Source organism: Maniola hyperantus, chromosome 21, assembly GCF_902806685.2.
Source record: "Maniola hyperantus chromosome 21, iAphHyp1.2, whole genome shotgun sequence".
NCBI classification, from domain to species: domain Eukaryota; kingdom Metazoa; phylum Arthropoda; class Insecta; order Lepidoptera; family Nymphalidae; genus Maniola; species Maniola hyperantus.
Window position 1 is genome coordinate 1 of NC_048556.1, and position 102,996 is coordinate 102,996.

Sequence of the window (102,996 nt, forward strand, 5' to 3'; positions counted from 1 at the left end):
CCATTAGAATGACATTTCGCCTTTGTAGAGCATTGTCTCTGTCACTCATACCTATGTGATGTTTTGTCGGTCTCCACGACAAAGACAATGCTCAACAAATCTATAAAACTACAAAACGTATGTGGCAGTCTTTACCAACCTTTGAGAACTGTATGGACAACTCTCAGTACGTACTATAGGTATGCAGGTTTCCTTTGACGACCTCCCTGGCGCAGTGGTAAGCGCTGTGGTCTTATTAGTGGGAGGTCTCGGGTTCGATTCCCGGCAGAGGTTTGAAATTTTACAATTTCTAAATATCTGGTCTGGTCTGGTGGGAGGCTTCTGCCGCTGCTAGTTACCACCCTACTGGCAAAGCCGTGCTGCCTAGCGAATCAGCGTTCCGGTACGATGCTGTGTAGAAACCAAAGGGGTGGGTGGGTTTAATAAAAAAACTGCCATACCTACCCTTTCTATGGTTAGCCTGCTTCCATCTTAGACTGCATCATCACTTACCGCCTGGTAAGATTGCAGTCAAGGGCTAACTTGTATCTGAATTAATTTAAAAAAACTCGAAAAGTAAGAGGTGCGTCCTCGGGTTCGAAGATCGAACCCCCGACCTCTTCAATCGGAGGCTAACGTCTTTTAACCACTAGGCTAACACTGCTTGAATAGTTAAGATTAATCAATCATCTCAAGCCCATCGCCGTCTCCTCTCAGAATGAGAAGGGCTTAGACAATAGTCCACCACCCTGGCCAAGCGCGGACTAGTAGCCTTCACACACCTTTGAGAACATTGTGGAGAACTCAGGCATGCAACTTATTCATAGTTGTGACATAAACCATACCCTATCAAATCTCTATTTACTATTGAAGCTTCATTGACCGCGTGATATCGTGACATTTATAACATAACAATGGTGTAGGAGCGTTATTATTCTAAGGGCCAACGCATACATACAGAGGCAGATGTTTGGATAACAACTTAAATTTACTTTGACACAAATAATTGAAATTGGTAGACTGAAAACTAAACACCCAACCGAGTGCCGACAATCAGATGCAGACTATTTACCTGATGGGTCCGAATCGGAGTGGGTGGTCACGAACATGGAAAAAAATCAGCTCGCTCCTCTCGCGCTCAATTTCATTATAACAGTTTCAAGTTTCAACCGTGTGTGAAAGTAAATAAATCAATGTGTACAAAAACATAATAAAATTCCTGACCCCATAAAAAAACCGGCCAAGTGCGAGTCAGGCTCGCGCAATGAGGGTTCCGTCCTACAGTCGTATTTTTTCGAAATTTTGTACGATAATTCAAAAACTATGATACATAAAAATAAATAAAAATCCGTTTTAGAATGCACAGATGGAGACCTTTCATATGATACCCTCACACTTAGAAAATTGAAAATACCAATATTAGTTCATGAACAACACGTCATTTTAATTTTTTCTTGTGATGTAACCACAAATTCACGGTTTTCGGATTTTTCCCCTAATGTTTGCGATAAGACCTAGCTACGTGCCAAATTTTATGATTCTAGGTCAACGGGAAGTACCTACCCTGTAGGTTTGTTGTCAGACTGACAGACAGATAGACAACAAAATAATCCTATAAAGGTTCCGTTTTTCCTTTTGAGGTACGAAACTCTAAAAATGTTAAACTGTTCAGTCGGCTCCACTCCACTCCGCAGATATGCGTTGCGCATAAGTGTGTTAATAGTTAATACCTAACGTTATAGTATGTGTACTGTACTCACTAATTCCTATGCTAATTTTATATTCCGCTTGTTCCAGGCGGTTGGCTTCAAACTGGAGTGAAACGTTTAAACCATGGTGAGTGATACGTTAATGCTATCAAGTCAAGGGCGGGATGAAGGGCGACCTCCCTGGCGCAGTGGTGGGCTGGTGAAGTGGGAGGTCGTCAACTGATAAGTCAAAGTCAAAGCCATTACCTTTTCAAAATAGGTACGTTTAACTTAGGTATCAAGGCAAGAGTGAATAGACATTTTCGAGGCAAGCGCGCTCCAACATCATAGCTAGACAATAGACATCTTCATAGCTTTCCTTGCCAGATATAGTTATCTTACTTCAAAAATTGAAAATACTAATTATTAGTCCATGACCACAATTTAATTTTTTTGTGTGATGTAACCACAAATTCATGGTTTTCAGTTTTTTCGCCTATTGTCTGCTATAACACCCCACCTACCTGCCAAATTTCATGATTCTAGGTCAACGGGAAGTACCCTGTAAGTTTCTTGACAGACCGACGGACAGATAGACAGATAACAAAGTAATCCTATAAGGGTTCCGTTTTTCCTTTTGAGGTACGGAACCCTAAAAAGGTGCCTATTGCCTACTATTGAACGCTGATTGTCAATTGTTTATGTGCTTAATCGTGATAATAGTTATAATTACGTAAACTTAGAACTACAGCTACGAGGGTTCCAAACGCGCCCTGGTCTGAGAAGAGCCCACAACAAACTCCGGCCGACATTTGCATTTGCAATTTCAACATATTATTCAATTCAATTGTATTTTATTTCTAGAAATTCAAATTCTGTTCCGACGGCGACTGTCCGTTGTGGGCGCTAGCAGCGCTGCACGCGCTTGGCAGTCTGCCTGCGACGATCTTCAGAACCTTACTGCAGCATGTGGTGGAAGAACAGCCTGTAAGTCGATTTTCTAGAAATTCTACAAATTCAAGTTCTTTTTTTAAAATTCAGATACAAAAGATGAAAGATGAGGGGCTGGCATGGTATGGGCATATAATGCGGAGGGAAGAGAGACAGGTGGCTCTAGAAGAATGTTAAATATGCACGTGGAAGAAAAAAAGAGGAGAGGACGACCGGAGAAAAGATGGATAGATTGCGTGAAAGAGGATATGCGTGTAAAAGGGGTGGAAAATGCGTTGACGGATGACAGAAGTGAGTGGAAGAAAAATAGATGTTGTGCCGACCGCATGTAGCGTGTGATTAGGACAGGAAGAAAATACAAGTTAGCCCTTGACTGCAATCTCACCTGGACCCTGGTCTCACCTGGTGGTAAGTGATCATGCAGTCTAAGAGGGAAGCGGGCTAACCTGGAATATGGCAGTTTTTATTAAACCCACACGCCTTCGGTTTTACACATCGTACCGGAACGCTAAATCGCTTGGCGGCACGGCTTTGCCGGTAGGGTGGTAACTAACCACGGCCGAAGCCTCCCACCAGACCAGACCAAAAGTTTAGAAATAATAAAATTCCAAACCCCAGCCGGGAATCGAGGCCGGGACCTCCCACTAGTAAGACAACAGCGCTTACCACTGCGCCAGGGAGGTCGTCAAAGTTCGCGTTGGCGAATTGCACGGCTTATAGGATAGTCACTACCCATATTAATAAATGCGAAAGTGTGTTTGTTTGTTTGATGGTTTTCTAGTTTGTCAGTTTGTTGGTTTATCCCTAAGCACGCCGCAACGGAGCAACGGATCGGCATGATTCCTTGCATGGATAGTAAAAAATCTGAAAGTGACAAAAGTTACTTTTATCCCGGAAAATCAAAGAGTACCTACACACGGGATTTTAAAAACTAAAAACCACGCGGACGAGGGCCTTAGCTAACAGGATATAATTATGAAATTGGCGAATTTTGCACGTGTATTTCTCTTCGTGCAATAAAAAACTCGAAACAAAAACAAAATGTAAACAAACAGCTAAACTGGTGAATTACATCAAACGAAATCTTACGAAAGTACCTAATTGCTCGACCAGTTGAGTTGAAAATCACGAAATAGGTACTGAGGTATTACGGATTGTTCAAACTTTGCCAACGATGTCGAAACTCTTTGAATCGTTGATTTGTTCCAATGAGCTTGGATAAGAAGATAATAATTAGGTGGGTTTTAATTGAATACTAGGCAGAGACGGACTGACGGTTGGGTGGAGGAGGCGATACGCTCCGGGCCTCAAGTGTAGCGGGCCTCCAAAGCGTTGTGGTTACATCGTGTATCCACAACATTCAGCTGAGATCGGGCCCGTTCGTTGGCACGACACATTGTAGACACTAGGTACCTATTTGTTGGATTAACTTTTAAGGAATGTTTTTTTGTAAATATTTGAGTTTATCGTGTGTTGGATCAACCAATAAATGTATTTCTATTCTATTCTATTCTATTCTATTCTATTCTATTCTATTCTATTCTATTCTATTCTATTCTATTCTATTCTATTCTATTCTATTCTATTCTATTCTATTCTATTCTATTCTATTCTATTCTATTCTATTCTATTCTATTCTATTCTTTTCTATTCTATTCTATTCTATTCTATTCTATTCTATTCTATTCTATTCTATTCTATTCTATTCTATTCTATTCTATTCTATTCTATTCTATTCTATTCTATTCTATTCTATTCTATTCTATTCTATTCTATTCTATTCTATTCTATTCTATTCTATTCTATTCTATTCTATTCTATTCTATTCTATTCTATTCTATTCTATTCTATTCTATTCTATTCTATTCTATTCTATTCTATTCTATTCTATTCTATTCTATTCTATTCTATTCTATTCTATTCTATTCTATTCTATTCTATTCTATTCTATTCTATTCTATTCTATTCTATTCTATTCTATTCTATTCTATTCTATTCTATTCTATTCTATTCTATTCTATTCTATTCTATTCTATTCTATTCTATTCTATTCTATTCTATTCTATTCTATTCTATTCTATTCTATTCTATTCTATTCTATTCTATTCTATTCTATTCTATTCTATTCTATTCTATTCTATTCTATTCTATTCTATTCTATTCTATTCTATTCTATTCTATTCTATTCTATTCTATTCTATTCTATTCTATTCTATTCTATTCTATTCTATTCTATTCTATTCTATTCTATTCTATTCTATTCTATTCTATTCTATTCTATTGTATTGTATTGTATTGTATTGTATTGTATTGTATTGTATTGTATTGTATTGTATTGTATTGTATTGTATTGTATTGTATTGTATTCTTTCTAATCCAAACTTTGAGTCGAGTAAACTTCGCAAATGTCGAAACTCTTTGAATCGCTGATTTGTTCCAATGAGCTTGGATAAGAAGATTATAATTAGGTGGGTTTTAATTGAATACTAGGCAGGGACGGACTGACGGTTGCGCGTAGGAGGCGATCCGCTCCGGGCCTCAAGTCTAGCGGGCCTCCAATCCAAACATTGAGTCGAGTAAACTTCGCAAGCGATGTCGAAACTCTTTGAATCGCTGATTTGTTCCAATGAGCTTGGATAAGAAGATAGTAATTAGGTGGGTTTTAATTGAATACTAAACAGGGACGGACTGACGATCTGCTCCGGGCCTCAAGTCTAGCGGGCCTCCAATTCCAAACGTTGAGAAATCCTTTATTATATTTAATCCCAAATATTACGTCGGGTAAACTTCGCAAAGGATGTCGAAACTTTTTAAATCGTATATTATTGGGGCCGATTCTTGTGGACTCAATCTCTAAACTAAACTAAATGGCCAAGTCTAAATCTAATGCTATCCTTTTCCGCAAGCAACATTATGAAAGGGATAGCAATAAACTTAGACATGTAATTTTAGTAAACTCGAAACTTCAGTCTAGTGCTGACGTCACTAAAATGGCGGCCACGCGCATTAGCAATTTGCGGAACTTATATAGATTTATCGTCGTCAGACGAGCGTGAAAAAAATCTATATAATCGGGGGCGGCGAGCGCGGGCGACGTGCGGGTGTGATTGGTGTCCCCCCGCCTTATACCCCGAGTGCCATCTCGACCTGTCGCGTACTATATATAGATCTTCTGGTGTAATAAGAAATAAATAAATCTCACTTCACTTCGACGGAGTGGTTTACTAATTTTTGCTGTACACACACAAATCTAATTAATTAAGTTTGTCTTATGACTTGAAAAGTTAATATTACGGAACAAACATTGTAATTTGTAGGTACCTCACATTAACACATAAGATATTTAAAATACCAACTTTTGATAAGCAAGCATATTCGATATTTTATATCTATATACATAACTAGCTTATGCCCGCGACTTCGTCCGCGTGGACTACACAAATTTTAAACCCCTATTTTACACCCTTAGGGTTGATCTTTAACTATGAGATTTTAACATAAATGAACTTAATAAAATATGTAATAGGTACTGTTAATTGCAAAAATATTAATTACAAAACTTCTTTATAGACACTTCAAAACTGACAGAGTTTCATACAAACTTCAAACCCCTATTTTACCCCTTCAGGGGTTGAATTTTGAAAAATTCTTTCTTAGCGGACGCCTACTACGTTATAATAGCTATCTGCATGCCGAATTTCAGCGTGATCCGTCCAGTAGTTTGAGCTGTGCGTTGATAGATCAGTCAGTCAGTCAGTTACCTTTTCCTTTTATATATATAGATATACAAGGAAAAGCTGACTGACTGACTCATCTATGAACGCACAACTTAAACGACTGGATGCATCGGGCTAGTCATGCAGATAGCGATTATGACGTAGACATCCGCTAAGAAAGAATTTTTGAAAATTCAATCCCTAAAAGGGTAAAACAGGGGTTTAAAATTTGTGTAGTCCACGCGGACGAAGTCGCGGGCACAAGCTAGTTTGGTAAATATACGTTAAATTATTAAATCTTTTACGAACCTCTCCGAGGATCTATAGCAGGTACTGATTAATTTTTCAAAGCGAACCGCACGCATTTCCTGTTTCGTTGTACACAACCCAGATGAGTTGCGAATCTGGTGATTTGAGGCTGAGATCTATAGAGCGCACTTTGACTTCGCTTAGACTTAAGATTAAGTTAAAACGAGACAGATTTATGTGAGAGATGTAGCTCTGTCTCGTTTTAAGTCTAAGCAAAGTCTTGAGTGCGCTCTATAGATCTCACCCTGAGAATCTGGTAGAAGCACATTACTCAAAGGGTCAAATCTGCGAACAAAAAATCATGACGGGGCCTCATCTTGGGCCTCCTATGGCGTTAGTCCACCTCTGATATCTAGGTACTTAGCTGTCGTTCACAGTTAACTGCTAAGAAGTCTATAGGTATTGTTGTTATTTATAACTTCTGAGATTTAGGATTTAGCCTAAGTATTTCGATTTTGGTACCTCAGTATAAACTATATTTTTATAATTTTACTATCTAAACCGCCAGGGCTTCGCTCGGGTGGAGTTTAGAAAATTGAGGGTGAGGTTGAATTAAATTTTTCTCTCCGTACGAACCATCCTCGTACTTCAAGGAATATTATAAAAAAAGAATTAGCGAAATCGGTTCAGCGGTTCTCGAGATTTGCGATGAGCAACACATTTAGTGATTCATGTTTATATTATAGAAAGATAGTGTTTTACCTACACTTCAAGGAAATTTCTAAATAATTTTAAATACATATCAAAATTGCGGACCGGCAGGAATCGAACCCGCGTCTCTATGGGATCGCGCCCGACGCTCTGACCACTAAGCTACGGCTCGCTTGCTGCCAGTGACGAAATCTGTGATATGTATGTTCACTCAGTACTGAAGCGACTGAGTAGCGACACTTTGCAGCTATCAAAACTACTTTCAAAGGCAGCTTCGATGGGAAAAACCTACTCATAGGTTTTCTTGACAGACACGACAGACAGAAAACGAAGTGATCCTATAGGGGTTTCTTTTTCCCTTTTAAGGTACGGAACCCTAAAAATACGGTTACGATACCCCACACTATGGGGTAGACGAGAAAAAAAATTCATCCCCACTTTACATGTAGCGGAGCTACCTACCATAAAAAAAATATTTATCAAAATTTTATTTCACCACTTTGTCGGCGTGATTAATATTTATACCCATGCCAAATACAGATTTCTAGCACTAATAGTCTCTGAGATTAACCGAGGACGAACGGACGGACGGACATGGCGAAACTATTAGGGTTCCTTGTTTACTACGAAACCCTAAAAAACGAACAAGTAAAAAAGCTTAGAAAGTGAATACAATACAAAGCATTATCCGTTTACAGTCATTAGAGCGTCAAAGAGTCGCTAAAAGCTCAGCCAAATAACATCTCTGTGTGACAAATAGTGGGTATAATATCATAACAATATTCTATTCTATTTTAGAGGACTACCAGTAGGTATCCAATTGTTTATTATGGACTAGCTGATGCCCGTGACTTCGTCCGCCTGGAATTAGGTTTTTAAAAATTCCGTGGGAACTCTTTGAATTTTCGGGATAAAAAGTAGCCTATGTCACTCTCCAGGTCTTTCTCTATATCCATGCAAAAAATGACGTCAATCCGTTACACCGTTGGGACGTGATTGAAGGACAAACCAACAAACAAACACACTTTTGCATTTATAATAAGGGTACTGATGGATATGGCGTCAGAGTCACTGACTGACTGACTGCGATCTATCAGAGCATAGCTCAGCTAGGTAGAAATTATTCTTTCTATATATTCTACTTACTTATTCATTTTATTTTCAGGACGATGGTATCATGGAAATATTGAAGGACACCAACTTATGTAAGTTTACTTTCTCTCTTCTCTTATTTTTGCTCTTATTTCGGGCACATCATGCGTCGTCGGATTATCAGTAGAGAAGCTGATTGTTACGGGCAACACTGAGTGTAGAAGAGGGAGAGGTCACTCACCAACAAGACAGTCTGGCCAACGGAAACACGTCGTGACCAGTGGCGTGCAGCTCATAGAAGCATAAACGCACTGCTTACCCTCATTGTAATAAATCAATGCTTATTTTTCATTATAACCTGCCGTAAAATAAGTTCATACCTAAATGCATACCCTGGCTTGAACTCCTGTGCACGCCACTGGTCGTGACGTTGTGACATCTGCCCCAGAATGGGGAGAGTGACTTGGACAAGGAAGCAGATAGAAAAGAACTTGTAGGGAGCGAAGAAGGCGCTCCCGGGAACGAGCCATCGAGCAAGTACCGAAGCCGCAGCTAAACAATCTATATTTTAGACTTATCTATTAAAATCGTCTGCAGCATCGCGCGAAGAAAGCGCGCGCGCGGCAGCCGTGCTGCGTTGGACGCTGAAGCAAGCACAGCGGTGCGGCTGCAGCGGCGTGCAGCTCGCCAGAGACCTGCTGGTGCTGGGCGTGCCGCGTGCGCATGCCGCCGCGCTGGCTGACGCGGCTGACAGCGGCAGGGCGGCGCACGAGGCGCAGGCGAGGACACACCGTTTCATGGGTGAGTACATACGCGACTGGTCAAGATGGCAATCGGGGAGGGAACGCCCCGCCCCATACGCCAATTGCCATCTCGACCTGTCGCGTACTATACCTCCTATAACTTAAATACAGAACGCGGCAGAAAGTAATGTATACATCGACATTTAGAAGGATATAGCAGAATAGTAAAGCATTGTCTCTGTCGTTGAGACCGACAAAACGTCATAATATACTTAGTTACAGAGGCAACGATCTATAAAGCCGAAATCTAAATATATAAAAGGAAAAGGTGACTGACTGACTGATCTATCAACGCACAGCTCAAACTACTGGACGGATCAGGCTGAAATTTGGCATGCAGATAGCTATGACGTAAGCATCCGCTAAGAAAGGATTTTTGAAAATTCAACCCCTAAGGGGGTGAAACAGGGGTTTGAAATTTGTGTAGTCCACGAGAACGAAGTCGCAAGCATAAGCTAGTGTCATTCTAATGGCCGATAAACATTACTTTCTGCCGCGTACCTACAAGAGTGAATAGGCATCTTCTAGGCAAGTGCGGGTCCAATGGCTTTTTTAGTATGGTTGTCAAGTGCAAGCCTACCACGCAATTTAAAAATACCTTTAGGAGTGAATTTGATATTCAATAAGTATTATTATATTTCCAGTGAACAAACTAACTGACATCTCGGCAACGCCCGGCCCCGAGGGCACAGTAGACACGGTCACCCTCTCACTGCAGTCGGACGACGTGTTCACGGGCGCGCAGTGCACAACCGACGTGATCGTAGACAAATCGCAAGTCTGCGCACTGCTGCAGGAACTGAGGACCGCCAAGCTGAAGATGGACGAAATTGATATCGAATAAAACTAAATAATTGAAATCTTTGTCTTTTATTTGTACTAGCAGTTTCGTTGCATTGAGTACTAAGTTAGAGTAGGATCATTATTTTCTCTTCATGGGATATTGTTAGCGCGTCCCTCTGAGTGAGCAGAGGGCGCAGTAGATGCACCCATGGGGCATAGCCCGAGGAGTGGAGGGTGTGGCTGTGGTGGGTGGTTGGTGATGAGTGTTTCATCGCCCATCCAAACACTGGCTGCCCCACCGGTCTCTCGCCTGTCCAGTGTGGTGACGGGCGAGGGAGATGGTGAGGATGGGGAACGTGGAAAGGGAATGGCCCTAGCCCTCGTGAGGATCTGTGGAGGATGGACACGGGGCGGTCCGTCGCTCACGGTGTGGTCCTCGGGTTGGTTGGCGTGCTGTGGTTCCGGCATGCCTCTGACGGTGTTTGGGGACATGTAGTGCCCCAGTGGTGGATCTACTGCGGCGGACATCCACTAGCGGAGTAAAGGCGGCGGTAAGTATGATTTCTTTTGTTGTTTTGTCCCTTTCGGGTATACGCGTCTGACAAGTCTCATCGATTGAGATGCAAACGAAAGTAAATGTAGAGAGCGCCCACGACGTGGGCGGCTGACGGTTATCAACCTTTTTACAGCACCCAAGACGTGGGCGGCTGACGGTTATCAACCTTTTTACAGCACCCAAGACGTGGGCGGCTGACGGTTATCAAACTTTTTACAGCACCCACGACGTGGGCGGCTGACGGTTATCAACCTTTTTACAGCACCCAAGACGTGGGCGGCTGACGGTTATCAAACTTTTTACAGCACCGACGACGTGGGCGGCTGACGGTTATCAAACTTTTTACAGCACCCAAGACGTGGGCGGCTGACGGTTATCAAACTTTTTACAGCACCCACGACGTGGGCGGCTGACGGTTATCAAACTTTTTACAGCACCCACGACGTGGGCGGCTGACGGTTATCAAACTTTTTACAGCACCCACACGTGGGCGGCTGACGGTTATCAACCTTTTTACAGCACCCACGACGTGGGCGGCTGACGGTTATCAAACTTTTTACAGCACCCACACGTGGGCGGCTGACGGTTATCAACCTTTTTACAGCACCCACGCCGTGGGTGCCCGGCGCTGGAAGGGATAATTCAAAATGCATCCATATTTCAATATCACAATTTACTGTGTCCAAAAATAGCATAGCATAGCAGTCTTTATTTTCCTACCTACAAAAAATATTTACAATGTTGATTCTGATCGCAACTAAATTTTACAGTAGAGATCTTTTTCTTACCAATGTAATAAGAAAGGGACAAACTTAATTTAATTTAAAACTGTCAAATCTCGTGGCTTTGGGTGCCAGTCACAGATATGTACCTACAGATATGCAACTATAATTCCCGCAAATTGCTAATGCGCGTGACCGCCATTTTAATGACGTGAGCACTAGACTGAAGTTTCGAGCTGATGGTAATTTTTTACATAAATATACGTCAAATGACGTCAAAATGTCATCATTGCGATGTTAATGAGACATGGTTCCAGCGCAATAGCAATTTGCGGGACTTACAGCGTGGCCTATTTTTTGTATAGTGGTAGTTTATGGGGCTAGAATTCATTTTTAAAGAGAATAATTTAAAAATCATGATTTTTACTTATTATTATCATAATTAATTACTAACGTCACGTTGTACGAAAAGCGAATAATGACGTCACAATGCGTAAATGACAAATATTTTCAATTTTTTCACATTAAAATACTTTCCAGCAGAAATTACTCTATTTTTATGTTAAAATAATTATAGATTGAAAAAAACCGGCTAAGTGCAAGTCAGGCTCGCGCAATGAGGGTTCCGTACTACAGTCGTATTTTTTCGTCATTTTGCACGATAATTCAAAAACTATGATGCATAAAAATAAGTAAAAATCTGTTTTAGAATGTACAGGTGAAAACCTTTTATATGATACCCCGCTTGATATAGTTACTTACTTCCAAAGTTGAAAATGCTAATTATTAGTTCATGACATCATCATCATAAAAAAAGTAGCTAACATCTAAATATGCATGCAATCACACACTCCCACTTACTCACACACACATACACACACGCACACACACACACATAAGCACACAATCATACACACACTGTTGTAATTTTATTTTATTATTGTATATACCTACATTTATTCTAAATCTATTCTGTTAAAATAGTTTAATTATAATTTTAAGTAATCTCTTTTGGCCTTCTGTTATACTTAGATTTAATAATAATTACGTATTTACGCTGTTGATTACTTTCAAATAAACAAAATAAAATAAAATAAAATGACCACAATTTAATTTATTTTGTGTGATCTAACAATAAATTCACGGTTTTCAGATTTTTCCCCAAATGTCAGCTTTAAGATCTACCTACCTGCCAAATTTCATCATTCTAGGTCAACAGGAAGTACCCTGTAGGTTTCTTGACAGACAGACAACAAAGTGATCCTATAAGGGTTCCGTTTTTCCTTTTGAGGTACGGAACCCTAAAAAGGGTGTTTACGCATTGTGACGACATTATTCGCTTTACGTACAGCGTGAAGTTATTAATTAATCATGTTAAAAATAACTAAAAATCATGCTTTTTTAAAATTATTCGCTTTAAAAATTAATATTATTAAAGAGAATAAACTATCGCTATAAATCACATCATTTTATTACTATATATAGTTATAATTAAATAATATAATTACCTAGCTTAATATATACAATATAAACTGCACGGCAGAAAAAATAAAGAGATTTTCAACACCAATGTGAATGCATTTAAATTATGTACATCAAAATTGATTTAGTCAAATAACAATCATTATATTATTAAGAATACCTAATCCCTGTAACGATTTCACCAATGTCGAGTGACGTTTGTTTAATCCATACTATTATAAACCGATAAGACGAAGGGGTCCCAAGGTGCTGGAACGGCGACCTCGCAACGGGAGACGCAGTGTTGGAAGACCCCCCCACTAGGTGGACGGACGACATCAGACGAGTCGCAGGGAGCCACTGGATTCAGGCGGCGCAAGACCGTGGCGTGTGGAAGTACCTACAAGAGACCTATGTCCAGCAGTGGACGTCTATCGGTTGATGATGATGATGCTGATGATGGATTTTATAAATGCGAAAGTGTGTCTGTCTGTCTGGTACTCTTTCACGGCCCAACAGTCTGACCGATTTTGATGAAATTTGGTACAGAGTTAGCTTACATCCCAGGGAAGGACATATGCTAACTTTTTATCCCGGAAAATCAAAGAGTTCCCACGGGATTTTTAAAAACCTAAATCCAGGGGAAGTTGCGGGCATCCTCTAGTCGAAGCATAAATTGAGCGTAATGACAGTTTTTTATTCAATCTCAAACACACACGCCGTCTTTGAATATAATATTGTCAGAGACCTCAACACAAGTGCCAACAACAACTGTACGAAGTGTCATATGTCACAGAAACCTTAACGCGCAAATGTTAAAAACTGTAAAGTTTCATTATTAATTAAATAATAAATAAATAAATAATAATAATAATTATGTCAGAAACCTTAACGCAAGAGCTAACAGCTACTGTACAAAGAATCATTTGTCAGAAACTTTAACGCAAGTGACAACAGCAAATGTACGTTTCGTAATAATATGTCACAAACCTTAACGCAAGTACTAAGTACATAGTTTCATATCAGAAACCTTAACGCAAGTGCCAACAGCAAATGCACAAAAATCCACATGTCAGAAATCTTCACAAAATGCCAACAACAACTGTACAAAGTTTCAGATGTCAGAAACCTTAACGCAAGTGCCAACAGCAACTATACAAAGTTTCACCGCGCGACCGCAAACATGACGTACACAAACATTAATCTTTATTGTTTTAACGTCAGTTCTCAACTCATCTCCTTCACTCTAATCTTCTCCATCATTTTCCCTATATCCTGGCTCCCGATCGGGTTGGGTCGCTTCAGCTTGTGCTTCGCCGACAACTTCGGTATACAACTTTTGGAATTGGCCCTCGGATTGGGTACGGGAAACGTGTCCAATTTGGAATGTCCCCCCAATCCGTCGTATGAAATGTTCAACAACGAGAGATTCTGGTCATTTTCTTGAGAAAATGTCATTTTTGTGGCCTCCTTTTTTTGAAAAATGCTCGTTTTTGAACTCTGGTTCGCTTCTTGCTTCTTCATGGAATTTCTCGCAGAGTTCAGGAGTGCGTATTCTGACGGCTGAAAAGAATAAAAGCATTATATTAGTTACTCTGCCACTCATTAGATGTCATCTGTCCACCTAGAGTGCAGTCTTCTAACGTAGCCGTTGCAACCCCCTGACAGACGCCTTTTAAGTTTAAGGGTGTCTGGCAGGGGTTTGCCACGATATCAGAGAATTCAACCTCAAGAGTACGCATATACAAGGTTTTGCATGAAAACAAAATCGTAAGACATAGTCGTCGCAACCCCCTGCCAGACGCCCTTTAAGTATAAGGGTGTCTGGCAGGGGGTTGCCACGAACCAGAGAATGCAACCTCAAGAGTACGCATATACCAGGTTTTGCATGATAACAAAATCGTAAAACGTAGTCGTCGCAACCCCCTGCCAGACGCTCTTTAAGTTTAAGGGTGTCTGGCAGGGGGTTGCCACGATATCAGAGAATTCAACCTCAAGAGTACGCATATACCAGGTTTTGCATAAAAACAAAATCGTAAAACATAGTCGTCGCAACCCCCTGCCAGACGCTCTTTAAGTTTAAGGGTGTCTGGCAGGGGGTTGCCACGACACCAGAGAATGCAACCTCAAGAGTACGCATATACCAGGTTTTGCATGATAACAAAATCGTAAAACGTAATCGTCGCAACCAGTGGCGTGCAGGTCATAGAGGCATAAATGCACTGCTTACCCCAGTTGTAATAGCTCAATGCATATTTTTCATTATGACCTGCCAGTGAACAGGCTCCTACTTAACTAGTGCCTACCCTGGCTTCAAACCCTGTGCACGCCACTGGTCGCAACCCCCTCCCAGACGCCCTTTAAGTTTAAGGGTGTCTGGCAGGGGGTTGCCACGATACCAGAGAATTCAACCTCAAGAGTACGCATATACAAGGTTTTGCATAAAAACAAAATCGTAAAATGTTGGCGGGGGACAGGAGAGAATGCTTTGTTGTGAGTGGTGGACTCAAAAGTCACGTAATCAAGACGATGAGGGTACCAAACAGGCGTCGGCCGAATTTATGCTAAGCAACTGCCTAAGCTTGGCGATCGGGAGTGTCCGGCTATTAGGCGTCTATAGGTGGTGGTCTGTGCACGATACTAAGGGTGAGATCTATAGAGCGCACTGTGACTTAGCTTAGACTTAAGATAGAGTTAAAACGAGACAGAGCGATATATCTCACATAAATCTGTCTCGTTTTAACACAATCTTAAGTTTGAGCAAAGTCAAAGTGCGCTCTATAGATCTCAGCCTAAGTGTCTGGCAATATATGCCGTGATTTGTAGTACTATTCCGCAGAAAATATAAAAAAAATTAGACTTTATACTTTGACATAAGATTTGTTACACCTTTATTACCTGTTATCTCCCAAAGCCACCATGATCCAAACTTGACAGTCGCTGAACGTTCCTTCCCGTGTTGGGGACAATACGCAGAGAAACTTTCAGCTATTATAAAATAACCGAAAGTCAGGTCTCTTTACCAAATTTCATCACTACGGTTGAACGGTTGGGCCGTGGAAAGCGAGCAGACAAACAGACATACAGACACATATAGATTTGGATGTAGATTTTTCTTAGAAATGTGACAAATTGCAGTATAATACTATTATAAAAGTTACTCTGTGGTATAATGAAGCCATACCTTCAGGGTTTTGTCCGACAAGGGTTTGGCGGGGTTCGAGGGTTTCACTAGATAGAGCCAGACTATTTCTTTGATGGCGCATTTATGGAAACTCGGCGTTCTTTAGTCACCCTAGAGTGAAATATATTGTGAAGCCATACCTTCAGGGTTTTGTCCGACAAAGGTTGGACAGAGTTCGAGGGTTTCACTAGATAGATGCAGGCTATTTCGTTGGAGGCGCATGTTTGGAGACTGCGTTCTTTTAGTCAACCTAGAGTAAAATACCTATATTGTGAAGCCATACCTTCAGGGTTTTGTCCGACAAGGGTTGGACAGAGTTCGAGGGTTTCACTAGATAGATGCAGGCTATTTCGTTGGAGGCGCATGTTTGGAGACTGCGTTCTTTTAGTCAACCTAGGGTAAAATACCTATATTGTGAAGCCATACCTTCAGGGTTTTGTCCGACAAGGGTTTGGCGGGGTTCGAGGGTCTCGCAAGACTCAGCGCGGATAGAGCCAGGCTGCTTTGTTGTAGACGCAAGTATGGAGAGTCGGCGTTCTCTATTTTATTCACCATGGAGTTCTAAAACAAAATACAGTAAATACAATGGCAAGCAAATAAATTAAGCTCAACCGGTCTAGTGGCACAGAGTAATCAGTAGTGTAGGGGCGGTAGAGGTGAAACTCGATGATGTGTTATAAATCTGTATTTGTAGTGATGAAGAACAGCAGGAACTGTCGGGAGACGATCGGCAGCTGTCTCCCCCCCCCCCACCCCAGCCACCCTCACAACGGGCTCTACGGGCAGCGGCGCGTGCGTTCCGCAGTCAAAACCGCGGCGCGTGCGCGGACGGACTCCCTTGAAAAAGGACCCCGGATGGGTTCGAAACTAGTCGGGCTAACGTCGACTACACACGTGAGTAAGCCGGGACGGATAGTATTTATAATGGAAATCACTCACGGTAGTTTAAACGCTAAATCTGTATTTCCTCAATTTTCACACTTTTACAAACAAGGCGTAAACAATAAACACCGACCTCCCTGGCGTAGTGGTAAGCGCTGTCGTCATATTAGTGGGAGGTGCCGGGTTCGATTCCTGGCAGGGATTAGGAATGTTATAATTTCTAAATTTCTGGTCTGGTCTGGTGGGAGGCTTCGGCCGTGGCTAGTTACCACCCTACCGGCAAAGCCGTGCCGCCAAGCGATTTAGCGTTCCGGTACGATGCCGTGTAGAAACCAAAGGGACATGACATGGGTTTATTAAAAAACTGCCATACCCCTTCCAGGTTAGCCCGCTTCGATCTTAGACTGCATCGTCACTTACCACCAGGTGAGATTGCAGTCAAGGGCTAGCTTGTATCTGAATAATAAAAAAAGACCCTAAGCTGGAGGTGGAGGAACGGACTGCTAGGCTATTGCGTTCGTAACACAAACACACACATACACACAAACCTCTACTTCCGCCTTTATAGTATTAGCGTGATAGTATGATACTTCATCATGATCATCATCATCAACAACTGATAGACGTACACTGCTAGGCATGGGTCTCTTGTAGGGACTTCCACACGCCACGGTCTTGCGCCGCCGCCATCCAGCGACTCCTTGCAACTGATATTGTCCGTCAACCTATTGAGGGGTCTTTCCATCGCTGCGCTTCACGCGTTTTTTTTTAAATCATAAATCCTTTATTTTGCTAGAATACATGTAACAATGGTAGTAAAATTTGTAACAATGGTAGCAAAATTTTTTTACTTAGATTAGTTTTTTAAATTGTTAGCTCCATTTTTTTACATTTATATTATATTCTAATCAATTCTAATATTAATTTAATCCGCTTCATACTGTGTATATTGTTATGGGTTGTATTTTCATTGCCTGAAATAAAAATTATTTATTATTATTATTATAAAATTTGTAAGAATGGTAGCAAAATTTGTAACAATGGTAGTAAAATTTGTAACAATGGTAGTAAAATTTATAACAATGGTAGTAAAATTCCCTGATACTTACAAAGCTAATATCGCAGCCGTTGGAAAGGCGTATGGCCGCATTGAGGTCTAGCTTTACTTTCTTAGGCTCTGATGATGAGGGGGACTCCTCAAACTGGTCCAGTACGTCGGACTTTCGCTTCTGTATCAGGCTTTTGATTTTCCGGTTCTTCGCCGTAAGTTTCTCTTCGGCCAACCTGCAGTAAGTTTAACTTTTTTTAATCAACTAGCTTATGCTCGCGATTTCGTCCTCGTGGACTACACAATGTTCAAACCCCTATTTCACCCCCTTGGGGGGTTGAATTTTTAAAAATTATTTCTTGGCGGATGCCTACGTCATAATAACTATCTGCATACCAAATTTCAGCCCGATCCGTCCAGTAGTTTGAGTTGTGCGTTGATAGATCAGTCAGTCAGTCAGTCTTATATTTAAACTAGCTTATGCTTGCGACCTCGTCCGCGTGGACTACACAAATTTCAAACCCGTATTTCAGCCGCTTAGGGGTTGAATTTTCAAAAACCCTTTCTTAGCGGATGCCTACGTCATAATAGCTATCTGCATGCCAAATTACAGCCCGATCCGTCAAGTAGTTTGAGCTGTGCGTTGATAGATCAGTCAGTCAGTCAGTCAGTCACTTATATATTTAAAAACTAACTTATGCTCGCGACCTCATCCGCGTGGACTACACAAATTTCAAACCCGTTTCACCCCCTTGGGGAGTTGAATTTTTTAAAAAAAATTCAGTCAGTCAGTCAGTCACTTATATATTTAGATGACTGATGAATTACAGGAACTTTTATGGAATGAAAATAAACGTAATTAGTATTTGAAATGACTCACGCAAGTTTTGCCTGCAGGTCCGCGACGATGGACTTTTCAGCGGCTAGCTTTCGGTCTGCGGCGTGGAGTCGATCTCTAGTGTCGATCTTTTTGGCTTCACACTCACACAGCGCACTGAAAGTACCAAAAACATTTGAACATTTTTGTATGGAACCTGGCAAATCTATAGTTTTTTTTATAGAGATAGCGTGCAAATGGGTCACCTGATGTTAAGTGATTACCACCGCCCATGAACATTTGCAGCACCAGAGGAACTGCCGATGCGTTGCTGGCCTTTCAGTAATTTGTTGGTCCGCCCCTTGAATAACCCCATGTTGTAATCTAGTGGGAACACCGCCGATGGGAGTTGGTTCCACAGTTTGCATGTGCGTGGAAAGAAGAATCTGGCACAATGGACGGTCGAAGCGCACCAGACGCCCAGTATGCGACAGATCTCCCTGGCGACCTCCCTGGCGCAGTGGTGAGCGCTGTGGTCTTAATAGTGGGAGGTCCCGGGTTCGATTCCTGGCAGGGGTTTGGAATTTTATCATTTCTAAATTTCTGGTCTGGTCTGGTGGGAGGCTTCGGCCGTGGCTAGTTACCACCCTACCTTCAAAGCCGTGCCGCCAAGCGATTTAGCGTTCCGGTACGATGCCGTGTAGAAACCAAAGGGGTATGGGTTTAATAAAAACTGCCATATCCCATCCAGGTTAGCCCGCTATCATCTTAGACTGCATCATCACTTACCACCAGGTGAGATTGCAGTCAAGGGCTAACTTGTATCTGAATAAATAAAAAAAAAACTAGATAGTAATCGGGGTATGGGGCGGGGCAAAGCCCCGCACACTCGCACGTTACCCGCGTTAGCCCGCACCGGATTAACGCGGGGGCTGTACGGGTATGCGGGGCGTCCCCACCCCGATTTGCTGCTTTTTCCTGCATGTTTAGCAGTGGGAGGGCGGGCGGTGCATGTCGCATGCCGCATGTTGTATCATACAGATTCGACCTGTTTCAGCGGATTTTTTTATTCATTTTTTTTTTCACAGCGCTCACTACTGCGCCAGGGAGGTCGTCAAAACTATAGCAAATTAAGCTTTTGATTTATTATATAGATAACTGAAAATAAATCAAAGGCTTTCATCACTAGTACAATTGCGAATCCTCAAGTTCTTTGGGCACATTACAAGGAAGAGTGGTACCATCGAACACCTAGTGGTACAAGGTCGAGTGGAGGGCACACGTCCACGTGGGCGTTCCCCAACTAGACGGACGGACTTAATCCGCACTGCAACGAACACGCCTGTCTCAGTGTGTGCATATAATACCACCAACAGAAGTCGCTGGAGGGAGATCACACGAGCAGCAGCGAAGAATTCATAGCCAATACAGTACGCGCGGCGAGAGTTTGGCTTTGACCGTTATTGCGCAGAAATCAGAAATTGGGTATCAACGGGCAATTAGTGGGGTGCGGGGCGGGTGTGTAGGCGCACGCGGTGCTCTGATTGGCGCTCCACTGCTCCAGTCGTTCCCTGCCTCTGTTTGTACAATCACGTTCACAAGTGAATTGCTATTTTCGTTAATTGTTTATTATATAAGAATCTGAATAGCACTGCTGCTAAGACTTTTTTTTAATGTTAACTTTTGTATTTAATAATTATTTTAAGTTTTCTTTTGTTTGTATGTACCAATTTTACATGTATCTTGGAATAAATAATTTTATTAAAAAACAATTATTTAGAATTTTCATCGCTGTCTCTGTAAACTTTAAAAGGAAATAAACATTTTATATAAGTAAAATAACTATCAATAGTTTTAATAAATGAAGAAGTTTATCTATTTCGTATTATTTTCTAGCATTATTACCACTGTACATGAATTTTGACCCACTCAAATATCCAACCTGGTACATAAAAAAGGAAAAGTATTGTGTGCGTGACAGTACCCATGCGCATTAATCCCCTCCACCCGAAGGTCAAAGCCAAACTCTCGCCGCGCGATCTGTACCACTCTTTTTTTTTCTAGGAGGAGGAAAAATCCCTAACGGACTTCTGTCTATCGACAGGGTGTGTCTGACTCGCACGGACTAAATGACCTCCCCCTCTGCGAGATCAGCACGGAACCGTATTACATTACCGCGTCCATGATGAGCAGGCTGTTGAGGAGTACCAACACTCTCCTCAGCGCATTGTCCATGAAATTGGACAGCCCTCTCTGGAGGTGCTGGAGTGGTGCGCACATAGGCGCAAAGAGACTCCCTCGGGCGTTATAAATAGGATTAGTTTTAATAGTAGTAGACTTAGTTGTTAAGTTAAGTTTAAGCTAGTAATAAGTAGGTACTAACCATAGAGCAGAAACAAAGAGGAGTTGGCCTAAGCAACTGTGCACTGTGATTTTCAACTAGGTCCTGACGTCATCACTGTGGGCGGGGCCTTAGTTAGTATGCTGTCTGCGTTCGTCAGGTTCACATATATTGAGACTCGTATTATCGGTGTGTTTTCGCGTTTTTAAGAACAAAGGATGAAGTGTTGTGTTTTATCGTGTCAAAGTTATTCAGACAGACGTTCTGATGCTATGAATGGTATCACATTTCATTTGTAAGTAATTTTATACGTAATTATTAAAATAGTTCTAGATTATTGACATCTAGTGTGAGATAGCTGAACTATGTAGTGACATCGATGTTAGGTCGCTAAGCGAGGAGTTTTGCTACTAACCCGCAGATGGAAAATTGAGAAGTGGGCGGCGTTCCACAACCCCTCACCCCGCAAAATGTCACTCGATATTTCATAGGGAAATCTTAATACAACATCTCCTCCTTGTTTCTGCTCTATGGTACTAACATAGGTTAAGGAATTGTTTCTGTACTAACACACAATTATGGGTGTACTTATGCCTGAAATAAAAGTTTATTTATTATTTTATTTATTACTTCGTGCTGACCCTCCGGTTGCTCTCTCTCCTTTTTTTCCCTTTCTCTGTCTTCCCTTCTCATCATTATGGCCCTCAGCATCTGACCATATCTGTGCCACTCATCCTCGCTTGACACCATACGGGCTACCAGATTTTGGGCGTTGACACTAGTCACTTGCTCCCTGTGCTGCTTCTCTAAGATCCGCGCACGCAGGACACTCAAAAATTGCGTGTCTCGGGGTGTCTTCCTCTCCGCAAAAGTAGCAATTTTAGCCAAGACCACTCTGTCGATTGAGAAGAATAATAGATAAAGGTGTGTTACCGTTTGAGTGCAGTGGCGAAAGTTGCGAGGGTCCTGATATCCGAGTAGCCCTCCAGCATCTGTTCCACTTCGTCACTCGTGGCGTTTAGCACCTTCTGCAGACTGAAACGAGTGGATTATTATTTACAAGATGATGGCCGTTGGAGCCGGAAAGTCCTTGAATGGAGACCGCGTTTAAGCAAGCGTAGTGTGGGACGCCCTTCAGCACGATGGACCGACGATATAAAGAGGCTGGCGGGAAGTGGCTGGATGAGGAAGGCTGAGGACCGGGTGTGGTGGCGCTCTTTAGGGAAGGCCTATGTCCAACAGTGGACGTCCACAGGCTGATGATGATGATGATACCCCGACTTCGTCCACGTGGATTTAGCTTTTTAAAAATCCTGTGGGAACTCTTCAATTTTCCGGGATAAAAAGTGTAGCCTATGTCCTTTTCCCCGGGATGTAAGCTACCTCTGTACCAAATTTCGTCAAAATCGGTTGACCCGTGAAAAGCTAGCAGACAGACAGACACACTTTCGCATTTATAATATTAAGTATGGATTCAGATACAAGATGGCCCTTATCTGCAATCCCACCTGGCGTTAAGTGATGATGCAGTCTAAGATGGAAGCGGGCTAACCTGGAAGGGATATGGCAGTTTTTATTAAACCAAAAGCCCTTTGGTTTCTACACGGCATCGTACCGGAACGCTAAATCGCTTGGCGGCACGGCTTTACCAGACAGCAGACGAATTTTGCTGATGAGCCTTATAAAAGTGGTAGTACAGTACGCGGCCGAAAGTGATGTACATCGACCTTTAGAAAGAGATAGCAAATTTGTAGAGGTTGTCCCTGTCGTTGAAACCGACAAAACGTCATATAGGTATGAGTGATAGAGACAACGCTCTACAAAGCCGAAATGTCATTCTAAGGGCCGATGTACATTACTTTCTGCCGCGTACTGTACTAGAATCAATTTTTAGGGTTCCGTACCTCAAAAGGAAAAACGGAACCCTAATAGGATCACTTTGTTGCCTGTCTGTCGGTCTGTCAAGATACCTACAGGGTACTTCCCGTTGATCTAGAATCATGAAATTTGGCAGGTAGATCTTATAGCTGACATTCGGGGAAAAATCTGAAAACCGTGAATTTGTGGTCACATCACACAAAAAAAATTAAATTGTGGACATGAACTAATAATTAGTATTTTCAACTTTCGAAGTAAGATAACTATATCAATGTGGGGTATCATATGAAAGGTCTTCACCTGTGCATTCTAAAACAAATTTTTATTTATTTTTATGTATCATAATTTTTGAATTCTCCTGCAAAATGTCGAAAAAATACGACTGTAGTACGAAACCCTCATTGCGCGAGCCTGACTCGCACTTGGCCGGTTTTTTTTTAACTTTACCCATTCAAAGTTTGCATATTCTTCTTCAGACTCTCGTTTTCATCTTTAATTTTCTGTGTCTCTCTGTTCTGCTCCTTCAAGTACTGCAGCTGCTCCTTCATCGCTGCGACGGCGGAGTCTCGGCTCTCCAGCTTATTTTCACACGCTTTTAACAGTCCCCTGGAACCATCATCATCATTATCATTTTGAGGACCTCCCAGGCGCAGTGGTAAGCCCTGTGGTACTTTTTAGGGTTCCGTACCTCAAAAGGAAAAACGGAACCCTTATAGGATTACTTTGTTGTATGTCTGTGTCTGTCGGTCAGTTTGTAAAGAAACCTACAGGTTAGGTACTTCCCGATGACCTAGAATCATGAAATTTAGAACGTAGGTAGGTCTCATAGCAGACATTAAGGAAAAAATCTGAAAACCGTGAATTTGTGGTTAGATCACACAAAAAAAAATTTAAATTGTGGTCATGAACTAATAATTAGTATTTTCAATTTTCGAATTAAGATAACTATATCAAGTGGGGTATCATACGAAAGGGCTTCACCTGTGCATTCTAAAACAGATTTCTATTTATTTTTATGCATCATAGTTTTTGAATTATCGTGCAAAATGTCGAAAAAATACGACTGTAGTACGGAACCCTCGTTGCGCGAGCCTGACTCGCATTTTTTTTAATGGGTATATTACACTTACATATTCTTCTTCATCTCTGCCTCAGTGCTGGCTATCTTGTCGGTATACTCTTTGCAGCTTGCTCTCAGTTGTCGCAGCTGCAGCAGCGCGTCATCATGGCGCGACTGCAGCGTGGCTACATCCTGCGCGGAAGGCTCGTTGGAGATGGTGGGATACAGCCGGAACATACATCTTTCTGTCACTTTGTTCCGGCATTGCGGGCATGACTTGGACCTAGGAAGTATACAAGCAGCCACAAGTACAATATAGCCACCCGGCTTCGCTTGGCTGAAACTCGATACACCTATAGTTTAGGGCCTTAATAGCTCAACCGGTAAAGGAGTGGACTGAGAACCGAAAGGTCGACGGTTCAAACCCCGCCCGTTGCACTATTGTCGTACCTACTCCTAGCACATGCCTGACGCTTAGTTGGAGAGGAAAGGGGAATATTAGTCATTTAACATGGCTAATATTCTTTAAAAAAAAAAGTCCGCGACGTGTTGAGATGGCAACTGGGGTATGAGGCAGGGGGATGCCCCGCACGTCACCCGCACCGGGTTAGTGCGGGTGTGCGGGGCGTTACCTCCACGAAGCCATCTCGACTTGTCGCGTACTATATCTATATTATTATTATAGCCTTTTAGTTCCTTAATAATGGTTCTTACACTTATTAACACACACAGTTTTATATTTGTCTATAACTATATCTATATACATGATACATAAATTCCCTAGGCTACTTCTGCGCCAAATAGCTTTCTAATGGTAAAAAACCAGGTAAATACGTGAGTAAAGCCGGATTCTTCTAAGATATACGTAGACAAAAAAAATTTGCAAATCAGTCCAGAAACCTCGAAAAAATTTATATAGGTACATAAAGAAAAAAATCGGGCCGAATTGAGAACCAGCTCCTTTTTGGAAGTCGTTTAAAAATATCATAAAACTTCACCAAACTATCATTGTTTGACATAAAATTAAATAATTTAATGGTAAAGGAAGTCATTGTAAAGAAACATGGACGCCTGGCAGTTTTCCATAATATTCTCAAATCTCTTCTCTTCTCAAATTATGATTCTCATTTTCATGTCCCCTCAATGCTATTTTAGGTTTTTAAAAATCCTTTGCTAACAATCTTTTACCTCTCTATCCATTGTGATAAGCAGTGATAGTGAAACACATGGCCGCACTTCGTCACGTGTATATTCTCCGCCTGGTTCACCAGGTCACTGCAGATTGTGCATAGAATATGCATTTTCCTAAAACACAGAGAAAGTATTTCTGATATTTTACTTTATTAATTACCAGTATTACCAGTTATTGCTGACGACTTTATGATGCAGATTCAGATGCAGACTTCGTAGATTTAGTTTTTAAAAATCCTGTAGGAACTTTTTGAGTATCCCGGAACAAAAACCAGCCAAGTGCGAGTCAGGCTCGCGCAACGAGGGTTCCGTAATACAGTCGTATTTTTTCGACATCTTGCAGGATAATTCAAAAATTATGATGCGTAAAAATAAATAAAAATCTGTTTTAGAATGCACAGGTGAATACCTTTCATATGATACTCCAGTTGATATAGGTATCTTATCTTAAATACTAATTATTAGTTCATGACCACAATTTTTTTGTTTTGTGATGTAATCACAAATTTAGTTTTCGGATTTTTTCCTTTACTTGTGCTATAAGTCCTACCTACCTGCCAAATTTCATGATTTTAAGTCAATGGGATGTACCCTGTAGGTTTCTTGACAGACAACAAAGTGATCGTATAAGGGTTCCGTTTTTTCCTTTTGAGGTCCCTAAAAGTAGCCTATTTATATTTTATTTTACTTTACATTTTATTTTATTTTGATCATTTATAGACTAGCGCTTGGCTGCAATCAGACCTGGTGGCAAGTGATGATGCAGCCTAAGATGGAGCGTGCTTGCCTAGAAGATGCCTATTCACTTTTGACTTCAAGGTACAATTGGAAAAGCAGTGCCACTTACACTAACTACTAACTAGATATTAGATTATACAAACACAAAAAGAGACAAAATACAAAAAGGTAAAATAAATGAAACATTTAAAGGTTCTTTTCTCATTCTCATTATCTTCTTCTTTCTTTTCTTTCTTTCTTTCTTAAAAGTTTCTTTCTTAAAGGAATTACATTGGGTTGGATTCTAAATCCTGCCCCTTCTATCGGGATTTGTATATGGCATGTATGTGGGCCCCAGTATCAATTTTACCAGCTGGAAATGTACAAGGACCACTTCAAAATCTAAATATATAAAAGAAAAAGGTGACTGACTGACTGATCTATCAACGCACCTCTCAAACTACTGGATGGATCGGGCTGAAATTTGGCATGCAGATAGCTATTAAGACGTAGGCATCCCTTAAAAAAGGATTTTTGAAAATACAACCCCTAAGGGGGTAAAATAGGGGTTTGAAAGTTTTGTAGTCCAATATAAATGAAATCTGAGCGCCACAACTCCACGCAGTCTTGTCTATCCTATCCCTCGAGTGTTTTTGGAGTGTAATGCTAGTTCCGGTGAACCCCATTAAATGAAGACAAATCAGAGAGCGCATTTTCGTTAAAGCGGGTATAACATAGTGGTTAAGACGACGGGGGTCCCAGGTACGACCCTGGGCACACATCTTTAACTTTTCAGGGTTATGTGTATTTCAACCAGTTTAATATCACTTGCTTGCATTGAAGGAAAACATCGTGATTACGCCTGCATGCCAGACAGTTCTCCATAATGTTCAGAAAGGTGTGTGAAGTCTGCCAATCCACACAAGGCCAGCATGGTACACTATCCGGAGGAGACCCGTTCTCAGTAGTGAGCCGGCGATGAGTTCATGATTTTTGTTATGAAAAATAGTTAAGACATTTTCTACACACTCGCCTGTACAACTTACAAAATAATATTTTTCCCACAAGTCAATGATTGATTGTAAATACCTAGATTAGGTAGGTTTTAGCATAAAATCATTTAGTTTATCACAATTGAATATGAACGTTTTCAAGAAATCAAATTAAATTAGTTTTTTCCAAAAACTGTTGTTAAAATCAAAGTATAAATGAAAATAACATATTATAAAGATTCAAAACAATGCGTACAGAGCGGGGCGATTGTCTAAAACCTGCATCAATCATTATTACAATCTCAATTGTTCTGATTGGCTGAATTTGTGCGAGTCTTGTTGCAACAATGCATTGTGGCCAATAGTGAGCGAGCATTAACCAATCAGAGATGATTGCGATCGTGACATTGTAGCTGTCAAACAACTGCGGTAGGGCCACAGAGCACCAGCCACAGAGTCTGGTATGTAAAAAGCACAGGTAAAAAGTACTCGGTGGTGTCCTTCAATGTACTCTGTGGTGTCCTGTGTCATGTGTGATCAAAGAGTACCTATATGTATAATCCTTAATCACTACGTTGTGTGATGCAAAGAGTAGACTACAGCATAGACCACAGCAAAGGCTCTATTGACTGGGGGTGCTGTTGGAGAACAAACAAAGGCCTATGCAAAGAATTTCTAAGTTTCAAACAAGATAAACTTGAATATTAGTTTTGTACATAGATAATATTTGAGATAGTCTGTGATGATGTCAGTGTCACATTTGACAGTTGATATGTCATCGGTGGTGTCATTTGGGAGAGAAGAGAAGATTGCTCGTTAGGGCGATTGTCTAAAACCTGCATCAATCGTTATTACAATCTCAATTGTTCTGATTGGCTGAATTTGTGCAATTCTTGTTGCAACAATGCATTGTAGCCAATAGTGAGCGAGCATTAACCAATCAGAGATGACTGCGATCGTGACATTGTAGCTGTCAAACAACCGCGGTAGGGCCACCTGTTTCAGAATTTTATAAATATAACATACAATTACAAAATCTCCAATTCTATAAATAAACATTGGTGAAATTTACATACAACTCGCTTTCTTCATAATAAAGATCATCTTAGGTGTTGTGATCCTGTAAAAACATAATATAAAACGTAAATTGCGTCGCGGTAGGACAATGTTTTCGGCGAAGCAGACGTTCTTGCGCTAATATGTTTTAAAGTGCGTGTTTAAAACTATATAACCAATTTAGGAAACAAAACAGTAGTTAATTCCTTGGTTTTTGATACATTCTAACAATTAATAGGCTGCACAAATATTTGGCTCGATTCATCAAAGTTTATTTCATCTTGTAATTAGTACCTTTAGTATGTGTTAATTTTGTCGATTAGGCTAACAGTTAAGGTGTATTTAACGTTAAAGTAAGCGGAATATAAGTTTGTAATAGAAAAATGCCTGGTAAAATAAAGGTAAAGGTGTTAGCGGGTCGTAACCTGCCTGTAATGGACAGGGCTAGTGATACTACAGACGCTTTTGTCGAGGTAAAGTTCGGTGGAGTAACACACAAGACGGACGTGTGCCGGAAGTCGTTGAACCCACAGTGGAACAGCAGCGAATGGTACAGGTTTGAGGTATGAGGTATTACTTGACTAGCTGATGCCCGCAACTTCGTACGCGTGGATGTCGGTTTTTAAAAATCCTGTGGGAACTCTTTGATTTTTCGGGATCAAAAGTAGCCTATGTCCTTCCTCTGTATGCAAGCTACATCTGTACCAAATTTATGTTCTTAGTCTATATATGTGTGTCTAAGATGGTCAAGTCTTTTTAGAAGTAAATAATGAAGTATATATCTGACTTCTGAGCGAGCTGTGATAGCCTAGGTACTCTTAAAAAACCACCAAATCATATAAAATAATAATAATAATATATAAAATATGCCTAAGAGCTTAAGACAATTATTTCGAGGTTAATATTCATTAATCATTGTAATTGACTTATCTTGTTATCCAAAGTTAAGTCGCGTCAAGGCTGGCAGGGCATATTCATACTAATATTATAAACTAGCTGATGCCCACGACTTTGTACGTGTGGATTTAGATTTTTAAAAATCCTGTAGGTATCTTTGATTTCCCGGGATAAAAAGTACCCTATGTCACTATCAAAATCACGTCAATCTGTTGCACCGTTGCAACGTGATTCAAGTACAAACCAATAAACCAACAAACCAACACACTTTCGCATTTATAATAAGGGTACTGATTATTACTTAAGTATGTCATACTTAGTAATATTCTGAGTATTAACCTGGGTGTGTTTATCTTTTGAAACCTATATCTTACAAACTGTACAAAGTTTGCTAGCTATCATCATAACTTCATCTTTTGGCTAAATTTCAAGTTCATATTGCTGAACAAGCGGACTAAAAATACACTATGTCTGGCCGCCGTCTACTCTATAATGACTGACTTATAATGGTATGACTGACTATACAGTTAGTTTGTTTATTTTTGGGGTCCCGTACCTCAAAAGGAAAAAATGGACCCTTAAATAGGATCACTTTGTTGTCAAGAAAACCTATAGGGAATATCCCATTGACTTAGAATCATGAAATTTGGGAGGTAGGTAGGACTTATAGCACAAGTAAAGGAAAAAATCCGAAAACTGTAAATTTGTGATTACATCCCAAAAAAAATTAAATTGAGGTCATGAACTAATAATTAGTATTTTCAATTTTTGAAGTAAGATAACTATATCAAGTGGGGTATCATATGAAAGGTATTCACCTGTGCATTCTAAAACAGATTTTTATTTATTTTTAAGCATCATAGTTTTTGAATTATCCTGCAAAGTGTCGAAAAAATACGACTGTAGTGCGGAACCCTCGTTGCACTTGGCCGGTTTTTTGTATACTTATTTAGATTTATTGTCTCAGGTGGACGAATCAGAGCTGCAAGATGAGCCACTGCAGCTCCGTCTCATGGATCACGACACCTATTCTGCCAATGACGCGATTGGCAAGGTGGTTATCAGTCTGGCGCCTCTGCTGGCTAGAGAGGCTAACAATGCCAACGGCACGGCTGGTCCGCCGGGAGGTAAGTTACGGCACACACCGACACATTGTCTCAGGTGGTTGAAGAGCAAGATGAGCCTCTGTAGCTATGACTCATGGACCACGACACGTATTCCGCTAACGACGCGCCAGGGTCTGCTGCCCAGAAAGGCTATTAAGCCAACAGCATGACTGGTTTACCTGGGGGTAATTATATCAGGCATCAACCCCACAGTCTTCACAGAAGGAATAAGAAACTATAACTACATGCAATGGAATCAAAAACTGTAGAAGTCAGAACTCTAAATAGTTTTTCCAGAACATTTGTGCTCGACGCTTCTGAAAGTAGCCACTAAGGTGTGGAAAGCCATTCTGGCGTGCGTGTTTCTTGCCACATATAACTTGAGTAGGCAATAGGCATCTTCAAAAACATTAAATAAGCATCTTCCAACGCGCGTTCTACCCTAGACCTTGTCATTGCCTTTGATTAGGCATAGCACAACGTTTTCTGATATATAAAAAAATCTACTCTACGTACGACGTCGAATATTACTTTTTATTCAATGACAAATTAGCCGTTGACTACTATCTGCAATACAGTCGGATGGAAGTGGGCTAACCTGGAAGGAGTTTGGCAGTTTAATTGAACCCCATACTCCTAATCGCATATTACACGGCGTCGTACAAGAACGATAAATTGCTTCGCGATAATGTCTTCACTATCTTCGTGGACCGTTTCTTGTAAAAATCTTAATATATAACAGAAAACTCAGGTGACTGACTGATTGATCTCTCAACGCAAAGCTCAAACTACTACTAAATTTGGCATGCAGATAGCTATTACAACGTAGGCATCCGCTAAGAAAGGATTTTTGAAAATTCAACCCCTAAGGGGATTAAATAGGGGTTTGAAATTTGTATAATCTACACAAATTTCACTACACAAATTTCAATTGTAATTAAAACTTCAAAACTAAAAAAACTTCAAATTATCTAGTCAAACTGATAAAAAGCTTTTTTTTTATTCAGATACAAGTTAGCCCTTGACTACAATCTCACCTGGTGGTAACTGACGATGCAGTCGAAGATGGAAGCAGGTTAACCTGGAAGGGTTATGGCAGTTTTAAATAAACCCATGGTTTCTACACGGCATCGTACCAGAACGCTAAATCGCTAGGCGGCACGGCTTTGCCGGTAGGGTGGTAACTAGCCACGGCCGAAGCCTCTCACCAGACAAAAAAAAATGATGATTTAAAAAATGGATCTAATTTTATGCTAGGTGCGGTGATGTCAGGCTGGATCCCAGTGTTCGACACGATGCACGGCATCCGCGGCGAGCTCAACCTCATCGTCAAAGTGGAGCTGTTCTCAGACTTCAACAAGTACAAGACCTCCAGCTGCGGCGTGCAGTTCTTCCACTGTAAGTGTTATGTGCTAAGTAGTAGTTTAAATGTAAGTAGTTCAGAACGCTGCTGCGCGATTGCGGGAGAATGACAGCTACAAAGTCACGATCGCAATCACCTCTGATTGGTTGATACTCGCTCACTAATGGCTACAATGCATTGTTGCAACAACAATCGCACAAATTCAGCCAATCAGAACAATTAAGATTGTAATAATGATTGATGCAGGTTTCCCGCAATCGAGGTGCAGCAGAAAGTAATGTACATCGGCCATAAGAATGACATTTCGGTTTTGTAGAGCGTTGTCTCTGTCAAAATTTCAAGGTTACCGACAAGTATTTTTTGCTGGCCATACACGATCAAGTTTACTGTCAAAATTGAAGTGCATGGAATTGGGTGTTTAGGTCAGGCAGTTATTTTTTTGATTAATTTTATTGTAAGTCCATTCAATTCAGCTAAGAAGATCGCCGCCTCTGTAATATTATGTACAGTCGTAGTTCGTACACTATCTATTAGAGCTACTTAATGGCGGTGGTTTTCTCGGTTGAAATGCGGGGAAAGCCGTACTTTTAAGACTTAATATTTGTGTTTGTCTGTATGTTTTTGTTGTATTTTGTACTATGTGCTGTGTTTGCGCTATGGTCCCAAATAAATGAGTATTTATTTAATTAAGTGGCGTCCAGTAAACTGATAGTCATACCCCATCAAATTTACTGGATTCTCGCGCTGCAAACGTGACGGTAAACTTGATCGTGTAGGGCCAGCGTTATAAGTTGATGAGGATAATACATTCCCAAGCCGGCTCTTCTCAGTAGAATCTGCTTTCCGAACCGGTGGTAGAGTCTTAAGTGGCACCATGATGTCCATATGAAATAAAGAAATAAATTTCCTATTGAAGGTCCAATGATACCCCCCGGGTATAGAGCGACGGCCATACACGGTTTCGTGGAGGAGCTGATAGTCAATGATGACCCGGAGTACCAGTGGATCGACAAGATCAGAACTCCACGCGCTTCCAACGAGGCTCGCCAGGTCGCCTTCATCAACCTCAGCAACCAAGTGAGCCATTCCATTTATTTTTATGGTTCCGTACCCTTAAAGAAACCCTTAAACCGACGTCTCAACACAAGCTGAGTGGCCTACCTGTTCGAGGTGTTGCACTGCTGTACTGGACGATATTGCCTACAATATGTACCACCTATATACCTCGAATAAACATTATTCTATTCTATTCTATTCTAAAGGATCGCTTTGTTGTCTGTCTGTTTGTTGTGTCTGTCAAGAAAATCCGGATACTTCTCATTGAGTTGGAATCATAGAATTTGGCAGGTAGATAGGTATTATAGCACAAGTAAAGAAAAAAATCCGAAAAGCGTGAATTTGTGGTTACATCACAATAAAATGTGATCACGAAAAAATTATTTACTAAATCAGCGCAGTCTGTCATTAACTTACAGTGTTCTAATATAAAAGTGTTATGTAGTTAGTGGTACAAGTATGGGCGTGGATAAAAATTTCATTAACAAAGAAAAAGCAAACATCGAAGCCGGAGATTCAACGTGTGTAACCACAACATCTAATAGTTCTCACCATCTCAAACTCCATAACCCCTTTGCACATAAAAAGGCTCAAAAAAGTGTAAGCGCACCATCATCCCCCGTAGAAAAGAAAGGCTTCATATACCGATCCTCGAGAAAAATCAAGCGACAACTGTCCAAAATTTCCAAAAACAGCATGATTAAAAGTTTATCTCATTATTCGTTGCTACCCAAAAAAAAGCACGTAGATCCTAAAGCCACTATAAGCCAACCCTCGTCTGCTTCTGATGTTACATCTAGGGCTCCTAGTGATACAGTGTTAGGTTCCCCCTTTTTGTCCTATACAGATTTACTTAGTCTAGATAAATATGGTTTCACCTCGATGAACCAACTCCATAAAAGTGATGAGAATTTAGGGTCTAAGGCGTTCATGTACATAGGTTCAGAACCCGCTTTGTTGTCTGTCTGTTTGTTGTGTCTGTCAAGAAAATCCGGATACTTCTCATTGAGTTGGAATCATAGAATTTGGCAGGTAGATAGGTATTATAGCACAAGTAAAGAAAAAAAATCCGAAAAGCGTGAATTTGTGGTTACATCACAATAAAATGTGATCACGAAAAAATTATTTACTAAATCAGCGCAGTCTGTCATTAACTTACAGTGTTCTAATATAAAAGTGTTTATCTATCTTGTGCGAGAGTACGGAACCCTTCGTATGCGAGTCCGACTCGCACTTCATCATCATCAACTGACATGACGTCAGTTGATGATGATGACGACGTCCACTGCTGGACATAGGTCTCTTGTAGGGACTTCCACACGCTACGGTCCTGCGCCGCCGCCAGCCAGCGGATCCCTGCGACTCGTCTGATGTCATCCGTCCACCTAGTGGGGGTGTCTTCCAACGCTGCGTCTTCTGGTGCGAGGTCGCCATTCCAGCACCTTGGGACGCCAACCTCTATCGGTTGTACGAACTATGTAACATACTCTCGCAAACATAGACTCGCACTTGGCCGGTTTTCGGGTTCCGTACCTCAAAAGGAAAAACGGAACCCTTATAGGATCACTTTGTTGTCTGTCTGTCTGTCTGTCGGTCTGTCAAGAAACCTACAGGGTACTTCCCGTTGACCTAGAATCATGAAATTTGGCAGGTAGGTAGGTCTTGTATGTGACATTAGGGGGAAAATCTGAAAACCGTGAATTTGTGGTTACATGACACAAAAAAAATTAAATTGTGGTAATAAACTAATAATTAGTATTTTCAAATTTCGAAGTAAGATAATATATCAAGTGGGGTATCATATGAAAGGGCTTTGCCTGTGCATTCTAAAACAGATTTTTATTTATTTTTATGCATCATAGTTTTTGAATTATCGTGCAAAATGTCGAAAAAATACGACTGTAGTACGGAACCCTCGTTGCGCGAGCGTGACTCGCACTTGGCCGGTTTTTATTATAATGGTCACTTTGTTTCCCAGGTACAACGTCTTGTCGGTCTGAAAGCGGCCGAGTTGGGAGCGAACGCGGTGGTGGGCTACCAACAGGACTTCGACTTGGAAGGCGAAGCGGGGGTCGTGGCGAGAGCTATTGGTAACTTCATTTATTTTCTAGTCGTCTAAAATATGTAAAAAAAAATTTTTTTTTAATACCTCAAATTTTTTCAATTTTTCTCTCCGTAAAAACTACCCTCGTACTTCAAGGAATATTATAAAAAAAGAGTTAGCGAAATCGGTTCTGCTGTTCTCGAGATTTGCGATCAGCAACACATTCAGCGATTCATTTTTATAGATAGAGACTAGATGGTGCCCATGATTTCGTCCTCATGCATTTAGGGTCTTCAAAAACCTCGGGGAGCTCTTTGATTTTCTGGGATGAAAATAGGGATGGAGAGAGAGCTATGCTTGGAGTTACTCTACGTACAGAAATGAGCAGATCTGTAGAAGAATCAGAGTAACCGACATAGCTCAACGGGTGGCGAAGCTGAAGTGGCAATGGGCAGGGCACATGGTTCGAAAAACCGATAGACGTTGGGGGACCCAAAGTGTTCGAATGGCGACCTCGCATCGGAAAGCGCAGCGTTGGAAGACCCTTCAACTAGGTGGATGGAAAACATCAGGCGAGTCGCAGTAAGCAGGTATAGGTATAGTATATCTATGGTAAGCCGCTGGATTCAGGCGGCGCAAAACCGTCGCGTGTGGAATTCTGAGTAGTTCGAAACAAATTCAAAAATGTAAGTGGAGATGAAAATAATTTAATCACGAGAATTCTTTGTGGTTAAATTGAAATTGTTTCGAACACCTCAGAATAACTAACTGACCCCAAAATAATATTTCATTTTTTTTATTAAACCTTTAGGTGCATTACTAATCTAACTGCCGTACTCAGAGTCGCTAATCGTTACTTAAGATTGAGTTAAAACGAGACAGATTTATGTGAGAGATATAGCTCTGTCTCGTTTTAACTAAACTTGAGTAACGATTAAGCGACTCTGAGTACGGCTGTAAAACTTGTCTAAAGGTACCGCTGTAAGCATAACTCCACTGCCTACTCCGAGCGTACCAGTCAATATTACTTGCACACAACAGTGAGTATGATATCAGAATATTTAGAATTTGACAACATAAATTATGAGACTTGGTCTTTAAAAAAAGTAATACGAAAACTGAAAAGTTAAAAAAAATTAAGAAAACATCTGACAATTATTTTAAAACAGCTTTAGAAATAAGACTGGTTTGGACTTTGTCCGCGTGGACTACACAAATTTCAAACCCCTATTTCACCCCCTTAGGGGTCGAATTTTCAAAAATCCTTTCTTAGCGGATGTCTTCTTCATAATAGCTATCTGCATGCCAAATTTCAGCCCGATCCGTCCAGTAGTGTGCGTTGATAGATCAGTCAGTCAGTTTTCCTTTTATATATTTAGATTGTTTTTTCATAAATTTTGCTTAATGACTTTTTTTTATTCATACCATGGTACTGATTCTGAGCACAACCTAATTTTAGAGTATTCGCATCCTCTTCTTACTAATGTAATATGAAAAGGACACATGCAGTTTGACAGTTTAATTTTTAGATGGTAAAACCCGTGATTTTAGCGCACAGTCGCAAGCCCACTGTTTAAATTTGTAGCGTGCATTAAAATTTAGAATTGTAATTCTTTAAATGTAAAGTTCATGTTCTGTATCTTTTTAGCATTATTAAAAAGAAAAGGATGCAGATACTCTAAATTTAGTTTAGAATCGGTGCCAATGGGGTCGATTCTCTAGTACACAATCTCTAAACTAAACTAAATTAACAGGTCTAAATCTAGTGCTTTCCTTTTCCGCAAGCAACATTATGAAAGGGGTAGCAATAGATTTAGACGTGATATTTTAGTTTAGTTTAGAGATTGTGTACAAAGGAATTAGCCACATTGTTACTGTGAAATTTTGATAAATATTAGTAATTAAAATTTATAATTTGATGTTGTCTATTATATTTATTATAACACAAAAATTATAAAAGTTTAACAAAATATATTCATGAATATGTGTTTGCATGGTTTGCGTTGTTGCTCTCGCATTGTCATCCTCCTTGAAACTAAAAACGTAGACAATTAAAAAAAGTCTTGGACATTTTAGCGACAGACGAAGAAAGTGTCACAGATCTTCACGAATATTATCAATCTCACCAAGAAGAGTTGATGAGAATCGTAAGCATTCTAAATCCAAAAGTTCAACTGCTCTTGGATGATCCAGATAATTTTGAGGATGACGAAAAAAGCCTCGAAATTCAAACAAAAGCAGCAACGACTGCAAAAACTTACACAGGAGATCTTTCTATATACCAAGATAATTACGTAGCGCAAAAAAGCCTGAGACATCTTTCCGAAGATCAAATAGATCTCGACAAATTACTTAACCGTCCCGAACCACCAGATTCAATCAACCCATTGAAAAAAATAAAAAAGATAAAAGACAATCTGTTTTCGCGAAGGTTCACTAAACGCTCGTCTAAACCTGATATACAAGATGATAGCATTTCTCTTAAATCTACTTCATCAGAAACGTCGCGTATATCTATATCAGATATCAAAAAGGAGATAAAGAAGATAAAGAAACTGAAAATGCCAAAGATCATAAACGAAATCACAGAAGACGACGGCGTTGGCATGGCCTCTATACTAGCTCGTTCAGTAATACATGCTCAAACAAGCCTCGCTTGCATCACTGAAAGTCAAGACTCTGAAAACTCTCGTTGTTCCACATTGAGAAGAACCAGTGAATCTGAGCCGAATGTAGCCATTTCTGATGACGATAAAACAAGGCCTCAATCAGCTATGAAAAAAGAAAGTGAACAAAAAAATATGCCAGAAATACAATGCGGTTCATTAGAAAACATTAAAAGCAACGAAACTGTTGAACCAGAAAGAAAAATATCCGAATCATGTCCAACTAGTCCCATGGTTTTGAGGAGTGAAAATTTTCTCAAGCCGCCTGGAGATAGTGATTTTTACGGCTCAGTGTCGTCAGCTCTGTCGGCTGATAGTTCAGAGATGTATTCATCTTCGGACGAAGATGACGAAAGTTATGACAGCGATCAAGAACCAATGGAAACTACTACTTCTGTAATTCAATCTGTGCTCGGCAATGCAAACTTTATGGCAAAAGTGGAAAGAAAACCAATCATTTTGGATCGGTTGACCATTGAAAAAACTAATGATAAAAAATCAGTTGATGAAAATTTGAAAAACTTTGAACGCGGTATCTACGGTTCAACATCTGGTACAAGTATGGGCGTGGATAAAAATTCCATTAACAAAGAAAAAGCAAACATCGAAGCCGGAGATTCAACGTGTGTACCCACAACATCTAATAGTTCTCACCATCTCAAACTCCATAACCCCTTTGCACATAAAAAGGCTCAAAAAAGTGTAAGCGCACCATCATCCCCCGTAGAAAAGAAAGGCTTCATATACCGATCCTCGAGAAAAATCAAGCGACAACTGTCCAAAATTTCCAAAAACAGCATGATTAAAAGTTTATCTCATTATTCGTTGCTACCCAAAAAAAAGCACGTTGATCCTAAAGCCACTATAAGCCAACCCTCGTCTGCTTCCGATGTTACATCTAGGGCTCCTAGTGATACAGTGTTAGGTTCCCCCTTTTTGTCCTATACAGATTTACTTAGTCTAGATAAATATGGCTTCACCTCGATGAACCAACTCCATAAAAGTGATGAGCATTTAGGGTCTAAGGCGTTCATGTATATAGGTTCAGAACCAGTTTCAAGGTCATCTTTAAGCGGTCCATCATTCAAAGGTGAACATCATTTCCATGAACAAAGATCCTTTAAGAAAGAGCATACTAAACACAAGTCTGTTGGTCTTATTCATACTGCCATGGAAACAATTTTAATGGATAAAGTGGACTCTCTATTGATGCCAACAAGCCCAGATCCAGCTAAAACTGATGAAAGAAAATTTTTTGATGACGTCAATGAAAAGTTAGAAAAAGTTCAAGGAACTGAAACTAAACCTAAAGGCTTAATTCATTCTGCCTTAGAGACAGTATTGATTGACAAAGTGGAAGCTTTGATGTTGCCGACAACTCCCGATCCTGTTAAAGGCAAGGATACGAAATTTTTTTATGACGTCAATGAAAAATTAAAAAAAGATGAAAGTTCACAACCTAAACATCACTCTAACGATGTGTCAATTAAACATAAAGTAGAAGGACCAATAATAGAATCTAAAGGGTTAGTTCATTCTGCTATGGAGACGATGTTAATGGATAAAGTTCAGTCGTTAATGTTGCCAACAACTCCTGATGGAACTAAAGCTAAAGATATACAGTTTTTCCCTGAAGCGAAAGAAGTCAAAGCACGTAATAAAAGCCCTAAGACTGAAGGGAATAAAAGTGAAGACAAGCAATTTTTCAATGAAGGAAAAGATGTTGAAGAAAAACACAAGCTACTTGATGCAAATGACAAAAATGATGTGAAACGGCAAGTCATAGAAAAAACACATAGTGAAATTCCTGATATAAATAAAGGGGCAAGCGAAAAGAAAGAAAGGAAATTAACACGTCAAGACAGCATCCATTCTACAGATGATACGGTGTCGTGTAAAATGTCCAAGGATAAAGACTCTAATATCACTCCATGCAAACTAACCCACGCGCCCGTGTTACAGCATTTTCATCCCATTCTTAGCGGATCACCCTTAGAGACCATACCATCGCTGCCGGAAAGCAGTATAGATAGAAGTGAGAGCTTAGATGTAGAAGGAGTGGATAAAGATAGTACTAACGGTGTTAGCGTGTGTTGTAACTCGCATGCAGCGTGCGGTGTTGACAGGAGCGAGCGAGAGCGGGATAGGGAGAAGGAGAGGTGCGACAAGGACAAGGGATCACCAAGGCACGCGAGGCATGAGTCTTATGGAGGGAAGGAGCCGGTTGGAAGCGTCCCAGTCCAGAATGCTTCACTAAATTCGTCGTCTAATCCCTTGGGTATACATAGGCGATCTTCGGACTCTGATCTGAGCGTCACTCCTAAAGGTAAGTTTAAGGGATGATTTATGCCAGTACGTGACGGGCGCGGGCTGTGCCTTGTACGAGGCGCGGACGAGGCACGGATTCAAAGCATCACGAACATTTTATATGAAGCAGTTTATGCTTCACTGTGCCGTGCCGTGTGTGCACAGACGCCACACGTTGAAGCATGAACGGCTTCATATAAAATGTTTGTGATGTTTTGAATTCGTGCCTCGTCCGCGCCTCGTACAAGGCACAGCCCGCCCCGACACGTGCTGGCATAAATCATTCCCTTATTGGAATTGGATTGAAAAAAACTTTGTTAACAATATTTTTTTCTACTTTATACGGTTCCGTACCCGAAGGGTGTCAACAGGATCCTATTACTAAACCTCCGCTGTCCGTCCGTCCGTCTGTCCATCCATCCGTCCGTCAGCGGGCTGTATCTTGTGAACCGTAATAGGTAAGGAGTTGAAATTTTCAGAGAATGTTTATTTCTATTACCGCTTTAACAGCAAATAATGAAAATTTCAAAATGGCTGCCTTGTGTCTTTGTACAGTGGTACGGAACCCTTGGTGTGCGAGCCCGACTCGCACTTGAGCGATTCTTTAAATATTCTTTTCACACATTCTACGTACAAATTTTAGGCAGCTCTCTGAACGCGTTAGCGGGCATCACTGGCATCGGTGGGGGCGCCATACTGAGGCCTTCCATGAACAGCAATAACCTGGAGATGCTGGAGTACCCCTTCCTTACCATGACTGAATATCCTCCCGGATTTATCGTCCATATAGGTACACACATTATAATAAATAAATAATAAATAAATCTTTATTTCTTCTTCTTCTTAATTTGCTTTATGGCTTTCAGTAATCTTTATTTGTTCCAATTACAACTTTGCTTAAAATTACCCTCGACATTCAAATATTTAATCTAACAAAAAAAACCGGACCGAATTGAGAACCACCTCCTTTTTAAGAGTTAAAAAATATAAGATGTTAACTAGCATATTTTATCGACAAGAAAATTACTCCTAGCACGAGTTTGCATATCCTCCCAACGTTGATAGATTTCTAACATCGAAACGTACAATATAACGTTGTAGTAAAATAGATTTCATGTTTTATAGTTGTACACTTCAGGATGCTCCCAATGTGCTCAATATGAAACACTAAAGCTGAGATCAATAGCGGTACTTTGACTTTGTTTAGACGTAAGTTTTAGTCAAAACGAGACGGAATATGTCAGCGATATAACGCTGTCTCGTTAAAAAATAGTGCGTTAAGTCTGAGCAAAATCAAAGTTCGCTCTATAGACTCAGGCTAAGAGCAGGCGATACATCCGCCCCCAAGACTTTCAGTCTTTGTTTCTGTCTCTCCGATGCTCTCCGTGCTGGTCTATCTGGTAACGAGTTCTGGAACGAGTTGCGGTTTCGAGTATTGAAACATTGACGTTACAATGTCTCAATACTCAAAATCTATAGACGTTGTCAAGAGGTAAAAACTCATATTATCCCTACAGGTGGCACAGTATGCGCTCGTTCAGTGAAGCTAGTAGATGCAGGCGGCGAGAGCCCGGCGCGCGCGGCGTGGTGGGCGGAACTACGCACGGAACTACGTGCGCACGCGCGCGCCTTGCGGTGCACCGCCGTGTTGGCCTATACCGAACGAGCGGCTGTTCGGTAAGTAGGAGTTAATTGCTGTGGACCTACAGGTGGCACAGTATGCGCTCGTTCAGTGAAGCTAGTAGATGCGGACGGCGAGAGCCCGGCGCGCGCGGCGTGGTGGGCGGAACTACGCACGGAACTACGTGCGCACGCGCGCGCCTTGCGGTGCACCGCCGTGTTGGCCTATACCGAACGAGCGGCTGTTCGGTAAGTAGGAGTTAATTGCTGTGGACCTACAGGTGGCACAGTATGCGCTCGTTCAGTGAAGCTAGTAGATGCGGACGGCGAGAGCCCGGCGCGCGCGGCGTGGTGGGCGGAACTACGCACGGAACTACGTGCGCACGCGCGCGCCTTGCGGTGCACCGCCGTGTTGGCCTATACCGAACGAGCGGCTGTTCGGTAAGTAGGAGTTAATTGCTGTGGACCTACAGGTGGCACAGTATGCGCTCGTTCAGTGAAGCTAGTAGATGCGGACGGCGAGAGCCCGGCGCGCGCGGCGTGGTGGGCGGAACTACGCACGGAACTACGTGCGCACGCGCGCGCCTTGCGGTGCACCGCCGTGTTGGCCTATACCGAACGAGCGGCTGTTCGGTAAGTAGGAGTTAATTGCTGTGGACCTACAGGTGGCACAGTATGCGCTCGTTCAGTGAAGCTAGTAGATGCGGACGGCGAGAGCCCGGCGCGCGCGGCGTGGTGGGCGGAACTACGCACGGAACTACGTGCGCACGCGCGATGCTCTCCCCGCCGCGCCGGTCTATTTAAACGGCTACTTAGAAAGGATTTCAGAACTCCACCCGAGCGAAGTCAGGGCAGAACAGCTTCTCTCTTCTCTCTTCAAAGTCTTATATTTAAAGACTAGCTGATCCCCGCGGCTTCGCCCGCGTAGATTTAGGTTTTTAAAGATCCCGTATAGCCTATGTCACTCAGGAATAATGTAGCTTTCCACTGGTGAAAGAATTTTTAAAATCGGTTCAGTAGTTCCAAAGATTACCCCCTACAAACAAACTTAACGACATTACCTCTTTATATAATAGTATAGATATAGATATAGATGATTGTTTGTTCCATTTTTCGGAGTCATGTGCGTTTTAAGTAATTAAATATCACTTGCTTTAACGGCGAAGGAAAACATCGTGAGGAAACCTGCATGCCTGAGAGTTTTATTCGTTTTTTGCAATCAACAGCGATATATACAATATAATTTTACATAATAACAGACTGAAAATGAGGCCAAATTGGATTTCAATTTTTTACAGATTACTTAAATAGATATTAATTATAAATTTATAACAGTACGTTTGATAATTTAAACAAGCTTTACAATAATATAATAATATGAAAATACAAAAGTCAATTAACTAGTAAAAATACCTAGTAGGTGATTCACAACATATGTATGTGTGTGTATATGTGTGAGTGTCTGTGTGTGTGTGTGTGTTTGTGTGTGGGAGAGAGAGAATACGTGAGAGAGTATGCGTGAGTGCGTGCTTGTGGGTTATGATAATATGCGGATTTATGTACTATTTATTATGTACTATGTTTTCCATAATATTATAATGTAGTTTTTAGGTATAACTCAGTTGTATGGGTCGTAGTCACGACAGAACTGCAGTGCTGCGAGAGATGAAGTTCGAGATGCCATGGGCAGTACCGATCTACCCTCTTTCTTGTTTTTTTCACTGAAACCTCAACAATATTCTTCATAATATTCTCAATGGTGTGTGAAGTCTGCCAATTCGTACTTGCCGACTGGCCAAAACCCTTTTCATTCGGAGAGGACACCGGCGGGGTGATTACGTAAAACGTTGCAGTAGCGACAGTAACGCGACAGCAGTAGCAATCCAACAGTTCATTTGCTGTCTCTCTTCATAGTTTGCTTACGTGTGATATTACTGCTGTCTCTCTTCTTCTCCCTATTTTGCTTTGTGGCTATTGCTGTCTCTCTCTAGCCGCTGTTACGTGTGACGTTACAGCAATGATCGCGAGATTTACGCCTGTCGCGAGATACGTAATCACCCCGCCGTTCTCAGTAGTGGGCCGGCGATGGGTTGATCATGATGATGATGTTGGTTGAATGCTCCGCAGCGAGGACGTGTGCGTGCTGTCGGCGTCGGGCACGGCCGCTGTCATTAATTTGGACTGCGGCTTCTCTACACTCGAAGAACCTACCCTATGTGAGTGTTTTAAATTCTTTTAAGGCCCATTTTTCAATCGTTAAATAATTTATCTGAGGAATAAATTTGACTTTTTGATAGATTTCCTATACAAAAACTGTCAAAACCTCAATTTTATTCCTCAAAAGTTATTTAATGATAAAAAAAATCGGACCTTAACCGTTTTAATATTATTAAAACAAAAAAAAATGAATCTACCTGTGTCCGTTATAGACTTTAAAACCATGCAACCGATGTACCCTAAACAGGTTTCATTAGAAAGGCAATAATGCGAAGATGGATTCAGAGTGGGGTTGTTTAGCACACGCCGGGTATCCGCTAGTCATAAACAAAAAAGACCGGTCAAGTCGTTTGAATTCTTTTATTTTCTTCTAGGAAATAATTTTTTTAAATGTTTTTATTATTAAAAAACATGTTCTTTAAAGATTATATTATTTTCAGTGACGACTGGTTCAAGAAACGCGTTAGACGAGTGTGAAATAGAGCCGTGCTCCATCGCGCACGTGCCTTACTCGCCGGGAGCAGGGCCTTATCGCGCGGAGCTGTCCACTTGTGGAGGATGCAGGTATGTGTTAAAAAGTGAACGACAAAGCATAGAAGACGCGTTTCTAATAATTGACATTTAAAAATAGGGGCCACAAACTCATGTCTGTTTAAATCAACAGGCTTGTGATGGGTTCGTACTGTGGTCTGTGCAACAATGTTTTATGAAGTACTAGCTTATTCCCGCTACTTCGTCCGCGTAGACTACATAAATTTCAAACCCCTATTTCAGCCCCTTAGGGGTTGAATTTTCAAAAATCCTTTCTTATCGGATGTCCGGGTCATATTCAAACGTAAATCTGCATGCCAAATTTCAGCCCGATCCATCCAGTAGTTTGAGCTGTGCGTTGATATATCAGTCAGTCATCAGTCAATCAGTCACCTTTTCCTTTTATATATTTAGTGTTCCATACTGGAACAGGATATATTTAAAAGTCAACATAATTTGGAGGATTTTTTCTATTCTCTGTCTTCTTCGTATCCTTGCATTGCAAGGTTGAGAGGTCTCCGATGCAGCGGAACAACACTGGTTGACTCTGCAATATGAAACTGGCACATTTATCTTTTTCGATGTATTGGAGTGCTTGCGCATATTATGTCAATGTCTGCATGTTCACATCTTGGGTGCAAATCATATCCGATTTTATTTGTTGGAATGAGCTGGGATTTTGTTCTAACTCCTTTTTTTTTTTTTTTTTTTTTTTTTTTTAATTTATTTATTCATAATAATTTTACAAAGTTTCCTACATATCTATCTCGCCAAACTGGTGGGCCAGTTTGTTGGCGAGGTGGCGCTCTTAATACTAAGTACATAACTTACTACTATATTTCCTTAACGCTATTCATACACCTATATCTATTCTTATAATAAAAACTGTACTACATACTAATTTAAACCTACCTACTTCACTGAAAGATAAACTAACACAATTGAGTATACTAACAACTTACTAATAAAAAACCAAAGAAAACACAAATAGCACAGTTTTGTCCGGACATCGCTCTACACACACTTGCGTGGTATCACATCCGGTTATAGGAGTTCCCAGTGACAGACACTTAGCGATGTTAAAGAAGATGAGATACTTTTTGTTTTCAAGACCGGAGTCCAGTCCGCATCTTTGTCCTCTTGTATCGATAGGTGCTAATAGGTCTTCGATGCTTCCTCTTGTCATACTGTAGTATCCAATATAGCCCCATGCTCCGAGGAAGAGGATGAAGATAATCAGCCATAAGATGTCCGTGCAAGAGCGGTTGTGAATCGGGCCGTTGAAGTTGGGGTCGTATCGTATCGGCTCCCCCTTCAACGGCCCGATCCACAACCGCTCTTGAATTGAAGATTGATGCAGATTTAACGAAATCGACCTAGCCCTCGCCCACGGCGACTTTTTGTAGCGATGCTGTCGCGCGTTTACTAAACGCACGCCAGCATCACTACTAACGCGTGTTAGTCGCATTTGCAACGCGCTACTGCATCGCGACTGTATCGATGCAAACGCGCGACCGTGTCGGACGACATCGGGGAAAGAACGGAGGGAGGGTGGCGCATGAATGGAGAACCAAGCATCAGTGCAACATTTTTTTCTCGTTTGCATCGAGACAGAAGCGCGACAGTATCGCGTTTGCATCGCGACTGAATCTAAGACCGTGGGCGAGGGCACACAGCTAGCGACCGCTTCGCGACTGTATCGATGCGGAAGCGCGACAGCATCGCTACTGTATCGCTACAAAAAGTCGCCGTGGGCGAGGGCTCTTAGGGTCTTGTTAACCGACCTGCATAAGGAGCGTTTCCTAAATTCTCAATGGTCCATGTTTAGGAGAGCGCGCGTGCCGACCGTGCTCCTGGCGACGTGCGCCAAACCCAACAGATTGACTTCCTACGCCAAAGCTGTCACACTCACTGCCGTCGGTAGGTAGCTATTTGTTCATTTTATATATAAACTAGCAACCCACCCGTCTTCGCACGGGTAGCTTTTGTAAATTTTCGTAGGGAACTCGAATTTCGTATTGGATTGTGTTTAGGTAGTATAACAGTGGCCCCGATTCTCTAGTCTCTCTCTAAACTAAATTTAGAGTATCTGCATTCTTTTCTTTTTACTAATGCTAAAAAAGGAACGGAACATGACTTTCACATTTAAAGACTCTAAATTTTAGTGCACAATACAAATTTAAACAGTAGGTTCGCGAGTGCGTGCTAAAATCACGGGTTTTACCATCTAAAAATTAAATTTAGAAATGTCAAACTGCTTCTGTCCTTTTCATATTACAATAGTAAGAAGAGGGTGCGAATACTCTAAACTTAGGTTGTGCTTAGAATCGTGCCATTAACGCTAAATTTTTGCAAGCATACTGGTTACACTTTGTATTATTCGTGCTGCAGTCACTGTATAAAATTTCTACTAAATCGATGTACAATCTAATACCAGTAACCATTTGCCTCATTCAGTAGTTTTAGTGATTTAGTATTTTTCAAACCCGCAATGTACATCGTGTAAAACTCGGGTCAGTGCCCCGCTTACGACGCGGCATTGACTTTAAGTGACCTACTAACGTAACGTTCGTTGACCGCTGACGTCAGTCAGATGTTTTATTTGCAATATATCGTTAACTTTTACAAAATAATAAGATTTATTTATTTTTTCGCGGTTTTTTTATGCTATCATATCAGTAATCAGTACTATCACCTGTCTTCGTTTTTGCCAGCGTTCTGGTTACACCCTGTATTCTGGTATGTCGTAGCGGCGCGTTGCCGCAGAGCCGTTGGCGCGGAAGCAGGTGCAAGAGACCTGTCGGACCAGCTGCCGTTCCTGGAGTACGAACTGCACAAACTGCTACTGGCTAAACTGAGGATGCAGGTATAGATGCAGAAAAATAACTAACCAATGTGTGCTTAGAATGATTCAATTCGGAATCAGAACCCTGATTGAGTTTTCAAAAATCCCGTGGAAGCTTTTTGATTTTTCGAGACTAAAAGTAGCCTATGTATAAAATAAAATAAAAATAAAATAAAAATCTTTTTTATTCGTATAAACTTTTACAAGTACTTACGAATGGTCGGATGCATCTACCACTGGTTCGGAATGCCTTTCCTACCGAGAAGAACCAGCAAGAAACTCGGCGGTTGCTCTTTTCAAATATTTGATATAGGTACAAGATTATGCCATGTATAATGTATAGGTTTATAAAATATGTATAGGTTTTTATCTGTACCCATGCAAAAACTCACTTCAATGCCTTGCTCCATTTCGACGTGATTGAAGGCCAAACCAACAAACCAAAAAAACCAATAAACCAACAAACAAACACACTTTCGTATTTATATAATGTCTCACCAACGTTGATAGTGTCGAAAAACTTTCCGCATTATGGTAAACTGGATCTTAACTGCCTGGTTTTAAAGCTCAAGTTTGTCTGCACATCTACAGCCAGCGCTCTAAGCGGAAACGTTGCGAAATTAAAGTTAGTGGCATTGAATTTTCGACTTCAATTCAAGGCTCTTTAGGTTCATTTTACCTTGACGGTATTGGGTTTCGACTCTCGAATTCCAGCAACGTCTTACCACTAAGACGTAAAATCTTATACTAAGCGTACTGATAAAGTTAAATGTTTCAGGGCGCAAACGCAATTTTCGCACTACAGACGCAAATCGCGATAGGCGAGCGATGCGTTATGGCGCTGGCCAGCGGAACCGCAGTGCGGTTGGGAGCCTTGCCGCCGCCCACTCCACCCAGAATAAAGGTTAGTTCTAACGACTCTATCTGGTACTACGATATATTTTTTATTCAGATACAAGTTAGCCCTTGACTGCAATCTCACCTGGTGGTGAGTGATGGTGCAATCTAAGATTGATGCGGGCTAACCCGGAAGGGGTATGGCAGTTTTCATTAAACCTTTAACCTTTCCTTTGGTTTATACACGGCATCGTACCGGAACGCTAAATGACTTGGTGACACGGCTTTAATAATAGGGTGACCAATCTCTGAAATCATATTTCTGACATTTTTGTTGCAGTAAGTTGTATAAATTACTCTTTTTGATTGTCAGTTGTTGGATTTGTAAGATATGGTGGGGATAATTATCACGCAGACTAAAAAACTAAAGCTACGAGGGTTCCAAACGCGCTCAGGTCTGAGAAGAGCCCGCAGCAAACTCAGCAAATACAACAAACAGTATAAAAATACTTATTTCCTGCAGGCCTCAGAAAACGATAAGAACGCAATAGAAATACAAAAGGCGCTGTGGGACACGTTTACAGCCAATAAAACAGTGAATGGATATGACTTAGGTAAGTTTTAAAAAACCACTAAATCCATATCTGTATCAATCAATTAATCAATCAATCAGCCTGTTGGCGTGCACTGCTGGACATAGGCCATCTGTCTGTCAGTCTGTCTGTATGTCTGTCTGTATGTCTGTCTGTCTGTTGCGCGAGTGTGACTCGCAATTGGCCGGTTTTTTAGGGTTCCGTACCTAAAAAGGAAAAACGGAACCCTTATAGGATCACTTTGTTGTCTGTCTGTCTGTCTGTCAGTCAAGAAACCTACGGGGTACTTCCCGTTGACCCTAGAATCATGAAATTTGGCATGTAGGTAGGTATTATAGTTGACATTAGGGGAAAAATCTGAAAACTGTGAATTTGTGGTTACATTCCACAAAAAAAACTAAATTGTGGTCATAAACTAATAATTAGTATTTTCAATGTTTGAAGTAAGATAACTATATCAAGTGGGGTATCATATGAAAGGTCTTCACTTGTAAATTCTAAAACAGATTTTAATTTATTTTTATGCATCATAATTTTTGAATTATCGTGCAAAATGTCGAAAAAATACGACTGTTGTACGGAACCCTCGTTGTGCGAGCCTGACTCGCACTTGGCCGGTATTTTTTTTAACTTTGAGATCTATTTGTATCTTATTACCCTTACCCCATTGTTTTTTTTTTAAATATTTGTTTGTAGGATCACAGGAGCACAGCACAAACGGAGTGTTGCCAGAGATAGAAGGCGAAGAGGCGCCAGTGTTGGACCTGTGCGCGGACAAAGACGCGTGTGTACTAGAGTTGGACGAAGCGGAAGATGTGAGTTGTATGAGTCACTATACTCTACCCACGGAGAGAAGATAGATAGATAGATAGATTAAAAAATTAAAAAGAGCAACCGCCGAGTTTCTTGCTGGTTCTTCTCGGTAGGAACGGCATTCCGAACCAATGGTAAATTAAAACTACCTGACTATTCATAAGCACTTTTAAAAAGTTTACATGAATAAAAAAACATTCTATTCTATTCTATTCTAGATAGAAATACTTTATTGCATACAAAAATATTACATAACATGACAAAAACAAAGACACTTAAACTAAAAAATAATTGTATGCAGAGGCGGCCGTATTGCTCACAGCAATCTCTACCAGGCAACTTTTGGTGAAAGGAGAAACTAGGTGTGTTGGATAGTACTTACACGCAATACAGAGAAATGTAGTAATATAATATTATATAATATAATTAATTAATAAATACTATATATATATATATATATATATATATATATATATATATATATAACTATATAATATATATAACTATTATAAATATCAAGAGAAGTTAATAAGTATAGGACTCCTGTCACGTAATCTCATACAAATGACAAAGACAAAAAACTCCATTTTCAGTCACCAACCAATCACAATTTTTTTTGTATTTCTTATAAAAAATTTCTAATATTTTTTTTCATTCTTTTTTTTCTTTTTAATTTTTTTTAATAATTTTTCTTACTCTTATTTTTTGTATTTTTGTTTTCTGTTACTGGTAGGTAGCTACGTACATAATTTTATTCATTTTCATAAAAGGTATGAATTAAAACTTTGTTTCTTCTATATTTTTTTTATTATTAATTTTTTTTTTTTTTTTTTTAATTTATTTATTCACAACTTAAAACTATCATTACAGGCTAACCTAATGCGATAGCTAAGTTAACTTATAATGATGTAGTGGTGATAATTAATTACGTAGAGTTAAAATTAAAGCTACAAGAGCTCCAAACGCGCGCTGATCTGAGAAGAAGCTCACAACAAACTCTCACTCTTTGTTCAGGTGGAGACCGCAAAAGCACTGGCCGTTCGCCGCAATCACATGCAAGTGTTCACGAGCACGTTACGTCCCGCACCCGTCGCGCCGCCGCACGCCTTCATGCAGGTACACATACTAATTTGACTGACCTTACTCGATGCCGTAAGAGAGACAGCGGAGAGCACAGTCTGGTGTCCACGTGTCCATAGTGTTAATGATTTTTTTAATGACAAATTTTAAATAATGCATGCATAGAAATATACATTTGAATTATTAAAAACATTTAAATAAACATAAAACATTTAGCATCAAGACCGGGAGCCGCAGCAGAAACAGCTGAAAACGGCAAGCGGCGCAAGTATGCCTCTCTTATAGAGAGTTACATTTTTGTGCCGTTTGCCGTGGAGACCCTGGGGCCATGGAGTCTTAGTGCTAAAAATTTTTTACAAGACATTTCACCGCGATTAATAGCCTCAACTGGTGACAGAAGGGCTGGCTCATTTTTTGCGCAACGGATCAGCCTGGCTGTCCAGCGCGGAAATGCAGCCAGTATTCTTGGCACCATTCCACGCGGTCATGATTTATATAGTAATTAGATAAGGCTAGCTTTAAGTTTTATTGTATTAAAAAAAACTTCTAGGTAAATATGGCGGTATGTTATATTATAAAGCGCTGTGCGTAGAGTACATAATAATTAAATGCCTGAATTAGACTTTAAAAAATAAAAAAATAAAAAAAAAATTTAAATGATGAGTGATGACATAACAATATTAATGAATTTATGAAGATAATTTAGAAATAATTTTGCACGCCATGCTTGGCAGGATATGTAACTGATTACCTAACTTTTAAGACCCCATGTAAATAATTTACATGTACCTACCATATCTGAGCAAAATAAATAAATGATTATGATTACGCTAAATAACGCGTCGCCGTGGCAGGCCCCGCACGTGCTGGCGCGCAGATCTGGAGGAATTTGATGGCCTTGGTGCGCTCTGGACGCGTCTGGTCACTAACAGGGATACCTGGAAGAAAAAGGGGGAGGCCTTTGCCCGCGTTTGGGATGACCTCTGAATTATCAGAGCTAAATATACCTTATAAGCAATATTGACCAAAAAACAAAAAAAAATAAAGGTACTAATAATTTGAAAAATATGAACGAAAGTAAAAAAAAAAAAAAAAATTAAAAAAGAAAAGTATATATACAAAAAAAAAAATTAAAAACAAAAAAAAAATACCTAATTAAAAAAAAAAATTTAGAGGTAGGCTTATTTATTATTTATTTTATTATTACTCGATGCCGTTGGGCCTCGTAAGAAAGCTCAGAGTCACTCAGCGGGCGATGGAGAGAGCTATGTGCGGAGTTTCTCTACGTGATCAAATCAGACATGAGGAGATCCGTAGGAGAATCAGAGTAACCGACGTAGCTCAACGGGTGGCGAAGCTGAAGTGGCAATGGGCAGGGCACATAGTTCGAAAAACCGATAGACGTTGGGGACCCAAGGTGCTGGAATGGCGACCTCGCACCGGAAGACGCAGCGTTGGATTACCCCCCACTAGGTGGACTGACGACATCAGACGAGTCGCAGGGAGCCGCTGGATGTAGGCGGCGCAAGACCGTGGCGTGTGGAAGTCCCTACAAGAGACCTATGTCCAGCAGTGGACGTCTATTGGTTGATGAAGATGATGATGATGATGATGATGATGATGATGATGATGATGATGATGATGATGATGATGATGATGATGATGATGATGATGATGATGATGATGATTACTCGATGCTTAATAAATGAGATAGGCATATTAGTAACCGCCCCAACATATCTATCTCACTCTATCCTATAGCACTGTCCTCCAACCCCACCACCGGGCAGTGTCTAGTGCGAGCACGAGGCTGCGCTTGCAATATTATTTAGTAACCCTTATAGGATCACTTTGTTGTCTGTCTGTTTGTCTGTCCGTCTGTCCGTCGTGTCTTGTCAAGAAAACCTATAGGGTAGTTCGCATTGATCTAGAATCATGAAAATTGGTAGGTAGGTAGGTAGGTCTTATAGCACAAGTCTAAATATATAAAAGGAAAAGGTGACTGACTGACTGACTGACTGACTGACTGACTGACTGATCTATCAACGCACAGCTCAAACTACTGGACGGATCGTGCTGAAATTTGGCATGCAGATAGCTATTATGACGTAGGCATCCGCTAAGAAAGGATGTTTGAAAATTCAACTCTTGAGGGGTTGAAATAGGGGTTCGAAATTTTGTGTAGTCCACGCGGACGAAGTCGCGAGCATAAGCTAGTAAAGGAATAAATGCGAAAACCGTGAATTTGTGGTTAAAACACAAAAAATAAAATAGAATGTGTTCATGAACAAAAATAGTATTTTCAATTTTTCAAAGTAAGATAACTATACCAAGTGGGGTATCATATGAAAGGGTACTTTACCTGTACATTCCAAAACAGATTTTTTTATTTTTTTTTATCCATAATATTTTTTCAAAGGTCTGGCGAGCGCGGCTAGGGTCGCAAGGGTCGGGAGCAGAGAGACTGGTGGCTAGCGCTTTGACAGGCGCCGCATACAAACTGAGACGGCTTCAGCCAGCCGCCCTTGCAGCTCCTTCCTTCCAGCTGGAACTGCCTGAAGTGAGTATAATTATTGTTTTTTTTTAAATAGAGATAGCGAGCAAACGAGCAGGCGGGTCACCTGATGTTAAGTGATTACCGCCGCCCATGAACATTTGCAGCACCAGAGGAACCGCCGATGCGTTGCCGGCCTTTTCGGAATCTGTTGGTCCGCCCCTTGAATAACCCCATGTTGTAATCTAGTGGGAACACAGCCGATGGGAGTTGGTTCCACAGTTTGCATGTGTGTGGAAAGAAGGATCTGGCACAGCGGACGGTCGAGGTGCACCAGACACTCAGGTGGAGAGTTAAGAGAAGTACATTCAAAGCGCCCTCAATACAAACAGAGTTCGACTCTTGTTTGAATTTTAACAATCATCGTGAATCAAGTCATCATCAGCAGTTTATGAATAGAGTATTTTACCCTTTTTTGAAAAGTGTCTTAGTGGTTATGATAAATTACCAAAAAGTTCACAAAAAAATTATTAGATCGATAAGTACATGCCATACCCCTTCCAGGTTAGCCCGCTATCATCTTAGACTGCATCATCACTTACCACCAGGTGAGATTGCAGTCAAGGGCTAACTTGTATGTGAATAAAAAAAAAGAATAAAATAAGTGCAATTTTAAATGTCGTATTTCAAATTTCCCCGCTAAAGCCCCACCCAAAAAACGCCAGCCGCCATTTTGTTCAGGTTCATGAGCTGTCATGACGTCACACGGATTGGTAAACAACGGCATTTTATTAGTGCACAGTTTCTTACACAGTGCTCAGTAAAACCGACTGTGGTTTTTGTGGCACTGAATGTAGCTGGAATAATATGTAATTTTTATAGGTTTAATAATAATAAATAATGATAAAATAGTGAAATACATTACAACTACAATCCATGTGACGTCATAGTCGGAATTCATCTTGGCGGCTACAGTTTCGTGCGTTTCGAATATTTGTAGAACAGATGAAAAAAAGTGAGATATACAAAATGAATTATTATAAAATTCATTATATAATTTCATAAACTTGAATTTTTTTTCATACGTTATTTTTAATTTAAAAATCTTCTATTATCTCGAATGAGATTTGGTGCATTCAAACTGATTTTTGGTTATATTTTAATACATTCTTAGTACCAAAAAAAAAAAAAACATTTTTCAGGATGAAATTCAACTAGTAGTATCCGGTACAGCCATCCCCCTTTACGACCCTTCGAAGGTGGAACACAGCAACGGGTCAGAAAAGGACGGCATCACGGTAGAGGGAGACGACGATATCTTCGCTTTGGACGAGGAGCAGCTGGTGAAAGCGACGCCCGAAGTGGTGGAAGATAAGAACAGTGGGCCGGTGAGTGATATGTTATCCCCACCGATAAAAGGCGCCCTAAGCACGTCCTTAACGATCCCGACGACCAAATCATGACAATACTCCCTATCGGGTAGGGCTACACAAGCCAACCTTTTTACAGCGTCTTCGCCGGCGAAGACGAGGGCCCCCGATTTCTAACGTCACCCGGACGTGGACTCACGCCACGGCCTCGGTTACGTAAGGACTAACCAGTAGTCCAAACAATCAACCCATCCCAACGTCATCCTAAGCCTTGGTCCGAGCCGCACAGGAGGCGCCCTTAAGAGGACGTTGCTCCCCGACCTCTCAAATTATTTCTTCGAGCCCTAGGGTTTTTTTTTATAATTAGTTGTTATAGTGATAATAGAAATACACATTCTTTGAAAATTTCAATTTCTCGGTTCACGAGATACAGCTCACTGACAGATAGACGGACAGACAGCGGAGGCTCAGTACCCTTGGCACCCTTCGGGTACGGTACCCTGACAATGTTGAATGGTTCGCAGGCGGCCGGTCGAGTCACCCTAACAACGCTAAGCACAGTGGAAGGCACGAAGATCGCTCGGCGAGTGTGCTCCTTACGTCTGCTGTTCGTGAGAGAAACCACCGCAGTGAGAGAACTGGGTGGACTCAGCGGATTCCTGCACACTTTCACTTGCGAGGTAATAATAACATGAAAAGCTACTTATCATATAATACTTATCGTATATACTACTTATCGTATATACATACGTCATGCATTTGTAAACAATAGTATAACCACAGGGTTATACTGTTGTTTACAAATGCATGACGTCAGAGCACAGATAATCTATCGGCCAAACATGGCCGACAGTGTTTTCACCTGTCTAAGAAAAATATTTTTTTAAATTAAAGTTTTACGGTTTTTAGGGCGCAAAAAAATATAGTGTTAATTTTTTTGATATAATAGGACAAATATTAACCATTTAAGACCAACTTAAAAAAATTGTCAAGTAGCCTATACTAAGGTCGAGTCTCCCTAACAATACTAAGGTCGAGTCTCCCTAACAATACTATGGTCGAGTCTTCCTAAGAACATTATGGTCGAGTCTCCCTAACAACACCAAGGTCGAGTCTTCCTAACAACGCTAAGCACAGTGGAAGGCACGAAGATCGCTCGGCGAGTGTGCTCCTTACGTCTGCTGTTCGTGAGAGAAACCACCGCAGTGAGAGAACTGGGTGGACTCAGCGGATTCCTGCACACTTTCACTTGCGAGGTAATAATAACATGAAAAGCTACTTATATATCGTCTACAGGCGGCTGGTCAAGTCTCCCTAACAACACCAAGGTCGAGTCTCCCTAACAATACTAAGGTCGAGTCTCCCTAACAATACTAAGGTCGAGTCTCCCTAACAATACTAAGGTCGAGTCTCCCTAACAATACTATGGTCGAGTCTTCCTAAGAACATTATGGTCGAGTCTCCCTAACAACACCAAGGTCGAGTCTTCCTAACAACGCTAAGCACAGTGGAAGGCACGAAGATCGCTCGGCGAGTATGCTCCTTACGTCTTCTGTTCGTGAGAGAAACCACCGCAGTGAGAGAACTGGGTGGACTCAGCGGATTCCTGCACACTTTCACTTGCGAGGTAATAATAACATGAAAAGCTACTTATATATCGTCTACAGGCGGCTGGTCAAGTCTCCCTAACAACACCAAGGTCGAGTCTCCCTAACAATACTAAGGTCGAGTCTCCCTAACAATACTAAGGTCGAGTCTCCCTAACAATACTATGGTCGAGTCTTCCTAAGAACATTATGGTCGAGTCTCCCTAACAACTCCAAGGTCGAGTCTTCCTAACAACGCTAAGCACAGTGGAAGGCACGAAGATCGCTCGGCGAGTATGCTCCTTACGTCTTCTGTTCGTGAGAGAAACCACCGCAGTGAGAGAACTGGGTAGACTCAGCGGATTCCTGCACAATTTCACTTGCGAGGTAATAATAACATGAAAAGCTACTTATATATCGTCTACAGGCGGCTGGTCAAGTCTCCCTAACAACACCAAGGTCGAGTCTCCCTAACAATACTAAGGTCGAGTCTCCCTAACAATACTAAGGTCGAGTCTCCCTAACAATACTAAGGTCGAGTCTCCCTAACAATACTATGGTCGAGTCTTCCTAAGAACATTATGGTCGAGTCTCCCTAACAACACCAAGGTCGAGTCTTCCTAACAACGCTAAGCACAGTGGAAGGCACGAAGATCGCTCTGCGAGTATGCTCCTTACGTCTTCTGTTCGTGAGAGAAACCACCGCAGTGAGAGAACTGGGTAGACTCAGCGGATTCCTGCACACTTTCACTTGCGTGGTAATATTATAACATGAGAAGCTACTTATTCTACAGGTGGCTGGTCGAGTCTTCCTAACAACACCAAGGTCGAGTCTCTCGCATCATTATGACGTACTTTCGTAGTTTATAATCAATAATTTAAAATTGTTATTACACTTGAAACTAACAAAGGACGTGGATTTTACGTATTTTGAAAGACCCTCTATTTAATAATCGCTGTGAAATAATTTATTTTTGGTATAAAAATAAAATAAAAACAAAAAAGCCCTTTTATTCCTTACATTTTTACAATAGTTTAAATTATCTATGTTTTGTTAGTTGGTTAGTTGAACTTATAATTTAGTTGTTAGTATTGTTAGGATTATTATTACTATTCATGTAAGGACCCCAGGTTGGGTAAAGGCCTCCTCCAAAGATGTCCATTTATCTCGGTCCTGCGCTATACGATCCCATTTCGGGCCAGCTGTTCTTAAGATCTCATCTTCCCATCTTGTCAGTGGTCTCCCCCTGCTCCTTTTGCCACGAGGGCCTCTCCACAGAGTTACTTTTGTTGTCCACCTCTGGTCTTTAAGTCTAGCCACGTGGCCTGCCCATTTCCACTTAAGTTTTAGTGCATAATTTAAAGCGTCAGTGGCTTTTGTTATTGATCTTATTCTCGTGTGTCTTATTTTGTCTAATTTCTTTATCTTTAGCATGCTGCGTTCAAGTCCTCGTTGGCAGGTGGTGATTTTGTGTTCAATTTTAGTTGTGTATTTCCAAGTCTGGCATCCGTATGTTAATACCGGTAGAAGGCTAGAGTTCATAATCCTAGTTTTTACATGTGTTGGCATGTTACTTTTGAAGATTTCTTTTAGGCTCCAGTATTTGTTCCATGTTTGCTGTATTCTCCTTTCTACTTATACTTACTTACTACTTATTTTTGGTATAGTCTAATATAATAATAGCCAATTGTTTTGTAGGTGCTGGCGATCGTCCGTGCGTACACGGCGGCTCTGGGCGGCAATGCATTGACGTCTCTCTACCTCGCGCATCTGCTGCTACATAACAATGCACACAAGAACCAGGTGAGAAAGGAAGAAAAAAAACTTGCTGCATATCATGATCATCATGATCAACCCATCATGGGCTCACTACAGAGCACGGGTCTCCTATCAGAGTGAGAAGGGTTGTGGCCATAGTCTACCACGCTGGCCATGTGCGGATTGGTAGACTTGACACACCTTTGAAAACATTATGGAGAACTCTCAGGCATGCAGGTTTCCTCACGATGTTTTCCTTCACCGTTAAAGCAAGTGATATTTAATTAATTAAAACGCACATAACTCCGAAAAGTTAGAGGTGCGTGCCCGGGGTCGAACCCCCGACCTCCGATTAGAAGGCGGACGTCCTAACCACTAGGCTATCACGGCATTATGTGCATATGTTCATAGGCGGCGGTAACCAAGCATCCTGTTCGTTTGCTCGCTATTTTTATTAAAAAAGTGCGCAAGTGCGAATCAAACTCGCGCACCGAGGGCTCCGTACTCGGGTATTTTTTTTTGACATTTTGCAGGATAAATCAAAAACTTTTAAGTAGGCATAAAAATAAATAAAAATCTATTTCAGAATGTACCGGTAAAGCCCTTTTATATGATACCATACTTGGTATAGTAATCTTACTTTAAAAGTTAAAAATACTAATTATTTGTTCATGAACACATTTTTTTGTTGTAATGTGACCACAAATTCACGGTTTTCAGATTTTTCCCCTAATGTCTGCTATGAGACCTAACTGCCGAAGTACCATGTAGGATTCTTGACATACACGACAGACAACCAGACAGAGAACGTAATGATCTTACAAGGGCTCCTTTCTTCCTTTTGAGGTAGGGAACCCTAAAAAGTCGTAATAACAACAATTTCCATTTTGAGAGCCTCAATAGGTCAACGGGTAAAGGAGTGGACTGAAAACCGAAAGGTTGACGGTTCAAACCCTGCCCGTTGTTTTCACTATTGTCGTACCTACTCCTAGCACAAGCTTGACGCTTAGTTGGAGAGGAAAGGGGAATATTAGTCATTTAACATGGCTAATATTCTTTAAAAAAATCATTCTATTTCCAGGGCCAGTGTCTTCTGTCCGTGGGCGGCGATGTCGTTCATATTACGTATTAATTTATAAGATTTTTGATTTTTACTACAAATCGTAAGACATTAATGTTATTTAATGTAAGTAAACATATTTTAATAAGGTTATTCTGCTTCAACTGCCCATGTAGTTAACTATTTAATTTTAACATCACAAACCTCTATCAATAAGATTTTTGTTGTACTAATGAAACCATAGAAATACAATAATGCTATTTACATAGTATGCGAGATTTTTTAAAATTTAAAATTTAAATTATTATTAACTAGCTTATGCAAATGGGTATTTGACTCCAATTTTTTTATTACTTTATTATAAACTAGGATAAAAATAATGACATATCGTAATCGATCAAGCAAAAAAGTTTAAGCATTTAAATATTTCTGATTAGACAGAGATAGCGATATAGCATTTGGACGTCACACCTTACTAATGCCATAGTGGCTTCGTGCGGTTTTATAAAAAATTTCGTTTTGCGAAAAAGGGATAGAAGACCCTCCCTCCCACTCCAAAATTAAAATGCCTGTAACTTTGTAAATCTTTGTTGGATTTTAATATTTTTTTCAGCGTACGTCATTATTTTTATCCTAATTTGTAATAAAGTAATAATATTTATCAAATTCAAAAGTAGGAAAATACCCAATTAGACCTTGACTTGAAGGTACCCATATAATTGAAGGGGAAAACTGATGTTGGAAGGGCGTTCCATGTAATAGCGGTTCGAATTAGAAACGAGGAGGCGAATAGCTTCATACGTGTCTGTGAATAAGGAAAGAAAAGATATAAAACCGTTTATTTTGTAAATTGTGCCACACGTCACATGTTATACAGTGCGTCAAGGCTCTCTTGGCCTTTAGTGACATTGACAGGGGGCGCTGTTGGAGAACAAAGGCTTAGAATATTCAAACAAGAACAAAGGGGACACTTGACGGCAACGTTAGTTCTGATTTTCGCCACGCGCCAAATTAGCCTTATCGCACTGTACCTAAGAATTAGTTATCCCGACGCCTCTTCCAAAGGCAAGGCCAAAATGCCTCAAGCTCCAGAAGATTGAAAAAAAAAACATTTAGTTCCGAGTACGCTCACACGACGCTCACTGCTGCTATCAGCGCCAAAATGGCGATAACCTAGTAGCTTCAAAAACACATCGGCAATCGCATATCTAGCGTACTATGTAAATAGTATTATTATATATCTGTGTATAAACTGAATAAATACTCAGTACACTTGCCGTCAAAATAAAAACATTTAATTAAGGATCTATATTATTTTATGTTAGCGAGTGAAATTGGTAACATCGACTTTAAAATCGCTTTACTACAGTGCCCGGCAAACAAGTGACCTGAAGCAGCGTAGTGGAAGAAAGTTGGCGAATCCGGGAAGCGAAAGACAACGTATCAGCCAATCACGTGTACTCCCATCGTCTGATCAACCAATCGCGTTCACCCGCCATTCGCCAGCCAATCGCGTCAATCTTCAAGTTGTTTGCCGGGCACTGTACCTAAAATAAAGTCTAAAGCGCTAGACAAATCGCGCCGCTAAAGCGTTTCTCCGAGAAGGTTTCTGCAAGTTGTTTATAAACATGTTTGTCAAATATTACGTGTTTGTCAAATTATTTGAACGTCTGCGGTCGTGTTTGATGCGTTTGTCAAACAAACTATGTGTTTGTCAAACAAACTACGAGTTTGGCAAAAATGTTTGTCAAACATGCTTGAACGTGTACGGCTGCGTTTGTCAAACGAACTACGTGTTTGTCAAACAAACTACGTGTTTGGCAAATATGATTGGCGACGTGTTTGACAAACATGTTTGATCGTTTACGGAGCACTACAGTGATATTTTGATTACCTAAAAGTTGTTATCAAAAATGGTAAAGCAATTTTATGGACGACTATACATTAAAAACCTTTATTTATAAGAAAATGTGTTTCTTTAGTCAGTTAAGTTTTTCATGGACATTAAATTATTTGTAAAGACATGACAATGAAAAAAGACTAACTCTTAACAATAATAATAGTTACAGTACTACCACTTTTCTTACGCCGATGTACCTGCGCAGAAATCTTATTTTTGAATGGCGCGAAAATATCTTAGCCAATCATAGCGCGCGTCCGTTCGCTATTGGTTGTTGTCTACGCGCCATGTTTTGTACGCGCGAAATATGAGCGAGATAGCACGAGTCTCTGTTTTTCTTGTTTAAAATCTTAACGTCAAGCAATAAGGTCTGTATTTCATTGGTGTACATTCGGTTTTGGTCGGCGTTAGGTTGCGCTTTTCTGCGCAAACGAATTTTGTCGATGCGACTTATAAAAGTGGTAGTAGGTACAGTACGACAATGCTCTTTTGGCACTTGAATGACATTGACGGGGGGGCGTAATTGTAGAACAAAGGCTGCCAGCAAATAAAATCTCCTCAATATCAGTACCTACCCTTATTATATATGCGAAAGTGTGTTTGTTTTTTGGTTTGTCCTTCAATCACGTCGCAACGGTGCAACGGATTGACTTGATTTTTTGCATGGGTATAGATAAAGACCTTGAGAGTGACATAGCATACTTTTTATCCCAGAGTTCCCACAGGATTTTTGAAAACCTAATTCCACGCCGACGAAGTCGCGGGTATCAGCTAGTTACGGAATATATTGAAAATGTCAACGTCGAAAATTGAGTTAGTTTTATCTAATTTTAACTGAATGAGAAATTGGGAAAGCCGTCCTTGTTTCCAAATCGAGAGAGAATAATAAAAACCATTTATAGGCCATAGACTTACAACTTATCATGTTCACCTGCTCAAATACTATATTTATCTAGTGCTAAATATAGCTATAAGATGCAGACATATTTATGCTGTATACAGGGTTACAGGAAAAAAGGACAGAATCCCGTTAAGGGGTTATAGTACAGGACATTAGCTATCAAACGACCCCTAAAGTGCTCATGCGAAAGTGTATCGTTTTCGAGTTATTCATTTTTTCTTGGTAAAGGGGTGTTTGCCACTTTAAAAATTAATAAAAAAAACGAACAATGTATTTTATCAGATGAAGAAATATCGAGATGATATACATTGTTCCTTTTTTTTACTAATTTTTAAAGTGGCAAACACCCCTTTACCAAGAAAAAAATAAAAAAATGAATAACTCGAAAACGATACACTTTCGCATAAGCCCTTTGGGGGTCGTTTGATAGCTAATGTCCTGTACTATAACCCCTTAACGGGATCGTGTCCTATTTTCCTGTAACCCTGTATATTATCAGGATATTATATCGTGATGTATGTGTATATGGAATGGCTGTAATATTTAACAAAAACAGTGAATTTCAGATTTTTTACTTAGCAACACCACATATAAGGGGACAGCGTGACACTTCACAAGATGGCGGCGTTAATTCCGATTTTCGCCGCGCGCCAATAGACCCTTGTCGTGCTGTACAGTACATTGCGAAAATAGGAATTAATATTGCCGTCAAGTGTCCCCTTTGTTCTTGTTTGAATATTCGTAGCCTTTGTTCTCCAACAGCGCCCCCGCTTCTCCAAGAGAGCCTTGTCGCACTGTACTGATATAAGAGAGGTTAATTTATCATTTGGACACTAATTTTTGACAGCTTCTAGTAAATAGCACTATCTTGCCACAATGATTTTTGGATATGTAATTAGATTTGTTTACAGTTTTACAGTTTTATATTATGTATAAGAAAGTAGATACTTATGTATTTGTGTTTTACTGTGAGTTCAAAGTTTATTGGACTTTGGTGCCTAATAACTTAGTTTATCCAAAAAACATATCTGAATTTTCAAAATTGAAAATGTTACAATAAAACTTAAAGCCTTATCTATACTATATCCACAGAAAGAAGTTATAGTCGACGCATTTTAAACTGAGTCGTCGAGTTATCTGTCTGTTTCGCTCACACTTACCTACGACCTGTAAGTGCGAGCGAAACAGACAGATAACTCGACGACTCGGTTTAAAATGCGTCGACAATAGTATAGCGCTCTCTCTGTTACGTAATCCCATACAAATGACAGAGACAAAAATCTCAGTGGACTTAACCATTTTGAGACACCAACCTGCCCTAGTGCCCATGCCGTATTTATGAAATCGTATTGTCTTAATTCTTTTCTTTTAATCGGTTGTCTTCGTACAACCGATAGACGTTGGGGTCCCAAGGTGCTAGAATGGCGACCTCGCACCGGAAAACGCAGTGTTGGAAGACCCCCCACTAGGTGGACGGACGACATCAGACGAGTCGCAGGGAGCCGCTGGATCCAGGCGGCGCAAGACCGTGGCGTGTGGAAGTCCCTACAAGAGACCTATGTCCAGCAGTGGACATCTATTGGTTGATAATGATGATGATGATGATGATTGTCTTAATTTATATTATTCTCAACTGAACAGCGTACATATTGTTTTGAACCAAAAAACGTAAAAAAAAATATTTTCTATAGGTACATATTTTTTCTGTTTATGTATAACCATTTTGTTTTTGACATTTATAAGTAGGGGTTTTCTTTCTTTTAAAGTGTGTAATGTGTTTTGTATAATTTTGCCGATATACTTACATTTTCTATTTAAATTACATATTATGTGAATGTGTTGAATGTAAATAAATTGAAATATCATATCTACAAGATTTTTATTTATCGTCTGCCTCTAAATACTTTTTTAAACTAAATATTTTAATACTGTACCTACTTATACCTATCCTTAAACTAGATGATGCCCGCGACTTCGTCAACGTGGATTTAGGTTTTTAAAAATCCCGTGGGCACTCTTTGATTTTCCGGGATAAAAAGTAGCCTATGTCCTTCCACGGGATGCAAGCTATATATGTACCAAATTTTTTCAAAATCAGTTAGTCGAATGAGCCGTGAAAGGCTAGCAGACTGACAGACAGATACAATATCGCATTTATAATATTAGTATGGGTTTAAAAAAAGTGTTATTTCTTGTACGATGATACGGAACACTTCGTGTGCGAGTTCAGCTATAGGAAGGAAAATATCGTGAGGAAACCGTCATGCCCGAGAGTTCTCCATAATGTTCTCAAAGGTGTGTGAAGTCTGACAATCCGCATTTGGTCAGCCAGCGTGGCGGACTAGGATCTTAAACCCTTCTCATTCTAAATAACCTTTGAAAACATGAAGAAAAGGGAGTATGGAGGTGTAAGTAAAAATCTGTCGGCTTGTCACAAATAGGTACGTATTTATTTTGGCCAGCCAGCGTGGCGGACTATTACCTAAATCCTTCTCATTCTAAATAACCTTTGAGAACATTATGAAGAAAAAGGAGTATAGAGGTGTAAGTAAAATTCTGTCGGCTTGTCACAAATACGTATTTATTTTGTTTAAAACATTACAATAATAAATATTCTGCTCCTATATCAACGAAACGCGAAATGTTGACAACAAGATAGTATTATTAATAATACATAGTTATATCTTACAATTACTATTAATACTATAGATAAGTACGTCCATAGTCTAAAGGAGAGGGGGGGTGTATTTTCGCAGTGTTCGGATATTTACCTACCTATTCCTAATTTCCTACTATATTTTTTATAATTAAGGAACTTTAACAGGGACGTAGCCAGGGATGCCTTCGAAAGGGGGTCAAGACATACCTTAACATATTTTTCATTTAAGATTTTCGTATTGCTATTTTTTTAAATAGTATGTTCAACTTTGGAGGTTTTATTGTATTAATTAATAAGCATAGAAATAATACAGTTTAAATGAAATAATTTTATAATCAATTTAATAATAATTTAATCGAAAGATGGCTTAGAGCATGAAGCAACTTTAACCAAATCAGCTTTTAATAAGTGGACCTCAATTTTATTGGGCGCAAAACTTAAATCACAATTTAACAGGTCTATGACAAAGTATGACCATTCTTCACAATATTTTCTCGAAAAGGAAACATCAAGGAATTTTTAACTTACAATAATTAGCTGCTATACACATTAATAAATGAAATGAAAAACAAAAACCTAACAGTTTCATGCGCAATACAAAAGCTCTACCATATCGCATTCTCTTAAAGACATGTGACTTATCAAAGTTACGTAACTTATCAAGGCAAGTTGTCAAAGTTGTAATTTTAAGTTGATTTAACTCACTTTACACACAACTATAAATAGCTGGCTACGTCCATATTTTGTATACCTTTAAATCAATGTTTTGGACAAAGTCTTTACGCAAGGTGTTAGATTATATAGATGCTCTTAGGTGATATAATACATTCAGTGGTTTACAGTGCGGGCTGGTGATTGACGCGCGGCGGTCAGCGCCGCCCGAAGCGTAGGAATGAGTGCACCACGTCTTGTCGCTTCATGCCAGAGTCCAGGAGTTGAGGGTAGTCTCGGACTAGCGCTGGAAACGGGGACACATGTTAATTATACTTACATATACTTAAAAGGATAAATTTACTGACTGACATAACATATACAGCTTATGCACGGTAAAATCTATTTGGTACAGCTCTAACTACTGGTATCAGAAAATTGAGATATTGCATGCAGAAATCTTTTAAATTTTTGAATGGCGCGAAAATATCTCAACCAATCATATCATGTGCCCGTCTGGTATTGGTAATTACGTTTAAAATCTTAAGTTAGGTTAGACTTAGATAGGTTGCGGTTTTCTGCGCAAACTTATAAAAGTAGGTAGTAGTACTGTAAATTACCTTGACTCCCCCGATAAAAGACGCCCTAGGTACGTCTTTAACGACCCCCACAATCAAATCATGACTGACAATGCACGCTATCTTGTAGAATAAAAGATAGGGTGCATTGTCAGTGTTACTCTACAATGTAGAGTAACGCACAAATTTAACCTCTGGCCAAGACGAGTTCCCTGATGTCTAACGTCCTCGGACGACTCACGCCACGGCGGCATCGGGGGCGTTGAATGGTGGGACCAACCCATCCATCCTATAGGCCGAGCCTCCCAAAAGGCGCCCTTGGGAGGACGTTGCCCCCCCGACCTCTCCAATTATTTCTTCTACCTAACCCTATGTGAAGCCTTACGCTCTCTACCCCACCCAGTGACGTTGTAGCGGCCAGTAAGTATAGTACACTCCAATCCGAAATATAGAAGTTACCTTGGTACTCCGGCACTTGTTCTCCCGCCGCCTCAGCATACAGCTCTAGGAAGGTGTTGAGTGCCTGACAGAAGCGCGCGGCACGAGGGTCGTCCTCGGCCGCAGCCGTGCACAGCTGCGCGGGTGCCGCGCGTGCCACGCTTGCGCACCACCATACCGCCGCCAGCCACAGCGCCACGCGACACGCTTCTACGCTTCTGCACACAAACAATAAATAGTGCATTACTGTACAGACCGGAAATAAAGCAATTGCCGGCTGAGTAATATGTGAAGGTCAAGACGAATCCGATATTGCGGCCGAGACTTGTATAAGTAGTTCTTTTCTCTCATTTACGGAGACAAAACAAACAAACGAATCCAAGAAAAAAGTTACAGTGCCGTTACAACGACATTAAATTAAACATTTACCAAATAGGTAAAATGTATTAATTCTTCTTTAATTCATTACAATTTATAGCTTCGGCTATGACTAGTGGCACCCTACCGAAAAATACATGTGCCGCCAAGAGATCTAGTGTTCGCAACGGTCAGCAAATCAACAAGTCAGTAGTAACCGATATTTATAGAGTCCCAATCATAGCAATTAGGTCACTAAGGAATTAAGATCAATCAGTTAGTTCTATTGCTTGAACGGATCGCGTGGGTGTGGAGCCTTAACTATTCGTTTTGCTACTTTATTTGGTTCCTTTACGATCTTGTAGCTAACTGGAAACCAAAACTGAAGACGTGTTATAATTAAATGTAATAAAAACATATTAAATATTTTAATTTTTTTTTTTTTAAATTATAGCTCTGGATGAATAAGCATTCTAACGATGCCCTATACATCCAAATATGTTCAGGCATTTAGAAGTTATGGTGGAGTAAAGAAACTCACATAATACCTACATACGAGAACCCTGAAAACATTACCTACTTTTTTGGGCAGTCTTGTAATAATATTAAACTAGGTCCCTAATACCTAGACGATGCCCGGTACTTCTTCTGCATAAGTTCGGGCTTGCATCTCCGGGATGCAAGCTATCTCTGTACCAAAAAGATGACACGTGCTACGTCGGTGAGGATTTGGGTTTTGAAAAACCTCTGTGGAAACTCTTTGACTTTGTCTCTCTGCCGCCCCGGAGCCATGGCCCCTATTACCCCTAGGGTAAATACACCCCTGGTTAGATATAAAAAAAGATAAAAGGTGGGCAGTTAAATCTATAAGAGATCTCTGCCAGTGACCCTTGGCAGTGGGAGATGTTGTAAGGGGAAAAGAATAGGTACAAAAAATGGTGGGACTATGGGAATTTTTCGAAATGTCAAAAACTCGTTATATAATTCATAAGTCTACCCACCACGCCATCCTGATATTAAATAACTTTTACCAAGGTTTTATCTACTCTTGATTTAGAAAAAACACGTAGGTAGTTAGAGACTAACATTTGAATAGATAGCTACAAAACCAATAATAAACTAAATAATTATACATATTAGTTTAATAAATTAATATTATAGCCGTAGAAATATACTATACCTACCTATATAATGGAAATCACTCACGATCTGTTTAAACGAAATGTCATAAGTTGAGTTGTAAAGCTCGGCACAGTTCAACTATTTCATAATATCGAAGCGGGACTCCTACAAAAACTTCCATAAATTCGTGTTCCTCCCGGTATTTCGATATTGCGGGACATGTTTTTGCTATTGAATTGCGTTTTCAGAGGTTTTGTTGTGATAGAAATACCTCCTACGTAGTTATGTAGCAATAGAATACGGGTTCATGAATTTCTGATTTCATTTTTAATGAAAAAACTGAACTCTGTCAACTGAGATAGGTAGGTACAGTACCTACGCGGCAGAAAATTTCGGCTTTGTAGAGCGTTGTCTCTGTCACTCATGTCACATTTTGTCGGTCTCAACGACAGAGACAATGCTCTACAAATCCACTATCTCCTTCTAAAGGTCTTCTAAAGAATGTAGCAGAATGCAAATCTATCGTGCAGGCAGAGATTCTTGTACAGAAATACGTAGGTATAACATTCAGTTATACTAAGCACGGATGATGGATTTACTCTAGAATAAGAAGGGTTTCGGCCAAATTTCACCACGCTGAACAAGTGCGGATTGGCAAAATTCACACGTCTTTGAGAACATTATGGAGAACTCTCAGGTATGCAGGTTTCATCAAGATGTTTTCCTTCACCGATAAAGCAAGTGATATTAATAATTGCATAAAACGAAAATAATTCTTAAAAGTGACAAAGGCCATGCCCGGGACCGAATCCCGGACCCCAGAATAGGAGGCTGAAGTCTTAACCACTAAGCTACTTTGTCTGGTGGGAGGCTTCGGCCGTGGCTAGTTACCACCCTACCGGAAAAGCCGTGCCGCCGCGATTTAGCATTCCGGTACGATGCCGTGTAGAAACCAAAGGGGTATGGGTTTAATAAAAATTTTTTATTATTATTGGTTATCCCGCTTCCATCTTAGATTGCATCATCACTTACCACCAGCTAGGTGATTAGCTAACTCAGTGTCCGAGTATTTATACCTAGGACACACAATCCAGTTGGGTAGGTTCAATTTCTAGAAAGAGGTCAGCCGCTGAATCAGTTGGGCAGCGTTCAGGAAGCTTCGAGATGTCTTCTTGTCCAAAATTCCTCAGTGCTTGAAGACCAAAGTCTTCGAACAGCGCGTGTTGCCAGTGATGACATATGGATCCGAGACATGGTCGCTAACTATGAGCCTCGTAAGAAAACTCAAGAGTTCCTCAGCGGGCGATGGAGAGAACTATGCTTGGAGTTTTTCTACCTACCTATGCCAGACACAATTTATTTAAATTATCTCTGCCTAGTAAACTAGTAAGTATTGTAGATAATTACTCATGTTTGGTTAAAAAATCTTGTTATCTTTTCAACTTACTTTCCAACTCATTGTTCGACACGAATTATAATAAGCTCTATACATATACTATACTGAAACTTAAAGCCCAATTAATTCGCGGCGATGTTACAAAGCCGCGCACATTGTGCGGTTTTGGACAGAGCTCGCAAACAGATTACCCGCGGATTTCACGGATTATGCGCAGATTTCACGGATTTCGCGGATTTCGGTCCGTCTTGTTTGCCAGCTCCATCAAATGATAGCCTTGTCCAATAAGCTGTAGAGACTACGTAGGCGATTGTGGGTAGTCCAAATAAAATATGCTTTGAACTAAAAGATAAGTTACTCTGTCAAGTTACTCTTACTTAAATTAAGTCTGTCTGTTATTAAGTTAATCTATACTTTAATCTGTTAGTCTGTAAGTTAGTGCATGTCAGTTTATAAGCAAAGTTTCACCTGTAATTGACGACCATACTGTTTATTGTATGTATTTAAATGTGTGCGGTCTTTTATGTATGGAAGTTGTCGGTGATAAATAAATTTAAAAAAAAAAAAAAGTAGATCTACGCAGTTTGCTTACCTGGATGATTAAGGGTAGATTATTCTATCGGTCGGTATTGGACACTGGTATGCGGTGACAGCCAAGTGACGTCGGTCTCCTATTCCGGGGTCCAAGGTTCGATCCCAGCTACGCAACTAACTATTCGGAGTTACTTAGGTAGATATTTGCATATTAGGCAATAAATAATATCACTTGCTTTAACGGTAAAGTAATAGATTTTGAGAAAAATTGAGAGATCTCCAGGCGTGGACACCACGCGGCGCGTTTTTCGCAAAAATATCAAAAATTCTAAGATCAGAAACAAAAATAGTACCTAAGTGTGGTACAAAATAAACAAAAAATCTCTATCTAATTTTGCTTCTTTCTAATCAACATCATCATCATCATGATCAATCCATCACCGGCTCACTACACAGCACGGGTCTCCTCTCAGAGTGAGAAGGGTTTTGGCCATAGTCTACCACGCTGGCCATATGCGGATTGGTAGACTTCACACACCGTTGAGAACATTATGGAGAACTCTCAGGTATGCCAGGTTTCCTCACGATGTTTTCCTTCACCGTTAAAGCAAATGATATTTAATTAAGTAACTAATTAAAACGCACATAACTCCGAAAAGTTAGAGGTGCGTGCCCGGGATCGAACCCCCGACCTCAGATTAGAAGGCGGACGTCCTAACCACTAGGCTAATCAACATAACTTAATACTATTTTGTTAAAGTAAATACTTAGGTATGTGAAAATATATGTAAAATGTAGAGGATGTAAAAATCAGGATGTCAAACAAGACTCAGAATTTTGACCAGTATTGCGAACTGGTTCAGTACCTACTTAGGTTTTTTACGCTCACTCCGAATTCCTTGCCTCGTTCAACCACCCATAATCAGCTTCCCTGCTCTGATTTAAATTGTAAGGCATAACCAAAGATCATTAAATGATGTTTGGTTTAAAATTTTTAAACTAGATGATAACCCGCGATTTCATCCGCATTGGTTTAGGGTTAGGGTTTTAAGAATCCCCCGTACTTAACACTTTTTTTTTTAATCTTTATAATTTATAGACTAGGGCTTACCTGTCGATTTGTCTAGAAAATTCCACTTCAAGGTTTTTACCCAATGCCGGAAAGGAGGAAAATTTTTCCGGAATTAAAAGTAATGTCCTTCCCCAGAAGAATAGGTACGCGAGCAATATAATATGTCTGTACCAAATTTCGTCAAAATAGGTTAAACGGATAGGCTGTAAAAAGCTAGGAGACAAACAGACACCCTTTCGCATTTATAATATTAAGAATGGAAAATAAACAATTTTGTATATACCTCCCTACTTCCCTACGTAGCGAATTTTTGTATGTTGATTGATAAATTTCAAACTCTTCAAAGCGTTCTTAGTTAATCTTTTCTCTACAGAAGATATAACTTAAGTATTATATCTAACAACATCCCTACTGTTAAAAAATAAATTATACCTAATACCTACTTTACTATAAATATATAAGTAACTAGCTGATGCCCGCGACTTCGTACGCGTGGAATTAGATTTTTTTAAAATCCCGTGAGAACTCTTTGATTTTCCGGGATAAAAAGTAGCCTATGTCACTCTCCAGGTCTTTATCTATACCCATGCAAATCACGGCAATCCGTTGCACCGTTGCGACGTGATTGAAGGACAAACCAACAAACAAACACACTTTCGCATTTATATATAAATATACGGATACGGATAATAACGAAAACAAATAAGGAACTGATAATAAAATGTCGATAGGCGATAGATAAGTATTAGGTAACTAGGTAAATCATTCAGCTTCGAAATGCCGTTTTATTTTTCAATATATTGACTTATTTATATACATAAATAAGTCAATATAATATATGTTCAATACGTGTGAAGAACGCGTTCGAGCACCAGGTGAATAGAAGTCCATAAAATAGAAATATCCTACAAAAAATTGTATTCTTTAAATATTTACAGTTCTGTTACGCAGGCGAAGCCAGCGGCTGATACATAGTGAGCCAGCGCAACATGCATTCCCATTCCCACGTACGAATACGACCCGTATAGCTGACGCGGCGTAATACCAGAACCCGCGCGATGTGGGAATCGTAATATTAAGTTAGAATATTCTCATCCTTAGAGATAAGCACTAGTTTTTAGTCTTTTCATTTAAATGTAACTTTGAATATAATTATTATAAGGATATTATCGCCGACTAGTTTTCTTCCATCCACCTCCTGCGAGCCTAAACATTACTGTTCTACCTATGTTGTTTTGATCATAATATTATCTTGCCCATATCTCCACCATATAGGCAATAATCTTCTTTTGTCACAAAAACCAAAGAAATCTGCAATAAAAGCACGAAATCAGACACCGAATACGCGAAGAAAATTTGGTTTATTTGCACAAATATTCGGCTTTCGACGCGAACAACCAATAATATTCAGATTACGAAAAATCTCAATAAAGACTACCCACAAAGGCGATAACACGCATTCTTTAGCCCTTCAGCCGGGAAGGATCTGGGGGTTAGAAAATAAGCACCCAATTTCAAGGTGAATTTTCAATCTCTGTATTTTAACAAAATTTCAGGTTTGTAACTCATTTCGTCTACGAGCTGATCTACGTGAGAGACCTGTGACACGCGGACAGAGAAGAAAGTAGAGTGACATTAATGCCTTTTTCCATTTCGGTGCGGAACCCTAAAAAGATGGTTTTAAAGCGGCGATTTTTGTTGAAAAGCTATCTCTGTACCAAATTCAGTCAAAATCGGTTAACAGGTGGGGACTTTATAAATACCATCAGAACTATTAATTTTCCGGGGTAAAAAGTAGCTTATGCCCATCCCTGGGTTGCAAGTGGTTGCGAGCTATCTCTGTACGGTTCGTCAAAACCAGTTACACAGATGGTCCGTGAAAAGCTAAAAAACGGACAGACACACTTTCGCATTTACCTATAATACTTAGTATGGATTTTAATAATTAGATTCGTTTATTATTTAGATTCGTCACGGGTACAAAACAGTTAGTGAATTTTTGGTGATTTTAGGGTTCCGTACCTCAAAAGGAAAAACGGAACCATAAGGATCACTTTGTTGTCTGTCTGTCTACCTGTCGGTCTGTCAAGAAACCTACAGGGTACTTCCCTTTGTCCTAGAATCATGTGGGAGGTAGGTAGGTCTTACAGCTGACATTCGGGGAAAAATCTGAAAACCGTGAATTTGCGGTTACATCACACAAAAAATAATTGTGGTCATACTAATAATTAGTATTTGTAATTTTCGAAGTAAGATAACTATTTCAAGTGGGGTATTATATGAAAGGTCTTCACTTGTGCATTCTAAAACAGATTTTTATTTATTTTTATGCATCATAGTTTTTGAGTTATCGTTGAAAATGTCTAAAAAATACGACTGTAGTACGGAACTAGCTCTCGTTGCGCGAGCCGGACTCGCACTTGGCCGGTTTTTTTTTTTCAGTGCACCTAAGGTCATTCATGATCGCCAATTCGCCAATGAGGCCACTCGGCGCAGAAGTCAGAACCCGTCTGGCCACAATGGGACAGGTGAATACATCTTGAAATATGCACTCTTGATCATTTTCCCGGAACTTTCGGGTAAGCCCGAGGTCTGCCTTAGTCATTAGCTTGAGATGAGATAGGTAGGGTTGCCATACGTCCCGTATATACGGGACTGTCACCTTATTTGACCATCCCGTCCCGTATTAATACATGCCCCGGTTTTGTCCAGTATTTCGCCAAAATACGGAAATACAGGTGAGTGGCGCGGGTGCCTGTCTCCCGCAGAGGCGATGTGCGGGGACGAGCGCATGAGAGATGAGGGGCCGGCGTACGGGCCGATCGCTCACACAATTTTAAAATGATATGCGCCCAGTTCTACGATTATATAAAAAAAGAAAAAGAAGTTATTGCAAAAGTAAAATCAACTTCAAAATATAACTTGGCGAAAAAAAAATTTACATTAAAAAAAAATTTGATTCAATAATTTTTATTTTTTTATTTTGTGGCGGTTACCACAATAGAAACTAGATGGCGCTGTTCAATCGATGACGTAGTCCCGAACAAATGTACCGCCGATGGTAATCGCACTAACGGAGTTTTCTGCAATCTGGACTATATATAGAAGTTTCAAGACATAACCGTCGGCCCAGCTGGCGCTACCGAGCACAATCAACCGCTCGGTGGGAGATCTCCCCTTTGGTACGGTCGAGCCTGCACACCGCTCCCGTACATTGGTGACCCCGACGTGATCAAGAATGGTCGCACACCTCAACAACCGACGAAATCAAGAATGGTCGCACACTACAACAGCCGACGTCATCGAAGATCAACCGCACACCGCCGCACTCCGCACTGCGCACTCAACGTGATCAAGGGTGATCGCATACACCGCAACACCTTTGGATCACACACCGCAAGCCGACGTCTCCTCCAACTCCAAGTCTACAAGCAGCAACAGCAAGCACATCGAGGCCTGTAAGACGGATGTAGCCACAGCTTCGGGGCACAATGGCTCTGCACTACATCACCAGCTACAAGCGTCCTGGTCTACCGCTTCTCTGGATGGTTAGCAGCCATTGCCCTTCACACGCCTTCACGCTACAACGCCATCTCTCTTCACTGCTTCACACTACGCGTTCGTCTCGGAGGGGAGTGATGTGGCGGTTACCACAATAGAATCTAGATGGCGCTGTTCAATCGATGACGTAGTCCCGAACAAATGTACCGCCGATGGTAATCGCACTAACGGAGTTTTCTGCAATCTGGACTATATATAGAAGTTTCAAGACATAACCGTCGGCCCAGCTGGCGCTACCGAGCACAATCAACCGCTCGGTGGGAGATCTCCCCTTTGGTACGGTCGAGCCTGCACACCGCTCCCGTACAATTTTATACTTTTGATACGGTTAAGACTACTTACCTACACATGCATGCTATGTATATATAGGGTAGTTGAAAGCATGTCCGGTTTTGGGCATCGGAGGAAGAAACGTCCCGTATTGGTAGGTAGGTACCTAGAAGTTATGGCAACCCTAGAGATAGGCAATTGCTTATTATTTTTATTGAAATAATGGCAATGACCGATATTCAAGGTTAGGGAAATTACATCATTACAAGTTATGTATCCATGTGTCTCGGTATGTCTAGTGCTCAAACGGCTGAACCTATTTGAATGCGGTTTCTTTTATTAGAAAACCTGTTTCGTCGAGATAGTTTTTAGCTAAGTATGTTTGATAAAAATATGCTGTTGAAGCGTTTGAGGATTAGGTATTTATCAGCTGTGGAGACAGCTGATAAATACACATGTATTGAAATATGCTATGCCTGGTTAAAATCTACTGTTTACTAAGATATTAGGTATACACTGATCGCTAGTTAATTTACTCTTATTTAAATGAGACTATACCAAAGAAAAAAGGATCATCAAAATCGATCCATTCGCGGAGTAATCGCGTAACAAACATACAAAAAAAAATCGTACATTCGAATTGTGGATCTCCTCCTTTTTTGACGTTGATTAAAAATATGAGGTTGTAAGTGCCCATAAGTAAATTCTTTCATTGTCTCCTCGTACCTACTTGAAAAACGTTTAAAAGACCCTTCGAGTTAAGAGAGACCCCGACTAGGAGGTCAACGTCTTAACTACTAGATAACCTCAGTGAAACTCTGAAAATGCCGTGCCCACAGCCAAAATAACTTTTCCTTGCTCAGTCAAGTTATAAAATTACCATTTTATCAAAATTAACATAGTAAAATTCCTAAATTAAGTAGGTAATTAAACTGTCTTACCTAAGCACGGTCATGAATAACTTAGTCCTTTTCCAAACAAACATAAAAAAATATACAAACACTTTTTGCACCAAGAAAAACTTCTAATTCACTTTTCATTTTAACGTCCACCTAAATAGTCCGCTTATTTTTCTCGTGATTATCACTAAAAAAAAATTACATAATATAAATAAATATTTAGGTATTCCAATATCAACAAATTAATTTAATTTAAAACAGTTCATTCAAATAAGTATGCATTAAAAATAAAAATAGTGCTGTCCGTCGCTATTTTTAACTACGTATCGATTAAATGGTATCGATTGTTTTATTACTATTTTTGTTGCGTGTAAGTGACGCGTGCGCATCAACGAGACGCGCCGGGCTGACTCCGGGACCCGTATCCATTTATCTTGGACGTCAGAGCCCGTATTTTAGGGATGTACTTTTGCTATCGAAGATATGGATCGTACGAAGATTCTCATCAGGAAATCGATTTTGTATTGGAAAACATAGGTTTTTTACTATAGGTACAAAATATCTGTCTAAGAACTGAAAAAAGGTAAAGAACTAAAACTGGGGCCATCTTTTCATTGGGATTTTGAACGCTTTTAATAATAAAATGAGTCCATGCTAATTTATGCAAAATTACTTAAGTATAAGTACATAGTTTTTTTTTAAAAAGAATATTAGCTATGTTAAATGACTAATATTCCGCTTTCCTCTCCAACTAAGCGTAAAGCTTGTGCTAGGAGTAGGTACGACAATAGTGCAACGGGCGGGGTTTGAACCGTCGACCTTTCGGTTTTCAGTCCACTCCTGTACCCGTTGAGCTATTGAGGCTCTTTTATTTTATAAATTTTATGTGGAGATTAAACATTTACTTCTGCAACATATATTCATAATCGACACGTCATTAGTCTTGAGCAATATACCACAAGCATCAAAAACCTTACAGTTCACATACCTATAGGTAGGTAGTGTTGTATTATCATAATAACGAAATTCTACTAAAATCGGTTCCCTAAATTAATAGAAAAATACATCGTAAGATTTTTGAAACAAATATTCGAAAATAAAGTTCAATAACGTGTCTATGGCAAATAACGGTAGGTACTTACTCAAAAGTTTCAAAAGTGATATAAAAGAAAATAAATGAAATTATAAACCAAGACTATAATAGCTTAAAATGTTTTTAACGCAACGAAGTCATTATTTTTCGTCTCCAAAATTAGAAAAAGTATTAAACGAAACATAATTATTACAGTTTGTTTATTTAGGACGCAAGGCCAGCGTGGAGTTAGGCGCGACATGATGACTTTTTTAATTTCTGTAATTCCTTGATGGTATTACAAAGATAATTACAATAAATTTATATAGTAAGCCGCTTAGAAAGGTTTTTATCATCTTTTTTAGGCATCAGTTTAGCAGAGCTAAAGACGTTAAACAGTAATAACTGTTATAATCAGTCTTGTGGTTTATTAAATAGAATTTGTTTTATAAACGGGTTTTCCCTAACTTTTTGTACGAAAATTATAAAAAGTTAGCTTACAAAACTTTATCTAGTCAAACCAACGGTTCAATTATTTCATCGAGAAGATGCGCAGAGTTCAGAATCGGCATAGAAGTAGTGACCGCGCAGATGACTAGTGACACAGCTAGTAATTATTATATTTGCTATCAGCTAGTAAATATTATAACTAGACACTTCTATTTCGGGGGTAGGAGTACGATCTCGGGCAGATACCTCTAACTTTTCATAGTTGTGTGGGTTTTAAGCACTTGCTTTAATGATAAAGGAAAACATCGTGAGGAAATCTGAATGCATGAGAGTTCTCCATAATGTTCTCAAAAGTGTGTGAAGTCTGCCAATTAGCACTGGGCTCAGTAATGGGTCAGCGATGGGTTGATCATGATGATGATGATGATAGTTTTAATTAGTTTGTAAATTAATATTGTATAAGTAGCTATGCTTGGGGTTTCTGTGTTTGTGAGTGTTAATATTAAATCGGCATCGTGGTGACCTAATGTTAAAGTAACCATGTCTATAACTTTTTAGAATTCTGTGGTTAAACTGTTGGTGACTAACACTTGATGGTCGGTCAATGCCTCTCATGGAACCACTGTCATAAACAATAATTAATACTAAAAAAACCGGCCAAGTGCGTGGCGGGCCACGCGCAGTGTAGGGTTCCGTAGTCACAATTCAATCACAAATACAATAGATACAATAAAACTATAATATTATACAACTCTACATAATATCTACATACCTACAATAATTAACCTCAAAAAACAGATATAACTCCTTAACCTGTGAACCCTACTTAGCCATGATAGTTTTCCTTTAAAATTGATTATATTAGGTATATACTACTGCTGTGAATTTTTCACGTTCCTATATACTGCCATTTGGTTGATAGAGGGGGACACACTTGACTATAATAAAAATTAGTACTTTAAAACATCATATTTTACAAACGGATCTAGAAATCGAAAAATGATGTTCCCACACCCACAGTATTTTTAAAAGACCTATTCTACGATACCCCACATTATGGGGTAGACGAGAAAAAAAATCATCCCCACTTTACATGTAGGGGAGCTACCCTAAAAAAAAATATTATCACAATTTTATTTCATAACTTTGTCGGCGTGAATAATATTTATACCCATGCCAAATTAAAGATTTGTAGCACTAAAAGTCTCTGAGATTAACCGAGGACGGACGGACGGACAGACGGACGGACATGGCGAAACTACAAGGGTTCCTATGTTTACTACGGAACCCTAAAAATGTAAATAGAATATAAATAATTTTTAGATTTCGCTTTGGTACCTTACCTATACAATTTAATAAGGATTGTAGGAACTGTTATTTTTGAATTTATTATCACGTGATTGCCCGCAACGCGGTCTCGTCCACCAACAACTGGAATTATTCGAAACGTAAGATAGACAATTTTGATTCGATTGCGATAAAAAAATTATTTTATTTATGTACTTGTAAAATAATTGCCTTTCTCTGCCTTTGGGCATTCTCTAATGCCCGCGACTTCGTCCGCGTATGTTTAGATTTTTAAATGGTCGTGTAACGTGAACTTAGCTTTTCATTTTACGGGATAAAAAGTAGACTATATGCCTGGGTCACAGCTGAAAATCAGTGTCCTGCATTTTATGCGCCGCATATGATGCAAGACATTATGCTGAGCTGTACATTCGGGATGGTGTCACAGATGAAAATGTTACATTTACCATGCTTTGTTTTATCTGTGACACCAACAACAAATACAGTGCGACAAGGCTCTCTTGGCACTTGAATGACATTGACAGGGGGCGCTGTTGGAGAACAAAGGCTTAGAATATTTAACAAGAACAAAGGGGACACTTGACGGCAACGTTAGTTCCGATTTTCGCCACGCGCCAAGATAGCCTTGTCGCACTGTAAATGCGTTTTATTTCGTTCTTTCTATCCATCCATTTTCGGGATGCAATCTATCTCTGTACAAAATAGATAACGCCCGCGAATTGATCCACGTGGATTTAAGTTTTTAAAAATCTCTTGGGAGCTCTTTGATTTTCCGGGATAAAAGTAGATAGCCGTCCCAAAGCTAGCAGACGGACAGACACAATTTTATGCATTACAAATTGCGTATAATATAAATATAACATGGATGTGGATATTTTGAGATAGATTTGGTGTCGTTGTTTTGTAAAATTATCGACACCGGACATCACTAGTGCGTGCGTACGTGCGAATTTACACGCCAATAATCTCTAAACGCACAATGCAGTGCTACATCACTATTCTTAACCTCATGAAGAGCTGGTTAAAAACATTTAATTAATTATAGTCTTTGATCCCTTGATTTAAGACTCGAATCATTTAAAATAGAAGAAGCATCTCAATGTATTTTTTATTCTTTTTGAACTGTAGGTACGGCTTGAATCGAAAAGGTTAATTTTGTTGTTAATAATTACCCCTTTGGTTTCTACATAGCATCGTACTGGAACACTAAATCTCTCAGCGGCACGGCTGGGTGGTAACTAGCCACGGCGGAAGCCTCCCACCAGACCAGACCAGAAATTTAGAAATTATAAAATTCCAAAACCCTGCCGGGTCTCGAACCCGGGACGTCCCACTAATAAGACCACAGCGCCAGGAAGGTCGTCATTGTACCGAATTTCATGTTAATTTGATGGGCCGTGAGAAAGTAACAGACGGATATATTTTCACTTATGGTATTAGTTAGTAGAATAACTCTTTGTTTAATCATCACATCCACATCTTTGAGAACATTATGAAGAACTCTCAGGCATGCAGGTTTCCTCACGATGTTTTCCGTTACCGTTAAAGTAAGTGATTTTTAATTACTTAAAACGCATAAAAATCCGAAAAGTTAGAGGTGCGTGCCCAGGATCGAACCCCCGACCTCCGATCAGAAGGCGGACGTCCTAACCAGTAGGCCAGTGTTTCCCAAACTTTGTTCTGCCATGGTCCGGTAATTATCACATTGCCCCTTCGTGACCCACTTAACATTTTTAGACCCAAGCTGGTTCCATTAGGTAAAATAATACATATTAATTAATAGTAATATTTATAGTTGGTAATATTTTTAAAACAATGCGGGAATGTTGCGACCCGGGATTTTAATTTGATGGTCCGGTACCGGGTCGTGACCCGGCAAATGGGAAACGCTGCACTATACACAGCTCGACGGATGTCTTTCTCTAATTTACAGATGAAGTTTAGTTTCAAATTAAACTATTTATACAGGTAGTAGTGACTAGCTTTGTTTCATTAGTGAAACCAACGAGCACCTGTAGAGCTTAAACACAGTGAAATTCTAGGATTAACTTGACTAACCTGCAAATTGTAGTTAGGTACAACCTAGGCCATTACCTAGTGAACAATAAGTTTCGTTGTTTGTGTGGAATTAATTAAGATTGTAGACGTGTTAATTTGGATTAGTTTATGTTTTAATAAAAGTTTGTAAAAAATCTCTTTTGACATTAACTAGGTAGGTACTAGGTACCATTAAGTAGGTAGATAATTTATATTATGTGCTTTGAGTGAATCTTTTTGCGTGAACACTTGATTCTAGAGTAAGCGACAATAATTTATGATTTGAAAAAACGATTTGAGCTAAAGCTTGGTTAAAAAACTTTAGAAGAATGTGCTTCTAAAGGCTCTAGGTAGGTTCATTGAAACCATCCGCCACATGAAAGTCCCGAAAGTCGTTTGTGGGAATGAATGTACCTACTTAATCTTTTATAACAAAATTCCGCAATCAATTTTAGACTTAGGTAGGTACTTACATTTATAAAAGTTTAAAAATCTATTAAAAACTAGCTTCTGCCTGCGGCTTCGCCCGCGTGGCCTACAGGAAACAAATGGCATTTTTTTATTCAGAAACAAACATTATAACATCAGGACGCGCACCCTGCACCAGCACCGAATAACACATATAACCTTCCAACCCCCATTTCATCCCTTTAGGGGAGGGATTTTCTCATAGTCGTTTCTTAGCTGACACCTAACCTCAAGAAAAAACCTACTTTCCAAATTTCAAGTAATTAATATCAATAATTAAAACTGTCCCATACAAACTTTCATCCCCTATTTCGGCCATAAGGTAACACCCTTATGGGCGAATTTTCCAAAAACCCTACAACATGTATTTCTTCATTTGTGACAGAAAACCAAAATACCAATTTTCATGCAAATAACTTGAAAAATGACGGACTTTCATACAAACTTTCATCCCCCATTTAACCCACTTAGGGGTGGAATTTCGAAAAATCCTGTCTTAGTGGATACCTTCTCTTTACAAAGAATAGACCCTCCAAATTTCATGTCTTTAGGACCAGCGGTTTAGGCTGTGCGTTGATATATATGTCAGTCAGTCAGGACTTTGAATTTTATATATATAGATATGCACCAGAAAGAGCATATTAAACTGGCTTAAATGAAGTAGCTTCTTGCTGAAATGCGTAAGAGTCGTACTATACGCGGAGCATAGGAACTTGTTGTCATGATACGAATGAGAAACTTCAGAAAGATCTTAAGCGTTGAGAAAATCGCGTCGCTTAAAACACGTTTTTCCGAGAAGGGTTCTGCTATTTGTTTATCTTTTAAGTCTGCTAAGGAAAACTAAATAAAAGTCAAATGATTTATTTGAAATAGATAACGTGTTAATTGCGGCGCGTGCGCGAACTGACTCCCTTGAAAAAGGACCCAGGATGTGTTCGAAACTAGTCGGGCTAACGTCGACTAAACACGTGAGTACAGCCGGGACAGATATTAATTATAATAAATAACATGTTACTCTTATTGATAGTCAAAATTGTTAGATTTGTAACATCATAGTGGTGATAATTAATTACGTAAACATAAAACTAGAGCTAAGTAAGAGGGCTCCAAACGCACTAAAGTCCTACAGCAAACTCTACTAAACTAAGGTAAGGTAGGTATACCCTATATAGGTATAAGATAAAAAATATTACTTTCTTAAAGACGTGACTATAAGTCTAGCAGAAACTCAAAGTAAGAGTTTGTTACAGTTTCAAACAAAGTAGGTATTTATAAGCTTTTTAAACTTAGTTAAAAGTAGATAGCTAGTACTTATTGAGCTTACTGCATCATTTGCAAAGTTACTTGACTTGCTTAAGCCATTTCTATGCATCGTTGTTCCATAGCGAAGCTCTAAGTTTTTCATTAAACTAAAGTAGGTATACTTAAGTAGCCATTTGCTATTTAGGTAGTTACTTTTTACATTATCATTAAACTAAAGGGTTCCGTTTTTTGCCATTTGGCTACGGAACCCTAAAAACTTGTTCTATAAAGTATGAAGCTATCAAAATTAGTAAACGTGTTACGTGTGATACGTTTACTAATTTCAAACCCCCATTTAATCCGCACATGGGTGGAATTTCGAAAAATCCTTTCTTTTTGGATACCTACCTATTCTTTACAAAGAACACACCCTCCAAATTTCATGTCGCTAGGACCAGCGGTTTAGGCTGTGCGTTGATATATAAGTCAGTCAGTCAGTCAGTCGGAATGACTCGTCCAGTGGTAGTAAGGTCGTTGTCTGTTAGGGAGTTTCAATAATAAAAACGTAATCCGCAGACCCTCCATAAAATTCCTATTTAAATATTAAAGGCAAGTAATCCTCGTACGTCTAAACAAGAATGAAATTAACTCTAATAAGGTAACTACCCTACGCTATCGTAAAGTTTAATAGGAGTTATGTGCACAAGTATTAACAGCCTGCGTTTAAGGGCACGCAGTACGCTCGAATGAAGTTGCCGGCGCACGTGGGTAACCTGTTTGCTATTTCACCCAACATTGTATGAGAAAGGTGAGAGGCACGATGATTTTCACTGAAATCAAGCACACGAACAGGATTAAACAGTTGTTTAGGAAAAGTGTTTTTGAGAAAAAACTACCAAGTAAATGTATTTACACGAATGAATAAATCAACTATTTCTAATGGTGATTTTTTTTTAGAATTTTAGACTCTCTCGAGTATGTCTAAAATTCTTAAAATAAGTTTGGAGATTGAAGAAGCGGCCGTAAGAAGTGCAACCTTACCTCCTTAAGCACAAAGAGTGATCTTTCGGATGCCTTCGTCGGCCTATGGCGGTATAAAAAACGTTTGAAATGCAAATTTCTTCATACCACAAGTTAGGTGGCAATTACTGTCCGCCCGCGGGCTATAAGAACCCAAAATATAACTAAACATCTTTTTTTTTAAAAAAAAAAGCGTCTTTGAATTTACCGCATCATGTAAGTTGTGACATAATGTAGACTTAGGTAAGTAGGTACATTGAATATTTGAAAAATGCAACCGTCGATTTTCGACAATCGAATCAGCAATGATTCAATAGGAGAAACATTCTGGTGGAGATTCACTTCACATTCCAAAAGCACTTGTAAGAAAGAAAGAAAGAAAAAGTGTTTATTTGTAAGTGCCAATAAAAAAAATAAAAAAACACTCAAAATAAGCCAAAATGGACCACCACCACCACCGCCGCCACCATTTTTGTGTGGTACCAAAATGGACGCAGCATTTGCTGCGCCTGTGGCGGGACCACAGGCATAGGGCTGGTCTTCCGTGGAGCCAGAAGCTTCGGATAGTATAAAAGATAGAATATAAGTACCTAAGTACAAAAATGTGGTTAATAACTTGGATTAGTATAAGGATTTAATAATAATCATCATCATCATGATCAACGCATCGCCGGCTCACTACAGAACACGGGTCTCCTCTCAGAGTGAGAAGGGTTTTGGCCATAGACTACCACGCTGGCCATGTGCGGATTGGTAGACTTCACACACCTTTGAGAACATCATGGAGACCTCTATCAGGTATGCAGCTTTCCTCACGATGTTTTCCTTCACTGGTAAAACGCACATAACTCCGAAAAGTTAGAGGTGCGTGCCCGGGATCGAACCCCCGACCTCCGATTAGAAGGCGGACATCCTAACCGCTAGGCTATAACGTTTTTTTTTAATAATACAGTAGGTAAAATAGAGTAAATAAAAGCGTTGTAAAAGTTCATTCGAATAAAAAATCGTTCTAATTCTATTTTTGTTGGTCAAAAAACGGTGGTAGTAAAAGCTTTACAACACCCACTAGTCATCTACTTTTCCAACCCCAAATGGAATCTATTCGTGAATCGTGTGTAAAGGGAAAACTCCGAACTCGTGTCCCGGGAAGGTCAGTATAATTGATATTGGCTCACGTCACCCGGCGCGGCGTGTAAACAGACACCTGTGGAACTGTAATTGTTACAAATCGAGCAGAGCTGTGATACCCGACCCGATGAATATAGACTTTAGTGAGAATAGTAGAGTTACCATCTCCGATTGTTGTAAATCAGGACGAGAATTCTTTTATTTTAAACAAGACGATGCTCATAACTTCATCCGCGTGGATTTGCGACCTCCTCTATGGCGGGTGCAGCGGCCATCAGCGCCGAACAGGCCAAAAGGCGCAAATATGAAAACCTCGATGGGAGCTTCGTATTCGTGCCTTTTGGTGTGGAGACCTTGGGGCCGTGGGGCCCGGGGGCTCGAGCTCTTTTTGAAGAAATTGCGAAAAGAGTTATCGAGTCAACCGGGGACCCGAGAGCTGGCAGCTACCTTGGCCAAAGAATTAGTTTGGCCATCCAAAGGGGTAATGCTGCCAGCATCTTGGGTACAATGCCTCGCTGCGGTGGTCTCGATGAGGTTTTAGATTTAATTTAATTTATTTTAGTTTTAATTTAATATTGTTTTCTTTTTTTTTAGATTTAAGTTTATTAATAGTTTATTTGTTTCCATCTTCGCGTGGATTTAGGTTTCGATAAACCCCGTGGAAACTCTATGAAATCATATACAAAATGAATTAGATACCCCGTCATCATACCCCGTAATCAAACTACCTCTAATAAACTAAATTTCATCGAAGTCGGTTTGTCGGATGGCGCTAAGATATTTTCCGAGATATATGTATGAAAAGATTCAATCACTTTATCTAACATAATAGTTAGCTGAATTTAGTACAAATACTTTCCAATTCTTACTTTAACAAATTGTGAAAGATTTTCAGGCAACTAAAGCACCAAAATTCTAAGTAACTAAATAAATAAATAAAAATCTTTTTATTCGAATAAACTTTTACAAGTACTTACGAATAGTCGGATGCATCTACCACTGGTGCGGAATGCCTTTCCTACCGAGAAGAACCAGCAAGAAACTCGGCGGTTGCTCTTTTCAAATATTTGATACAGGTACAAGATTATGCCATTTATGCTGGGGTGTCCCAGAAGTAAAGAGACAAGTCAATGAAAATTTTTTTTAATGAAAAATTGTATGTCAACTGTTATGTGTGTCATTATAAATTATGCATTTTGCACTCAGTTTTGTCTCTTTACTTATGGGACGGGACACCTTTTAGTCTCAGGCAACTAAAGCACCAAACTTGTAGTAAGTAGTACTTAAAGGTCTAGTAAAACTTTTGTGTTTTAGTTTAATAATAAATCCACCAGGGCTTTTTAGCAAGGTAATGAAAAATCAGGACCTGTCCTGAGAAGATGTGATTATCAGTAAACCTACACTTACAGTCGTGCAGATTTGAATGTGATTTGTTTTACATTTCGTTTTAGATTGCTTACTATTGTGTGGTGCAAATAAAAAGCGATTTCGTCTGAATCATCGAATGGCCTGGAGCTTTATTCACTCATCTATTAATAGACAAACAGTTAATTTAGTACCAACAATGTGCACTCCATAGATGCAGAATGGCACTGCTAATCATTTGGTAGAAAATGATAAGTAAATACAAAATCATTTTTACAGTTGGCAATATACTTAATATTTAAAACAGCAATACAGTACGCGGCCGAAAGTAATGTACATCGACCTTTAGAAGGTGATAGCAGATTTGTAGAGCGTTGTCCCTGTCGTTGAGACCGACAAAACGTCATACAGGTATGAGTGACAGAGACCACGCTCTACAAAGCCGAAATGTCATTCTAAAAGCCGATGTAAATTAATTTCGGCCGGGTACTGTACATACATAACATGAATTTCGTAGATCCGTTAAAGCAAGTGATATTTAATTATTTAAAACGCACATTAGCTCCGAAAAGTTAGAGGTGCGTGCCTGGGATCGAACCCCCGATCTCCAATTAGGAGGCCGACGTCCTAACCATTAGGCTATCACAGCTTTTTTAAAGAATGCAGTCCATAGGATCATTTAAAACTCATTGCTTATTCTAGTGAAGTTTCCGCGTACAGTTTCGCAACTTATTTACATATTTATTTGGTGCTGTAATTAGCGGAGTTGTAATTAACAAGGCTGAACGCGCGTGGCCCGGCATAATGGCGGACGGACACTATCTGTCATGGCCGCGCGTCAGCTGTCACTTTTTGCATTTCCCGCCATCTTTTAATCAAATTTTCGGACGTTTGTTACATGAATGGGTCGCGGTTTTGGATTTATTGCACTTGCACTGGATTTCGTTTAATTTAAAAAACTAAGCTGTGTAGGCCTGAGGCTGTAAGGCCTCCTTTATTGGAGGTCGGAGGTTCGATCCTGGGCACGCACATCTAACTTTTCACTCATCTAACGCAAACTAAAGCATATTATGTACTAGATGCCCGCGACTTCGTCCGCGTGGATTGAGGTTTTTAAAAATCCCGTGGGAACTCTTTAATTTTCCGGGATAAAAAGTAGACTATGACCTTCCCCGGGATGAAAGCTATCGCTGCACCAAATTTCGTCAAAATCGGTTGAACGGATGGGCCGTGAAAGCCTAGCAGACAGACAGACAGACACACTTTCGCATTTATAATATTAGTATGGATTCTGATACTAAAGTTAAACTAGAACATTGTAGGTAGGTAGGTACCTAGGTAGTATACCAAATATTTTAACTTCTAATTTCACTTTAGTTTGCTAGAATTTTTACCTTAAGTAGTGAGTTCATCCATGCTAATATTATAAATGCGAAAGTGTGTCTGTCTGTCTGTCTGTCTGTCTGTCTGCTAGCCTTTCACGGCCCATCCGTTCAACCAATTTTGACGAAAGACAAAACACAGTTTTGGTACAGAGTAAGCTTGCATACCAGGGAAGGACATAGGCTACTTTTATCCCGGAAAACCATAGAGTTCCCACGGGATTTTAAAAACTCAATTCCACGCGGACGAAGTCGCGGGCATCATCTAGTGTTGAATAATAAACCTGAAGGGAATCTACGAGTCGGTATCTAGTGACGCAAACAGACAGATGAGGACAAATTCGGACAATATCCTGAATCGAATGGCGTCCATAAATAACGACGCGAGGCGGAAATTTGCACCGCGCGACGAGAATTTTACACAAAAGATAGGAAGAAGGTACCCAGAACTATAAAACTGGCCAAGTGCGAGTCAGACTCGTGCACCGAGGGTTCCGTACCACAGTTGTATTTTTTCGACATTTTGTACGACAAATCAAAAACTATGATGCATAAAAATAAATAAAAACCTGTTTTAGAATGCACAAATGAAGCCCTTTCATCTGATACCCCACTTGAAATAGTTTTCTTCTTATTATTCTCTCTTAATGTTCTTTAAAAAAAACTGAACAGCCACTGAACCATCGCGGCTATTAATAAAGCAAAGATTAAGCTTACAGCCGGCAAGATGCGCTCACAGTAAAACTTTAACGAGGAATATAATGGCGAGAACAAAGGTTGCTGCAAATAATTAGTCTTGCAGTCATGCCTAGGGTTACCTTATGCGGTATTACTTACGAATGCATAAACGTGGTACGTATTTACTCGAGAAAGCTTTTTATTTTCTTTATTTAATTTAACGGAATCGATCTTTGCACATCCTGTGGGAACTCCTTGTTTTTAGGTTTCCGTACCTCAAAAGGAAAAAGGTACCCAGGGACGGATGGTCTTCCATCATGGCGATAAAGCCATTTTGCTCCGTGTTGTAATTCAATTGGGTATTTGACTACATTAAAAATAAATTATTTCTCAGTGATTATTAAATAGCCCTACTTCCAAAATACGTAAAATCCACGTCCTTTGTTAGTTTTAAGTGTAATAACCATTTTAAATTATCGATTAAACTAAAAAAGTACGTCATTATGATGTGACGTCACATTCCAGTATTTCAAAGAATATCGCATACGAAGTGCGCGTTTTGACGTAAACTGTATGATAAAAAGTTACTGAATTGACTAGTTCTCAAATACCGAATTCTTGTTTTTGTACCAGCAAACAAACCGATTTCCAAGAAAATGTTATTTTGAAACGCTATTTTAAGGTACCTATCTTACCTATTTTTCAGTATACTGTAGATGTGGCCCCTGGGTCTTCTCCTTTGCTATGTAGATACTTATGCAAATGCTAGAAAATTCCTCAAAACCATACCCATATTTGCATATGGATGGCGGTATACCGCGATAATGTTCATAAAGATGAGCTATAAGTATTACAACAGGCCTAATTACACGCTTCACATTACCCTCTCATTTGCGCCGAAATTACGAGAATCGTCATTATAACCGTACCTAGGTACTATTTATACTAAGGTACTTACTATTAACTTTTATGAACTTACTAGCTGATGCCCGCGACTTCGTCCGCGTGGAATTAGGTTTTTTAAAAATCCCGTGGGAACTTTTTGATTTTCCGGGATAAAATGTAGCCTATGTCACTCTCCAAGTCTAAACTATACCCACCCATGCAAAAAAACCACGTCGATCCGTTGCACCGTTGCGACGTGATTGAAGGGCAAAACAACAAACCAACAAACCAATAAACCAACAAACAAACACACTTTCGCATTTATAATAAGGGTACTGATTCAATTCGATTCGGAAGGATTCTGCACACTTCTTTTGAATTTCGAAGGCAATGAGGCCTTGTTAACATTTGAACTTTTCGGATTCCAGCCCTACCCAGTAGGTACCTGCTCTTTAAGAAATAAGTATCTATGAATAAAATTGCCGCTTTTCTATTTAATCTATTGTTAATTCAAAATATCATATATATAAACTGCCTATTATAATACTGAAATGTGAATTTAATAGTTGGAGCTTTGCCCTTGGCTTAATTCACTAAATGTATTCAGGTAACTTATAGTCTTCTTAATATATAAAACTAGATGATGCCCGCGACTTCGTCAGCGTGGATTTAGGTTTTTCAAAATCCCGTGGGAACTCTTTAATTTTCCTGGATAAAAAGTAGCCTATGCCCTTCCCCGGGATGCGAGTTATCTCTGTACCAAATTTCGTCAAAATCGGTTGAACGGTTGAGCCGTGAAAAGCTAGCAGACAGACAGACAGACAGACACACTTTCGCATTTATAATATTATTATGGATGAAAAGGTGACTGACTGACTGACTGACTGACTGACTGATTGACGAATCTATCAACGCACAGCTCAAACTACTGGACGGATCGAGCTGAAATTTGGCATGCATATACTAATATGCGAAAGTGTCTGTCGGTCTAGCTTTCCACGGCCAATATTCTGTTTAACCGATTTTGATGATATTTGGTACAGAGCACAGACTTAGCTTACATCTCAGGGACGGACATTAGGCTAGGTACTTTTTGTCCCAGAAAACCAGAGTCCCCACGGGATATTTAAAAAAAACTTATCCACGCGGTTGAAGTCAATAAGTCAACTAAATCTATCCGATCAAGTACATGTTTTTGTTAATAAAGAGGTATTTAATTAAGAAAGAGCCTATTGATTAAGGTTCATAGTGATCTATCATTCATGTGTTTAAATCAATGAGTTATTGTAGTTTTTGCACAATATGTGCGGCTTAGCACGTAGGCTCAATAATATAACCATAGCACGTGCTAGTTCTGCACCCATCCAAATCGACGGATGGGCCGTGAAAAGCTAACAGACAGACAGACACACTTTTACATTTATAATATTAGTAGGTAGGTAGGTATGGATTACAGCCAGTGGTGATTAACCGCGCGCGACAGTAAAGATTTACTAAATATATATAATAATAATATTGTAAATTGATCACTTGAAAAGAGCAACCGCCGAGTTTCTTACTGGTTCTTCTCGGTAGGAACGGCATTCCGAACCAGTGGTAAATTAAACTAGTTAACGATTCAAAAGCAATAAGTCTACTTGAATAAAATAAATTCTATTCTATTCTATTCTATTCATTCCAAAATCACCTAACGCGCCTAAAGTAGTTTTCACTTCATAAAGGCGCCTTTAAGGCGCTAAGTACAAGAAATCGAGCGAAAAAAATCATGTTACCCTTTCATCTATTGTAAAAATTAATTGAGAAAACCCCCCTCGACTGCAGCCTAGAGTAAGCAATCGGAGTTTACCAAAAAAATGACAGTTTGCCCGTGAAAATTGGAGTTTTTCCTGAGAACAAACCCAACGGGATTTCCCCAGGGACAAAAGCCAACAGTTAATAAATCTATAATTGTTCCTTATTCCGAATCGAATCATTCTAAGAACACATTGGTTTGCTGTTGACTTTCTTAGATTAAATTTTCAGAAATCAATTGCAGTTTCATCATCATCATCATTATCAACCCATCGCCAGCCCACTATTGAATATGGATCTCTTCTCAGAATGAGAAAATTAGATTATTGCCGGCTACTGCAGCAAGCCACGGCCGAAAGCTCTCATTAGATTATAGAAAAGTTGAAGTTATCTACAGATGCACCTATTCATCTTACGCCCATCCCATCGTGCATCGAAATCAATAAGAAAGCCTGACAAAATTTGTCAAAAATAAAACACGAGAAAACTCGTCCCATAAAAAGGGGCCACAAAAATAAGTAAATAGGCAAAACATCTTACAATATTTTGTGAAAATCTAAACCGCTAGACAAGTATTTAAAATTTGTAGCCTATCGAGGTAAAGAAGGCATAACAGATCGTAACTTTTCTTGGTAACCCGATAAGAAGACTATACAGGCCACCCGAATTTGATGTCTAGAACAAAATATCAAACATAATTTTAATAAGCCTTTACCTAAATTCACTGCTAAATAAAATACTATGTATGGGGGTCTTCCAACTCGTCGCATCTGTATTTTGTTTGAAAATATTTTTCAAGGATACTTATTATTTGATTCGCATTTAGCGGTATCTACTCGGATGCTTCGGTCTTTGATTTTTATTTTTGTGCTTCACAAACGATTGGTATTTAAAAATATAATAGTTACACTCTAGTACGAATCAGATGGGCTACGGATAATGGAACCCTAAAAATGAACAATTATTTTTAAATGAATTTACCAAGATTGGCAGTATTTGCTCTATCATTAAAAAAATTTGAACTATTGAACGACATGAACTCTATTAATTGGCGAACATTTTAGTTAAAATATCAATTCATCACTCGTTTTGATGGACACGAATCTATTAGCCTTGAGGCCAAATCGCAATGCCGTGTACGTACGCTACCTACATTGATTGCGCTAGATATAACGCTCATCTAAACCTATCCGAGACATGGTCGCTAACTATGGGCCTCATAAGAAAGCTCAGAGTTACTCAGCAACGATGGAGAGGGCTTTGCTTGGAGTTTAAATAAGAAATTAGGAGATCTGTAATAGAACCTGAGTAACCATTGAGCTATGTAGCTCAAGCTCAAGTGGCAATGGGCCGAGTACATTCTTGGTTTAAAAAATCGACCGACGTTGGGGTCCCAAGATGCTAGAATGGCAACCTTACTCCGGAAAGCGCAGTGTTGGAAGATCCCCCACTAGGTGGACAAACGCCATCAAACGAGTCCCAGGGAGCCGCTGGATTCAGGCGGCGCAAGTAGGTACACACAGTCACACTGATTTTGTTCGTATAAAATGTAGCCCATTATATAGCAATGTCACCCGGACAATAATAAAGAATCGATTAACATATAATTCATGAAAATAGGCACAGTAGTTTAGGTGCTACTATGGAACATACATACATACATAGACTGCTAAAATCATAACCCTTCCTTTTGGCTTTGCCGTAGTCGGGTAAAAAGGAATTGTTTCCAGAACAGAAACGTTTCACCTAGATAGGTACGTAATCATACGAACAAAGAATGGTTTGTTGATCTAACCGCTTCGAATTCGTATTGTTCTTAAATAAAAATATTATTTCAATTATAGCATTTAATAACATCTATGCCGTACAATAAAATACAAAGGAGGAAAGTCGCAAAGTACAAAAACAAAACGGTAAGTTAAGCAAACACAAATCGGATCCCAATATCCAGAGTTACGGACGTAGAGTAAACAAATTAATTTTATTTTTACGGACTTTCACCTACACAATCCGGATATCTATCTCCTAGGCAAACGCGTCTCATCTTAGGCTACATCATCACTTTCTATCAGGTGTGATTGTGGTCAAGCGTATGCACACAGCAATGATAGCCTAGTGGTTAAGATTGAGTTTCACATAACATTTCTGCTTTTATTAAAATTTTTATTTATGCACATATCACCATCATCATGATCAACCCATCGCTACATGTTTATTTATTTTATTTTATTTTATTCAAATACAAGTTAGCCCTTGTCTGCAATCTCACCTGGTGGTAAGTGACGATGCAGTCTAAGATCGAAGCGTGCTAACCTGGAAGGGTTATGGCAGTTTTTAATAAACCCATGCCTAATTGGTTTCTACACGGCATTGTACCGGAACGCTAAATCGCTTGGCGGCACGGCTGTGCCGGTAGGGTAGTAACTAGCCACGGCCGAAGCCTCCCACCAGAAAAAAGTTTTTTTGTGAAGGAACTAAACGGGCAGGAAATCAGCATTTTATTAACAAGTTCGGAGCTCTACAATATGTCTGTCTACAGTCTATTCCGTGAGGAAACCTGCATGCCATGAGAGTTCTCCATAATGTTCACAAAGGTGTGTGAAGTCTGCCAATCCGCACTTGGGCAGTGTGGTGAACTATGTTCTAAACTCTGCTCATTCTCCGACGAGACTCACTCAGCATAGTGACACAAAATTGTGGTAGTGGACCGATAGATTGGCGAAAAGTGCATTTAAATAAAGAAATAAAAATAATTATAATGATGAATAATAGGTACATAAACTTTGTAAACTGTAGTTTTGCAAATAAACGGTTAGTAAATTCTGCTGGTGTCAATTTAACAGTTGTAAACATTAGGAATGTTTAAATTCGAGTAGTCTATGTTTCCAAGATGGAGTTTTGTTTGTTGCGGTTCTTTATTGGAATTCCACGACGAAATGTAACGAGAGCTACAAAATTAAGCAATCTGAGTAAATTACAAGCTGGACTTTTGTAATTCCTGTAATTTTAAAGTTCGTGCTTGTAATTTCTATAGCATGTTGGAATTTAGTATCCGTATTATAGTAGAAAACCGGCCAAGTGCAAGTCAGACCCGCGCACCGAGGGTTCCGTACTACGTCAAAAACTATTTAGCAAAAAATTAAATAAAAATCTGTTTTAGAATGTACAGATAAAGTTCTTTCAAATGACACCCCACTTGGTATAGTAAACTTACTTTGAAAGTTGAAAATATTATTATTGTTCATGAACATATTATAATTTGTTTTTCTGATGTAACCGTGCAAAATGTAAAATTCACGTTTTTCGGATTTTTCTCCTTACGTGTGCTATAAGACCTACGTGGTGGACAAAAGAGACAAATCCTTCTTATTCTGAGAAGATACCCGTTATCAGTAGCACGCACGGTAATAGGTTGAAGTTGATGATGATTACAATAGACAAACTTTTATTTGTCATGATTTCCGCCGACAGACAGATAGACAGACGGACGGACAGCGGAGGCTTAGTAATAGGGTCCCCGTTGGCACACTTCATGTACGGAACCCTAAAAAAGAAGAAGGCCACAACAAACACAGTCGGGTATTCTCTTTGTTATCACCATATTTTCCATTATGCATGGAGGTACAAGTGCGACTATGTAGGTACCAGTCACCTTGTGGATCCTATGGTATTTTTCCAAAAATATAACCTCATAAAAAGGCTATATCGAAGAAAAGTTTAGATTAGTTGTCAAAAAATGCTCGGTGAGTTTAAAACTATTTTAATACCAAACCACACTGACCGCGATATGCGAAAGTTAAAATTAGGTATGTGAAGTGCCTGTCTCAAACTAAGTATCGTAGGCTCGATATGTCGCAATTTTAACGACGAGTGGCTGAGATGTGGCGCGAACATAATATTTAGCTTCCATCTTTCATCATTCTCCCCATGAGTAGCGTATGATGATGATGATGATCTTTCGACTGATAGAGCGGCAAAAATACTAAAGGGGCAAAGTGAACATTCAAAAGTGTACGTCTAAAACTTGACTAAATGTCGTCTCGGGTCACTTCAGCATAAAAAGGGATCAACCTCAGAATGAGAGGGAATAATCTGAATTTTGGTACATATATGATATACCTACCTGCATTTCGGCGTTCTAAAAGTTGTCTCAAAATTCACGAAACAGTTTTTCCACAAAGAGTTCTCGATTATGTGCCACTTTGGGCCACCGAATTATTTTATCCCATTCAACACGCCATCGTAGCCTAGTCTGCCACGCTGACGTTGCTGATCCTGAGGAGTCCAGAAAGAAGCAGACTTTGTCCACGTTATCTGGCATACGGTACACATGACCTGCCCAGTTCAAATTATTTTACGTAAAGTACTTTTTTTGGAATATCTAATATATAAAGGGAAAAGGTGACTGACTGACTGACTGACTGACTGACTGACTGACTGACTGACTGACTGATCTATCAACGCACAGCTCAAACTACTGGACGGATCGGGCTGAAATTTGGCATGTAGATAGCTATTATGACGTAGACATCCGCTAAGAAAGGATTTTTGAAAATTCCACTCCTAAGGGGGTGAAATAGGGGTTTGAAATTTTGTAGTCCACGCGGACGAAGTCGCGAGCATAAGCTAGTATCTAATAAGTAGCGTAAATCTACTGCTTTTTAGCTTTATTCGCATGTCGTATTTCCAGTTTTCCCTTTTTAATCTCATTACGTGAACCTGCGAAATATATTATTATTGTGTTGCTTGCGAAAATCTTACGAGATTCAGCAAGATAAGAAGTGATGCGTAAAGATCATTTCGCATTGTTTGTGCTAGGCAAAAATTACTTTTTTTATATTGTTTATACTTCATTTTTATTTTATATCTTTTGCAAAATACAATGTAGGTAATGAAAATCTGTAGAATTATAATTCTTAATCTTATTAATCTGTAAATTTAATTGTTCTTTGTATCCCTACTTTGTTTTTGTTCACTTTGATTTTGTTGATAGTAAAGGTATATTTTAATATATTCTGTGGTGTTGTGCTTTCATCCTCAATATTATATTACAATTTAATGCCCGCGACTTCGTCCGCGTATATTTAAGTATTAAAATCCCGTAGGAACTCTTTGATTTTCCGGGATAGCCTATGTCCTTCCCCGGGATGTAAGCTATCGCTGTGTGTATTTTTTGTAATTTCGTCAAAATCGGTTGAATGGATGGGCCATGAAAGACTGGCAGACAGACAGACAGACAGACGGACAGACAAATGCGAAAGTGTGTCTGTCTCTTTGCTAGCTTTTCACGGCTCAACCTTTCAGCCAATTTTGACGAAATTTGGTACAGAGATAGCTTGCATCCCGGGGAAGAACATAGGAATTTTATCCCGGAAAATTGAAGTTTCCACAGGATTTTTGAAAACCTAAGTCCACGCGGGCGAAGTCGCGGGCATCATCTAGTACTGTATATAATTGGAATATTTTGTAGTCATACATCGTATGGAAGTTGTTGATGTAGGTACTTAATAAAAGAAAAACTTGATAGAGTAACACACAATATATGAAACATTTTCTAGTAAAACTATGCGAGTACTATCGTAACTTAGCGAAACTATGTGAATATAATGTAACGTGTCCCAAACATTAAAGTTTATAAGTTTACTGAAGTACCAAACAATGCGTTAAATATGCTAAGAAGCAAAGTTTTAGGAAAAAAGCTTTTCAGGCTTTTTTTTGTGATAGTTTAAAGGGATCCGCACCTCAAAAAGAATACTTATATCACTTTGCTATTTGTCTGTCTAGAAATCTATAGTGTACAATTCCCGAGAAATTTTGCAGGTAGGTAGGTCTAAGGAAGGAAACATCCGCAAACCGTGAATTTGTGGCTACATTGTTAAAAAATTAAAATGTGTTCATGAACAAATAATAGTATTTTCAATTTGCAAAGTAAGATAACTACCTATATCAAGTGGGGTATCATATGAAAGGAATTTACCTGTAGGTACTTTTTAAGACGGATTTTTATTCATTTTTAGGCATAATAGTTTTTGATTTATCGTACAAAATGTCGAAATAAATACCCGAGTACGGAACCCCTTCGTTGCGCGAGTCCGACTCGCTCTTGGCTGGTTTTTTTAGACTTATGGTAGGTACAAGTTGTGAAAATGAAGTCAGAAAAAAATAGCGCCAGAAAATTCTAATCTATAAATGGAAAAGTGTGTCTGTCTGTGTGACTAATTTTGTAAGTAGCATATCTAGCAGCCATCCGGATTATAATAAAATATTATACCTACGCCTGCGAACAGAAAAACTGCATTCTTATCGGTCTATCCGTTTAAGCGCTACGATGCTACCAGATGCTACAGACAGACAGACAGTCGTATTTTTATAAAAGGACTTATCCTCTTTTTTTTACATTAAAAAAAAGAATAGCTAAAGCCAAGTTAATTGCTGACTAATACTAATTGTGCTAGGAGTAGGTATGACAATAGTGCTACGGGTGGGATTTTTGAACCGGTGACCTTTCGGTTTTCAGTCAGCTCCTTTTACCGTTGAGCTATCGGGTCTCAAATCTGACTGATTGACTGATTAACTGACTGAGTGATTTATCAACGCTGGGGTTAGAAACTTGAGTTATTTAAAGTAGATGACTTTATGACGTAGGCGCTCACTGAAAAGTATTTTTGTAAATGCCGCCCCTACGGTAAATAGGGGGTAAAAGTTTGTATGAAAGTCTGTCATTTTCAAGTTATATCTATGATAATTCATATTTGGTCTTATGGTCAAAAATGAAGAAATACGTGTGTCAGGATTTACGAAAATTCCACCGCCTCAGCGATTTTCAAAAGTTCCACTCGAGCGAAGTCTTTTTTAGGTAGTTCAACATATACACCAACAATTTAATTAATTTTACTCGAGAGTAATTTTAAAGATTTCACTGCCGTGCATCAGATTTCAAACATAACGTGTCAAATAAATAACTTTCAGAACTGTTTAGATAAAAAGGAAACTTCGAAAAGTTTAAAAAGTAGCTAAGTAGGTCCTTAATGAAAACCGTCCTTTGACACAGGCTGAATAATTCTAAATTGAATGCCAAACGTTCACTATGAAAAAGACACTTTCGAAACATTAAAAATCCTACTTTTTTAAAATATAACAAACGGCAACCCCTGAAGAGTATTTTTTTAATGTTTCTAAAATGCGAATTTTTAATATGGGATTTATTTAATTCCTATATTTTATACAGCCCTAATTCCCTCTAAAACCTTAAATTGATAACAAACTTTCATGAATAAAAGTTCTTAAAAAGTTAAAAACTTTGTACACACAATTATTTATTTCCATTAAAATTTCAATCAGAATTCCAGACATGAATAAAACAGATATGAAATTTTAAAAAAAACTTTCTACGGCTACGACTTACCCGAGTGCCATTGCTACGGTGTTCTACGATCGTTCGCTACGAACCACTGGGGCAGAGTACGGCGTAGCGCGCACTACCACTGCTTATATGCTGGGCGGTCCCGCCCGCCCTACGGCTACGGACCGCCCAGATGATACGTAAGTAAAAGCCTGTGGCATTTACGTATGCGGTTTTTTAGTAATAGGAATGAAAAGATTAGTGTGTTTTCTGGTATTGGATTTTACAAAACTTTTTAAATGATCCAAAATTTTGTGGTGGCTTAGATTTTAGATTAATCCAGATTGTAAAGCTAATAGTTGCGTTGAGTTCGTTGTGGACTTCTTCTCAAACCACGGCGCTTTTGGAACCCTCGTAGCTTTAATAATGTTTTATTTTTATTTTTCCATACTATATTAAATAAATATAAATATTTATTATTCAAATATTTTTACGAGTGCTTTTGAACCGTCAAATGAATCTACCACTGGTTCCTTCCGAGAAGCAAGAACCAGCAAGAAACTCGGCGGTTGCTCTTTTGAACTATTCAATTTACAAAGATAAAATTAACTTTGTATAAATTATGTTCGTACCCTTCCCATGTACGGTTCCCATTCTACCCTAATTTTATGATCTTCATACCTTTTATATAAGATGGAGTAAAATTCTTAAGACCAATTAATTTGCGATTAATTTCATTTATTTCATATTTCCATGAAGTTATAGAGCTATTAAGTCAATTATTAGTATACCATTAATAAGCCATATAACAGCATGATTCTACGTACTTAGTGTACGACCACAATCCAAAATGTTGAAGTTAAACTCAAAAAATATTATTATTAGTCTATTCATAAGGACTTGGGTAGAAGAGAGCTAATCTGCTAAAGATGGGATAGTTTTTTAATCCATGCCTCTTGCTTGCTCTTGGCTGGTCATCATGATTTTTTAAAATTATTCTCTTTAATAATGAATTCTAGCCCCATAAACTACTGCTATACAAACAATCACTCATTTTATTACTACAGTCCAAGACGGAAGACCCTATTACTTACTTAAAATATTGATAGGGATTTTCTTGCGATAATAATTCGGTGGGCTCTGTAAATCCGAAATATTTCCTTATATATATATATAGAAATAATTTTCTAAATATATAAAAGGAAAAGGTGACTGACTGACTGTTCTATCAACGCACAGCTCAAACTACAGGGCAGATCGGGCTGTTTGGCATGCAAATAGCTATTATATTACGTAGGCATCCGCTAAGAAAGGATTTTTGAAAGTTCGACCCCTAAAGGGGTGAAATAGGGGTTTTAAATTTGTGTAGTCCACGCGGACGAAGTCGCAAGCATACTAAGCTAGTACCTACAATATACTTACTTAGAGGGTGCTTGCTACATTGAGTGAATAAATTATGTCTACTTTAGCCGAGTAAAAATATCATGATTTTTATTACTACAGTCCAAGACCCCATAACTTAAAATATTGATAAGTAGAGATTTTCTAGGGATAATAATTCGGTGGGCTCCGTATTATTTCTAAATATAAACATCAAAGTGTATAATTTTATCAAGCAACTTTCCTTCATTTCTTGCCATCTCTCAGGATAGTACATTGATTGCACAGAGTCAATCCGGCGAGGGAACGCACGCGCGTATCATTTGTCTCAATTTGGATTCATTTTGAAATAGAACCTCCGCTTTATTTGTTGGGGGACCGTGAAGGCATTTTGTAAAGGTCTATAGGTAGGTGTACGATTACTCAATGATGGACACTTATTCGATAACTAGATGATGCCTGCGACTTCATCCGTGTGGATTTAGGTTTTGGAAAATTCCATGGGAACTCTTTAATTTTCCGGGATAAAAAGTAGCATATGTCCTTCCCCGGGATGCAAGCTATCGCTGTACCAAATTTCGTCAAAATCGGTTGAACGGATGGGCCGTAAAAGGCTAGCAGACAGATAGACAGACGGACAGACAGACAGACACACTTTCGCATTTATAATAGTAGTATGGATTAAGTATACTTCACGGAAAAAGATTTTTGATTATCTAAAAAGTTCAGAAAAAAGTAGATTTTTTTTCAAAGTAGAAGGTAAACGATCTTGTATCAAAAAAGAAAAATTACTAACAAGTTAAAAAGTTTACGAAAACAGTTTTTACCCCGAACCCCCGAGAAAGTTTTGTTTGATACTTACAAGTACAACAGTGGCCCTACCGCGGTTGATTGACAGCTACAATGTCACGATCGCAATCATCTCTGATTGGTTAATGCTCGCTCACTATTGGCCACAATGCATTGTTGCAACAAGAATCGCACAAATTCAGCCAATCAGAACAATTGAGATTGTAATAATGATTGATGCAGGTTTTAGACAATCGCCCTACAGATCAAACCGTCCATACCGATCTGTGACATGTTGGTCTTTATAACGAATCTTTATAAGCGAGTATTAGGTATAACATATTTAAGGAAATTAACCAGAACCTAAGTACATATTGCGAGAGCCCAAACTCTTAGTAATTAGTCAACAGTTAGTTTATAAAATACGGCACGTTCAACGGGACAAGTTTAAAATTTAATGCACCGTAGAGTTGACCTAATGCATAATAAAGTACTTTAATTTAATACTACTTAGTACATAGAAACTAAATTACACGTTGTTCAAGTTAATTAATTACATAATAGGGTATTTTACCCTTTTTTGAAAAGTGTCTTAATTTGATCCTAAAGTAAGATAAACTACCAAAAATTCACAAAAATTTTATTTGTTCGATAAGTGCAATATAAATCTAAATATATGAAAGGAAAAGGTGACTGACTGACTGACTGATCTATCAACGCACAGCTTAAACTACTGGACGGATCGGGCTGAAATTTGGCTTGCAGATAGCTATTATGACGTAGGCATCCGCTAAGAATCTTGTTCATCTACAAACGCTTAAAAAGAGCCGTCAAGCTTTTCAAAATAATAATGTAGAAAGAATAATGAACTACTTAATTGTTAGAAAGTGCTACTCTATTGATGGTTTATTAATCATCTAGCAACCCGCCCCGGAATCATCATCATCATCATTATTATTACCAACCGATATACTAACTTCCACGGCTGGACATAGGTCTCCTGACTCTCTTGTAGGGACTTCTACACGCAACGGATCTTGCGGCGCCTGAATCCAGCGGCTCCCTGCGACTCATTTGATGTCGTCTGTCCACCTAGGGACCTCGTACCAGAAAACGTAGCGTTGAAAGACCTCTCCACTAAGTGGATAGACCACATCCAACGAGTCGCAGGTAGCCGCCTGGATGGCGGGCGATGCAAGAACGTGGGGGACTATCGGTTGATAATAACGATGATGATGATGAAGTATGCTTGACGTCATGATGAGTGTCAATCTGGATTTATGACGTAATATCAAAGTTACTCGATGTCACCGTTATCTCAGGAAGTAATTGTTTTCCACTCGCGCCAGCAAGTTGCTCAAGCGACACGTCCACTCGACTTGTCACTGTCACTATTCCATTAACTTGTTGTTATCATTAACTCATAGGTAACTATTTGTTAACATGACATCTACACGCACGAAACGTTTTGCGTCATCATTCCTCATACGTATGGCTAAGGTTTGGAATACTCTTCCGCGATATGTGTTTCCTACCAATTACAACCCGGGTATCTTTAAAACAAGAGTGAATAGGCACCTTCTAGGTAAACGCGTCCCATCTTAGGCCACATCATCACTTCCCATCAGGTGTGATTGTGGTCAAGCGTACACCTATAATGAATAAAAAAAAATAAAAAAATACTTGGTCTATGACGCGTCAACTGTCATGTCAAAAATTCGGTTTACTATTGTGACCAACCATGTACAAATATGGCAAGTCCTTTCTCAAATTTTACGTAAGTATTATTTTATAAGTATTTCCTTGTGAAGACCTCTGGCACTCTCTCTTCTTACTTACTGTGTTTCTTACTTACTGTGTTTCTTACTTACTGTGTCTGCAGGGGCATTCAAAAACCTAAGTCCACGCTAACGAAATTGAAGGAATCATTTGTAGTATTTTAATAAGTTACTTGTAATCATTGAATCGGTGCCATTTTGCGTGTTCAATGGCCCTGTCCTTACGAAGTAATATATTATGTCTATGCTTGTAATATTTTCTATGGAATCACGGAATGAATTTAATATTGCAGATACACTGTGAAGTTATGAAGTATGAATTTTGCCAATAAAGTGCGATGAATATTTCCTCACGCTCGATATATTATTAAATGCATTCTTAAATCTTGTTGAAATGTGTTAATATTATAGCAAATATTTGTTAAGTATTATGAAACACACCTTTCGTGGCTTATAAAATAAATAAAAAATAGTCTGTTTTTTTAATTTGTGACCAAGATAAATTTGGGTGTACTAAGAATTCACTTATGCCTAAGCTCTACGGTCTACGGTTCTACGAAACTTCGATTTTTCAGATATTTTTAGGGTTCCGTACCTCAAAAGGAAAAAAGGAACCCTTATACTATCACTTCGTTGTCTGTCTGTCTGTCTTGTCTGTCAAGAAACCTGTAGAATACTTCCCGTTGGCCTATAATCAGGAAATTCGGCAGGTAGGTAGGTCTTATGGCACACGTACTTATGGGAAAAAATCCGAAAACTGTGAATTGAGGTTACATCACAAAAAAAAAATTAAAATGTTTTCATGAACAAATACTAATATAACTTTAAAGTAAGATTACTAGTGTACCGAGTGGGGTATCATATGAAAGGGATTTACCTGTATATTCTAAAACAGATTTTTATTTATTTTTATGCATTATTGTGCAAAATATCGAAAAAATACGACTGTAGTACGGAACCTTTGGTGCGCGAGTCTGGCTCGCACTTGGCTAGTTTTTATTTTCAGCTTTGAAAATGTATTTACGACGTGATTGAAGGACGAACCAACTAACCAATATACCAACTTTCACACACACCAGTCACACCACCCTTTCGCATTTATAATAATACTAGCTGATGCCCGCGACTTCGTACGCGTGGATTTAGGTTCTTAAAAATCCTGTGAAAACTCTTATCCGGGATAAAAAGTCTATGTCCTTCCCCGGGTTGCAAGCTACCTCTGTACCAAATTTCGTCAAAATCAGTTCAACGGTTGAGCCGTGAAAAGCTAGCAGACAGACAGACAGACAGACACACTTTCGCATTTATAATATTAGTATGGATTGGTACTAGTACCTAGTGATCCAATTTTCCGTTCCGCCAATGGAAATACAATGCAACGAAATGATATAAATGTAGACCCAGCCTTAGCCGTTTAACCCTTAAATATAATGTATGGCAAATAGTCTATCTTTATACAAAAATATTCAAAACAATTTGTATGTGTAATCGTGTGTGATATCATATATGTATTCCACAACTCCTGTTCCATATGTATTGAAGTTATGAGGCAAAGCGGTTACTACTTACAATAAATTATTAAATTTATACGATTTTTAGGGTTCCGTACCTCAGAAGGAAAAACGGAACACTTTGTTGTGTCTGCTGTCAAGAAACCTACAGGGTACTTCCCGTTGACCTAGAATCATGAAATTTGGCAGGTAGGTAGGTCTTATAGCAGACATTTGGGGAAAAATCTGAAATGTGGTTACATCACACAAAAAAAATTAATTTGTGGTCATGAACTAATAATTAGTATTTTCAATTTTCGAAGTATGATAACTATAGCAAGTGGGGTATCATAATATGAAAGGTCTGTGCATTCTAAAATAGTTTTGAGTTAAATCGTGCAAAAATGTTGAAAAAATACGACTGTGGTACGGAACCCTCGTTACGCGAGCCTGACTCGCACTTGGCCGGTTTTTAATGATAAGAAGTGTTTTACGGTGAAGGCGGTTAACGCGTCCGGGTACGATCCCCAGAAAGATGGAGGTTCGAATCCTGCCGGTTCCACAATTTCCATAAAATTGCATAAGAATGAAGTCGCAGGCATCATCTAGTAATTTAAATAATATAAAATATCCATAAAGACACTGTGTTAATAGCTGGTACCTATTATTATTTCATTTCTACAGGAAAACGCATTTAACTTGTGACAACAGACCGGTCAGGGCGAACTCGCATAAAATTCATATTAATTTTAATGAAAAAGACATAATCTTCGCTATCAGAGGTAGATAGTTATTTTAGATACTTACACTAGGTACCTACCTATAATTATATTTATAGAGTAGCATAATAAGGTCAAGGGTTCCGTAGTACAATCGTACTTACAAGAAACGCTTTTTAGGGTTGCGTACCTACCTCAAAAGAAAAATAACGG

General features: G+C 39.5%; 4 protein-coding genes across 7 annotated transcripts; 2 read left to right on the forward strand and 2 right to left on the reverse strand.

Annotated features, from left to right (window-relative positions):
* The first annotated feature begins 1,678 nt into the window (after nucleotides 1-1,678).
* On the forward strand, nucleotides 1,679-10,043 carry LOC117992296 (COMM domain-containing protein 4). The gene is made up of 5 exons (XM_034979961.2): nucleotides 1,679-1,815; nucleotides 2,532-2,654; nucleotides 8,460-8,499; nucleotides 8,984-9,187; nucleotides 9,834-10,043. Exons 1-5 carry the CDS (start codon nucleotides 1,813-1,815, stop codon nucleotides 10,031-10,033), a joined length of 570 nt encoding a protein of 189 aa, XP_034835852.1. The 5' UTR covers nucleotides 1,679-1,812; the 3' UTR covers nucleotides 10,034-10,043.
* Nucleotides 10,044-12,505: 2,462 nt separating this feature from the next.
* nopo (no poles) lies at nucleotides 12,506-27,070 on the reverse strand. 3 transcript variants are annotated; one of them, XM_069505712.1, is made up of 10 exons: nucleotides 26,876-27,070; nucleotides 25,110-25,226; nucleotides 23,992-24,204; nucleotides 23,309-23,467; nucleotides 21,917-22,018; nucleotides 18,706-18,819; nucleotides 17,887-18,061; nucleotides 16,322-16,456; nucleotides 13,742-14,274; nucleotides 12,506-13,701 (listed from the first exon to the last, which is right to left on the reverse strand). In XM_069505712.1, the coding sequence occupies exons 2-9, from the start codon at nucleotides 25,220-25,222 to the stop codon at nucleotides 13,939-13,941; spliced, it is 1,347 nt and encodes a 448-aa protein (XP_069361813.1). In that variant the 5' UTR covers nucleotides 25,223-25,226; nucleotides 26,876-27,070; the 3' UTR covers nucleotides 12,506-13,701; nucleotides 13,742-13,938. The 3 variants fall into 3 exon arrangements, with proteins under 3 accessions (XP_069361813.1, XP_069361815.1, XP_069361814.1); XM_069505714.1 differs by having other exon boundaries at nucleotides 26,919-27,063; XM_069505713.1 differs by having other exon boundaries at nucleotides 12,506-14,274.
* A 758-nt stretch (nucleotides 27,071-27,828) lies between these two features.
* LOC117992563 (uncharacterized) lies at nucleotides 27,829-62,790 on the forward strand. The gene is made up of 22 exons (XM_034980288.2): nucleotides 27,829-28,440; nucleotides 29,742-29,901; nucleotides 31,138-31,278; nucleotides 32,160-32,320; nucleotides 34,278-34,389; nucleotides 35,317-35,383; nucleotides 36,391-39,335; nucleotides 39,960-40,106; nucleotides 40,834-40,993; nucleotides 43,064-43,152; nucleotides 43,594-43,717; nucleotides 45,513-45,604; nucleotides 46,435-46,550; nucleotides 47,308-47,433; nucleotides 47,890-47,980; nucleotides 48,656-48,774; nucleotides 49,787-49,888; nucleotides 52,272-52,412; nucleotides 53,549-53,734; nucleotides 54,241-54,396; nucleotides 57,002-57,106; nucleotides 58,143-62,790. The coding sequence occupies exons 1-22, from the start codon at nucleotides 28,261-28,263 to the stop codon at nucleotides 58,191-58,193; spliced, it is 5,571 nt and encodes a 1,856-aa protein (XP_034836179.1). The 5' UTR covers nucleotides 27,829-28,260; the 3' UTR covers nucleotides 58,194-62,790.
* A 694-nt stretch (nucleotides 62,791-63,484) lies between these two features.
* Ms (neuropeptide receptor myosuppressin) lies at nucleotides 63,485-96,773 on the reverse strand. Of its 2 annotated transcripts, none has more exons than XM_069505673.1 (3): nucleotides 96,691-96,773; nucleotides 65,270-65,466; nucleotides 63,485-64,539 (listed from the first exon to the last, which is right to left on the reverse strand). In XM_069505673.1, exons 1-3 carry the CDS (start codon nucleotides 96,699-96,701, stop codon nucleotides 64,451-64,453), a joined length of 297 nt encoding a protein of 98 aa, XP_069361774.1. In that variant the 5' UTR covers nucleotides 96,702-96,773; the 3' UTR covers nucleotides 63,485-64,450. The 2 variants fall into 2 exon arrangements, with proteins under 2 accessions (XP_069361774.1, XP_069361773.1); XM_069505672.1 differs by lacking the exon at nucleotides 96,691-96,773 and adding an exon at nucleotides 74,502-74,752.
* Between the last annotated feature and the right edge of the window lie 6,223 nt (nucleotides 96,774-102,996).

Excerpts from the sequence above, each read along its gene's own strand:
- LOC117992296 (XM_034979961.2), top strand. Across the intron at positions 2,655-8,459 it reads ATGTGGTGGAAGAACAGCCT|GACGATGGTATCATGGAAAT; the intron begins GTAAGTCGATTT and ends TTTTATTTTCAG. Across the intron at positions 9,188-9,833 it reads GAGGACACACCGTTTCATGG|TGAACAAACTAACTGACATC; the intron begins GTGAGTACATAC and ends TTATATTTCCAG.
- nopo (XM_069505712.1), bottom strand. The coding sequence starts at position 25,222 with ATGCATATTCTATGCACAATCTGCAGTGACCTGGTGAACCAGGCGGAG. Across the intron at positions 18,062-18,705 it reads GACCTGCAGGCAAAACTTGC|GTTGGCCGAAGAGAAACTTA; the intron begins GTGAGTCATTTC and ends AACTTACTGCAG. Across the intron at positions 14,275-16,321 it reads TGTCGGACAAAACCCTGAAG|CCGTCAGAATACGCACTCCT; the intron begins GTATGGCTTCAC and ends TATTCTTTTCAG.
- LOC117992563 (XM_034980288.2), top strand. The coding sequence starts at position 28,261 with ATGCCTGGTAAAATAAAGGTAAAGGTGTTAGCGGGTCGTAACCTGCCT. Across the intron at positions 31,279-32,159 it reads CGGCGTGCAGTTCTTCCACT|GTCCAATGATACCCCCCGGG; the intron begins GTAAGTGTTATG and ends TTCCTATTGAAG. Across the intron at positions 52,413-53,548 it reads TCCAGCTGGAACTGCCTGAA|GATGAAATTCAACTAGTAGT; the intron begins GTGAGTATAATT and ends AACATTTTTCAG.
- Ms (XM_069505672.1), bottom strand. The coding sequence starts at position 74,545 with ATGTTTGTTTGGAAAAGGACTAAGTTATTCATGACCGTGCTTAG. Across the intron at positions 65,467-74,501 it reads TTATTCATGACCGTGCTTAG|AAGCGTAGAAGCGTGTCGCG; the intron begins GTAAGACAGTTT and ends GTTTGTGTGCAG. Across the intron at positions 64,540-65,269 it reads ACAAGTGCCGGAGTACCAAG|CGCTAGTCCGAGACTACCCT; the intron begins GTAACTTCTATA and ends CCCCGTTTCCAG.